The sequence below is a fragment of the Engraulis encrasicolus genome, chromosome 12, assembly GCF_034702125.1.
Source record: "Engraulis encrasicolus isolate BLACKSEA-1 chromosome 12, IST_EnEncr_1.0, whole genome shotgun sequence".
In the NCBI taxonomy this organism is placed as follows: domain Eukaryota; kingdom Metazoa; phylum Chordata; class Actinopteri; order Clupeiformes; family Engraulidae; genus Engraulis; species Engraulis encrasicolus.
The window spans coordinates 49,838,056-49,982,234 of record NC_085868.1 but is presented as its reverse complement, the minus strand read 5'-3'; the positions used below and the strand labels follow the sequence as shown (position 1 = coordinate 49,982,234).

Sequence of the window (144,179 nt, the reverse complement as noted above, 5' to 3'; positions counted from 1 at the left end):
TTTGGGCTTGCATGCCCACCCACGGGGACCCCGGTTTGAGTCCGGCCGGGGTCATTTCCCGATCCTCCCCTGTCTCTCTGTCCCATTCGCTTCCTGTCACCATCTTCGACTGTCCTGTCAAATAAAGGCATAAAAGCCCCTAAAAAATATATATTTAAAAAAACATAGGATTAACATTAATTTAATGAATCAATTTTAGGACTTTTTTACAAACACTTGCGCATATTGTACTGTACTGCCATCTGGTGGCTTCATGCCACACCACAATGAAACTGTTAAGCTTTACTGTATTATAAATCTATGCAAACACATTTCTGTTACTCCTATATTGAACAAATACCATGAGACTATATAATAAGCATAGAAATTTAATCACAGGTGTTACACGTCTCTTTTAACAAGATATTTTTTTTTGCCCAAATGCGGACCAGTTAATACAGTTACAACAGTTGTTAACAACAAAATTTGTAACTTTATTATGTAACAAAAAAGAGTACTCTGTATCTTCTAAATTAAAACATATTCCAGGATGTTCTTCTGACAAAACACTCCTTTTCCTTCCCTGGCAGGCCTAAACCGTTCTACAGCGCCGCGCGGTGCACATTATTATTACATTTGTAAACATTAAGCACATTCAAGTCAGCAAGAGTGATATTTCAATCCCCGTTCCTCTTCCTCAGTTTGACGGATTTAACAGCCTTTGGAAGGACGTAGCGGGCGTGAGGGTGGAAGGTGTCAGCAGCATGGCCGTGGTATTTTGGCGTGGGGGCAGACCAATAGTGCTAAAATTAAATCAAGTTCAGTAAATCAGTCCGTAATACAGGATGTGATTTCCCCATTACAATATAAATACAGTCCCAAGTGGTTAAAGTGAAAGTACCAGGTGGTGTCCGTAATGGTGTAATGTTCCTACATATCTGTATTTTTTGGGGGGAGGGGGTGGCGTGCTTTTATGCTTTTAATGCAGACAAGACAGCGAATAGATCAGGGCTATTCAATTAGAATTTCATCTGGGCCACATTTCGAAACCAAGAACTGCAGTCGGGCCGCACATTTTCAGACATCACGACCACTGAAAATCAGTAGTCCACAAACAAATTTTAAACATGTTCCTCTAACCTAAAACTTAACCACATTGAATGTGAATGTATAAGACAAGCAGAAGATTCACAAGCAAATAATGTGTTGTACTGCAGTAACAAAACTGAAATGTATACCGCTTCAGTTGGGGGCCATGTCTGGGCCGCATGTGGACTGCATCTGGGCCGCATGTGGCCCTCGGGCCTCCAATTGAATAGCCCTGGAATAGATGATGGGAAAGGAACCAGGCCGGACTCGATCCCGGGTCGGCTGCATATGGTACGGTGTCTTACTGCGCTGCGCTACAGCACCCCTTATACATTTTGCAGCCTAAAACATGCAGATATGCACACTCTTCTCTGACCAACAACACAATTACAGTACTAACATTATCTACCTCTTGGAAAAGTAGTCAGTTAATCGTTCAGTCATCCATGGGGAGTTGGGGGAGGGTTGGCATTAATGTAGGCAGGACAGCGAAGAGATGACAGGAAGTATAGTTAGTGGGAGAGAGAGACGGGGTAGGGTGGGGAAAATGACCCAGTATAGTTAGTGGGAGAGAGAGACGGGGTAGGGTGGGGAAAATGACCCAGTATAGTTAGTGGGAGAGAGAGACGGGGTAGGGTGGGGAAAATGACCCAGTATAGTTAGTGGGAGAGAGAGACGGGGTAGGGTGGGGAAAATGACCCAGTATAGTTAGTGGGAGAGAGAGACGGGGTAGGGTGGGGAAAATGACCCAGGCCGGACTTCTACCACCTGTATGGTGGGCTACAACGTCGTAGCGCTCTGTGCCACAGCACACTCTCTCAACACATCCAACAGCCAAAAACATGCAGATACAGTATACTATGCACACATTTCTCTGACCAACACACAATTACAGTAGTAACATGATCTGCCTCTTAACAGTTAGTCATTCAGTCATCCATGAACACACAATGGAATCAATTAATTCAAAATGAATTCAATTAATTATATGAATTTTATGAAAGACAAAATATGGAAAATGACCACGTCTACAGTGTTTAATCATTTTGTAATCTCAGGAATTTGCAAGATAAGCTATAAAATCATTAAAAGCTCACACTGACATCATTAAAAGTTGCTTATAAGGATATGTGCACCCCAATGGCTTCTGTATGCCATCAGTTATGAAAGCAGATATGCCTATATGTGTTTTTTATCAGTTGTGAATGTGATATGTTTTTTTTTGGTTTGGATAAATACAGTCCTGTGTTTCCCACTTCTGACACCATGCAAATCCCGGTGTAGTGCAGTGAGTGATGGACGCGACGACAGCTGGACAATTCTTAGATTTTATATCATAAAACTCACATCAACATCTGTGTGTGCAGTACCCTGTTACAAACCTATAATAACTACCCACAAGCCCCTGAGGTCAAACCCCAAGTCCCATTGGATGTCCAAACACTGGGTGATCATGGGACACGTAGTCCCATACTACAGTTTACAGCTGTTGCCACTGCTGATTTTGATGATGTCTCCACAGGATGAGTCCCACTAAAACAACAACTCCAGCTAGAGCCAGGACCATAACTACAATGACGCCAGAGCAGGACGGCTGGACAGCTGAAACAGAGAATCACACACAAAATCAGCACGGGAGACATTTAAGATAACACAGACACAACAGTCTGGTTAAAAATGGAAATTATATGAATTGTTTAAATAGCAAGTGCATTGCCAGCCTTAAAGAGAATCTGCAATGCTCAGGGTTTACACCATTTCCAACATCTTTGGCCCATCCGAATAAAACTTACATGATTTCAGAAATATGCCGCCTGGTCCACTGATATGATACTCACATAGTTCAGAGACAGGGTTTTAGGGTGTTTTAAATAGATCTCTGGCCCAACTGTATGAAATGACCACAAACTTTTTTTAAAGAAAAGAATGTTCAGCGTGTCAAAGTGTCAAAAATATCTCTGGCTCAGCACATGAGGAACTTACATGGTTTCAGAAACAGATCTTTGCGAGCTTCTCCAAATGGTTTTGTAAATTGCCAGAACGGCACTTCAGAGGAAGAACAACTTACATGGTTTGAGAAACAGATCTTTGTGGGTCAGCACATGAGGAACTCACACGGTTCCAGAAACAGATCTTTGCGAGCTTCTCCAAATGGTTTTGCAAATTGCCACGACGGCACTTCAGAGGAAGAACTTACATCAGTGGTTCTCAACCTTTTTTGAAGCAACGCCCCCTTGTCCTCTTCACAAGCCTCCCATCGCCCTTTGAGATCATCATGAGCCTGACAACGTCCCCTTTAGTTTTAAAAAAATAAATGGGCTAAAGGCCCCCATTGGCAACTAAGCAGCTCCCCGTCTCTACTGTGTCCTTCTCAACGCCCCCCTAGAGCTCTCCAACGCCCCCTGGCGGGCTGTACCGCCCCAGATGAGAAACATTAACTTACATGGTTTCAGAAACAGATCTTTGTGAGCCTCTCCAAGCGAGTTGGTGAATTGACAACTGAACTTGAGAGGAAGGAGCTCGTCCACGACTGTTGGAATCAGAAGGCTGTTGACCGAGTAGTACATCCCATCCTCTGTTCTCTCACTGTAGAGTAGAGTACAGTAGAGTAGAATAGAGTAGAGTAGAGTAGAGTAGAGTAGAGTAGAGTAGAGTAGAGTACAGTAGAGTAGAGTAGACTACAGTAGAGTAGAGCAGTGTTTCCCAACCTTTTTTGTCTCATGTACCCCCAAGCCTTTTTGTTGTGCCACGAGTACCCCCTAAGTCAAGTTCTATATCCCTTTCTCCATCCCAATGTAACTAAGCTCCATATATTTGTTAAATTTTCATTTTTTCACGTACCCCCTGCAGTGTGCTCACGTACCCCTAGTGGTACACGTACCCCTGGTTGGGAAACACTGGTGTAGAGTACAGTAGAGTAGAGTACAGTACAGTACAGTAGAGTACAGTAGAGTAGAGTACAGTAGAGTAGAGTACAGTAGAGTAGAGTACAGTACAGTACAGTACAGTAGAGTACAGTAGAGTAGAGTAGTGTAGAGTACAGTACAGTAGAGTACAGTACAGTACAGTAGAGTACAGTAGAGTAGAATAGAGTACAGTAGAGTAGAGTACAGTAGAGTACAGTACAGTAGAGTAGAGTACAGTAGAGTAGTGTAGAGTACAGTACAGTAGAGTACAGTAGAGTAGTGTAGAGTACAGTACAGTAGAGTACAGTAAAGTACAGTACAGTACAGTAGATTAGTAGAGTACAGTAGAGTAGAGTAAAGTAGAGTAATCATTTATTAAGGTGTTCAGTAGCATACATACATAAATAAATACAGAAGAAGACACAAAGACATTACACACACCACTGTACATACTGTATTTTAATAATAAAGCACAAGCTCTCTCTCTCTCTCTCTCTCTCTCTCTCTCTCTCTCTCTCTCTCTCTCTCTCACACACACACACACACACACACACACACACACACACACACACACACACACACACACAGCCGTGACAAAGTAAGAGTGGCTCATCACCTGTGCCATAGCTAATTGGTACAAAGCAAAAGAGCAGTCAAAAAAGGTTTAAAAAGTGGGGGTGAAAACGTGCAATAGAATTAATTGTGTTCAAAAAGATTGTAAGAGGACAGCATACCCTACATAATATACAGTACAGTATAGTGTATCACAGTGAAAGTTCAGAAACATTGCAACAGAATACAAGTCCTTCAGTCGATCAGATCTCGGAGGGACACTTACATTTCTACGACTGTACGCAGATCTTGAAGTGAAGAAATACTGTCGATGGAGGAACTGTTGACTGTCCAAGATGACACAGTCTCATTTGCGATACTCTCAAGTGGGCCAAGTGAAGCCACACAGGTCAGCACGTCTGGACGGCCTGTGAAACATTACATTACATTACATTACATTGCACTTAGCTGACGCTTTCATTTTATTCAAAGCGACTTACAACTATTTTTCAGGGTATTGGTTACAGTCCCTGGAGCAATGTGGGGTTAGGTGCCTTGCTCAAGGGCACTTCAGCCATGGATGGAAATGTAGGGAGAGGTCAGGGGGGAATCGAACCGGCAACCCCTAGATCAGTGGTTCTCAAAGTGTGGTCCGGGGACCACTGGTGGTCCGCAACAGAGTTCAGGTGGTCCGCGAGGGGGTTTATACTTTTCTAAGGCAAGCCTGCTGTAGGCTGTATTTGTAACATTATTACAAAGCTACACATAGCTGAAGTCGTATTTTCACCACAATAAGACAGGCTTGTGATGTGAATAAAAGTGAGCATTGAAATTAGCAGTTTCAAATTAGCACCCGTCAGCTGTCAATTCAGTTGACAGGTGGTCCCTGGACATTTTTGGGGGGACAAAGTGGTCCTCGGCCTGATAAAGTTTGAGAAACACTGCCCTAGATTGAAAGACCAACTCTCTAACCACTAAGCCACTGCTGCCCCCCTGTGGCAGCCTGTAGGTAACACTTTGAACTTCCTCTTCATAATGGGATATGAATACAATACAATACAATACAATCTGTATTTATACGTATATAGCGCAATATCACAACTTAAGTTGTCTCAACACTTTCAAAATACACACACACACATATACACTAGCTCCAGGCCTTTTTATTAGAATACCATGAAAAAGTTGATTTATTTCCATAATTCCATCAATAATGTTAAACTGTCATGGATTGTAGATTCATGGCCCAGTTTTTTAACTATTCCAATCATTATTTTTTTTCTTTTTATATACGTTGGCCTTCCAGCTCAAAAAACCCATGAATTGGGGAATTCGCATTATTAGAATATTGTTATAAAATCACATTTTTCTTCATCAAAATTCGGGTCACATTAAATCAGTTGAAATTTAGTACTTTCTACATAACATGCAATGGTCAATACTTGGTTAGGACATTCTCTGTCTTCATAATGGCCATGATGCGTTTAACATTGAAGTCAATGGCAAAAACAGTGCATGGGAGTTATGGAAGCCCAGATATCCTTGATGCTTTGCTGTCAGCTGTTCTTGTTTGTTGACCTGGTGCCCCACACTTCCCTCTTCAATATACCCGAAGATTTCCATGCCACGTTTTGGTGTTAACTCACCAGTTTAATTCTAACTCAACAGAAATTAAACCCCATTCATTTTCAATGGGGATTCATTTCTGGTTATTTAGAATTAAACTGGTGAGTTAGCGCCAAAACGTGGCATGGAAATCTACAGGGTATATTGAAGAGTGAAGTGTGGGGTACCAGGTCAACAAACAAGAACAGCTGACAGCAAAGCATCAAGGATATCTGGGCTTCCATAACTGCCATGCACTGTTTTTCCATTGACTTCAATGTTAAACGCATCATGGCCATTATGAAGACAGAGAATGTCCTAACCAAGTATTGACCATTGCATGTTATGTAGAAAGTACCAAATTCCAACTGATATAATGTGACCCGAATTTTGATGAAGAAAAATGTGATTTTATAACAATATTCTAATAATGCGAATTCCCCAATTCATGGGTTTTTTGAGCTGGAAGGCCAATGTATATAAAAAGAAAAAAAATAATGATTGGAATAGTTAAAAAACTGGGCCATGAATCTACAATCCATGACAGTTTAACATTATTGATGGAATTATGGAAATAAATCAACTTTTTCATGGTATTCTAATAAAAAGGCCTGGAGCTGCATCCCACATTCACACACCAGCTCTGGAGGCTGCCGTATGGCGCTAATTGTCTGGAGTTCATGTGAGAAGGTGTATCACATACACAAGCAGACACACACACACACACACACACACACACACACACACACACACACACACACACACACACACACACACACACACACACACACACACACACACACACACACACACACACACAAACACACACACACACACACACACACACACACTTTCCCACATTCACACACGAGCTCTGGAGGCTGCCACACGGCGCCAATTCTCCGGGATTCGTGTGAGAAAGTGCAACATACACACATGCGCACACGCACGCATTCACACACACACAACACAATACATTAATAAAGGGCTATAATGCGTACATAAAGCCTTAAACTGTTATTTACAAGTAGTTGTGCCTACGTTTGACAACATTTCTAAAGCATTATTATGTTATTTGGTTATAAACCAAAGCGTATCTGAAGGACCTACTAACGCCCTATGTTACTGGAAGAGAACTGCGCTCATCCAGCACAAGCCGTCTGGCTCTGCCATCCAGTCGCTCTAGGTACTCCCAGTCAAGATTGTTCTCCGTTGTGGTACCCAAGTGGTGGAACGGTCTCCCAGAGGCAGCAAGACTAAGCACATCTCTTGCAGCCTTCAAGAAACAACTGAAGACCTTCCTCTTTCGAGAGAATCTACTAGACTAATGCTTGAACTGGCCTTGCCCCAGGGCAGACTCCTGACATGATGTTTAGTTTAGTTAGTTTGTGTGTGTGTACTCGTTATTTACTCTAATTAAAAAAAATAAATAAATAAAAAATAAAAAAAACTAACCCCTCTGCAACTGCACTTATTGTTCTGTATATCTCCTGTGCACATTGTATTTGCTTGTGATGTTGGCTTGAATATGTCCTCTTTTGAAAGTCGCTTTGGTTATAAAGCGTCTGCCAAATGCAATATAATGTAATGTAATGTAATAAACATTTATGATGTTAAGTGACACACTGAATTATGAAGCTTCAGTGGCCTCTTGATAATTGCCATGATGAAGTGTTTGTAGCTTTATAAAATAAATGTTATGCTACTATAATAATATAGTATAATGAGGCAGTGTTGGCTCACGTGATAGAGCATGGGTGGTTAAAATAAATTAGGGTGCATTCAGCTAAATTGGGCCATCAGCTAAATTGGGCCGGATAAGCATTGGGTGTCTCATTACTTTTAATTCTACAGACAAGTCACTACTAGAAATATTACACAGGGAACCTTTAAAATAGTCCAACTATAAGAATGTATGGTAACACTTTACTTGACCCCGTAAAGTCATAAGCATGTCATTACAGTGTCATAAGAGTGTCATGGCACAATTATGCATGTGTCATAAACATTATGTCCATGTCATAAACATTTTATGACTGTTGGCCGTAGGTGACAAAAGACAACCTTTGCCATAACCGAATGTCACTTAAGGCCAGCAGTCATAAAATGTGTATGACATGGACATAATGTTTATGACTTACCTATCTATGACGGTGTCATGACACTATTATTTTTTGGGGCGCCGCACATGGTGGCAGCCGTTACCCTAAGTTTCCCCTTGTGGGATCAATAAACATAAGTCTAAGTCTTATGACACTGTAATGCAGTGTTTCCCAACCTTTTTCGTCTCATGTACCCCCGGAGCCTTTTTGTTGTGCCATGAGTACCCCCAAACTCATGTTTTACTTCGCTTTTTCAATTCCAGTGTGACTATGCTCCATGCATTTCTTAGAATGACATTTTTCCAAGTACCCCCTGCAGTGTGCTCGCGTACCCCTAGTGGTACACGTACCCCTGGTTGGGAAACACTGCTGTAATGACATGCTTATGACACCGGCGTCAAGTAAAGTGTTGACGGTGTAAACTCACCCATGTAGAAGGTCACGGTGTCCTGCTGAGGATAGATGCAGTCCGGTGCCATCGCATAAGAATGCATATAAGAGGACTTCTGACTGCTGTCCGCTGCAAAATAACATACAAATGAACAAAAGCATACACAACTTTAATGCACCCTGAGAGTGCAGACCTCCGCCAAGGAAGCTGTTTGTTAGAACATTTGACTATGTTACACCAAGTTTCATCCAAATCAGTTCTTACATTTTTGAGTTATCCTGCTGACAAATAGACAGACAGACAAACAGACAAACCAATTACCAGTCTTGCCTGTCTGCCCTTGTAGCAGGCTGTGTAAGCAGTAGCCTACAGATTTCCCCCTCCTTCTTTTTCTTTCTCTCTGCGCAATGTGTGAAGCCCTTGCTACAGCCTACTTATGGTCAGAGTTATCAAAAGTAAAAGTAAAAAAAGAAAGACAGTTTCCTTCCAACACAAGTAACTTATCTGAGTAGCCAGTAGACCTGTGTAGGCCTACCTGTCATACGATCTGCTAACTCTGTACTGGTTGGATCAAGTTGTTAGGTTTTCAGTGTTTTTCAGTAATAAATAACACAGTCTATATATCTTGTGGAGTAAATGGTGTAACAGCTAATGCCATGTGCTAGTGCTGTAATAACACCACAAAAGTACTTTTACTTTTACTTTTACTTTTGACACCTCTGCTAATGGTGCCCTTTGAGTGGGGGCTGACAGAAAATAATATTTCCTCACATATGAGGGATAAAAGCTTGTCTTGTTATAGGCTATACATGAATCAACACCGTAAGAGCCGTAACACACTGCTGCTTTTATGGTATTAAGTCAAGCCAAGTCAGCTTTTATTGTCACTTTCATCATATGCACAAGACATTCAAGGAAAAATGAAATTACATTTTCTCTTTATACCATGCCAGGAAAGGACATATAGCCTACATATACAAACTGACATTTTACAGACTGACATAAAGTGCAAGACAGGACAGGTAACAGTGATGGACTGGTAACAATCAGTGGTCAGTAATAAATATAGTACAAATTAACATTCAACATTTAACATTTAACATTGAATATGCAAACATAGATACGATAAATATAGAATGTAGACATTACAATAATAGAAATAATAACAGTGAAAGTAACAGTATAATTTATCTAATCTCATTCACTCAGAGTAGGCATACATAGTTGTCCACATACACACTGAAGGAAACATGAACATTTCAAAGACACTGATGAATATTCCATGAACATTTCAATCACCATGCCTCTTGCACTTTACCTTTTGCACCTTACATATTGCTAACCTGGTTCTCATGCAGAGCGAGGTCACGAAGTTTAACGAAGATGCACGAAGCGCAAAGGGTCTGCGTGAGAGCCAGGCTAACATATTGCATCCACAAATACTGAACATAAACTATATGACCACTGATTGTACTTCCTGCTGCTATGTGTAGGAGTGTGTGTGTTTGTGTGTATGTGTGTGTGTGTGTGTGTGTGTGTGTGTGTGTGTGTGTGTGTGTGTGTTTGTGTGTATGTGTGTGTATATAGGCCTACTGTATATTGCCTAGTATGTTCGTCTTCTTACTGCACTGTGTGTGTGTGTGTGTGTGTGTGTGTGTGTGTGTGTGTGTGTGTGTGTGTGTGTGTGTGTGTGTGTGTGTGTGTGTGTGTGTGTGTGTGTGTGTGTGTGTGTGTGTGTGTGATTATTATCAATGTCCTATCTACTATATGCTTAGTTTAACTGCACATTGGAGACTGGTCAAATGCAATTTCAAGCTTCTGTACTAAACTAATGACATAGATTTTTGACAGTAAAGTACACTTAAATTGACTTGACATGCAGTACCCAAACATGGGGTGCATTTCTTCGAAACCAAAGTTGCTTACTACATTAGCTACTTACTTGTTTTCAATGCATTTTCCCATTGGCAACTACCGAAGTTGCTAACAGGCTAACAACTTGTCTTTTGAGAAATGCACCTATGAAGTGAAAGAAAACTTACTTGATGACACATTGATGAGAATCAGAGCGGCCAGGCCGATCATGCTGCTGCGTGGCAGTCCCATAGTCTGAGGAAACAAACCTCTCCAGTCCAAGCGATACAGCACAGGGAAATGCTCACTAGGCCAATCCATTGGTGAACATACAGTACACACGTCTGTCAGCAATTGGTGAGGAAATCAAGGGCTACAAAAGTACGAGTATGGTGTTGGTGGTATATGTGCTGACTGAAAACTTGTGACAACTTGGATGGATCCGTCTCAGAGTTTGTTTCGATGTGTCATATAATCTTTACAGCAGAGGCGGACTTTCCATTAGGCAATCCTAGGCAATTGCCTAGGGCCCCCCGACCAAATCCGTCCTCCAAAGGGTGTCCAAACTGTCACACCAGTTGCGGTAAACACACACAAAAAGTAGGCTTGATCTTATTTTTGTGACTTATGTAAAGTAATTGAAGATATATATGAGACAAAACACTTAAATTGCACCAAAAGACAGAATTCTATGTCTACATAATGACTTTTGAGGGCCCCATTTTTATATGTTGCCTAGGGCCCCAAAATGGCTAGATCTGCCCCTGCTTGACTGTTCCCCTTTGTGGTAAATGGAAATTGTATCTGTGAAGTGGGACTGGTTTCCTTAAAGGGACACTGTGTGAGATGTTTAGTTGTTTATTTCCAGAATTCATGCTGCCCATTCACTAATGTTACCTTATTCACTAATACTTACCACCAGCATCAAATTCTAAGTATTCATCATGACTGGAAAAATTGCACTTTTCATACACGAAAAGGGGGATCTTCTCCATGGTCCGCCATTTTGAATTTCCAAAAATAGCCATTTTTAGCTGCAAAAATGACTGTACTTGGACCATACTAGGAAATATTTGTTTATTACTTAGTAAACTTTCATGTAAAGATCAAATTTGGCAATAGGCAGCCCAGTTTCAATGAGCAGCATAGTTGCAGTACCTTTTTTGACCATTTCCTGCACAGTGTCCCTTTACACTGTAAAAAGAAAGAAAGAAAGAAAGAAAGAAAGAAAGAAAGAAAGACAGAAAGAAAAAGGCAGTTTGATTCCATTCCCTGTAACCGAAAGTTATGAAGTTGAGACTCAAACTTTTGTTAAAGAAAGCCATCACTCCTTTATAGGCCAGCCTACATAGTAAATCCACTGGATATTCATCCATTCTGTGTTGTAAAATACGTTGCACATCAATAAAAATGCAAGTGTTCTTTGACCCCAAAAAGGGAAGTCCACGATCAGATGATTTTGTCCCGGGCCCAGTCAAAGCTATCAGCGGCCCAGCCTGCACACATGCACGTATTCACACACACAACACAATGCATTAATAAAGGCCAATAAAAATGCAAGTTTTCTTTGACCCCAAAAAGGGAAGTCAACCCGGGTGGGGAAGTCCACGATCAGCAAAGCAGCAGGTCACAGGCAGTCAGCAGTAAATATCCAGGAAGAAGGTAGCCTGGTAAACTAGCGCCACCCACTGGACGCTGAATTTTAATACAAAAAAAAAAAAAATTACTCCGGTCTCACATTTAGGCTGGTTTATCAGGCTAGGAAGAAGGGATTCAATGTGCTTGACCTTGGCTTTACGGTAGGGCACTCATCTACTACACAGTCGACCTGGGTTTGATTCCGACCCGGATCCTTTGTCGACCCTTCCCTGTCTCTGTCTCAAACTGTCCTGTCACTAAAGTCTAAAAGACTTAAAACGTATCTTTTTTTAAAAGTAGGGATTCAATTAAAAAGCCTTTATTAACTGTGGCTATTCGCACTGTGGCGAACCCTGATGAAAACCATATTGAAAGAAAGAAAACGTGAAAGCCAACTTAGGAAAACTCCAACTCCCATTGTCAGTGTGACACAGCACTCCACAGCACACAAGTGAACACTGCACACTGTACACAACGAAATTGCATTTTTATGCCTCAGCCGTGCAAGGTGGTTGGTTGTTGGTGGTTGAAATATGTTTGAAAAATGCTGGCATGCCTCTGTGCCTGAAGCAAATCTGCATGGCTCTGTGACTCTGCAGTCAGACATAACCAGGAGACAATGAATGGTCTAACTGCAGAACCATAGTTTGGGGCAAATCTGCGCCTGGGACAAATCTGAGTGGCTCTGCAGTCACACATAACCAGGTGACATAGAATGGTCTGACAGAGCCTCAGTCTGGGGTAAATTTGCATCAGAGACCTTTCTTTGTACTACTCACTTGGTTACAAATGCTTGGCACCATCTAAAACTTTTTTTTATCATGGTCTCATCTGATCACAGTGCATGGTTCCTGCAATCCATAGACTGTTTGTCTCTGATTAGATCATGATAAACAAATTTGCTTGTGATGGTGTCAAGCATGTGTGTTGGTAACCAAGTGAGGAGTACAAAGAAAGAAAAGTGTCACATGTTTACCAGTCAAGCATGGTAGTGGGACTGACATGGATTGGAGCTGCATGAATGGTTAAATGAAGCGAAGGACAGCACTCTTCAGATTGGCCCACGAGGGCGAATAAACAAAGAAGAAACCTGAAGAGTGCTGTCCTTCGCTTCATTTATTCATTTAAGTTTTTGTGAGATTCAGCACCCATGTTAAGAATTGTTAAGCCTATTTAGGCGATAGTGTGATATTGGAGCTGCATGAATCGCGTCAACTTTGGGAAGCTGAATTTCACCAAAAACATGCATATCAAGATTCCATATCCCCATGTGATTATATTTGTTTATTATATTGTTGTTCTCAACTAATTCCACTATGTAATGTTCATCTGCAATATTTTATTTTGCTATTGTGCAAAATGCTATTTAAAGAACAAATATCTCAATACTCCGATTTTTGCTATATGTTTACTGCAATGTGCAATAATGTGTATTAGGTGTCTGTGTACGTATCTACCGTATGTCTTGTATCTATGTAAGCTGACAGACACCTTCATTTCCCTCGGAATTAATAAAAGTACTCTACTCTACTCTACTCTACTCTACTCTACTCTACTCTACTCTACTCTACTCTACTCTACTACTAATAGTAAAGGAGAGGGAGGTCAAGTGTGAACGGGGCACTGTGACATTACTGCTCAAGGACAGTCAGGTTCGAGTCCGGCCTGGGTCGATTCCTAAGCCCTACCCTATTTCTTTCTCTCACACACAAGCGTTTCCTGTCTTCTCCTAAAAGTCCCCAGTAAGGAGTGCTATACATGAAAGGACCACTAGATGGCAGCTCAAGTTCAGAGGACCCCTGTCGTGACAAGCAAAGTCAGGAATTCAGAAATGGAATTTACAGGTAGAAGGTGCACTGTGTAGGATGGTGGCTAGAGTACAGAAGATATTGCAGTGCTGTTTATTGAAACTGTGCCTATTGCCAAATCTGATCATGAATATTTTCTTAACAAGAAACTAATATTTACACATATGGCCAAAGTACAGTAAGTTTTGCAACTAAAAAAAATCCCAGTCATAATTAACACTTACAATTTAATGGTGGTGGTAAGTATTCATGAAAAATATAACATTGGTGGAGTCTGGAAATAAACTACTAACAATGTTACTCAGTGCACCTTTAAGGACTAAGCAGCAACTGGCAACTAGGAGTTCGTGATCACTCCAGCTGTGGGATGTAGGAGCTTACAAAACATGGTACAGACAATTCCAATTAGGTTGGCTAAATCATGATAGGGCCTACATGATAAGCTTCAGTACATCATCATTACACACTGTTTAAGTAGTAGCCTTTTGGTGCGGATGGGCCTGCCGGAAGGCCTATTCTCACTCATATGTATTATACTGTATGTGTTAGCTAGAACTCATGTTAAAAAGGAGTCAGAGAGCATGGTGTCCAATCCTTGAATTTCACAGCTTTATTTGTGTAATACATAAGATAAAAATACCATCAAATCAATTTAGATTATTAGACCATCAGCTGGAATTCGGACCTGACCCTAACCACAACAAACCAGGCACTGCCTGGCTTCACCTAAACAATCTTTTTTTTATAGGTTATGATGACCAGATGCATTCAGTGTCCAGTAATTTTCCATAGTCCTCGTAAGTCCTCTTAAGTCCTTGTGAGTCCTCATAAGTGTTTGCAGGCGTATGATGAGGTCAAGGAGCATTGGCAGGCTTATGATGAGGTCCATGGGACATAAATACAATTTAAAAAAGGGTTGATAACCACTGCCTCAGACGTTGAAGGCTGGCATCCCTCGATATGCATCCTTGAGTGAAGAGGAAAAGGCCTGTTTTCTTTTTTTTGTTGGGTTTCCCTGCGGTTAAGCAGTTTCGTGCAGCTTGTTTGGGGCTTTCCCTCTTAATATCTAAAGCAATCAATCACTGTATACTTGTCTTTCTCAACTGCAAATATTAAATAAAACCTAACATCTCATCTATTGTCATGCCATTGTTACATCAGCATACAGTACAGTTCAAATGAACCACATGAACCTGCCTGTTACCAAGGCAACCGATCATGATGACTCATGATATCAAGGAGGACAGGGCAGTACTCTCCTCTGCCACCAGGCTGCAGTGCAGGTGCCTTCTTTAGATCACCTGTGCTGTCTTGAAATGTATGTATATACAGTAGGCCTAGTGGTGTAGTCTACTTTTTTGTAGTGGGTAAACTGTATATTTTAGCTTTTTTTGAAGTGCGTATACTGAATATATTTGTGCTATTCTAAATAATGGATCAATCAATTTTAGGTGAGTATACTGAAATCCTGGAAATTTTGAAGTGGGTATACTCTGTATAACCTGCGTTCTATGCAGACTACACCACTGAGTAGGCCTATATTGTATACAGGTTTGGGGGGTTACCTTGCGACTCAAAACAGCTAAAACCAACAAAAAATGGAAGGGAAAAAAAAGAGGAAATTATGTCACCGAAACATTTCTAATACAGGAATCACCAGATATCATTCTTTTGAATAGAAAAGAGAGAGAGAGAGAGAGAGAGAGAGAGAGAGAGAGAGAGAGAGAGAGAGAGAGAGAGAGATTGGGTTTGGCGTTATATCATGACTTGAAACTGCTAAGAAAAAAAGAGAGATGAAACAGAGAAATTAAGTCACAGAAAGAACAACTACATTTGTAATTCAGCAACCATCAGGTATTATTCTTTTAAATTGAGAAGAGGAAGGGGGGTGTAGAGAGGTGGTGGGGTACGCTAGTTAATGATAAATCTGATGTGAATAAGTTAGGGGGGGGAGGGTGGTGAAAGTGGCAGTGGGGGTGATGTGAGGATGCGAGGAGGGAAGAGCTGCTGGAAGATGTGAGGAGGAGAGGAGGAGGAAGGGGGAGATGTGAGGAGGAGAGGAGGAAGAGCTGTGGGGGGAAGATGCGAGAAGGTAGTGGTGGAGATGGCGTTGGGGAAATGTGAGGAGGAGAGGTGGTAGAGGGGGAGGGGGAGGGGGAGGAGAAGGAGAAGGAGGAGGAGTTGGTAAATGGGGGAGGAGTGAGACGGAGGTAGTGGAGAGGTGTGCGCAGGAGGAGGAGGAGGAGAGGTAGTTGGGGGAGGAGGTAGTGAGCGAGGTGTGAGGAGGAGAGGTGGTAGTGGGGGAGAAGGAGGAGGAGGAGAGTTGATAGTGGAGGAGGAGGAGGAGGAGAGATGATAGTGGAGGAGGAGAGGTGGTGGGGAGATGTGAGGAGGAGATGTGGTGGGGAGAGAAGGAGTAGGAGCTAGCTAGGAGGCGGTGGAGAGATGAGATGAGAGGAGAAGAGGAGAGGAGGAGAGGTGATAGTGGAGGAGGAGTAGGGGAGGTGGTAGTCGGGGGAGGTGTGAGGAGGAGAGGAGAAGGAGTAGGAGCTAGCTAGGAGGCGGTGGAGAGATGAGATGAGATGGAGAAGAGGAGACAGTGGAGGAGGAGAAGGAGTAGGAGCTAGCTAGGAGGCGGTGGAGAGATGAGATGAGAGGAGAAGAGGAGAGGAGGAGAGGTGATAGTGGAGGAGGAGTAGGGGAGGTGGTAGTCGGGGGAGGTGTGAGGAGAAGCTAGGAGGTGTTGGGGAGATGAGATGAGAGGAGAGGAGGCAGTAGGGGAGGAGAAGGAGTAGGAGCTATAGGAGGCGGTGGGGAGATGACATGAGACGTGAGGAGGAGAAGGAGGTGGTGGGGAGATGTGGGGAGGAGAGGAGGCAGTGGGGGAGGAGAAGGAGGAGGAGCTAGGAGGCGTTGGGGAGATGAGATGAGAGGAGGAGAGGAGAAGGAGGTGGTGGGGAGATGTGGGGAGGAGAGGGCAGTGGGGGAGGAGAGGAGACAGTGGAGGAGGAGAAGGAGTAGGAGCTGTAGGAGGCGGTGTTGAGATGACGAGAGGTGAGGAGGAGAAGGAGGTGGTGGGGAGATGTGGGGAGGAGAGGAGGCAGTGGGGGAGGAGAAGGAGGAGGAGCTAGGAGGCGTTGGGGAGATGAGATGAGACGTGAGGATGTGAGGTGGTGGGGAGATGTGAGGAGGAGATGTGGAGAAGCTAGGAGGCGGAGGGGAGATGACATGAGAGGAGGAGAGGAGGCAGAGGGGAGTAGGAGGCATTTGGGATATGAGATGAGATGTGAGGAGGAGAGGAGACAGTGGAGGAGGTGGAGGGGAGATGTGCGGAGGAGGAGGCGCTGGGGAGATGAGATGAGGCGTGAGGAGGAGAGGAGGAGGAGGAGTGAGGAGGAGAGGTGGTAGAGGCGAGGAGTGGAGGAGGTGGAGGGGAGATGTGCGGAGGAGAAGGCGTTTGGGAGATTAGATGAGACGTGAGGATGTGTGTATGGTTTGATTAATGGAGCAGGCCTCGAGCTTCCAGAAATAGCTGCCTGCCTGGTCCCAAGGTGATGTCACCGCCACTCAGCAAATCTCTCTCAGCCAGCAGCACTCCTATATACACACACACACACACACACATACAAACACACACACGCGCGCACACGCACACGCACGCACGCACGCACGCACGCACGCATGCGCACACACACACACTCAGACACACACACAGGCATGCACGCACGCACGCGTGCATGCATGTCACACACACACACCTCTTTTTTCCAGTTGCTACTCCAGAGGCGCGGACACCACTTCTACCTTCACCGGACGTTTGTGGTTTCTGAAGTAAATGATAAATGTCTGCAACACTGTTAATGCTCCCAGTTGTTAAATAAAATGGCACAATGGTGTGTCGGACAGTGTTGCGGACATTTACCATTTACCTCAGTTATTTTGATTTGTACAGCACCTGTGCCACTGATGTGCATGCATTCTCTGCTTTCTTGTTTGTGGTTAAACTGGTCATCAGGAGTAATTCACGTCCCATTTCTGACACTGACTATTGCAACACTGTTAATGCTCCCAGTTGTTAAATAAAATGGCACAATGGTGTGTCGGACAGTGTTGCGGACATTTACCATTTACCTCAGTTATTTTGATTTGTACAGCACCTGTGCCACTGATGTGCATGCATTCTCTGCTTTCTTGTTTGTGGTTAAACTGGTCATTTATCAGAAGGAATTCACATCCCATTTTTGACACTTGCAATTGTCTTCCCTGAACAGTTTGCTCCACGGCTGCACGCAAGTAGCAAGAATCAAGTTTACAGCAGACAGACAGACAGACAGACAGACAGACAGACAGACAGACAGACAGACAGACAGACAGACAGACACACACACACACACACACACACACACACACACACACACACACACACACACACACACACACACACACACACACACACACACACACAAACAAACACAACTCTTAATTCCAGTTGCTACTCCATGCAAGCATGCAAGCAGCAAGAATCAAGATGACAGCAGAGTTGGACGATTCGAGTTTGTGCAAAGAATCAATATAACATCCATCCAGCAGGCAGGCCTGAGTGAGCCACTGAATTGAATTTCTGGACAAATCTGAGCTTTCGTAGAATCATGATGGCAGATTAACATCCGCCATTGGGAAGAAGAAGCTCATTATCCTCTTATTACTATTCTGGGGCCCCAGCCAACGGTCAATATATATCAGAGTCATATATCCAATTACTGCTGAGATGCCAGAGTTAATGCAGCATAATGCACATTGTATTGCTGTTAATTATACAGGATTCAGAGTGGATTTCAGTAGTATGCAGGGCCACTGACAGGAAGGGACAAAGGGGCAAGTTGTCTCGAATCCAGGGAGAAAGAGGGCCCCAAATTGGGTTTCCATTACATTGTACAGTATGTATTGGATCGGGGGGCCCTTTCAGATGACTTTGTCCTGGGCTCAGCAAAAGCTGTCAGCGGCCCTGGTAGTATCTATTGTATAATAATGATAATAATAATAATAATAATAATAATAATAATAATAATAATAAATGATAAAGTCATTGTTCTTATTATTTTTATTATCTTATTATTGGATGTGCAATGGAGAAAGCTTTATTAAATGTCATATTTTTGGTCAAGAGCACGGGTTCAGGTCGTGGCAGATAGAATTCATCATTGTAGGGGATGAATTCAGATGGATTAGATTAGACCACTTTTCTTTTTGCACACATTTGAAAAAGTGTTCCTATTTACCTGAAATGACCCCTATTATATAAAAACAGCAAGCAAAAGGGAACAAGCGACACTCTAAAGGAGTCTAAGGAAGACTATCTTGGACCCTTTTCTTCTCTAACTGCATAGAAGTGGATCATAGCCCAACAGCAGGGCTGGACTGGTAATCTGGCATACAGGGCATTTTCCCGGTGGGCTGACAGTCCTCAGTAGGGTCTGATGCTGTTGTTTGGCTGTTTGTTTGTTTTGATTTTACTTAGAGATCGGCCCTCAAATTTGATGCAGTGGACTCATTGGCCCATAAATAATGCAGATAGAACGAGAATATGATGAAGACTGTGAAGTTGAAACGTAATCCAGCCATGAAATAATAAAAGAAAACAAAAAGGATTTTATAAGTGAGTGGACCTCTCTCACTTCGTCACTATAGTGGATGGATCTAATCATAACATCATGGAGAAAAAGGGACTCTGTGGTTTATGTATATATAAATACAAAATAAGACACAGAGACGTCACACACAACATTGCACCTCTGAATACGTATATGTATATGTGCAATGTTGTGTGTGATGTCTTTGTGTCTTCTTCTGTATGTATGTATGTACTGTATGCTACTTGACAACTTAATTTCCTACGGGATCAATAAATTAACTCTACTCTACTCTACTCTACTCTACTCTACTATGTCAACAATACCTGGGCTGTATTACCATCCCAGTCCAGTCCTGCTCATTGCCCAACACCCACCGTAGGCTTCTTCAAGAGAAGCTAAAACAAAAGCACCAGTAGGTACAACGGAGAACAAGACGAGTCGAGGACACAATGTACTGCACTTGAGAGGAGTAAAAATAAAACGTGTCATCTCAGCAGAATTGGCTCTTGTGGTCAGGCTGCTCAAGCTACCGCGAGCAGGCAGGAAGGAAGGAAGGAGCCGGCGATAGATAGATAGTGTGTCCTAATGAAATGATATCAGTATCAGGTGATACACTATTGTCCTCCTATACTGCTCTTTATTACTTTCTCTCTTCATTTCATCCCCTCATTTTCTGTTGTCTCACTTACTCCCTTCTCCTCTCTCTCTCTCTCTCTCTCTCTCTCTCTCTCTCTCTCTCTCTCTCTCTCTCTCTCTCTCTCTCTCTCTCTCTCTCTATCTATCTATCTATCTATCTCTCTGTCTATCTCTCTGTCTCTCTCTCTCTCTCCCTCCACTCTGTGCATATGTGTGGACTGTGTGCAAATTGTCATGTTATGTTGTATGGGTATGTGTAATGTGAGTGAGTACTGTATGCTGTGCAGTGATTGTTGAGGCCCAAGACAAATTTCACCCTGGGGACAATAAAGTACACTCTAACTAACTCTACCTCTAATATTAATGTCCACAGACACTGTATGGTGGTAGTGTAGGGTTACTGTGGTATTTTTTATGTCCAGGTGTTATCTCCTCATATCGCTTTGCAATATGAGGAGGCGGATCGGGGAGAACTTAAAAAAAAAAAAAAATCCTGAAAATGCAGGAAAGAAGGTTCTGTGCTGTTGCTGTACAGCACCATGATTCACAATGCAGCATGACCCACTGTGGCCTGGCCCCATTTAACGCCTACACACTCTGCTTCTGTTGCAGCAGCGCTGTGGTCTGTGTGGGCATAAGAGCCTTCATATATACCAGGGTTTCCCAAACTGTGGTGCGTGCACCCCTGGGGGTGCGCGGCCTGTCACCAGGGGGTGCGCGAGCTGAATAGAGCAATGGTGGATATGTGTGTTTTTTTTTAATCCAGCATTAATGAACGTCAGGTAGTTTTAATTGTTTGATGAATTGAAAGTGTAATTTATAACTCATAGACTTGTCATGCAATAAGTTCCATTGTAATGATGGCAGAAAAAAACATCTGATTGGAAGTCGGGATTACCCAAAATGTGCGGTGGTGCAACATTCGCTTAGGGGGTGCGCGGACCACATTGAAATGTGAAAAGGGGTGCGCGGGGAAAAAAGTTTGGGAACGGCTGATATATACTGTCCTACACACAGGGCCGGATTAATGCACAGGCTACTTATGGCTGCAGCCTAGGGGTCCATACCAGCCAGGGGGCCCCTGATTGGCCAAAAGTGAAAAATGGCAGTATTATGACAAGATGCAATATTGAAAAATTCATCCGTTGTGTTGAGTATAGTTGACTATCCTTAAATATACAGTGTCATTATTACAAGCTAGGAATTGTCATGAAATTTGGCTTGCGGGGGGGCCCCCACAGTAACCTGTGGCCTAGGGGCCCCAGACCATCTTAATCCTGCCCTGCCCTTCAAAGGCTAAGTGCAGTAACTACACCAACATTGAAACTAAGGAAAAAAGACCGTCCAAGCCTTGATATTACTGTAGTAGTAGTAATAATAATACTTTCGCTTTATATAGCGCCTTTCAAAACACCCAAGGACGCTTCACAGAGTGTTGTGTTGGAAAGTGTGAGTGTGTGTGAGTGTCAGTGTGTGAGCATGTGTGTGTGAATGCATGTAAGTGAAAGTGCTTGTGGAACTAGCAGCCATAAGCTTCCAGGAAGAGATGTGTCTTAAGGTGTTGCTTAAACATGGCCAGTGAAGGGGCACAGTAGTAAAAGTAAATTCATTCGTGTAAGTACAACACTAGCACATGATATTACGCACATTGCTGTTACACCATTTACTCCACTGTACCTGATAGATAAACTGTGTTGTTACTGAAAAACACAAAAACACCTAACAAGGACCCCCCCAAAACTTGATCCAACCACAGCAGAGTTAGCTGAATGTAAGACAAGTACACAGGTCTACTGGTTACTCAGATAAATTGCCTATGTCGGAAGGAAACTGTGTGTATTTTTTTCCCCACTTTTACTTTTGACATTTACTACTTGACTTCTGGCAACATGATGATTGTAGTGCCTGAGGTATGTTGGCACCAGATGTTGTCTCGTTGTGTCTCGTTGTGTCCTTTATTGCATGTTTGTGGTGGACGCATGCAGACATTCAGTAGACCTACAGGGGCCTCGGATGTTGACTGTCAATAGATAGACTGAGGCTGCTGTCCTTAGCTTGCTTCCTCTTTTCAAAAACAGCCATTTTGTTTCTTGATGTGTGGAAAGTTGGAAACACTTGCATTGGGGAAACGTTCTAGAAAGTCATACTAATTAACGTCTGTCTAAAAAGAAAGTACTTCAGAAGTGTCAAATTCACAGGTACACGGCTGCACGCTGTGTGAAAGTATATTTAGTCTGAGGGGCTGAACCCCGTCATCTGGTTGGTGTTACTGAGCTATGCTAATGTGGGGTTCATGTTATGTGATAATAGGCTCTTTTCCACTGCTGGTTTTCTGGTAGGCCTACAGCTCGACACAGCACGACTCGGCTGCCACTTTTTGCTTTTCCATTGGGCACGACACAGCACAATCGTAAAGCAAAATGTGGCGGCAGATTCACGCTGTGTCGAGCTGTAGGCCTACCAGAAAACAGTGGAAAAGAGGCTAATATGTAACGACGCAGAACATATAACTTACGTAAAAGCCCCTTTTATATACATTTGCTGTTACCTGTCCAGGTGAAACATGGGTGAGATATAGGGATGTCAACTACAAGAAAACTTTGTCTAACAATTTGTTTTTCACTTGTTTACAGCTCGTGTAAGTGTCGTGGTCATCAAGAGGGTTGTCCTGCCTGAATTACAAGTCCTCTTGCTGTTGTAGCACCTGAAAAATTGATGAGTTAGCAGCCCATTATTTTAGCCATGCTCCATGTTTAGCTCTAGCACTGCTCCATAGAGGTAGCATGCAGGTCGAGAGTTTTCCTTCGTTATTGTTGCAGTGTAGACATGTTTTACACAATGGAATTTCCACAATGGAATGTCTCTGAGGAAGATTCCATACTATGCTATGCGGTTAATAAAATGGGTGCATGGGAAACTTGTGGGGATGAGTCAGCATAAATTGACCAAGACTAACTGCTTCCATTCCTCAACACCTACAGTAAGCAACCATTCTATACTTTATTCAGTAGGCTACTGGCGTTAACATGGTCTTCAGTATTCAAATAAATAAACAAATTGCACAAGCACGATGATGAGAGAACATACACGCATATACAATAAATAATATCAAATAAGCATTAGGGTCGTTTCTTATAGTAGGACTATAAAATACATCACTGACAAATATGCAATCAAGCCCATTTGTCACCCAGTCATGGCCTTTATCAGTGGTCCTATCCTCAGGACTATTCTTTCTGTAGGCTACCTACAGTAGGTTACATGGGATTTTGGCTTTTGTGCTTGCCTGAGGTGACCTTGCAGTGCAGGTGCTTTACCGTTAGTCTACCAATAGAGGGCGACCGTGCCCTGCACTCTTCCTTGCCGTGAGCCTGCATCGACCGCTGCCGATAGTTTCATGGAATGGAAGCACCAGACGGCATTTGCAGGGAGGGGATATACTGTGGGCTATAAATATATGTTGTGTTTTAAATAGGAAAAAAGAAAATAAAACATGTTTAACTATTTTATCCACAAAGTAGGCCTACATCATATAGGCAACCCGAATTTAATGTAGCCTTTTCAAGGCCTAATGAGCGGATGGTCTTTGGAAAGATAAGCGACCTTTAAAAAAAACTAATGAAGAGAATCCAGACTACAGAAAACATGAGTGAAAAGAAAACGTGCATGCTGATGCTGTTGTTTTTCTACTCCGTCAACTAGGACCGCAAACAACACCTTCCCATTGTTACATATCATATCAATGCTCGCTGCGCCCTGGACGCGCGCGTGACCCTGACCACTGGCATCTGTGTCCATCTCTCCCGGGAAGATCTCGGCACAGCACTCTCCAGGGCATCATCGCACGCGCAGCGGCAGCGGTCACTGCAGCAGTCCTGCTGAGGAGAGCAGAGGTACCGAACAAAATCCACCGACTGCGTGGGAACCATGTAATCTTCCAAAGTGACTGACAGTTACGCGCGCGCATGCACGCACACACAGCCTTCACCCTCGCGTCTGATGGGCGCGGGCGAGAGACAAGGGCGCTGGAGTGTGGCGGCTGTCGTCGTGTGCAGGTACTTTTCCGTCACCGATGACGTCGGTGTGGAACGTCCGCAGGCATCCTCAATTTAGAAGCAGAGCGGCAGCAAGCACACGGTGCAATCTTAGCGCCCTGCCTGCTCTCGTATGCATTGTAACTATTTTTAGAGAGTGTATATACGTACCCCCGCTCCCAGCTTGCTAATTCTGTCGTCATCCAACGCGGTGTATGTGTGGACTTTATTGTCCAGTCTTTCACAAGTGTATTTCTCTCCACCACCCACCACCTCTCTCACACACACATACAGTATCTACCGTGTGTAATGTTATGTCATGCACACATGGCTACTGCGTCACAGATGGTGAGTCCTGGGGGTGACCTTCCTGCATGGCACATTGGTGATGGTAACCCCTCTCCTCCTTAATCAGTCCGCATCAGCTGTTCCATGCGTGGCATCAATATGTCCGCTGTACAGCAGGCTACAGAGGGCAAAGAAAAGACTTTCAGAATGTCAGATCCCATACGTCTTGGCTGGCTGTCTGGTGGGTGCCATGGGTGTACAGCACTTTTAGATGTGGATGTAAGGGACATGTAACCTGGTCCTGACCATCCCATAATACTACCATGTCATTCTTGGTGGAAGTAGGCTACGTAGGATGGCACGCGACTCTAGGGGACATGTCCATATCACCTTTGAAATAAACCTAGCTGGTCCCCACCACTGTTTCACAAACATAATGCAAAGATATCATACCCGGACAGTTTGAGATTTGAATGTCCACACCACTTTCCAAGCCGAACGTACACCTTTGGGTGGAGCTGTCAGTGATGGGAGAGAGGGGAGGGAGTTCAGCATCCTGACGGGAAGTATCCAAAGAGCCTGGTTCAAATAGTTGGCACAAGACCAGGCTAGATTAACCTTGACCACTGTAGCTGATTGTACGGTCAGAGGCGCAGCTTGTCACCAGGCTAGGCAGGCAGCCGCTTGGGGCCCCCAAGCCCCTATAGAGTGAATAACGGCTCAAACTTTACTACAGCAGTGGCCATTTTGCTTCAAATGTTCATTCCTTTGTATTTTCGCTTGGGGCCCCTACTTAGCCCTGGAATCGCCTCTGTGTACGGTAGCCTACATAGGGCCCATAATTTGCTGCTACGCCCCTGTTGTCACGTCACCACCCGAAGGTGACAGAGTCATTCTATTCTCCTGTCATCCTGCCAGGATGTAGTCTTCACAATGACAAAGACAAAAAGCATAAATATAAAGGAAATGGAACACAATTTGTTTAATTTACCCTGAGTCATATTCTCCTTTCATCTGGCCGTAACATGAGGTCATTCGTCCATCTATCAAACACAAATGCTAAATCGGCGGAATATATGGGAAATCATGATGTCATTGTGCAATGAGAGACAATCCCTACATCTTCATCCATGCCTTGGGCAAGGCACTTAACCCAACATTGCTCCAGGGACTGTAACCAACACCAGGATGTACACGTAGTATTCATAATGACAAAAGACAAAAGCATAAACATTAAGGAAATTCATTTCATACCCTGAGGACCATAGCACCCTGTGCATCCATACTGTGGTCCCACTTTCCTGCCACACGAGGAAGAACACAAGCAGCCTGCACTCACACACACACACACACACACACACACACACACACACACACACACACACACACACACACACACACACACACACACACACACACACACACACACACACACACACACACACACACACATGCTGAGGAGTAAAACTCAGAGGCTGAAAAAACTCAGGGCATGGGCTTATACTATAGTAAGCAATGAGAAGAGAACAATAGAGTTTCTAGGAGACATAGGCTGCTAGGCTACTGCCCTACAAAGGCAGAGTGCAGTAACTACACCAAATGCCTTCAAAGCCTTGGTCAGAGAGAGTAGAGAGAGAGAGATGGCCCATTGGTTCCATTGGCCCATTGTTTCCTGGTTCTATTATGGCCCCCCTTAGGCAGACCTAGGCAGACCTAAGGACTGTTCTATTCATTGTGACACGCCCCTTTAGGCAGACCGGAACCTGGTCGCGTTAGGTGCCCATAGAAACCTATTATGTTGGCATATCTCTATATACTTAAAGATTCTCTGCCTTGGTATTAGGTTGGATATTGTAGTTACTACATAGTAATCTCTAAAATGGGACACATGTGAACCATAAGGCTTTGTCACAAGATAAATGAAGACCATCTCCTCTCTGAACTCAATTTGAACAAAAAAATATGACTAGTTACTGCACTTTGCCTTTGTAGGGCAGTATACCTCAGTGGGAAACCAGAAACACCCAGTACATGCAGGTAGTCAAAGAGGGTGGAGTGATAAAGACGCTTCGAAACCCAGCCACCCAATGCAAAAGTGTGTGCTCAAGTTGGGTCTCCTAAGGGGGCGTTGTCCCCTCCTTCTTCTTCTATTTTTGAGGCGCTTGCAAGAGAAGTGTGCTACCGCCATCTACAGCGCTAAGGGGACTCCATTTATTCTCAACCTCAGGACTCCAAAGGTCTCCTAACCGAAGTTCTCCTAAAGGGGCGTTCACCCGACAGAAAGTGGAGACCAGAAAAGAACTGAAATGACTTATCTTTGTCTATAAGATCTCTGCCGTAGTAGCACAGATCCGTGTGCATTCCAATATGCGACCTTGCGTCCTCCACTGCTTGTGGCCTCACGTTTGCTGATGCCCCGCCTCTATGGAGAAAACGTGGAGAAAAAAGTTTCCCCGCTGTCAGCCTAGCCATAGCAATGTTTGGGGGACTATTCTTCATTCACCATCCAGTTCGCAAATTAGAAAATTACTTAGAAATTGACCTTTTGTGAGATATTGAAATATAATGCTTTTGTCAGTGATGTCATCACGGTATAGTACTTCCTGGTACAAGGCCACAAGCACAAGTGGAGGACGCACGGTCGCATATCGGAAGGCACTCACTGATCGGCTCTCACAGAGGCTTCATCCTTCTCTCCTTCCTGCTTCCTGCTCCTCCTCCTTCTCTCCTTCCTCTTCCTCCTCCTCCTTGGCCACAAGCACAAGTGGAGGACGGCAGGCCGCATATTGGAATGCACACCTTCTCTCCTTCCTACTTCCTGTTCCTCCTCTGCAGTGCAATGCAGCTATACTGTAGGGACAAGGTGACTCCTGCACTGCCCAGCCCACCTCCTCCACGTCTCCCCTGCATGCCTTCCTCCACTAGCGTGATTAGCCAGCTAGCTAACAACACCAGGTTGCCCTCACCTCTGTGTGTCTGTATCAAGTATCAACAGACAATTAAAATCTCTTTTTTGGAAATGCGACAGAATGTATAGGGTCATCACAGTAGAGTCGTTCCACAAAACTTGAAGCAGCCCTGTCCAGTTTAATCTCACAGAGTCACTGAACTGCGAAATTCTCAGCTGAGACACACTATACTTGTACAAGCCCAGCCACTCAGACAAACAGACAGACAGACAGACAGATAGATAGTGTGCGTGTGCGTGTGTGTGTGTGTGTGTGTGTGTGTGTGTGTGTGTGTGTGTGTGTGTGAGTGTGAGTGTGTGTGAGTGTGAGTGTGTGTGTGTGTGTGTGTGTGTGTGTGTGTGTGTGTGTGTGTGTTGTGATGACATTCAGATTGCTCCAGGAGGGCATATCCCCCCCCCCCCGTCAGTTTACTGTACACACTATAGTCTTTGTCAAACTATAATCTTGCCATCAGACTCCTCCCATGTCCTGCCGAGGGTGTGTGTGTGTGTGTGTGTGTGTGTGTATGTGCGTGTGTGCGTGTGCGTGTGTGTGTGTGTGTGTGTGTGTGTGTGTGTGTGTGTGTGTGTGTGTGTGTGTGTGTGTGTGTGTGTGTGTGTGAAAAAAAACGTTCATGCTCTCTTCCCAAGGTCAAGCAAGGACTGTATAGCCCCTGACTTATTCTGAATTTATGAGTCTTGATTTAGCAGGAGCTTTGAGGGATAGATCATAGACAAAACAAAAGGAAAAACCTTAACTGTTATTAAGCATTTACACCTTTCACCTCATGCACCAACCCAGAGAGGGATTTGGATATGTAGGCTAGCGGTTCCCCTCTGCGGATGATGCACACACAGTGCATTTAATTTGCAGTGTCCACTAAACACTCCAATACTGTGAATGTTCAAATTAAACCCTCTGAGTGTTAAATTATCACCGCAAACTTCACTGTGTAGTAGCACAGAAACTGACTAAGATATTCTGCCCTACAAAGACAAAGTGAAGTAACTCCGCCATCATTGAAAAGGAGCAAAATTCCTTCAAAACCTTGGTGATAGTTATTGTAGTTACTGTAAATTTGACATAAATTGTCAATAAATTGTGGGGGTAGGGGGGCGCTGGCAGGTGGGGGGCCCTTGGCTGCAGCGATATCTAGCCTGTGGTGGGGGCCCCCTGGCAGGTGGGGGCCCCTAGGCTGCAGCCATATCTAGCCTGTGGTGGGGGGCCCTAGGCTGCAGCCATATCTAGCCTGTGGTGGTGGGGGCTAGGCTGCAGCCATATCTAGCCTGTGGGGGGGCACTAGAATGCAGCCATATCTAGCCTGTGAGGCCCCTAGGCTGCAGCCATATCTAGCCTGTGGAGGCCCTAGGTGGGGGGCCCCTAGGCTGCAGCCATATCTAGCCTGCGGGGGCCCTAGGCTGCAGTCATATCTACCCTGTGGGGGCCCTAGGCTGCAGCCATATCTAGCCTGTGGGGGCCCTAGGCTGCAGTCATATCTACCCTGTGGGGGCCCCTAGGCTGCAGCCCTATCTAGCATATGGTGGGGCCCCTGGCAGGTGAGGGCCCTATCTATCAGCCATATCCAGCCTGTGGGGGCCCATATCTAGCGTACATTAATGCGGCCCTGATAGGATGAACTCCTCCCTGCATGAGCCTGCGTCTCAGTAAAGGTGACCCAGATTGAGGTACGGTGGACGGTACGGTACTGCGTGTTCCCTGCTACTGCGTGTTCCCTGCTACTGCTACTACAGTGGGAATGAATGGGCCATGGTGGCCTGGTTCTCCCTCTCCTCTCCTCTCCTCTCTACTCCAGTTGGACACTTACTCTTAAAGTCCTAGGATGCTAGACACGTCAGACTCAGCATTATCTAAACATCGGTAACACTTTGCTTTATTCCGGGGTGATATGTATGACATTACGGTGTCATAACAGTGTCATAATACAGTCATGGGCGTGTCATAACCATTATGTCAATGTCATGAACATCTTATGACTTTTATTGTTAAGTGACATTTGGTTTTGGTGAAGACAGCGCAAACAATGTCAACTTTTCATGACCATACAGGTAAAACGTTTATGACATTGACATAATGTTTATGACTCATCTATGACTGTGTCATCATGACACTGTTATGACACTTGTCATGGCATGCGTATGACACGGGCATAAAGTAAAGTGTAACCTAAACATCTAATAACACATGAAGGAATGATATAAATAGTTGAGTTATTGTAGCAGTATAGAGTTATTGTGTCTGTTGGTGTGTATGATGTTTAAATGTGTTTATAATTCCATTGTTTATACAGTACACGCCACTGTCCTGTCAAAAGTAAAGACACAAAAAGCCTTGAAAATATTTTTTTTGAAATAATACATTGCAGTGGTCTTTAGCATTAGCTAATGGCATGTATTTTTTTTGTCCAAAATTCCTCCGTTTTGTGCTGTTTTTGATGTTCCAACCGGTCTTACAGAGAGAAGGGAAAGGGTTACTTTCTACTGTAATACCAAAGGTTTTGGTGAATAAAAATGCTTTACTGCTCCTGGTTTGGGCTACTCTATTCTAGAGGAGGGGGGCTGATAAGAGGCATGTCCACCATGCTCGAATAGACTACCAGCATTCATAGCATGTTTTCGGTCATAGCACAGCACACCAAATAGAATAGCACACCAAATAGAATAATGGGTCTCTGAATACAGGTATTCAATCACATTGTTTACGCTTTTCTTATTCACAACTTGTTCCATCTGTTTTCTTTCATTAACAGGTAGAGACGGTAAACAAAATTGGTCACAGAGAGCATTCTGTCTGACAGACAGAGCAAGTAGCCTATGTGTCTCCCAATGTGACAATTACGCCTAGAGTAAAATGGTTAGATTAAGGAAAGTTTCATTGCAATCATATCGTGGTGATAGCCATGCAACACACATTAGAACAAAAGCACAAGTCTAAGTCTACCTAAAATCTCTTTTAAAAAAAGAAAAAAAACAGCTTGATGTGACATCACAGCTACCCTTTAACAAGTAAGCTTCACTTCTCTCGTGTTGTAATTAGCATCAATTAGCATCGTGGCCTTTCCATACACTCCAGAGAATAGCCAGTCTGTCACATACACACACACACCACAGACACCCCAGTTCCTGGCTGTTACCATGACAACAGAGGCAATGACTCAGCTAAGCTTACTCTTCTTAGAATGCCCGCCCGGCTTCAGTTCCGAGCACCACCACATTCTCAAAGGAAAGGCGTGGAATCTAAGGGGAGGAAGGAGCCCACTCAGTCCCCCAAAAAGATGACGTGTGCTCGCTAGCTACAGAGGGAAGTCATGTCATGGTCACACAAAAAGCTTTTCAGGTTGTGTAAGAGATCATTGAAAAGCCCTTAGGATGAACGGTATGGGTTAATAAGCTAGGCTACATGCTGTCTCTTTTTTGCAACAAATATACTCAGGCTAGGCCTACATGTTTAAGAAAAATGTTGCTAAAATGCTAATATGTGTACAAGACAATTTGACGATGTGAGAATAGATTGTGCATATGTGAGGTGTTTTCTACTGTAAGAAAAAATGGGATCAAATAGAATGGCTTTTATTGTCATTATACATGTACAAATGCTTGGATGGACATTGGAGGTTGGGTTGTCACACTTTACACATACGAGGAGAATTATACATGGGACGTAACTGTACGTTATGCAAAGGACGGCTCAGTGTGCCATGTTGAGGGAAAGGATGCCATGTGACCAGGGTTGCCAGATGTGTCCGATCATTTCCAAAAAAATGCTCAAAAGTCGCCTGGAGGCACGAAATCCCGCCCAAAATGAATCAAATTGTATTGAATTCAAGGGACATAAATGTACAGGAAAAACTCGCCCAATAACTGTTTTTAACCATTTTCACATGCAGATGGCCATTCTACTGTAAGCAGCCCACTTGGGTGGGAAATCTGCCACCCAATCTGGCAACACTACATGTGTCTGTAGATTCCAGTCTCTGATGTGCATAGTGTCCCCTGATTGTGTTTGAGATATAGGCTTACCTCTACAGTAGCTTATAGCAGCGGCTCTCAGACTTTTTTCTGTGGGGACCATCTTTTGGACCTAAGAATGTTTTTGTGACCCCCCTCCCACCCCGCACATTCTAGGGCATTTGATTTTGTCCATAATTCATATTGCTCAATTTTCCATTGTAATTTGTCTACTAATAGGCCTGAATACTGTTACAAACCAATTTATGGAAAGTGGTAGCTGCTAACCTGTGGATTTGTGTGTGTGTGTGTGTGTGTGTGTGTGTGTGTGTGTGTGTGTGTGTGTGTGTGTGTGTGTGTGTGTGTGTGTGTGTGTGTGTGTGTGTGTGTGTGTGTGTGTGTGTGTTGGGGTGTGTGTGTGTGTGTGTGTGTGTGTGTGTGGGGGGGGGGGTTGTTGGGCATGTCTCTAGTCTTAATGTAATGTATTACAGTACTGCTTATACTTATGGACCTTGAGTCTGTGAAATAAAGTGTATATACAGTATTATGCTGAATGTTTTAGCTGTTCACCTTCAGACCCACAGTTTGGGAACCGCTGGCCTGTAGTTAGCACTTGAATAGCTGTATCCTGTGTGGAGCCCTGAGGGAAACATTACCTGGTGTTGAGAGATGTTCTAATCACGTATCCGGACGGGACAGGACACACCATGCGTACCCAAGAGATCCAGAGAAGCCAAGATCATACAAGGTGACCTTGACAGGGTGCTGCTGCGTAAAAAAAGTTGTGCAGTCTCTTTTAATCATGCTTTAGGCACAAGATAATAAAGGCTTTTTCAATTCACTTGGATTGCCTGGATTATCACTTTTTTGTTGAATTTACTGACCCCGTCATCCAAGAGCACCCAACATACTTGAGAAGTATAGATATGGCTGCAGCATAGGGCCCCCACCTGCCAGGAGGCCCCACAGGGTAGATATGGCTGCAGCCTAGGGCCACCACCTGCCAAGTGGCCCCCACAAGCTAGATATGGCTGCAGCCTAGGGGGCCCCACCTGGCAGGAGGCCCCACAAGCTATGTAGATATGGTTGCAGCCTAGGGGCCCCCACCTGCCAAGTGGGCCCTGATTGGCCAAAACAGAAAAATGGCAGAATTCTAACAAGATGCAATATGGTTGTGTTGTGTACAGTTGGTGAACATGTTGTCCTTCATTCTTTGCTCACAATTATGATACTGTCTATGTACATTTGTTGCTAAATTTGCCTTCCCGGGGGCCCACAGCAACCTGTAGGCAAGGGGCCCCTGGCCATCTTAATCCGGCCCTGATGACAAGATCATGTCAGCCTTAAGTAGGGGGTATAAAATAAAGTGTTACCTATTATTCATTTATCAAGATTCGGTTTATAGAGAAATTGGATACAATTTGTGGTGAGGTGCTTAAAAAATGGCTTGCCGCAATGCTTGTTGTCAGGAACAGTGTGTGCTTGTTTTTTTCTATAACAGAACATGTGACATTTCATGGTCAGCATTGCATAAAATGCCACCTTCTGTGTTCATTGAAGACATAACAAGCATGCCACCAGTACACACAAAGCAGCCGGCATCACAATAAATAAATACATACTCTAATACCACAGTTTCTTTCCTTTCTCAAAATACCCACAGAAATCTTAAACTATTTGAAGAATGGATGATAACACAAAGATAGTATCATAGTAATTTTGGTGCGATTGGTAAGGGAGTTTTCAGGACATTTTGTATGTGGACCCAGCACAGGGAGAGAGAGAGAGAGAGAGAGAGAGAGAGAGAGAGAGAGAGAGAGAGAGAGAGAGAGAGAGAGAGAGAGAGGGCAATAGAGCTGCACTGCCTAAGATCCTTGTTGTCATATAAAATACAGACTGTTTACTACTCTTATTTAGCGTAGTAAGCCCCTATGAGACGCACGGACCAAGTGAGCAGTCAGACCAGTTTTAGTGCAAGATAAGTTGCAGACAGGAAAAAAGAGAAGAGACATGCACACCTCTTCACAACTCACGTGTACGCGGGGAAGCCAACAGGGGGGGACAAAGGGGTCACTTGTCCCTGGCCCTGGGAGAAAGGGGGCCCATAATTGGATCCATATTACATTGCATGTATTGGGTTTTGGGGCCCTTTCATATGTCTTTGTCCCAGGCCCAGCCAAAGATGTCAGCGGGCCTGCGTGTACGCGTGTACGCACACGCACACACGCACACGCACGCACGCACGCATGCACGCACACACACACACACACACACACACACACACACACACCTGCATCTGTGCATGTAGTATACAGAATCTTTGTTGTGTCAACTGTGTGCATAGGCCTACTATTAAAAGACTGCTTCTGTAACTTGCTTGGTTCATTGGAGTTTCAAGGGCACATTCAGAAAAGGTATATCAGGCTCAGGGATCTAGCAAACCTTTCACCTACTCTCCAGGTTTCAGACATCTGCACAACGTAGCAATTAGACAACGGATGTGCTTTCTCAGCATGTGACCTTAGGGGTGTCATACAAGGGGCCACTTCTAATGTTATGAAGTCCCCCAAGGGCCGTGTACCATGAACACAAACCAGGGATGCATTTCTCAAAAAAGAAGTTGTTAGCCTGTTCGCAACTTCGGTAGTTGCCAATGGGAAAATGCATTGAAAACAACAAAGTAGCTAATGTAGGCTAGTAAGCAACTTTGGTTTCGAGAAATGCACCCAAGGATTCCCCCTGCACTTTAGGCCTATATTGAAGGCGGCCACCTTCACAACAGACCCTATCTTCACTAGGTCCCCTAACTAAATATAACTTTATTGTATTGCAAATGTAATTTCTATAAATTCTTTTCAAAACATGTCATATTTCATGTGAAAGTGCATAACGTTAAAATTATGTTGAGGGCTGGATAAGATGGCCTTAAGGACCGTAATTGGCCCTGGAGACATAGGTTCCCTACACATGCCTTAAATAGTCTTTCCAATTTTTTTTTTTTTTTTATCAAAGCGAAACGTCTACTCAATGACAAATTAAGTGAAATCGATACAATTGGCAGATATACGTGGCTTATAAGTGGCATATAAGTGTTATCGAGGGGAATTAGTGATCATTTTAAATGGTATACAGTGCAGGAAAGAGGCCCCATCCTTCCTGTAGTATACAGCACAGGAAGTATGGGGGCCCTGGCTCCTTCCTGTAGTATACACCAGAGAGAGTAGAGAGAGAGAGAGGTTCCATTGGCCCATTGTTTCCGGGTTCTATTATTCCTTCCTGTAGTATACAGTGTAGGAAAGAGGCCCCATCCTTCCTGTAGTATACAGTGCAGGAAGGATGTGGGGCCCTCCTTCCTGCACAATTTAAAATGTTCACCAATTCCCCTCCACAACCAGAAGGCCCTATATACAAGGGGTGTCAGCTGATCTAATGGTATACAGAGGCACAGTAGGGCACAGAGAAATCAGTTATTTATTTTAAAAGGCTTGCTTTATCTGAATTTATTATATTATTGCAAGTAGTGCATGTGCACTAAATTGTGCACATTTTGTAGATTACTCTGTATGCTAAACTTGAGCTAAACTCTAAGGTAGCATGGTTGTTTTTTTTGGTGACACTCATACCGGGGCACAGCAAATCAATACCCTGGCACATGCCCCTGTAAAATAGGTCTGAGGCATTTTCCCGGTGGGCCGACAATTGTCAGTTGTTGTTGTTTTTTGTTCGTTTGTTTCCTTAGAGACCAGCCCTCAATTCAAATGGGGCGGTCCCATTGGTCTATATTTAATATACTGCAGACAGCAGACTGAACTATTCATTAATACCATAGACAGAGGCGCAGCTTGTCACCAGGCTAGCTAGACAGGCAGCTGCTTGGGGCCCCTAGATGGTGAATAACAGCTCACATTTTGCTACAGTCGTGGCAAATGTCTTTCAAACGTTCACTCCTTTGACATTTTGCTTGGGGCCCCGGCTGAACCAAGAGTCATCTATGCCGGTCCAGCCCTGCATATACCTTGTATGCAAAACTCAACTTCAATGGAGGGTGAAGAAATAATCTGAACATCATGGGATCTCTGTATTGCAGATCTTCTTCAGAATTAGCATTAGCTAAGCGATGTTGGATTCCAACTGTTCTGCTCAAAAACTTGAATACCATTACAAAAAACATTTATATAATAAAGACCTACTATGGAGGCGGGGGTATGGGGTATGATCCATGTAAGATAATGAAAGTAAGAGAAAGGTGGATGAGTCTAAGACAGGGCTGGACTGGCCATCTGGCAAGTGGGCATTTCCCTGTGGGCCCTGCACCCTCATGGGGCCCTATTTTTCAGAGATGTAAACAAAAAATATATACGTATATATACATGTGTATATATATATATATATATATATTATATAAATATGTTTTAACATTTCTGAAAATAGGGCCCCACGAGGGTGCAGGGCCCACCAGTAAGTCAGTTCTGTACCGCTAATTATGAGTGGCCCTGTTAAGCCAAAAGTGCCCGGGCCCTATTTCTCCCCTAGTCCAGCCCTGGTCTAAGATGGATGTTTCCAATTAATACGCAGTATTCAGAGTTTACGCATCAGTGTACAAGATCAACAAAATTAAAAGCCCTTGTCTTGAACAGAGGATGGATGGATGATGCACTGCCAATGCTTCTCTCTGTGGCTGAGTGTAACCAGAGACTCTTCTCAAAGGGGGGGGGGGGTGTCCTGTCTTAAACGAGTCTTGCTCAGGGATGCAAAATAAATTTCAGTGTAAATAGATTTCAGTGACAATAAATTATAATCGTATCGAGAACTTCTATGAATTTGATTGTGAGCAGGACATAGATTGTAGCAAGAACTATCCTACCTCACTACTTCATGCGATAGTCTAGTGTAAAATGAAAATTGGCATGTCATGCTGAATTTGTATGAGTACAAATGAAGAGTTCAGATGCAAAACCCCCTAACTCCATTTCTGAAGACCTGCACTTCTATATTTTTAAAGAACCCTGTTGTTGGTTTGGTTTACAATCATGTACTTGATAATACATATAAATAGTTATATTACATGAATAAAATAAAAAATATGCAATTTTGATAGCTTTGTATTAAATACAAATGAATTAAGATTATTTTCTGAAAAGGCACTTAGGGGGTTTTGCATCTGAACTCTTCAAATATACTCGTATATTTGTATGAGTATAAATTGAGATTTAGGTTAAAAAACTGCCAATTCTAATGCTAGGGGGCTGTAAAACTAAACCGGAGAAAACTTTCCGGCAAACTCTCAAGGTTGCGACCTTAAGACGAAGGATTTTACTCTCTTTGGTCATCTCTTTGGCTTTCATGCACCAGTTTCAGACACCCATGCACCAGTTTCAGACGCCCATGCACTGATAATACCCACATCAGTTCACCACTAAAGTCTTGTTCCCACACGTCACTGCTAACTCGCTCAGCGAGTGAAGTCAATCAGGGAGGCGAGTGGGCAAGGAGAGTACAAGTGGGCATATGCCGAATTTAAACTATTTTAACTTCGAGCAAGCGAGTAACCAATTGGAATGCAGAGTTCGGTTAACTGACAGAACTTCTCGCTTGTGCATTGGCAGTTAAAGCCGCGGGAATGCTAAGCGAACATTCCATGAGTGAGTGGCGAGTTGGCGAGGGAGTGAGACGTGAGTTTTGTATGTGAATGAGGCTTAAAGCTACATCCACACCTGACCCATCACTACTAGCTACTCGCTCAGCGAATGAAGTCAAAAGAATAGCCCCATACGACTTTGTTGCTGTCGATCAACATTGACGACGGGCGTGAGCGAGAACTTGTTGTCACAATGTGGGTGTTATTAAATACAGCGCATTTACAGTCGGGCACAAATATGAACCAGACGATGAGCTTGCACCGGTTTGCTCTACTAACACACCACGTGTGAGGGGTGGGGGGACAGGCAGTGAGGAGGAGCTGAAGTGGGGACCTGCGCAAACTTGTGTAGAGGTGTGAGACAAGACCCATATACACACGTGAGTGAGTTGTTGACCATGGGGGCGTGACCTCGGAGGCAGTCCGCAGACGAGCGTTGAAGGGGATAAGCAACTGCAGAGGTTGCAAGATCTGACTGCAGTCGCATTCATCCCGTGATAGTTTGACACCATGTGACATGTCACCTCGTCAACGCAACATCGACGAAATTTCGAAGTTTGACAGGAAATCTAACCGTCATGCAGCATTTTCATCCAGGGTGCATTGCTGTCTAAATGCGCATGCATGCGTTGACGACAACTCGATCGCACCTATTGTCTAACTAATTGCAATGCAGAGTTCAGATGATTGACAGTTAACTTAATGGTAATTAAACCCGCCAGAATGTTTAGCGAATGTGGCTAGTGAACGTCCATGAGCAAGTGTCGAGTAGCCGAATGAGTGAGAGGCGAGTAACACTTTAAGCTACATTCACACACTTTGCTACTACTTACTCGCTTCTAGCTCGTTTGTTTGTCCGCCCCTCGCTCGTGGAATGTTTGCTTACATTCCCGCGGGTTTAACTGTCAATGCAGACGCGAGAAGTTAACAGTCAATTATCTGAACACTGCGTTACAATTGGATACTTGCTTAGTCGCATCGCTCAAAGTTGAAATCCTTGTACCTCGGAATCTGCCCATATAACGTCGCTTGTACTCTCCTCGTCTTTCCTGACCTCGCTTCTCTGGAACACATGAACATTCTATTGACTTCTCTCGCTGAGCGAGTAACTATTAGCGGTGTGTGAGAATGCAGCTTTAACATGATGTGACCTGGTGTGCCATGGGCAGTGTTGCTAGATGTGTCTGACAAAAAAAACGGCGGTAACACTTTCTATGAAACCCATATCTATAGCGCATTATGAGTGCATTTATAATAACTTATAATGCGCATCATAATCATAGTGCGTTATGACTACACTCATAACTCTTCATGACGGAGCATATCAACAGTCACGAATAACAAAAAATCTAGCTTATAATGCATTATAAATCTTAGGGTGTTTTGAATGCTTGTGACTGGTTAAAAACTACAGGCAGTGAACAGGCTTATAATACATTATAACTGTCATGATGCACTATGACTAATTATGATGCGCATTATAAATTGTTATAAATGCGCTCATAATGCGCTATAGATATGGGCTTCATAGAAAGTGTTACCAAAACGCCAAAATGCGCTCAATTCCACCCAAATTCAACAATTTACATTGTCTTCAATGGGCCCAAAACGGCTGAAAAAAAACGCCAAATGGCCAATTTTCCCCGTTTTTACCCGCAGACGCTCATTCCAAGTAGCAAGGAGCACCCGCCCAATCAGGCAACACTGGCCATGGGTAGTAGGCTGGTGCTACTGCTTTCATGAGAACCGCCACCATGTGCTCCAATGTCACTGTTGGTGCACTCAGGCCGACTGAGACCCATGCCAGTGCCGGTTCCCCCACCCAATCGTGAACCGGCTGTCAAGTTCACGCCGCAGAAATTAGCCTTCGCAAACCGAAAAGTTGGTTCGTGATGCAAACTGAAAAATTATGTTTTTCTTTTCAGATTAATCTGGGTAACAGAGTCACATGCGGAAAAGTTCAGGTATGGTCTGATATGTAAGTCTGGTATGAATGCGGGTGGTTCGCAGGTAAGCACTTCAGTCCCAACACCGTTCTGGACGGCATGAAAACAGTATGTGTGGTGCAACCACTCACGTTAACTACTAACCATTCACAAATTATGTTGCAGGCGGCAAAGTATTCTCCATGACATCTCTCCAGTCTTTGTCATGTCTGTCACACAGTGTGAACTTGCTCTCACCTGTGGTCTTGATGTAGACCTACTAGGTTCAAACTTGCATCGGACAGACTTAACATGGTACGACGTTTGTTTGAGATCTTCGAGAAACGGTCAATCTGAGCATGTTATCTGGTTTGACGTAGTACCACTACTATTGCTGCTAAGTAATATACTTACATAGTACCACGCTGGTTCAATGCTTAGCTACATTGTTATTTGAGAAGCGCACCTCAGATCCATTTGTGTTGTTGTTAATGGTGATACATATTCATTTGATGCGCATTGTGTGCATTGTTATCCCGTCTATTGTGAGCCAGAATGGAAAACCACATGTCTCTCTTTAGCTACACTTCATGTAGGCCATTTTGTCTTCATTTTCAGCTTCCAAACTATCGCGGGCTGCGTCCGATCCCGAAACCACGCCTTGTAACCAGTGGCTACCATTGGGCTACACAATGGGCTTGTTTGTGACGGCCCATCCTGCAGCCGTCTGCAGCAAGCACATGCCGACTGCGAAATTACAATGCACTCTGATTAGAAATCGTTTCGACGACGCTGTTGATGGGAGTGACAACTGCTGCGCTGCCATGCAGTAGCTTGTGCCTCGCAGCAGTAGGTGCGATCGACATGTGTCAACGCATGCATGCGCATTTAGACAGCAATGCACCCTGGATGGAAAATGCTGCATGACGGTTAGATTTCCTGTCAAACTTCGAAATTTCGTCGATGTTGCGTTGACGAGGTGACATGTCACATGGTGTCAAACTATCGCGGGATGCATGCGGCTGCAGTCAGATCTTGCAACCTCTGCAGTTGCTTATCCCCTTCAACGCTCGTCGGCGGACTGCCTCCGAGGTCACGCGCCCATGAACTGGTTGGTCAACAACTCACTCACGTGTGGGTCTTGTCTCACACCTCTACACAAGTTTGCGCAGGTCCCCACTTCAGCTCCTCCTCACTGCCTGTCCCCCCACTCCTCACACGTGGTGTGTTAGTAGAGCAAACTGGTGCGAGCTCATCGTCTCGTTCATATTTGTGGCCGACTTTAAATGCGCTGTATTTAATAACACCCACATCGTGACAACAAGTTCTCGCGCACGTGCTTCCGTCAACGTTGGTCGACAGCAACAAAGTCGTATGGGCTTACTGGCATGGGACCTCCTCCATGTTGTCAGTAACCTGTGCTTATTGGCACTCATCTAGCTGACGAGAATTGCGTCTGCAGTCCACATGTTTGAGAGGAAGGCTGTTTCTCAAAGTTAAGTGTGATGCCCGTTGCTAGTACGGGTAACGGCGAGCAGAGGCGATTCTAGGGTCAGGTGGGGCCCCAAGCGAAAATGCAAAAGACTGAATATTTGAACCAAAATCATCACTATTGGAATACAGTATGGGCTGTTATTCACTATCTAGGTGCTTGGGGGCCCCAAGCGGCTGCCTGCCTTGCCTGGTGGCAAGATGCACCTCTGACGGCGAGTACTGTTCCAAAGAGAAGTGTGCTTCAGAATTCTACATAAGAGTAAGAGTATGCACATCCTACCTCTCTGAGAAATCCATGTATGGCCTTCCGATGGTGGTAATGGAAAGATGTTGTCCCTCCTTATCATGAAGGATGCCCATCTCTGATATGGAAAAACGATCAACAAGATTTCATAATTTAAATCTTGAATATGCTTACTGCCATAGGGCACGTTCGTGATGGAGCTGCTTTTGCTTTGAATTTTCTAACCACAATGCATCAAACTGGCAAAGTGTGCATGCATGCTGCCAAGCAAAAGCTGCACTACTTCATCATGATTGTGCCCATAATCTGCATTGTGCACAAATTTCTAACCAGAATGCATTGCGATTTGCCAGGGCAGGGCGCATGTCCACTGTGCAGATTTCTGCAGATCTGTGCAGTTTCCCTGATCATGAACGCACCTATTAACTCAGTGTGAGCAGCCACACCACCACAAAAGGAGAAAACAATAAAAAAAATGGAAATAAACTTTTGAATGTTGAAGAATAACTGATGATGATGACCATGACACTATTAATCATAACATTTATGAACAGTATAGCGGCAAATATAAAGTTAAGCTAAGCTGCGGTAGACAGAGACGACCATGTCTGTGGTTGAGTAGAGCAGGGCTGCTGGCAGCTTTAGCTGGGCCTGGGACAAAGTCATCTGAAAGGCCCCCCCTACCCAATTCATTCAATGTAATGATAACCCAATTATGGGGCCCCCTTCTCCCTGGGCCCGGGACAATTGACCCCTTTGTCTCGTCAGCCCGCCCCTACTCTGTCGGCTTCCCTGGAGTAGAGTAAAAGAAAGGTAAGAAAAAAAGCATGTTTACAAATGAAAGGGGGGCATGTCATGCACCTAAAGGTATATAACAAGCTGTCTGGGTACTTTGGTCAACTTGTCCATTTCACGCTTCCTTTGAGTGGCGACAGAGAGAGGACCCCCATCATCCGCCGTCTCTTACGAGGAATTACGCAGAGGAGAGCGTGTTTGTGATTTGCCAGGTCTGAACCTTCGTTGCTCGGCCAACTTATTGAGAGAGTTGGTGGGCGGATCCACCTAGAGAGTAGGATATATTTTGTGGAGTAGGCGACCAGAAGCCGGGTACTACTCCGCGCAAAAAGGGGGTGCAGGTGCTCCAGTGGCGTTTTGGACACAGACAGACAGGCAGGCAGGCAGGCAGGTGTAGGCAGGCAGGCAGGCAGCCAAGCAAGTGCAGTTGTCAACGCCGGGACGGAAATATAACAAATCAAATACCGATTCACAATGCCGTCAAACAAAGAGGAAGGTGGCTCGTTTCTGTGGAATTCGGAGACGAAGCAATTTCTCGGGCGCACCGGGAGTAGTTGGTGTAAGTATTCATTTTAAATCAGAATGTATACTGTGTGCACGCACTGCTGGTGCTTTTAAGGTAGCCTGCTGGAGGACGCATCGGTATGTGATTTGCGTCGTTAATGTTGGAGTAGTGATGCATTGACAAAACCAACGCCAATCTGCCTCATCACGACTCGATGCAACACCTGTTTGATTTGACTTTGCAGCGGTGCAGGACACGGCGGAGCTTGGCTTCTTACGGCCACTCGAGATTAAAAACTTAACGATGTTAAATGTGTTAGAAATTCTTCAGGGAGATATGATTCAACTTGAAACATGGTGACATTGTGACACTGTTTTAAACGACTGCTTGTCGATTGCTTGAATTATTGAAATGCCCTTCACTGGCTATAATGTAATTCCCTGCGTTCAAGCTTACTCATTACCAATGGAAATATTTGGTCGCTGGTACGGCATGATTTATCCATCTTTCCCCCACAATCTTCCTTGCTTTCACGTGCGCGCTGAATTGCGCCGTTAGTGGATGCGCTGTAGCAGAGGCTCCGATTGCGCAACGACGACTGCCTGACGGATTAATTAAGGAGCGCTTATTTCATTAACTCAATCACACAACGCTGTTAGTTACCAGTAAGGCAATCAGCATTGAAGGGTTAAAAATGCATCATCTTCCAAGGTGAGTCAAGGTGACTTGACCTTCTTGTTCGGATGAGGAGGCTGCATCTCCCCGTCTAATGTTACTGTGAGGCTCTGATGTCGGCGCAGCCAGCAATAGAAATCGAACTGATCAGCTGGCGTTGTCCTCTCCTCCGTCATTTCCAGTAGCTCTAGTCTCGTGGCCCAGTGTCCTAGCAGCCCAATGTCAAACCTCTCTCGTCTCCCCTGACAATGGCATGCAGTGTTTTCTTGGAATGTGGAGAGAGAGAGAGTCCGTTGTAAAGGCAGAACGCCGGATGAAAAGTTAACTGAAACTCTTTGACGTGAACGTGACCTTGAACCTGACCACAGGGACAATAAGGGATTCTAAGAGAAAGCTCGGGTGTTTTGTGGCTATAATCGACATGAAAGCCTTTCAAACTGACACCGAAACACATTAAATTAGATTTAAGCGTAAAGGACATCACCGATTCTGGCAACGTGACTGCTGGTGAAGTAGCCTAGCCTGCGTAGAGTGGATGTCACGACTGGGTATTTTGAGGTTGAAAGGGAGGGAATGGATTATCATGAAAACGCCAATGCCTTCTTACACTGCGTGCTGTCTTCTTATTGTTCCATGTGCCTAGTGTAATGCCACTAGTGTTGCAACGGTGACCTTGGTTGTGGTCTCCGTTTCGTGCGCCAGCAGCACACCTTTGCTGATTCAACGCTCGTCGTGACGCTGGGAATCTAGCGGTGTTGTAATGAGCTGCTCTGTTCAACTGCACAGGGGAGGGCAGCCAGTCACAGGCAGCAACTCACGCTCACATGTCACTGTACCTGCACCTGCATGGTCACATTTCAGACATTAGAGGACAGAATCGTTCACACGGATACATGCATTTTGACAATTAATAATGCAGTTGAAATAATTGAAAGCTGAGCTGAGTCCTCTTGTTTAAATACAGTTCTGCACACTGTCTGTCACAATACATACATGAACTATCACATGTGTATATATGCACAATCATGTATAACTTGAAAGGTACCATTGGTCATTCCATGTTACAGGCTGCCAACAATGTCATTGTCTATCGATGTGCAATGCTCCTAGGCTGCTTTTGAGGGCATTCCTACTGCAGCAGTGGCCATTGCAGTGCTGTGGTGTAGGAGACATATGCAATGTCACCTCTGCAACACTCTGAAAAATTACTTGGTTCACAGAAAACGTCCATAGCTTTGGGTTCAGGTATCAGCCTACCACTGCAGATACAGAACGCCTGAGCACACAGTGAAACCAAAGCTTTTTTGGGTACATTTTGTCATTTTGTCTGTTGAAGGACATTTTTGCAAGGAGGTAGAAATAAAATATGTCTCATCAGTTTTCATTGCAGTAGATATTTTTTTTTTTAGCAACTGTCCCCCAGCTTTGTTTGGAATATAATTACCATATAACCTTCAGAATTCTTTCGAAAGAGAATGGTGTTTGAAGACCTTGTGTTTGGTCAACAACCTAAATGCACAACTCACCACTGAGACCTCACACCCATCTCCTAGATATGATCTGCACACAACAGAAACAGTGCACATTTTGTCCCATGCAGTTAAAATCCTTGTCTCCCATACAGGGCTGGATTAACACACGCGCTAGATAAGGCTGCAGCCTAGGGGCCCCTACATGCCAGGGGCCCCCGATTGGCCAAAAGTCAAAATGTAGCCTACAGAATTGTGACAAAATGTATTATTGATAAATGAATCTGTAATGTCGAGTACAGTTTAAAATTTTGTTAATACTCTCTCCATAGCTGGTAGACATGTTTTCCTTCATTTCTAGTAATTATAACACTGTCTATGCAATTTCGGCAAAAAATTATCTTCCAGGGGGCCCCAGAGCAACCTGTAGCCTAGGTGACCCGGGCCATCTTAATCCGGCCCTTCCATATCACACCCACCCTCCAGCAGATATGATCTAGCCTGATTATCATCAACTTTCAAATCTCTTTGAGAAATGGTCTGACCAAGTGCATAACAATTAACGTTTCCCAAACTGCACGGCTGACCTGCCTCCCTGGGTTTGCTATTGGTTGACTGGTGTCCGACAAAGTGGGTGGAGTTCCCGATTTTTCCGGAGATCAGAAACAATATTTTCATTGCTCTTGGCCTGACTAGATATGATCTGCACATGACGGTTGATCGCCATTACACGCTGAAAACGGGCTCTGTCCGAAACGTTCGTGAGCAAATAAACACAGAAAAACCTGAAGAGTGCCGTCCTTTGCTTCCTTCATTAATTTCTGCACACGACAGTAACATTGCCCCTCTCTGTCCCTCCCATGCAGTAAAAATCTTTGTCTTCTACGTCATCTTCTACGGGTTCCTGGCCGGTATCTTCATCGGTACCATTCAGTGCCTGCTGCTCACCCTCCCCACCTACAAGCCCAAATGGCAGGACCGGGTCGCACCCCCAGGTAAGGACATTACTTTGCTCCTTTTTCACCTTTGCACGACTCACAACTCTCTCCTAATCCACCGTAAACTGCACCGAATAGTTGTCACAGCTCTTCCATCGACTCTTCCTTTCTTGGGCAGGGTCGGATTAATGCACAGGCTAGATATGTCTGCAGCCTAGGGCCCCCCACCTGCCAGGGGGCCCCTGATTTCCCAAAAGGGAAAGATATAAGAATTGTGACAATTTAATACTAGAATATGCATCTGTCATGTAGAGTACAGTTGGTATATTATCCTTAATTCCTAATCATGTCCCCATCTATGTTAATTTGTCATAAAATTTGACTTTCGGGGGGCCTCACAGCAATCTGTAGCCTAGGGGCCCCAGGCCATCTTAATCCAGCCCTGGTCGTGGATTGTTGAATTGTGACACCATGTATTGTTCCTTACATTTACTACTTAGTAATGACTCAGGACCAACTGTCAAGATGTATCACTCATCACGTTTAATGCACAACTGATTCATGTGCCATCGATCCGCCCCAGCCCCCTGCTGGTCATAACATGCCATTACAATTACAAGGATTACCTGCATCTTCATTTGTCAGATGCATTAAAAAACAGACAGCAGTGACATTTGAGTCATCCACCTGTACTGTGGTTACTGTTCTCTGTCTCTCTGTCTCTCTCTCTCTCTGTCTCTCTCTCTCTCTCTCTCTCTCTCTCTCTCTCTCTCTCTCTCTCTCTCTCTCTCTCTCTCTCTCTCTCTCTCTCTCTCTCTCTCTCTCTCTCTCTCTGCGTGTGTCACATCCTCAGGTAAGGACAGTTCTGCCCTACGAAGGCAAAGTGCAGTAACAATGCCAACATTGAACCTGAGACAAATGCCTTCAAAGTATTGTTATTAGGTTGGCTATTGTCATTACTGCAAATTTGACATGGTGGTATAATCGTATCTCTAGAGCAGGACCCGTTCGGACCATAAGCCCTTGTCACAAAATAACGGCCACTTTCAGTCTAAATTCAAATTTGACAAAATATGTAGTTACTGCACATTGCCTTTGTAGGACTGAGTTGATGTACAAGGATTGTCTGCAATTTCATTTGTCACATGCATAAAAATATAACGGGCAGCAGTGATATTTGAGTTATACACTTGTACTGTCTGTGGTTACTGTTTTCTGTCTCTGTCTCTGTCTCTGTCTCTGTCTCTCTCTCTCTCTCTCTCTCTCTCTCTCTCTCTCTCTCTCTCTCTCTCTCTCTCTCTCTCTCTCTCTCTCTCTCTCCACAATGACCAAGCTATTCCCTGCACTCACTGCTGTTGGGCTTCTTGTTTTGTCTCTTCTTTTCTCTTTTTTTTCAGTTGGGCTGAGCGGCATGAATGTGTGCTTTGTCAGCTTACCCTAAAAATGCGGACAAAACGGAGTGATACTAAGAAGTTCTTTGACATGGTTCACACATAGAGGGATTTGTGGGGGATGGGGAGGAGGAATCCCAGTGTGATCTCATGCACATCCAATTTCTTCTAGCCGGGTGCAAGGTCAAAATGTGAAGTTCATGTAAGCCAAGACAGAACCGCACAATGATGACCTCCCTTTTAATCCATTTTTATTTCTCAGACTGACAGACAAAATGATTACGCAGCTGACCCTTAAGTGACATTTCCATACTGGCCCGCCGACAAGGGGTATGTTGTCCCGGGCCCGGGTAGATGGGGGGCCCAATATTAGGTTCCCATTACAGTGTAATGATGGGCATGGGCCCTTTCAGATGACTTTGTCCTGGGCCCAGCGAAAGCTGTCAGCTGCCCTGTTTCCATGCCACGTGTGCATGACGTTATACACCTCAGTCTCAGTCTCAGCTCAGTATTTACATTTCCAAAAATTAATCAAGATAAACAAAAATAAAAATAAGTACAATACCTCAGTGCAATTGCTCTCTATACGGTGCAACTGCCAGTGATTAAAAATGTGTACACACATGAAGATCGAGGGGATGGGGAGGGAGGGAGAGAGTGGTAGTATTATGGGATGGGCAGGACCAGGCTGGACTGAACTAGCAGCTAAGCCTTTATCAGAGCAGCCATGGACCAAGGAGACAGGCTTTAGATCAGAGGGTTGTAGGTTCAAATCCTACCTTCACCACTCCCCACCGCGCACCATGGCTGAGATGCCCTTGAGCAAAGCACCTAACCCCGCACTTCTCAAGAGACTGTAACCAATACCCTGTAAAATGCTCCAGAGACTGTAACCAATACCCTGTAAAATGCTCAAGAGACTGTAACCAATACCCTGTAAAATGCTCCAGAGACTGGAACCAATACACTGTAAAATGCTAACTGTAAGTTGCTTTAGATCAGTGATTCTCAAAGTGTGGTCCGGGGACCACTAGTGGTCCGCGACAGAGCTCAGGTGGTCCGCGAGGGGATTTTTATTCTAAGACAAGCTAGCAGTATGCTATATTTGTAGCACTATTACAAAGCTAAACATGGCTGAAGTCTCATTTTCACCACAATAAGACAGGCTTGTAAATGTAAATAAAAGAATGTTATCTGCACCAAAATTAGACGTGTCAAATTAGCAACCATCAACTGCCAATTCAATGGACAGGTGGTCCCTGAACGTTTTTGGGGGGACAAAGTGGTCCTCCGTCTGAAAAAGTTTGAGAAACACTGCTTTAGATTGGTGTTTCTCAACAGGGGCTCTACAGTGCAGAATCCCACGGGGCGATGGGGATTCCCACAGGGACATTTCAGAAGGGTACAGCTGAGAGGGGGGATGGAGCTTAGTTGCCATTGGGGGGCATTAATCTCTTTTATTTTTTAATACCAAGGGGGCGTGGGTAGGCTTATGTGGAGGTCAAGGGGGCTTTGGGAGGCTTAGAGTGAGGTCGAGGGGGGGAGTTTATTAGCCTAATTATCATGACTTTCAAATCTAGTCGAGACTTTGGTCTGACCAAGACCATAAAGACTATCGTTCTCAAACGGCATGGTTGACCCGCCTCCCTTGGTTTGCTACTGGTCGAGGGCAGAAAAGACAGAGCCAAAATTAAACCAAACATTTTCTTAGTCCCAATAGAGCGTCTCTGCTTAAACCACGTCACTGCCTTGAACACGCCTCTACCCAGGACCGTTGGAGATGCTCAGTTGATTGGTTCCCGAGAAAGCGGGTGGAGTTACCCTGCTGGCGGAACTCGAATCTGCCTGAACCAGGGTTGCCAGATGAGGCTGATGATTTCCAGCCCAAATAATTCTCAAAAGCACTAAATCCCGCCCAATTCTATTGATTTCTATGGCTAAAAATTGGGTGGGTTTTTTTTTCTCCAAAATCCTTTTTTTTCCCAGCACACGGCCATCCTAAGCAGCCCAATTGGGCCCAATCTGGCAACACTGGCCTGAACAAGCAGTTTTCCTGAGCGAGTGTAGCAGAGCCGAAGGTGTTGCGTCACTGCGAGGGCGGCGCCTGGGTGGGCGTTTATTAAAAAAAGGTTGAGAACCACTGCTTTAGATGAAGGCGTAAGCTAAGTGTTATCTTACTTCTTAGCCTGCCTGCTTCCCATGCTAGAGTTGGCCTGTGAGATCACGGGTTCGAGCCCAAACAAACTAGCCCAGAGAGGTTCAATACTCATTCATTGGATTTCACCACCAGTTCATATTAACATCCAATATTTCAAACATTTCCCCTCGGCACGAGAAGGGAGGAGCCCTCTCCTTCACGCTCTCGAGAGTCTTGACAAAAAACAAACAGAAATAGAAGACCTTGGTTTGAAACACTTTCCAGATCATCAAGACTGCACCAAATTCAATAGAACAAAGGGTAAACTGATTAGTAAAATGCCATGCTCAGTCAGATCCATCATGGCTAAATGGACTTTTTCGTCTAACAAAGACAATAATAACATTTCGACACAAACAAAACCCCACCTGTCACCATTTTGTCAGTTTGCAGCATCTCATTCCGCTCCGCATTATTCTTCCTTTTCTGATCTTGCCTCTGCTATGAAAGAAAAATGTCTGCATGCTTAAATCCTTTTTTTCCCATTTTAATAGCCAAGCTTTTCGTTTATGGCCTTCCTCAGGGCTAAAGGGGAAAAAAAAGTATTTAAGTGGGCGAACATTTTTTTTCTTTCATAGTTTTTACTTTTTTGTTCGGCACCTTTTAAATCGTGAGTGCGGTGTAATTTATTTAAATACAAATTCTGATCTTGCCTCTCTCAGGATTGACCCACGCTCCTCGCTCAGAGAAGAATGAGCTGAACTTTAACCTGAATGACGTGGAGACCTACTTCAAGTACACGCGGGCCATGCGGGAGTTCCTGGAGCCCTACAAAGAGGAGAACCAGCGGGACATGATGAAGTATGAGGATTGTGGAAGTAAGTTTTTGAGTTCTCATTATGATGTCATAATGTCTTTGCGAGATTTTTTAACACAGACGTCTATAGGAGCTGTAGAGTGTTCCAGTAAAATTCTAGAAGAACCTCTAGAAATTCCTTACTCCTCAAAGGGTTTTAAGTGCACTCAACTCCAAACTGTTTTTTTTTTATTTTTTTTATTTTTTTTATACAAGGTCCTCGGGTGCGATTGAACAGATTCGTTCATTATTTTTTGTTGTTATTGTAGAAAAGCAATCATAACCAAAATTGACTTCGATAAGGAGATCATATTGATGGCTATGATGACATTTGTCAAGTACTGATGATGATGATGATGATGATGGCTACTACGATGACATCAGTTTAAAAGACTATCATATGGAACCATTCAAGTTATCATTCTTAAATTGATAAAAATTAAAGGAGCACTGTGCAATGTTTTTATTCATTTATTTCCAGAATTCATGCTGCTTATTCACAAATGTTACCTTTTTCCGAATAGTTACCACCACCATCAAATTCATGCATGAAAAGTTGGATCTCCTCCATGTCCGCCATTTTGAATTTCCAGAAATAGGCATTTTATAGCTACATAACATACAGTACTTTGGTCATACTAGTAAATATTAGCTTATTACTGAGTAAATATTCATGAAAAGATCAAATTTGTCCAGAGGCAGCAGTTTCAATGAGCAGCATAACTGCAGTACCTACTCTGGCCACGAATCCTTCACAGTGCACCTTTAAATACGCAAGAATCCTGTACACACCATCAAAGGTTGTGATGGAATCTGAGAGAGAATAGATAGGTGGCATAAGTTCAGTTGACTACTGTACATGTAGAAAGCACTATGGTACTATAGATTACAAACCATTCACTGAAATGTAGTAGTTTGGGAGTTTCACGTCAGCAAATGTTGTCAAAGTCTAGTCCACACAGTATATTGTAGTTACAACCTCCATCGGTAAGTATGTGGACCAGGGCTTGACATTAACTTTTTCGCTTGCCGGCCACTATGGCTAGTGGTTTCCCCGAGTCACTATCCATCCAGCTATTCTACTAGCCAATTTTTTTAATTTTTTTTTTTTATCATCACGCTGTACACCTAACCTCAAATGATGAGGTGCTAAAAGCAAGAAGATGAGTGCATGGGTTTCTACATTGAAATAAAACAAACAAATAGAAACTGAATAACTGAGCTTTTTCTTGAACTTAAATACGGACAATTGATGCACAAAGGGCAACGTTCAGAATATACAGTATTCTAATATGTCATAATAATAATAATAAGCTACCTGTCAAATTGGCTAGTGACACTGAAATTGTTACCAGCCACAGCCAAGTTTTACCAGCATTTGGCCGGTTGGCAGGTGCAAGTGTCAAGCCCTGATGTGGACAAAATAAACTAATTAGACACTTGTCAACATTTCCAGTTGCCCCTGATGAGTACAAGAATCGCGGCGACCTTGAAAGTGACATTGGCACCAGGAAAGCCTGCCGCTTCGAGCGGGCGCTGCTTGGGCCGTGCTCTGGAATTGAGGATCGCGAGTTTGGCTTTAAGGAGGGGAAACCTTGCTTGATCATCAAGCTGAACAGAATTGTGAATTTCCGGCCAAGGGTAAGCCTTCCATCACCTTTGGCTGATATGGATTTTTTTTGTGTGTAGCGAGTAGTTAACATTGACAAAGAGAATACAGGTATATAGTGAATTCAGGTAAATTGGGCCACTTTTTTTCCCTTTTTCCTTCAGATAAGCGAATGGCCCAAAAAGGCTCAATATACCTGAATTCACCATACCTGATTTACTGAGTGAATGTGAAACCTGTATTATGGAAAATCCAGGTCATGTTACCCAGAGTTCTCTAGAACAGCAACTGGAGTTCTTTGCAGCGCTTGATGTAACGATTGTTGTTTTAAGTGGTGCATCAATCAGACAATTGATAAAAGATATTCTGTTGCTCATCCGAAAAACTTCAAGTTCAAATACAACTAAAGTCTTTGGATTTTATTTTGGAAATAAGATGGTTTATAATTGTTAAAGCCTATGGTATTGAGTTTCAGGTTATTGAGCTCTTCTCGAAAAGAGCAACTGCCTGATTTGTATGTTGGAAGTCACCTAATCTCTGATTGGTCCATAGCCACCACTCACCAATGACAGCATCCCGGACGACGCTCAACACAAAGTCCAACCCAACGTGATTCCTGTCTTTTGCACCAATAAGGTATTGTATTTTCGTAGAAAAAAAAACCCTCTCACTAAATGTATCTTTATCTTTTCCACTGTCTGCATTCTCCCATAACCCTCTCTTTTCCTGTCATATGTCTTTGTCTCCTCCATCTTGACGACCACAATACCACAATTCAGGGTTTTTTGTGTGTCATCTCAGGCTATAACTTTCTTTGAACTTGAGGCTCAGTTCACTGTTCCTTGTTTTATATAATAATGGTCAAATAGCGGGTTACTGCCAGGGCTCAGTTACTGTCTCACCATCTTTTCCCAGGAAGGGTGTTCATCACCTCAAATCACCTCAAGGATGGTCTAAAATTCCAGCAGAGTGGTTGTTCGCAGATATTTTGTCTAAAGGTTGTGCTACCAAGTATTAGGCTGAGGGTAGCAATACTTCTGTCCGGCCCATTTTTGGAGTTTTGTGTAAAATGGTCATTCATTTGACTTTTTTTTCATTCTCTTTTGTGTTTTTTCATTGCAAGACAAACACATGAGGATATTAATAACAACGCATTTGTGATTGCAATTATTTTCTGGAAGTAATTGATTATTATCTGACAGAATTGAAGGGGTGCCAATACTTTTGGCCAGCACTGTATAGTAAATGAGTGGGGAAAGAGAGACAGGGAAGGGTCGGCAAATGACCTGGGCCATAATCGAACCTGGGTCGCCAGCGTTAGAGGCACGATAGGGCCAGATACCTTTTTCCTTTTTTTAAAAAAAAGGTAAATAAATTTTAAGAAATGTTGGTCATTTAGACTGTATTAGTGACAGGACAGTTTGAGAGAGAGACAAGAAATGTTTGGGAAAGAGAGATGGGGAAGGGTCGGCAAAGGGCCCAAGCCGGAATCGAACCCGGGTCAGCCACGTAATAGACGGGTGCCCTACAGTTCAGCCATAGCAGGGCCAAAAAAAAAAGCTAAATTAAAATCAATGAATCAATTGTGTGTGTTTTCGTTTTGTCTTTATTCCAGAAAGAGGAGGATGCTGGTAAGGTGGGCGAGGTGAAGTACTATGGCATCGGCGCCGGCTTCCCCCTGCAGTACTACCCCTACTACGGCAAGGCCCTGCACCCCCAGTACCTGCAGCCCCTGGTGGCCGTGCAGTTCGTCAACATCACCATGAACCAGGAGATCCGTGTGGAGTGCAAAGTCTACGGCGAGAACATCAAATACAGCGAGAAGGACCGCTACCAGGGACGCTTTGACATTAAAGTCCAAATCAACAATTTATGACCTCCACAATGAGACACACCAACCCCTCTCTCTGCACAACACAAAACAAAAAACATACGCAATATTTCTTCTGATCTCTGATCTCCCCTCCCTCACTCCCCCCACCCCCTCCATCTCTTAACAACCTTAAGTCATTTAGGAGAAAGCAAAAAAAAAAGATATGACGTCAAAAGCAAAACTTGCTCTCAAACGAACAAAAAAAAAAATGATGAAAACACATTGCCACATATGGGACGTACACTTTAACCTGTACGCTTTTCACTAGCTTCTCTGCTTCTGTCTAGAGTTAGATTGTAAAAGCTTCAGAGGGGTATACAAAGAAGCTGCTTCAAGAGTAAACCAACCAGGTGAAGTTAAGAGGTAAATCACCTAATAGAAGAGCCCGGAGTCCTCATTCTCTTGAAAAACGAGGACTCCGGGCTCTTCTATTAGATGATTTTACCCGTGAACTTAACCTGGGTTTACTCGTGAACCATCTCCTTTGTATAGGCCCCGGGAGGATTAGCAGCAATAGCATAAAATATGTACTCTTCTATAAAGGCGAGTAGTCGTTGAGCCACACCACATATTCATTTACTCCTGCACATGAAACTTCCACTTCTGATGTAGATGGACGCGCAGTATTTTTGTCCCTTTAAGTACGGTATACTGTAGCTGCCTTTCTGTGGTTTTAATCAATTGTCGTTTATCTTTTTTGGATTCTACAATAGTCGGTATACTTACATGTCGGTACGTTGGTTCTTTCAAAGCCATGTTGTAATCTATCTTTTTTAACTTTACTGTATGTGAGCAAGCTTTAGCAGTCTGAGATGTATATATCCATGTACACTTGCTTACTTGAAGACTCGGGTATGGTATACTTAAGGTTTCTTAAAAGTATGTGTGTATGCGCGTGCGCAAGTTGGAATGACTACACTCCCTATAAATATTTCTTGATTTTTTTTTTTTTCTTTTCTTTTTTTGGTCATTTCTTTGTGTCTATCCTCCAGTATGATTGTGGGAGATTTTTTTTTAACCTTTTATTTTTTTTAACCATTGAATCGCTTTTACACGGGAAAGGGGGCATTATCATACTTTTATTGTTTATATTTCTCTATGGTTTGATTGCAGATGATGATGATGATTATTATTATGTTCTTGTAGTCTGATACACTTTTGCCTTTTCTGGGGGTAATGGTGCTGGTGGCTCTTGCGCTTTAAAAGAATGTGTCCTTTTATCAGCTGGAGCCATCTGAGGATGGTGTTGCCTTGAATGCAATGAATGTTGTTTTTTAACCATTGACATGGTGGGACACTTTTACATTCAGGTTGTTTTTATTACATTTTTTGATTGGTTTTGTTGTTTTTGGTTTTATTCTGCAGAATATAGAGTCATGTCTAATTCCAAAACCAAAGTCACTGTGGAAGGACCACTTAAAAGAGATTTATTGGAAAGATTGCAGTGCCCCCATTGTCAACGACACTTTTGTGATGTTGGGCACTCCATTGAATGTACAACATCAGCCCAACATCAGGTCAAATGCGGAACTATCAAGCCCATCAAATAATTTATTTAATCTAGATTAACACCTAAAAATGATGAATAAAGTGGAGAAACAATGTCGTTGGTGGTCTGTTATTCACAGCTTGAAGATGAGTGACTGGATAATATATTGAGGGGTTTCATTGCAAAACGGTGTATCCACCATTTTTGACTTTTGCATTTTATTATTGAAAATGACTGTTCAGAGGTCCTATATCACCTATGTGTGAATTCTTGCCATTCCATGCAATGGAATGCCCAATACAAAAATGTCAATTTCCCAACATTCTACAGAATGGAGATGCACCATTTTGCAAATAAACTCTTCATATATACTCTTTGAATCCCTGGTGTTGACAGTATTTGATTGGCATCTGCTTGTTCTGTATATAATGGCGTCAGCCACCAGTGGTGTAGTCTACTTTTTTATGGTGGGTATACTGTATATTTGAGCATTTTTTTTGAAGTGGGTATACTGTATATATTTGTGCTATTCAAAACAATGGATCAATCAATTTTAAGTGGGTATATTGAAATGCCTGAAATTTAGAAGTGGGTATACTCCGTATACCCGCGTTCTACGTAGACTACACCACTGCAGTGATGTGAGTGCAGATGCTGTTAAGTGGGTTGTTGAATTGGGCTAAGGAGGAGGTGCATCGCTGCAGAGAGGCCTGCATGCTATATAGGTGTAGCACAAAGGGGAAGGCCTGCATGCTATATAGGTGTAGCACAAAGGGGAAGGCCTGCATGCTATATAGGTGTAGCACAAAGGGAAGGCCTGCAGACTTAGTAATGAAAAAAGGTCGCTCCTGCATAGGTTTCTTACGCGTCTGTGTAATAAAGAAACCTATGCATGGTGTGACCTTTTTTCATTTTTCAGTCTCACAATATTTTGGTCAGCACCCTTAAAAGAAAGAAAAAACTGTTGGGTGACGCCTGCTCCAACCCTTATGAACTGCAGTAGTACTTAGTAGAAATGGGAATTTATGGCTTTTTGCCGGGATCCGGATCATAGTGGCTCGTTCCTTTTAAAGAGCCGTTCAAAAAAACTGGCTCTTTTGGCTCTTCTTAAAAAATATTTATTCAAGTGTTTAGAATGTAATTTTTGGACTCCACCTCTAGGTCATTTTGTCCAAACAACTGATTATCCTCCTCCTGCTTCGAAAGACCCTTTCTGCCATTCTTTAAGGGAAACAATTGTGTTTTTTCCCTCTAATTAAAGTACTCATGTCAAGGTCACATGCTTAAAATGAATGAAAAATGAACAAAAGAGCGGTAGAGTGGCTCCCCCAGCTGTGATCCGGTTCCCACAGTTCACTTCTGGGAGCCTTTCAAATAAATCGGCTCGTTCGTGAACATCACAACACTACTAAGGAGCTAAGGAGGATCACTGCAGAGAGGACTGGATGCTGTATAGGTGCAGCTCACCAGGAAGGCCAGTGGTGTAGTCTACGTAGAACGCGGGTATACAGAGTATACCCACCCACTTCTAAATTTCAGGGATTTCAGTATACCCACTTAAAATTGATGGATCCATTATTTTGAATAGCACAAATATATACAGTAGGCTATACCCACTTCAAAAAATGCTCAAATATACATTATACCCACCATAAAAAAAGTAGACTACACCACTGAGGAAGGCCTACACACTGAGGCATCGTGACACTCACAATAGGCTACTGTACACTGTTGTGTAATGTTAACGTATAAAAATAACCCAAAGGTTGTGGTTCAGCAGCAACCTACTGTACTGTAGTTGATTTTGTTCAGGATGACACCAAGTGAGTGACTCAGCTGATTTTTCAGTCCAGGCAAGGAAAGGCAAGTTTATTTGTATAACGCGTTTCATACTCAGGTGCAACTCAATGTTCTTCACAAAAAAATAATGCAAAAAGAAAGGAAACAAGGAAGAAAGAAAGAAAGAAATGAGAGTAAAAGAAAATTAAAACATTAGAATAAAACATATGGTAAAATAATAATAAGAATTCAAACTTATAATTTTAAGCTGCCAGGGGAGAGCATCTGAGAACAGCTTCGTCTTGAGTTTAGATTTAAAGCTATCAATAGTGGCGGTATACCAAGACCATGGCTAAGCAAACCTAGAGGAAGTGGTAATCTAGCTATTACAGTGCCTCTCGACCTTTTTGGATAAACACTCCTCAGACATCACCATAAGCTTCCCAACGCCCCCCTCGGACCTCATCATAAACCGACCAACTCCCCCCTTAGTATTTCAACTTCAATTTATTTGTTTAGGGGTATAGCCCCTTGAGATAGGATATTTCGTTTTGAGGGGGTCCCCAGGACAAACAGTACAGTACAGAAACAAGAACAGATACTAAAACAAAATACAGAAACAAAAACAGAACACTGATCAGGACAACACTTTCACACATACAGTACTTTCACACAAAGTCTCCCCCACTCCCACCCCAACGTATTAAATAAAATAAAATAGACTAATGCCACCTAATGGCAACTAAGCACTGCCCCCTCTCAGCTGCATCCTTCTCAATGCCCCCCTAGGGCTCCCCAACCCCCCCGGGGAACTGTAGGCCTAGAGTCCTCAGACCTGTGTCCTCAGTGTTTGTTATGATAAAAACGATTTACTATTTTCAATCCCCCTTCCCCCACCCCCAGGTTACAATGTCGTCTTTTATCTGCCATAAAAAAGAGGCATTCACACATCCTGGCAACACCATAAATACCGAAATTCATTTTTTGGGGTTTTTTTTTTGGTCAGCTTCAAGTTCAATTCAGAGAAAGGCCTGGGACTTCAAGGTGACTTTCTATCATGCCAAGGAAAGTGCCGGAACCACTTTGTTTTGACTCAATCCCTAGAGAGGAGGGAGAATGCAAGAGATAAGTCGGTGTCAGAGGAGGATTACGTTGCCATGCCCATGTGTATTATGTCATAACCACAAGAAAAAAGTACCGTAGGCTGGCTACCTCTTATCAAATAATCCACTTAAAACGTGACATTCAAGACACTGTTTACTTAATCATGCAGCCATGTCTGTGAAACACAGACAAGCCTTGACTGGAACCACCTCCCATATAAGGGCAGGCAGGGCTGGACTGGCCATCTGGCATAGTGGGCTTTGCCCAGTGGGCCCCGCACCCTCGTGGGCCCCTGACCATCTGGCATAGTGGGCTTTGCCCAGTGGGCCCCGCACCCTCGTGGGCCCCTGACCATCTGGCATAGCGGGCTTTGCCCAGTGGGCCCCGCACCCTCGTGGGCCCCTGGCCATCTGGCATAGCGGCCATTTCCCGGTGGGCCCCGCACCCTCGTGGGCCCCTGGCCATCTGGCATAGCGGCCATTTCCCGGTGGGCCCCGCACCCTCGTGGGCCCCTGGCCATCTGGCATAGCGGCCATTTCCCGGTGGGCCCCGCACCCTCGTGGGCCCCTGGCTATCTGGCATACGGCCATTTCCCAGTGGGCCCCATACCCTCGTGGGCAAACTATTTTCAGAAAAAAATTAAGTCACACCGGTGAGTCAGTTCTGCGTCGCTGATTATGAGGGGCCCCTTTAATCCAAAAGTGCCCGGCTCCCATTTTTCCCCCAGTCCACTCATATAAGGGCAGGTGCTTGTGAGAATGGGAAGAGGATTGTGAGCGGAAGGCCTGTGGGCAGGGGGGAAAGTAGTTTTCATTTCTTAACGGTGCTACACACCCCCCCCACACTCAAAACACACAATGCACAACAAAATAAGCATGTGCACTACAGATCGCTGCATGACTATTTCAGGTGTCTCCTCATAGGAGGACACTTGTCTCAAATGGCATAATGTGGTTGTATGTGTTTTCTACTTAAAGGGGCTCTAGGTAGGATTAAAAGTCTAATTAATCACTGTCCTGACTCAGCAGGTGCTTATTTGAGTCATTAGTAGGTGAACCATGAGTCTCGCGACCAATTTCACGGTCCGCTGTCAGAAAACCCCAAATGAGACTTTTGTCAGCGCGGTCCGAACAAGTGTGGTGGGAAACACTTCTCATACGAAAAATTGCTTTACGTATTCATATTTGTATCAACAGCTGGCATTCCGTGATGGAAAAACATTCTCACAGCGAGTTTATTTAAAAAGCATTTTTTCAAGTTGTGTAGATTTTGAGATAGGCATGCCACGGGTACCACAACAAACGATGTCATCCTACATTGTGCCCCTTTAAATAGCAGACTATACTAGTTTTTCAAATAGTACTCCCCTAACTCCCTGTGGGTTCATTGCACTGTCAACATTAGCGTCTTACAACATCTATGCATGCTCTCATTAACGCAACATAGCATAAGGCTTCTCTGCAGGCAGGGAAATAATTGCTTTCCTCTTTTGGACAGCACAGCCTCGGGGTGTAGCATGCTGTAGCGTAGGGCCTTAACACACACACACACACACGCACACACCGAGACACGCACGTACGCACACACAAACGCACACACTTACACACACACACAGGTAGATGTGTACGGTGCGATACCAGTGCAAGAGGTGCCAGGCGGAGGTGCCCGACATGGCAGACTGTTCAGCTCAGCACGTGCCGCCAACAGGAATGTGCCAATGTTGACACCTGAGCTTACATAACACCACAGTTCTATAAAGTAGAAGTAGGAGTACTTTGTAGGAGTTCAAATTTAATTACTGACCAGGCCGTGCCCTCCTAGTGACACAACACCTTCAGCATTGCTACTAGTCAGGTCAAGAGCAATACAAGTACTTTCTGAGCTCCCAAAAATTTGGGAACTCCTCCCACTTTTTCGGGAAGCAAACAACCATTAGCAAACCAAGGGAGGCTTGTCAACCATGGCGTTTGGGAAATGTTAATTGTTATGCTCTTGTCAGACCAAGTCTCGAAGAGATTTGAAAGTCGATGATAATCAGGCTAGTAATTACAGCACTAGTGGTATGATATTACATGGTTTCAACCACGTAATCATACTAATAGTGTTATAATTACATCTGTAAGAGTACTTCTTCTTCTACTTCATACAACTCTGCATCACACACATCTCAATAGGCTCAAGATACTAATTTTATCAGCTCAAGCTATGTCACAGTTGAAGAGAAACAGGCTGGTGTGATCCCGTGAAGGCAAATCTTTTCACACAATTACTGAAGGCTCTGAGCATTTCTCTCTCTCTCTCTCTCTCTCTCTCTCTCTCTCTCTCTCTCTCTCTCTCTCTCTGCCTGTCCTATATACAAACACGCTTTCATTAACTGTAGCTGGGCTCAGCACTAAAATAGAGGTCACAGGAATCCAGCAGAGAGGTGCTGTGATAAGTTTGGAGATTTAAACTGTGCGATCATAAATCCCCAAAACACCCCCACAGTCCAGCCTGAAATTGCTTATCTGATATCGGCTAAATCTATTGCATGGCTCATCCCCTCAATATATATATATTTTTTATTTATTTATTTATTTATTTATTTATTTATTGGGGGGGGGGCAACTTTTATTTTAGACTAGACAGTGAAGTCTAGTCAGTAAAGGTTTTAGTCATTTATCTTATGTTTGGTGTTTTATGTTTACTTTATCATACATCTTGTTTTTTTGTTTCTTTGGTGTATTCTTTTAACTAGATATGCCTTCTTGGCCATGCAATATTGTGGGCCTATATTTGCACATTGGGCACCTCTTAATTGTATTATCAAATTCTTGTATTATTATTCATTTTGATCCTTTTTTAAAATCTTAACACCAATTACTGCCCAGGGACTACAGATGAAAATTAGCCGTGTGCCTATAATCTGGCTCAATTGTATATTGTGCACTGTCCCTGCTAACTAAACAATAAATGAAATTAAATAAAGAGAGGGACAGGAAACGAGTGGGACAGAGTGACTGGGGAGGATCTGGAAATGACCCAGGTCGGGAATTGAACCCGGGACGCCCGCGTAGCAGTCCAGTGCCCAGCCGACTAAGCTACGGCTGAGCCCAGGTACTGCATTTTGTAGAGAGACCCATTTCAATGAGCATCTCAAAATCAGCACACATCACTTGTATTGTGTTTTGGTTCACGCCACAAAATTTAAAGGGGTATGCCACTATTTTGGGGCTTAATACAGTTAAAATCGTTGGCTGGGGTTTATAAAGGTGGTAAAGTGTCTTGCGCTACACGGATACATTGACTTTCACTAGCTTAGCGACATGCTCCCTCTTTTAACTTGTCTTAAAGCAAGGCAACGGCTTACATGAAAAATAAGACACTTTACCACCTTTATAAACCCCCAGCCAACTATTTTAACTGTATTAAGCCCCAAAATAGTGGCATACTCCTTTAAGGTGATAGGCACCTTCTATGCCCAGTTGCCCACACACTATGTGATGACGTACATGACCAACACTTCACTATCTTTCATTATACCGGTATAATCTTCAACTCATCCACAAAGAATTGAATGCATGCAGATTTGTGAATAGAGATATTCTATACAGATTAGCTGCATAGTGAATGCAAATGTCAAGTTGAGAGTAAATGGAAAAAAGACGCATGTCATGCCATGAACCCTAATTATGATTGAAAGTACTCGAGGGTTACATTGCATACAAACACTTCAAAGACATGCATTTTTGTGGGCTGACAATGGAATATCTTGTCTTGTGCATTGCTTTAAATAGAACTTGTGCTGAATTCTTCGATTGTTGTTTGATGGTGTCCCCCACTTGCCCACTTGATCTAAGGTCAAAGGTGAACTTGACCAATGAGGCACAGAGCCATATGACCATGGCCAAGAAAGAAGCTCATTGTGTTCAGTGGTCGAGTTGAAAAATCAGAACAGGGTTGATGGTCAGAGATGGACTCTGATTATTGGGTGTTAGGGGGTTTCTCCCACGGGCCACAAGAACATTTTGAAAATGTAGTTGTTAAAAGTGCAATTTTAACACAATAGGCCTATGTCAAGAAGGGCTGCCTGTTTTAGAGGGGGATGAGTTTTGACTATTTTCATTGTAGGGGGATGCCAAGAAAGGAAACGAGACAGAACGAAACACATTAGAGTCACGGAAAATTAAAACATTAAGATAAAACATGGTAAAATAAAAATAATGAAAGCATATAATATAAAACATAATAACAAAAGAAGGAAAACATATAGTATAAAGCTGCTAGAGGAAAGTAAATCTTCAAAGTCTTTTCTGGCATTGAAAACAGAGGAGCAACTGCCTCCTATTCTAGCCCGCCTGTGCCCTCCTAGTGACGCAACAGCTTCAGCGTTGCTAACAATCAAGTCAAGAGTCAATGCAAGTATACTTGCTGAGTTCCCGCAAATACGGGAACTCCTCCCACTTTGTTGGGAAGTAAATGGTCATTAGCAAACCAAGGGAGGCCATTTATATTAGGAAATGCCGTTTGGGAAATGTTAATTGTTATGGTCTTGGTCAGACCAAGTCTCGAAGAGATTTGAAAGTCGATGATAATCAGGCTACTCTTATGTAAAATAAAAAAAATAAAAAAAAAAACCTGTACAGGGCTCACTTGTAAAAGAGAATTTTATTCTCAATGTGATTTTATTTCCCTGGTTAAATAAAGGTAAAATAAAATACTCCGATTCAGCCCAGTTCTAATCCCAGCTACTGTACATCCCTGCCCTGGCACAAGAGCCACTCAAGTCTAGTACATGGCTATCCTGCCAACAGCTCATTCAAGTGGGATCAAGTGGGTCATGGTGTGGGTGTTAGCAAGAGGTGGCAAACATGCAATGCAAGCAGGGATGGACTGGCCATCTAGCATAGCGGGTATTTCCTGGTGGGCCCATGGCACCCTCGTGGGCCCCTATTTTCAGAAATGTTTAAAAAAAATGATATATATATATACATTTCTGAACATAGGTGCCCAGAAGAGTGCAGGGCCCACCAGTGAGTCAGTTCTGTGCCGCTAATTATGAGGGATCCCTTTAAGCCAAGAGTGCCTGGGCCCTACAGTATTTCTCCCTCAGTACAGCCCTGCATGCAAGCTACCCAGTCTAGACGTTTCCACAACTCGCTCCCTTCTGCCAAGCCAAGGGGTGCATTTCTCGAAAGTGTAGTTGTTAGCAGTTAGCAACTTTAGTAGTTACCAATGGGAAAATTGCGCTGCAACTAACAAAGTAGCTAACATAGTTTGAAACTTTGGTTTCGAGAAATGCACCCCAGGCCATCCTGAGTGGCAGACAGACACTTGGCATTGCACCTACCCCCATGACCTGAGGATAGCTGTTATGTTTTCAGTGATAATTTGAATGACACATTATTGGTGCCGCTTCTGCAATCCAAGTTTTGAATTAACTATCTTGAATTCGAAATGTAATCCAGCCATGAAATAATTAAAAAAAAACAACAACAAAAAGGATTTGAAGTGTGCGGAATGTTTGCTCCGCAAATCATATTCTATGAATTAAATAAAAAATAATAAATAAATATATATATCAGTGCTCATTACAACAACCATCATCACTAGGTTGAATAGACACAGTGGCTACAAAAAGTGTTTACTCTGCTTGAACATTATCTGAGTCACGCGATTTGCTGCCATCTCCCAAAGCTGAGAGCTGTGATTAACATCAGAATTGAGGCAGTACCTGCAGAGCCAGTCTTACCAATGAGCTGACTAGGCAAGTGCCTAGGGCCCCACCAAATGTACCCATTGTAGGGGGCCCCCCAACAGTCATCCCTGCCACGGTAAATATCAGTGAAAACAAGCAGAATAAACACTTCGTGTTACAGTCAGATTATTGTAGCTACTGTGCCTATTACACCTAGTGATGACGGTTGTTATAATGCACACTGATTTTCATTTTAATTCATAGAATATGATTTTCAGATTAAGCAGTCTGCACACTTTACTTTATGGCTGGATTACATTTCGAATTCAAGCCATCAAATAATAATAAAAAACAAAAACAAAAAGAATTTGTGCGGACTCCTCACTCAGAAAACTAGTCAGCCTTTGTGTCCTGCACCTTTTCCCAAAAGGGGGCCCCTAGTCTATTTGCCTAGGGCCCCCAAGTGGATAGAACCGCTGCTGAGTGAGTATCTGTCTCCCCATTTCTTCGAAGCTGCCATTTTCCCAAGGCTGTGCCGCGTGAGAAACTGGGGCAATTGTTTTGAGACAACGGCTGCTAACCTCACTAGCCGCACAGCCGCAGTCATTTTCTGCTGATAAGGGAAGGCGATGGGGGATTGCTGCGGAGGAGCAGGTGTTCAGGAGATGCTGTGCTATGCTGGCTTGCTGGCTAGATTGCTTTGGGTCACTTTAAAGAGATAATATACTAGTAAGATCTTGGTATTGTTTTATAAGAGGAGTAAAGTCAAGGAATTGATTTCATCTTCTTACGAACCCTACAACAATACAGTATATACGTACTTCAGGGAATCACCAGCTTCAGCATTATGAATGTAGTTTAAAAACATAATTTTAAGTACATGGTGAATAAAAAATCAAGTTAAATGGCAAAAAAGGCAAAAGACAGCCCCTGGAGAACGATATGGTTAGGAGCCTTGCTCAAGGGTTCTTAAAGCCTTAACTGCTGAGTAAGTTTAGAACTGTGTTCAACAATCTGATCCCTAGCCCACCTGCCTAATCATCAGGCTATGGCATCCACAATGATTCCGTCATGATCAGTGTTGCCAGATCATTTTGTCCATTTTGTCCTCTGTACGATCAAAAAAACATGATGTACAATAATTTCTGAGTTTTCATTCAGTTCATTTAGTGGCCTTGAAACAACCATTTGGTTCTTCTTGTACGATTATTTCCTCCCAAAAACGATAATTTTGAGGATTTGGTACGATAATTCAGCATTTTCCATCTGGCAAGACTCATGATGTTCAAAATGGCATTAGGTATGGGTTAAACAGCTAGGCTTACTGTGCATGTCTGGGTTGTCATCTCACTGATGTGTAATTTCTCATCTTAATTTTCTTCCCTTTTTCACACGCACACACACACGAACCCATGCACCCATGCTCGCACACACACACACACACACACACACACACACACACACACACACACACACACACACACACACACACACACACACACACACACACACACACACACACACACACACACACACACACACACACGAACGAACCCATGCACCCATGCTTGCACTGCGCTACGTGTCATCTAACTCAGCAGCAGGAATCATCACAGTTCATGTTTGAATTAATTTGTTCTTTCTTATGTTCCTCACTCCAGGGCCAGTTCTAGTCAATTTTGTGCCCTATAGGCGATCACTCCCTTTCCCCCTTTCCTTTTTATGTGCAATTAGAAATTGGCATCTGTAAACATAGCATTGTAGCCTACATCTGATCGAGCACATCTGATCTAGTACCTTCAAATATACTGAGACACCATGAACATTCATTGTTAATTTTAAGTTTAATGTCTTATTCCCCCAGAGGTTCTAATTTTGTGGGAGTTTTTGATATTCCTGGCGCCCCCAAGACATTTGTTGCCCTAGGAGACCGCCTTGTCAGCCTATGCCTAGCCTATGCCTAGCCTATGCCTAGCCTATGCCTAGCCTATGCCTAGCCTATGCCTAGCCTATGCCTAGCCTATGCCTAGCCTATGCCTAGCCTATGCCTAGCCTCGCGAGCCATCCTACGTACTTCCGCCAAAGGATTGGCTACACTACTGTAGTCTGGCCGTGCTTCTCTGTGGAGTGCCTGGAGCAGTAGAATTTTGATCGCAACGCCCCCCCCAGAAAACAGCCAATAATCGAATACGCCCCCCACGTGGGCGCGAAAGGCGCGAGGACGCTCGTGACAATGACGTACACATCTGCGCCAGAGCCATTGGTCTGCGCTATGTTGTTGTTGAGTAACTGCCAGCGATTGGGTGAGAGGTGTCCAATAATTTCAAACCATAACTGAGTGCAAACTTCCTGCTTCTTACAATTGCTTCAGAGCAAACAAATGCCATAAATACTAAATGAAATGGTAGTATTATGGGATGGTAAGGACCAGGCTAGCCTATGCCCTCCCTGCCTCAGTCTTTCAAACACACACACAGACATTGTCTCTGTACCCCGCCCTTACCACAAACACAGTGAGCACAGGGTGTGTGAAGTGTCACCTCACTTCTCTGCAGGAATAATCATCATCACACAGTTCTCGAGTTCCCACCACGGCCTCATCCACCCTTTCACTGACACATCACTCCGTTGTTGCTAGGATACGGCTGCTAGCTCTGCTGCCTGGGTAACAGATGTGTCCTATTCGGGGTGCTGCTGCTGCTGCTGCTGCTGATCAGCGATGCTGCTGGAGTTTCTTCAGAGGAAGGCGCAGGGCTGGACTGGGATTTAAAGGGGCTCTATGTAGGATTGAAAGTTTAATTAATCACTGTCCCGAGTCAGTCGATGCTTATTTGAGTCACTACTAGTAAGTGAACGATGACTCTCGCGAGCGACCACTTTCACGGTCCGTTGACAGAAAACCCCAAAAGTAACTTTTGTGAGAGCGGTCCGCTACGAGTGTTGTGGGAAACACTTTCCATACGGAAAACCACTTTACAAACCGTATTCAGATTTGTATCAGCTGCTGGCATTCCGTAATGAAAAATATTCTCACAGCGAGTTCATTTAAACAGCATTTTTTCACGACTGTAGATTTTCAGACAGGCATGCCACAGGCACCACACAAACTACCAGTATTACCAGAACCTATCCCCCTCTCCTTCTGCAGGGAGGGCACAGCTTATGCTACTAGGGCTGTAACCATATTGTATCGAACCGAGAAATCATGATACACAGTCATGATACTGTATCGCGATACAATGAGGCAGTATCGTGATACGCCCTTTTAACATTTTGATACCCATCAGTCCAGAAAACTACCACATGATATGAAGTGATAGTGCTTCCAAGCATCATCATTATTATATAGAAACTTAAACAAATTATTAGTAGCCTATAAACTATGATAGTTTGTATTAATAAAGTTTATAATGTTGGCAAATGTGAAATCGTGGGGTGTATCGAACCGTAGGTCATGAATCGTGAAGTGATACAAACTGCATTGTGAGTTAGTGTAGTAGAGTAGAGTAGAGTAACTTTATTAATCCCCAGGGGGAAATTCAGGTATCCAGTAGCTTACATAAAAACACAAATAAACAAATGCCCACATGGACATTTCAAGACACAAATAACACAGGAATAATCAGGGAGGGGAAAATAAAAATAAAAATAGTGAAGATAAAGAATGTGAAAAAGTAATATGTAAAAAATGTAAAAAGGTAATTGTGCAAAAAGACATTCTGTGAGTTGGGATAGACCATGTGCAGAAAACATACTCTGTTAGTTAAGGTAGACAGTCTTAACATGACCAGTTGAGTGTATCTTTACAGCCCAACATTGTTCATTTGATCCAGTAGGCCTCTGCTTGGATCAGCAATCATTTTGATGACATTTCACACCAGGCAAAACACGACATGCTGAGAGCGGCATTTCTCTTATCACATAGTTGTTTAGGTGGAGATAGAAATGCTTGTCTTCCGGCCTGACAAGGAAAATGCCATTTTGAAACAAGGGGTAGACACGTGGTAACAAGGATAATTCCTTTGTCAAGTGCAGGTAAATTGGTTGGATAAATCTGGTATGTTCAAAGATGCCCCTACACAAGCATTAAGTGATGTGTTTCAATGATTCTTTTCAAGCAACTTTTGGAAGTTTTCATGATCCTGCGGGCTATACAGTTCATCACAAAACAATATTAAAAACATATACATTTGGCCAATATCTAATATCCAACCCTTAGCTGGTCTCATAGGATTCAATGTTAATTGCTAGCTTGAAGGTAAAGTTTGCACTGCCATACTCAGTGAATGGATGAAAATACAGGAGAAAGGTACAACTCAAGGAGACTCGAGGAGAATGAACTTATTTCCAAAGATGGCACAATATCACTTTAATTGCCAGCCCATGCCCAGTGGTGTAGTCTACGTAGAACGCAGGTATACGGAGTATACCCACTTCTAAATTTTAGGGGCTTCAGTATACCCACTTAAAATTGATTGATCCATTGTTTAGAATAGCATAAATATATACAGTATACCCACTTCAAAAAATGTTTGAATATACAGTATACCCACTTCAAAAAAGTAGACTACACTGCTGCCCATGCCTAACCCACAGGGTTCAATACGATATTGGCCCACCTTTTCCAGCTATTGCAACTTCTACTAACCTGGTGAGGCTGTCCACAAGGTCAGGGGCGCTGCTAAAAATGTTGGGCCCCATGAAAGATTCAAATTTTGGGCCCCCAAAATGACAAATTACGTTATCAGCATCCTTCCAGGGGCCCTGTCAGTGCTGTTGGGCCCTTAGAATCTGTACCACCTTTCCCCCCCTCGCGGCACCCATGCACAAGGTTGAGGAATGTGTTTATAGATTTATTTGACCATTCTTCCAAAAGTGCTTAGGTGAGGTGAGTCACACACTAATGTTAGTGGAGCTTGAATTCATTCCAAGGGTGTTCTATTGGGTTCAGGTTAGGACTCTGTGCAGACCAGTGAAGTTCATCCACACCAGACTGTCATCTCATCCACGCCTTTATAGACCTTGCTTTGTGCACTTGTGCAGTCATATTGGAAGAGGAAGGGGCCCACACACACACACACACACACACACACACACACACACACACACACACACACACACACACACACACACACACACACACACACACACACACACACACACACACACACACACACACACACACACACACACACACACACACACACACACGGCTGCTTGGTATGTGTGTGTGTGTGTGTGTGTGTGTGTGTGTGTGTGTGTTGGCTCTTGGCAGGGCCTCTGTACCAGCTGGCATGCAGTGTGTGTGTGTGTGTGTGAAGGGTAATGACACTGGCAGCAGCTGTGTGTGTGTGTGTGTGTGTGTGTGTGTGTGTGTGTGTGTGTGTGTGTGTGTGTGTGTGTGTGTGTGTGTGTGTGTGTGTGTGTGTGTGTGTGTGTGTGTCCCACCATAATTCCTCCTCCACCAATCTTCACGCTGAGCACAATGCAGTCCGAAATATTTGCACGACTTCATACCACTTCTTAAAGGATTTCTAGTAGTAGCTGTATACTAGCACTAGACAGTTTGGTTTGGTTATTAAACCATCGAAAGATAACATTCATTTCAAGACTTGGGGCCTTTCCCATTTGTATTTTTCTACCCCTACCCCTAAATCAAGTAGGTAGCAGGCTTCACTCAGGTTTCTTGATAACTTTTAAGGGTGCTGTCCCAAATGAATACTTAGAATCAAAGAAAAGGGGGGCGCACCTTGCATTTTTTTTCTTTATTTTTGTGACAAAGAAAATAAAGAAAAAGAAAAAAAAATGCAAGGTGCGCCCCCCTTTTCTTTGATTCTACCCCTACCCCTACCCTTACCTCTACCCCTAACCCCTCCAAACGGAGTCTGCCTGTCCGAACCCCTCCTTTGTGAGGGCTACAAAGCCCTCCCCCTTACCCCTACCCCTCTGCCTTAACGACTATTGGGATACCCCTACCCCTACACAAAACGGAGGGGGAGGGGTAAGGGGTAGGGCCAAGGGGTGAATTGAGATTGGGCCTTGTTCTGGGAAACATTGAAGCTGGAAGCATCTTATACTAGCTGACAGCAAGATACACTGTAAGGTGTGTGTGTGTCTCCAGGGAGACAAGAAAAATAGGCTAGCAAGAAGGCAAGAAAGTGGATCTGTTTTTTTTCTCCTCGCCTCTCCTCTCCTCTCCACACCTCTCTTCTCCTGTCTTCCATCCTCTTCTCTCCTCTCCTCTCCTCACCTCTCCTCTTCCCTGCTCTCCTATCCTCTCCTCTCTTCTATCCTCTCCTCTCTCCCCTCCTCCTCAGTCCACCGCACTGCTCCACTCCTCTCCTCTCCTCCCCTCCCCTCTCCTCTCTTCTCCTCCTCTTTCCTCTCCTCTCCTCTCCTCTCCCCTCTCCTCCTCCTCTTTCCTCTCCTCTCCTCTCTCTCCTCCGCTCTCCTCTCCTCCCCTCCGCTCTCCTCTCCCCTCTCCTCCTCCTCTTTCCTCTCCTCTCCTCTCTCTCCTCCTGTCCTCTCCTCTCCTCTCATCTCCTCCACTCCGCTCTCCTCTGCTCTGCTCTGCCCTCCTCTCTCCTCTCCTCTCCTCTCTCTGCTCTCCTCTCCTCTCTCCGCTCTCCTCTCCCTCTCCTCTCCTCTCCTCCTCCGCTCTCATCTCTCCTCTCTCCTCTCCCTGCTCTCCTCCCCCCGCTCTCCTCTCTCCTCTCCTCTCCCCTCCTCTCCTCTCCTCCTCTACTCTCCCCTCTCCTTCTCTTTCCTCTCCTCTCCTCTCTCTCCTCTCTTCTCCTCCTCTCTCTTTTCCTCTCCTCTCCTCTCCCCTCTCCTCTCCTCTCCTCTCCTCTCTTCTCCTCCTCTTTCCTCTCCTCTCCTCTCTCTCCTCCTCTCCTCTCCTCCACTCTGCTCTCCTCTCCTCCACTCCGCTCTCCTCTCCGCTCTCTTCACCTCCTCTTTCCTCTCCTCTCCACTCCTCTCCTCTCCTCTCCTCTCCTCCCCTCCCTCCCCCTCTCTCCTCTCCTCTCTCCTCCTATCCTCTCCTCCCTCCCCCCTCTCTCCTCTCCCCTCTCCTCCTCTCCTCTCTTCTCCTCTCTTCTCCTCTCCTCTCCTCTCCTCCTCTCCTCTCCTCTCCTCTCCTCCACTCCGCTCTCCTCTCCTGCAAATGGGCCGGTTTATTATGACCGTGCATGCTGCTGCAAAGTCACTGCAATGTCGGAGGAACGCTGATGCCGGGGTGCTGCAAGCTCAGAGCATTGAGAAAGACAAGAGGAGAGAGAGAGAGAGAGAGAGAGAGAGAGAGAGAGAGAGAGACAGAGAGAGAGAGAGAGAGAGAGAGAGATAATGACAAGGAGAGAGATATACAGAGACAGAGAAAGACAAGGAGAAAGAGAGAGAGGGAGAGAGACAGAGAGAGAGAGAGAGAGAGAGAGAGAGAGAGAGAGAGAATGACAAGGAGATATATACTGTAGCGTATATATATATATAGAGAAAGACAAGGAGAAAGAAAGAGAGAAAGACAAGGAGAAAGAGAGAGAGAGAGATTGACAGAGAGAGAGAGAGAGAGAGAGAATGACAAGGAGAGAGATATACAGAGAGAGAGAGAAAGACAAGGAGAAAAGAGAGAGAAAGACAAGGAGAAAGAAAGAGAGAAAGACAAGGAGAAAGAGAGAGAGAGAGATTGACAGAGAGAGAGAGAGAGAGAGAGAGAGAGAGAGAGAGAGAGAGAGAGAGAGAGATAACACAGGCTTATCAACAGCCAGCTACCTGTCTGGGATACATGCTCACCACGTAGCTTGATCACTCAACCAGAGAACAGAGTTAATGCAATCTGAATCACATGAATGCCTGTGGTGTGAGAGATGGGGGGGGGAGAGAGAGAGAGAGGGAGAGAGAGAGAGAAATGGGGAGTGAGAGAGAGAGGGAGAGAGAAATGGGGGGAGAGAGAGAGGGAGAGGGGGGGAGCGACAGAGAGAGAGAGAGAGAGAGAGAGAGAGAAAGAGAGAGAGAGAGAGAGAAAGAGAGGGGGGAGAGACAGAGACAGAGGCAGAGAGAGAGAGAAATGGGGGGAGGGAGCAAGTGAGATTGAGCGGGACAGAGAGAGACAGGAAGAAAGAGAGAGAGAGAGAAAGAGAGAGAGAGAGAGAGAGAGAGAGAGAGAGAGAGAGAGGCAGAAAGACAGACAGACAGACATAGAGGTAGGGAACATCCTAACCCCTAGAGATCACATGTGATGTTAAGCTTGGGTAGGCATGGAAGTCCACTATCAGTTTTACGGCAAATGATGTAACACTATCTCTAGGTCAGACGGAGAGGAGAGAGGAGAGGAGAGGAACAGCCTCCTTCACTGTATTAGCATGACCTCAGCAGATTTCAAGGAATGATACCAGCCTGTTCCCTACCCCCCCCTAAAGCCACACCAATGTGTGTGTGCGTGTGTGTGTGTGTGTGTGTGTGTGTGTGTGTGTGTGTGTGTGTGTGTGTGTGTGTGTGTGTGTGTGTGCTGTTGAAAAAAATCCCATGCTGCCTTTTGTTTTAATGCAGATCTAAAGATAGGCCACTCAGGCGTGTAATATGCGGCACTATACCGTACCCGTAGCGTATGCCCTTGGCTTGGACATCCTGCATCCTGAAAGCTTGGACGCTCTCTGTGTGCATTCCAATATGCGACCTTGTGTCCTACACTTGGGCTTGTGGCCTCACGTTTTGCTGATGCCCCGCCTCCGTGGACAAAACAATTAAGTTTCTCCACTGTCAGCTCAGCCACAACAATTTTTGTGGGACTATTCTTCATTCACCATCCAGTTTGCAAATGAGAAAATGATTTAACAATTGAGCTTTTGCGAGATATCGAAATACAATGCTGTTATCAGTGATTACTTCCTGGTACCAGACCACAAGCACAAGTGGAGGACGCAAGGTCACACATTGGAACGCACACTCTGTGTGTCTGTCAGTCACGTGTTCTTCATTCTTACACTCAGTCACCGTGAGAGCTCAAACAGTACGTCGTGTTAACATAAAACAACGGACAAATAAATACTCCAATGTACTCAAACGACCTGCCACTGACAACAGTTCTGATGAGGGCAGGTGAAAGTAGCCTGTGCGTCCAACTCTGAGGCGTTTGTAAGGTCAGGGGGGCATGTTGCCACCTACAACATGAGGGAGTGGCCGACACGAAGGATTGTTAAAATCATGGAGACCTCGGTTACTTTCCCTGAAAAGTCTGTGATGATTCACAGTCTGTTCACGTGTCTCCTCTCTTCGCTAGTGTTCCTTCCTCGTATTATTAGAACAGCTGACATGTCCACAATTGAGCACAGTAGATAACATTTCATCCCATTCACTGCAGCACTGGAGCTACGGACGACATGAAGGGCAAATAGCCAATAGAAGAAAGAGCTGCCTGCTGCCTGGACAAGTCATCTCTCTTACCGACCTTTAACTCTGTCTCTGCACCTCATTCATATTTTCAGTAGTTAATTTCCAGAATCCATGCTCCCTATTCACAAATGTTACCTTTTTCACCAATACTCACCACCACCACCATCAAATTCCAAATATTCATTATGATTTGGGGAAAGTTGCACTTTTCATACATGAAAAGGTGGATCTTTTTGAATTTTGAGAAATGGGCATTCTCAGCTGTAAAACTTTCTGTACTTATTCTAAGATCAAATTTGGCAATAGGCACAGCACCATTTCAATCAGCAGTATAGTTGCAATACCCACTCTGGCCACCACCCAACACAGTGCACCTTCAACTGTGGATCAGGACTCCTGTTCACATCATGTCCTTCTACTCTGCGGATCCATAATGACAAAATCATATCAGTGGTATTGCACAGGTTGTGTGTGTGTGTGTGTGTGTGTGTGTGTGTGTGTGTGTGTGTGTGTGTGTGTGTGTGTGTGTGTGTGTGTGTGTGTGTGTGTGTGTGAGTCGAGTGAGTCGAGTGAGTGAGTGAGTGAGTGAGTGAGTGAGTGAGCGAGCGAGCGAGCGAGCGAGCGAGCGTGCGTGCGTGCGTGCGTGCGTGCGTGCGTGCGTGCGTGAGCAAGAGAGAGCATGGGTGCGTGTATGTTAACTGATGTAAGACTTTTTGCTATACTCAGATTTTGCCCTATGTTTACTGCAATGTGCAATAATGTGTATTAGGTCTTTGTCTTGTATCTATGTATCTATGTAAGCTGTCAGACACCTTAATTTCCCTCGGGATTAATAAAAGTACTCTACTCTACTCCTCGACAGATATATTGAAATACACGGCCAAGCATACAGAAGGTTGGTGAAAAACAATCTCAGAGCAAGAGGCAGATGGAGAGGATTTAAGGAGGAAGGTTAGGGTGAAATAGAGGGCGAAATAGAGGGCTTTGAATCAAACAAAATTATCAGACACAAACCATCATCATCCTGTCCCGTCCCAGTTTTCGTTAACAGCAGATATTAAATTGGTACCATCAGGGCCGCTGACAGCTTTTGCTGTGCCCAGGACAAAATTATCTGAACGGGCCCCCCACCCAATACATTCAATATAATGAGGACCCAATTATGGGCCCACCACCATCTCCCTGGGCCCGGGACAACTGACCCATGTTGCCCTCCCTTGTCGACTTGCCTGGGTACCATGTACGCCGACACGAGTTCGATAAGAAGCAAGTTGGCAGGAATTCAGTTCACTTCCTCCCCCTGTCTCTCTCTTCCCCTACCACGCACACACACTCACGCAACACACCGACGTTTCCAAATATCTGTAGGCGTACGGAGAAGGGTTGCAGCCCTTTCTGCATGAGAGGCAGGCCTGCTTTGTATTCTGCTCAGCATCAGGACAGGCAGCTGTCTGAGTCACTGTTGGCCTTGATAACACTCACAGCTCCCACCTAACCGTTCGCTCCACAAAATAATAGACCTTCCTTCAGTTTCGTCCTCGCTGCCGACAGTATTATCCATTCCACACCGTAATATCACAATTCCGTTGTCTTATACCAGAGGCAGGCGTATAGCAAAACATTGAAGTGCCCACTGTTCTTTTACACCAGTGGTTCTCAACCTTTTTTGAACATGTTGTTGCATCATATGCCTCCCAAAGCCCACTTCAACTCATCAGAAGCCAGACAACGCCCCCCTTAGTATCAAAAAAATAAATGGACTAATGCCCCCCAATGGCAAATAAGCACCACCCCCTCTCAGCTGTATCCTTCTCAACGCCCCCCAAGAGCTCCCCAACACACCCTGGGGGGCTGTACCGCCCCCGTTGAGAAACACTGTTTTACACTAATCATCTGGATGAGCTCTATTGGTGGTGTGCCAGGTACTGTTGAAACAGGGAACAAAAGGCTTTAAAAACAAAACAAAAATAAAAACACATCAACACATTTACACTGACCACTTTAGTTGCTATGACATCTTGGCAGACTTCTTATGTGATTGTGTAGAAAAGACAAGGTCTTTTAAATTTAGAGATGCACTGGATCCTGATTTTTAGGATCCTGCCGGATACCGGATCCGCTGCTTAAGATCCTGCCGGATCCGGAAACGGATCCTACGAAAGGGTTGAAACACATAGCCTACTTGCACACGTGGGCCCTTTTTATTACGTTGGCTCAAACTATTTTTTTTAGACTCATTGGCTTACTGCCACACTACCTGCACTGGTCGCTTCCAAAGGGCTTTCACTCCATGCAGCAATTGGGGTTGTGAAAGACTGACTGAAAAACCTAGGCTAGAGATGCACCAGATCCTGATTTTTAGGTAACTGCCGGATACCGGATCCACTGCTCAAGATCCTGCCGGATCCGGATCCAGTGAAAAACCCTATTATCCTGCCGGATCCGGAACCGGATCTTGGATCCTGTGCATCCCTAAAAGGGAAGATACGAAGATGGCACTGGAACCTGTTAAGATTGAGTTCTGTATGCATACTTACAACCACATTGAAAATGCCTCCTCACTGGTCTTCTTGAAACAACACCTTAAAACCCATCTCTTTTTGGAGGCCTTTGGCTTCTAATGTCCACAAGCACACACCTACATACGTACACACACTTACACGGATATTATGTAAAGCGACCTTGGGTGTTTTGAAAAGCGCTATATAAAATTAAGGTATTAGTATTATTATTATCATTATCAAAAGATTCATGCAAGGACTTAAGCCTACCTATTCTGCATTGGCAAGCCAGAATTTCAGGGACGATTCATCATTTTGCTGGATTACCATGTCACGCAAAAGAGAGGACACACAGTGATAAAAGAGAAACCAAAATCTGTTCTTCAAAAGATATAATTTAAAGATTTAGCGGTTTTACCAAACGCACCTCATCAGACGTCTGTAAAAAAAAAAGGGTAATGTTTTAAAAATGGTGATGGCCTATAAAAAGTATCTATAAAAAGTAAACAAATAACTGTGTGCAACAACAGTGCTTGTTTCACTTCCTGCCTAGATGAAGGCCCTGTAGCTCCTTTGAAGTTCAATCATGAACTAGCCTTTATATTATTCATGTGGTTTTATCTTAGAAGAGTGCCTTGGCAACCTGCCTTCATCTGATATCTATAAGAAGTAGCCTACTTGTGTCTAAAATTAAACAGTGCTAAAATTGTGTCAATTACACAGGCTGTGCTCAGCGAGGGTTCACAATAAAAACCGAGGACATGTGTTTCACTGAAGTGCAGCCAGGAGCTATGGGGACAAAAACTGCTGTTATCCTATACTTTTCCCCTCCCATCATAAATAGAAAGTGATTCGCTTGCATGAGTTTAGCTTAGCACAGCAAGTGCTTTTCTGACTCGCTACAGTATGCGAAACCCATTGCAGAGACCTACTACTACAGTACTGTGCAGTAGGCCTATGCGGTATAATCTCGTATCAACGTCCAGACAGATGATGTTACTAATCTGGGTTCAATCCCTCACCTGCCAGATTACCAGCTGCTGTTTTTTAACAGGAATCAGTCAGAGAAGTGAAAGCCCAATTGGGAAACTCCAACTCCCACTGTAATTGTGACACAGCACAGAAGTGAACACAGCACACAACGAAATTGCATTTATGCCTCACCCCTTGCAAGGGGGCAGCCCTCAATGGCGCCCCTAGGGAGCAGTGCGACAGGGCGGTACCATGCTCAGGGTACCTCCGTCATGGAGGAGGATGGGGGAGAACACTGGTTAATTACTCCCCCCACCATCCCGGCGGGTCGGGGGTCGAACCGGCAACCTTTGGGCTACAAGTCTGACGCCCTAACGCTTAGCCATGACTGACTGCCCATGCATAAATACAATAAGGAGAGCAACTTACCTCATTACGACAACAAACTAACAACGGAGAGATTAAGAACTCCAGTTAAGAACAACACGGAACACATTCTTGAAAATCATTTTTAAATGATTAAATTTAACATTTGGTGTTATTTGCTTGATGCAGTGTTTCCCATACATTGAGGAAACTATGGCGGCCCGCCATAGTTTACATTTGGCCGCCATAGTTTACGAAAATGTAAAAAAAAAAAAAAAAAATTTTTACTTTTTTTTTTTTTTTTTAACGATATCCGTTTTTGTTAAAAACGATTTGAATTACGATTTCCACGGTAACACAGAATGAGGGGAAAGCATTAGGAAGTGACCGTAAGGGTATTACAGTTGATTCATGTGTGCACACGTGTAACATCGGGTGAGTAACAGAACATGTGCGCAACGATGCGTTATGACACGCCGATATGCGAGGATCTTCGTCCAAATCGCTAGTCGCATGCATCATCGCTAACTGCGTTTACATCGCGTGCCGCGTGTAAGGGAAATGTTAGTTGTTGACATGTATGGAATTCACTTCAATTTGTGCTGTTTCTTGCTTCAGTTGTGGACAAAACGATTGGCCAAACTCACAATAGAAAGCCTTTGCTGTGCTACTGTCCCAGAGAGCTGAAAAAAAAACCTTCATAGAAGAAGTCACACTTAACAGGGGTGTTAACCAATCCAATGAGTTCTCTCATTGCTCTCTCTCTCTCTCTCTCTCTCTCTCTCTCTCTCTCTCTCTCTCTCTCTCTCTCTCTCTCATAGTAGCCTACTATTTACCCATAACAAATGGTGAATTTCTGAGCCCTTTTTAATGTGTAGCCTATACCACTGAAGGCATGATAATGCTTCATCATATTTTAGAAATAGGGCCTATGTGCCTTTTATATAGGCCTACCAAATGTTTATCATTTTGAAATTGTTTCAGTTGTTTATGACTTGTGTATGACTGAAATTATCTCTGCATACTATCAGTGCTGCATTGCTTTGTAAAGATAGGCTATTCAACACACTTTAAAAACACACTGAAAAGATACGGCCATAGTAGCCTACTGAAAACATTTTGTTCATAATAATGGTGATTAATAAATGGTGGTCTTAAATTTTCATACTGACATCCTTGAATTTGACTTGGTAGATCACGGCAGACCATCAACTTCAAAAGTAGATCTTGGTTAAAAAAAGGTTGGGCACCCCTGCTATAGAGAGAACCACAAGTGCTTGAAAGACAGGGATCAAAAGCCTAGTCAAGTTGTAGTTTACTTGGGTTTGGGAGCAATATAAAAAACCTTCAGAGAAGGGACAGTTTGGATGAGTTTACTAACACTCCCTAGGCTTTGTTTTACAGTTGTAATGAGTTTGGTGACAGACCTTCATTGACACAGCAGAGGAGACATCGGGCTGCATATAGAAATTAACGTGTAATGAATGTGAATATAGACATAAATGTGTAATATGTTGTTCAGCCCTTTTAATGGGAGGAATTTGAAAAAAACTGGCCCTGTGACCAGCACCCCTCATGTAGAATGTGTACGCCTACAGATATGTGTGGGGGAAAAGGCATAGCCTACCCTCTAAGACCCTTTTTGTCTATGCGTTAACAATTTCACAGTGCTCTTAAATTCTTATCTCTGCTCCTATTTTGTTTTATTATTGTTTCCCAGACCCCTGCATGAGGGACGAATGAAACTGTGTTGTAAACAGAAATTACTGTAAAGAAATTACTTTTTTGACAATGACAATGTACTACTATTATACAAGTCATGGGTAAAATCTTATGTAGCCTTATTTCTCAAACTATAAATGGCTGAAATATAGGCCCAGGCCTACAGTTTCTCCATGCGCCAATGTCATACTGTAGTCATTGTTTTTGCCGTTTTGCATTTACGCTGCAAGAATACACCCTCCCACCCCCCCCCAAAAAAAAAGGCCTGTGTGAGAAGACCCCCCCCCCCGACAAAATAAACCCCGGCTGCCCCCATAGTTTCCAAAATTTCTGTGGGAAACACTGCTTGATGTTTTTGGGCGGTTGCAAAGATTGTGATGTTTTCTCAGAGCCGTATATAAGAGGGTGTGCTGCCCCACTGTGGCTGATTGTAGACACTACAACTGCACAGTGATTGCCAGGTCACGTCATCACCATCGGCCTCGTCGTTAACATGATGTTTTTAATTCCAAATTAATAATTCAGAAATAAACTGTTCCATGGAGTTTACATTGCACTTTCATTTTGTTCCGAATTGTGAAGTTGTGTTTAGGTGTTTTCAAAGCAGAATTAAGTTTTATTCTGTTAATTCTTTAAGTTAATTCTGAAGGAATTTCTAATGCAAACGAGGCAATTGTGACCATCTCCTTTCTCCTGTACTGTACTGCTGAGGGTTACAGCTCAGCCTCAGATATAGTCCGATCGATCTGATGAATCCAAAAAAAATTGTGCAAAGTAGTGAAACATAAATAGGTGCCTTTTCATTTTAGTAAATCTTGTAGTTCTACTTGTATAGTACTAGACTGTGACGTTGTGAGGAATATTTACCCCCATCATAGGCAACTATGCAGCAGTGTAGAACTGCAGCTGGCTATTATTCATGCCAATGGTGTCTACACTTTGATTGGTCTGATTAGTTTAAAAAAGCATCTTGGTCTATTCTGTGCATAGTTTTGAATCACGCGAATTGTACATTTATTGTAATGTATTGTGTATCAATTCATTTCACAGTTTCTTTTTCCAAAATCAATTTGCTTACTAGTTGCAAATTGCATGCAGAACGACGACATGTGCCAATTTTAAACAAAAATTGAAATTGTAAGCCAACCTTTCAGAGTGAGGTTATTGACATTTTGACCGGTAATGTATAATACATTAGATTACATCATTAGTGAATAGTCGTGCCGTCACATTGACTCACATCATGTCACGAAGAAAAATCCCGCTTGGGAACGGAAGCAGCTAGAAATATGATAGAAATTATTTCATGTATGGAAAGCTGAGATTCCTTGTAATCATGTGTATATAGGTCTAACACAAAATATTCCAATCATTCCAAACACAGGCTGCCACTCAATGTGTAAATAGCCACAGGGTCATTTTGTTTGGTAAATAAAACAAACCAGAGATTTCTGCGATGTGGTTTTTATTCTTGACATGGGGGATGGGTCACGCTTTGATTCAGACAGAAAAAAGGGGTACCTTTATTTCCAGCCTCAGTGATATCTTTAAAATAAAATAAAATAAAATAAAAAACAATAAAAAATTAAGCCAAACACTTTGCGGATGATGCTTCAACAAAACCCAGTGGGTAAAATTCTCACATAAAACATGTTCCTCACTGATCCGAAACATAATAAAAACCAAGAAATTCAAAGCCCATTGTGGAAGAAGCCACAATTTAACTTAAAATTTAAATTAAAATCAGTAACTGCGATAAACAGCAGAACGTCTCTTTTTTCCAATGTCGTCCTCGTCCATAGATTGCAGACTTTCCCATATCACACATTCGTATTGCACATTAACCACATAAAATTGCCTCTGAAAACAGAAAAAGAAAAAGAAGAATTTCTCTTTTTGAACAGTATGCAGGGCTTGAAAAAGTGCTAATTTCAAAAACAGAAGTAGGGAACAGCTAGGCCCCAAAACCTGCCACCGTGTTATCACGCCATGGCAACTCGCCCCAACTAGCGTCTTCCATTTTGTAACCTTTTTATACCGATGTCCTCAACATCGTTGTCTGCTCAAAACTTAAAAATGGAAAAATAAAATAAAATAAAAGCAGCAGCATTTTTAATCTGGTTTTCAAAAAATGACTGGGATTCCAATAAAACATTCATTTGAGAGAGAGCGAAAAAAAAAAAAAACTTAAGCTTTAAGGCCTATTCTGCATGAAGGGGGACAAAGAAATGTTTCCTCTCGCACCTGTTAGGATCTTTATGAACTACCATGGTAGACCTGTGGCCAGTGATCTCTAGACGGTGGACACTTGGGGTCTATACTAAGAAGCTGGTTCAGGAGTAAACCAGGTTAAGTTAGGAGGTAAATCATCTAATAGAAGAGCCTTTTCTAATAGACTATTTACCTCTCAACTTAACCTGGTTTACTCCTGAACCACCTTCTTAATACACCCCCTTGAAGTAGCTGAGTTGACTGTGGGTATTTCTCAAAACCTAATGCGCACACTTCCAAGTGTGCTCAGCCTAATTAGTCACGCCCAGTGATTTGGTGAACTCTATGGAGTATCCAATCACTGGGCGTGACTAATTAGGCTGAGCACACTTGGAAGTGTGCGCACTAGGTTTTGAGAAATACCCTGTATGTCTTGAGTCTAAAAATGGCCAGAGGGTGGTGTGGTGTGGTGTGGTGTGGTGTGGTGTGGTGTGGTGTGGTGTGGTGTGGTGTGGTGTGGTGTGGTGTGGTGTGGTGTGGTGTGGTGTGGTGTGGTGTTTCCCGTCCTGTGCGCTGGCTGCTCTTAGTTGCCCGTGTCGGGGGGGTTGGGCCAGGGCTCTGAGCTGCGGCGCGTCAGGGTGGGTCTCCACATGCTCCAGGGGTTGTAGGCGCGACTCAGCTCCACCATGGGGGGTGCAACGCCAACTCCAACTCCGGGGGCAATTCCGACTCCAACGCCAGAGACGGGGCCCGGGACGGGGCCGCTCCCCACAGCCAGGTTGGCCGGGGGGATGCCACCACCAACACCACCGCTGCTGTGGCTGTGGCTGTGGCTGTGGCTGTGGCTGCCACTGCCGTCGGGGGCACCCCCACCCATGAGGTCGGAGATGGGGGAGGAGGGCGATGAGGACGGGGGTGGGAAGGTGTCCCCGCTGGTGGACCAGATGGAGGGGCTGAACGGGACGCCGGTCGACCACAGACTGCTGCTGCCAAGGATGGACTGTGAAGAAGAGACGGGTGGGGGGAGAGACCGTTAGCCCTCTTTGCAACTGCACTTGTTGTTCTGTATATTTTCCTGTGCACTTTGTATTTGCTTGTGATGTTGGCTTGATTATGTCCTCTTTTGAAAGTCGCTTTGGTTATAAAGCGTTCGCCAAATGCAATGTAATGTAATGTAATGTAATGAATCAAGAAAATCGTCAACTTGCACAGCATGGTGGGGGGAGAGACTGTGGAGAAGAGCGGGCGGTGGGGGGGAGAGACTCCGTTAGATCAGGAATTAAGAAAATCGTCTACTTTTGTTTTATGATGTATAATTTATTTATGTAATGTATATATTTTTGCACATATGGAGTTACGGTCATTTCACTGCAATCTAGCCTAAGGCTAGGGTTGTATGCGACAAATAAATTACTATTACTCGTGAGAGCTAATACGATTTCAACTTGCACAGCATGGTGGGGGGAGAGACTCAGTTAATTAGCTCAGGAAGAGCTAATACGATTTTAAATTGTGTGAAATAAGGGTTTTATGATGTTAGTATGCACAGACTCTACAACTTAGGTCAGTTAGCTCAGGCAGAGTTAATACGATTTCAACTGGCAGAGAAGGGTGGGGGCTGAGACTCAGGAGAGGAATAGCTAAAAAGATTTCTTTTGTGTGAAATAATGGTTTTATGATGTTAGTATGCACAGACTGTAACTTAGGTCAGTACTTCTAAAAAGAATCTTCAGACAGAGGGCCACTTTGTCTCAAAATTGTTTTGCAATGCATAATGTAATTTGTACAAGTGAACAGTGACAAAAAAAAGCATTTTATTCTATTTTTCAAGGACCACCTCTCAACTGGATTGACATGTTCGCCCTACATTACAGGCATGTCTTATTGTAGTGAAAGAACACGTGTTGAACGGGTTTATAATTAATGTTACAAATACAACCCGTTACTTGTCTTGGACTCGCTGAACCACACTTTGAGGACCACTGGCTGAGACAGACCTAATATGCCTTTGCATCTGTCAGAGTGTTTTATACTGTTAGTATCCCCTATGCCAGCGGTGTCAAAGTCAAATTCAAAGTGGGCCAAAATCAAAATCTGGGATGACGCCACGGGGTGAATTCAATATTTACACTGAATACACTGAAATTATGCATACAGTAGACTTAAAGCTAGGCAAATAATATGTTCCCATCATATACTGTATACTCATTATATAGTATACTTATTGTGCTAGTATGTGCCTAGTCTGGAGCCACTCATAATTCCTGTGATGCACAAAATGTTGGCTTCAAGTCACATTTTCTCTATATTAAATGGTGTATGTTGGCCAACTGTAATACACATTTCGAAATGATCTCGCGGGTCAAATAAAATGGATCAGCGAGCCGAATTTGGCCCCCCAGACCTGAGTTTGACACCCCTGCCCTATGCTGTTGTAGGCTTCATGGTTAGGTTGTAGTTTCATGTTAGGTTGTGTCTTTTTTAAATATATTTTAAACCAATGAGAGCATTGAGCCAAAACATCAGGTTTAGATGATGATAGGGCTGTACGATTATGGAAACAAATGATAATCACAACATTTTCCTCCTACGTTTTTCTTTTGGGAACCTTTTTGAGCAACTTTTCATTGTATTTAAGTATGTAACAATAAAACATCTTGTAAGTAATCTGGTGATATTGCATGTTAAAGAACATGTTGAATTGAATGGGGTTTGAGGCTTGTGTGTACTGGTAGCGTACCATACCACCATGGATAAATGTGATAATGCATGTTGAAGAACAATACATTGAACTGAATGTGCTTATAGGGCACATGTGTGCTGGTAGTGTGTCATGAGACCATAGACAATTGTAATATTACACTGAATTGTGATAGTTGAACTGAATATTTGAATATTGACCTCGATGGGGTATGTTGCGTGTGTGTGTGCTGGTAGTGTACCTACCATTAGTTCATGGTTAATTGTGATATTGCGCGTAACATCTTGTAATCTGGTGATATTGCACGTTGAAGATCAACACATTTAATTGAAAGGGTTATTGGGCGTGTGTATGCTGTACATGTGTAAGGGGCTCGTGTGTGCTGGTAGTGTACCATAGATAGAGACCATAGATAATTGTAATATTATATGACATTGAATTGTGGTGATAAACTGAACTGAATGGGCTGTTGAGCGTGTGCGTGCTGCTGTGCGTGTGTATGGGGCTCGTGTGTGTGCTGGTAGCGTACCACACCACCATGATGGCTAAATTGTGACAATGAATGGGCTATTGGGCACGTGTGTGCTATAGGTGTGTATGTGGCACATGTATTGTGTGTGTATGTATGGTGCTGTACGTGTGTGTGTGTGTATTGGTACCGTGGTGGGCGTGGTGGGGCCGGAGTTGGAGCTAGTGGGCCAGGAGTGGAGGGGGTCGGTGGGTGTGTGTGTGTGTGCTGTACGTGTGAGTGTGTGTGTGTGGATAACACCTGTGTGTGTGTGTGTGTGCTGGTGTGGTACCGTAATGGGCGTGGTGGGCCCGCAGCCGGAGCTGCTGGGCCAGGAGTGGAGCGGGTCGGTGTGTGTGTGTGTGTGTGTGTGTGTGTGTGTGTGTGTGTGTGTGTGTGTGTGCTGGTCTGGTAGCATACCGTGGTGGGTGTGGTGGGTCTGGATCCGGAGCTGCCGGGCCAGGAGTGGAGCGGGTCGCTGGGTTTGTGTGTGTGTGTGTGTGTGTATGGTGCTGCGTGTGTGTTTGTGCTGGTTCTGGTACCGTAGTTGGTGTGGTGGGGCCGGATCCGGAGCTGCTGGGCCAGGAGTGGAGCGGGTCAGTGTGTGTGTGTGTGTGTGTGTGTGTTTGTCCGTGTGTGTGTGCCGTGTGTGTGTGTGCTGGTACCGTGGTGGGTGTGGTGGGGCTGGATCCGGAGCTTGAGGGCCAGGAGTGGAGCGGGTCGGTGTATGTGTGCTGTACGTGTGTGTGTGTGTGTGTGTGTGTGTGTGTGTATGGTGCTGCGCGTGTGTGTGCTGTACTGGTACCGTGGTGGGTGTGGTGGGTCCGGATCCGGAGCTTGAGGGCCAGGAGTGGAGCGGGTCGCTGGGTGTGTGTGTGTGTATGGTGCTGCGTGTGTGTATGTGCTGGTCTGGTACCGTACCGTGGTTGGCGTGGTGGGTCCGGATCCGGAGCTTGAGGGCCAGGAGTGGAGCGGGTCGGTGGGGGTGCCGGGGGCGGCGGCCCAGTAGGAGGGCGAGGAGGACGGGCAGCAGCCTCCGTACTCAGACCAACTCTGCTGCACCGGCTGGCACTCGCTGCTCTTGGGGGACGTCATCCCACTGAACACTGCAATCACACACACACACAGTTTTAATATTCATGTCCGGTATAAATATCTTCAGACATCATTTAAACATACTGAAAGACACATTTTTACCTCCTCATTTGGATTGACAGATGCACATTTATCATGGCACAACAAAGTTGGCTTAACCCATTGATGTCTAAAGCACCTGCAAAAAAAGGGTGCTAAATGCCTGAGCCCTTTTTAAGAAAAGTTGCCCTCAGCCTATAAAAACCTAAATACCTCCGCTTCTGATGGACATAAAAACATGAAATAAGTTGCATTTAAACCCTAAGACCCTCATCTTGCATTGCATCTTGCAATGAAACATGTTTTCAGACTTTTGTGGATCAGTAGTAAAAATTCGCTTCAAAGACACCTACTCGATACATAATATGGGTCTAACAGCTGAGCCTGGCACAACAGGCATCTGTTTCCAGATTGTGCTTACCTCCTGACAGGTTGAAGGTGTTGCTGGGCCCAAACGCGGAGAAGGAGTTGGCAGAGTTGAAGCCCGGACTGCTGACGTTACTGATGGGGCTCCATAAGCCAGTGCTGAAAAGTCAAACGTCAAACGTCAGTGATTTGATTGTTTACATTTATTGCCATTTCAGCAGCTATGGCTAAATCATGGCCAATACAGGTAGAAGAAAAAAAATTGTCAAAATTCAAACGTCAAAATCGAAGTTGTGCATTTGCCATTTGACACATTGGAACTGTTGCGCATGCTCACAGAGTCCATATGAAACACAAAACAATGACAGACATTGTGAAGACATATTACATTACAATACAGAAATGAGAGAGATTCAGAAAAAATCCTTGAGACTGTTCAGATGTTTTGTTTTGTCATCAGTGTTACCAGAGGGGTATACTAAGAAGCTGTTTCAGTAGTAAACCAGGTTAAGTTACCCTTGTGGAAGATATAAATCATCTAATAGAAGAGCCTGGAGTCCTCATTTCCTTAACTAAACGATGCCTTCAGTTATATCCATTATTAGGTTTACCACTTCCTGTAGGTTTAAGTCTGTTTTTTCCCCCACTTCACCATATTTAATATACCCCCCAAGGTGCGATGTCGAGAAAAAATAAATAAAATAAAATTGAAACGATGAAAAAGTAAGCGACCCACAGTGGTTCACTTTGTTGCCTTGCTTTGCTTTTTAGTGGTGATACGAGAGATTCTATGACTATATACCTCTCCTCCAGTCTCTCTGGTGATACTGTCCAATCTACAGAGCCTCGGCTTGTACAGAATGTGCAGTGCTTATGTCTGAGCAGAGAGTTAACTGGATGGAGTGAGTCTTTAATTATTCTCTCTCTCTGCTCTCTTCTGGCGACGCTGTACTGTACAGTACATAGATGAAGTCCATAGAGGCACAAGTTTTAGTTTTGCATAGAGATGTACCGGATCCAGATTTTTAGGATCCTGCTGGATACCGGATCCACTGCTTAAGATCCTGCTGGATCTGGAACCGGATACCGGATCCTACAAAAGGGTTGAAACACATAGCCTACTGGCACACGAGGCCCTTTTTATTACGTTGGCTCAAACTATTTTGACTGAAAAGCCTCGGCTACCGGATCCGGGTCCTGTGAAAAACCCTATTATCCTGCCGGATCTGGAACCGGATCTTGGATCCTGTGCATCTCTAGTTTTGCACCTACAGTATTATCAGAGAGAGAGTAGAGAGAGAGAGGTTCCATTGGCCCATTGTTTCCTGGTTCTATTATGGCCCCCCCTAGGCAGACCTAAGGACTGTTCTATTCATTGTAGGAGCATTATGACACGGCCCTTTAGGCAGACCGGAACCTGGTCGCGTTAGGTGTCCATAGAAACCTATTATGTTGGCATATCTCTATACTTAAAGAAACTCTGGTATTATCCTCTCTGTTGCCTTCATCACAGTTATTTATAAAGGACCGTATCATCAATATCCACATTACTGATGACACTACAAGACCAACAGCAACATTATGAGGTCTGTTTATACATACCCGGGTATTTTGATAAACGTAGACCTTTCCCTTCGATTGTGCCTTTCGTTTATAAACAAACGGAGGTTTTCCCTCTATAAACGAAGTTTTTTTTTTTTAATCAGGTAAAAGTGGACATTTTTTAAAAATTCCGTTTAGCGTTTGAATATAAACAGAGATAAACCGGAGATAAGCCAGAGATAAACTGGAATGGCACTCTCCTTACTGCGCACAGGCTTAAAGTATTTATGACAGCTCTCGATATTTGTCTTTGATGTGAACGAAAATACATGCATTTTGCTAAGCGTGGAGAAGAAACATGTTCGTTTATCAAAGTACCTGGGTATGTATAAACACGCCCTGATTGCATGATAACTTTTACCAAACACAAGCATGGAACAGGAAGGTGGGTCTTACCTGTCAGATCCATCACTGTCCACCGATGTCGTGTGAGACACCTTGCCCAGAGTTTCTGTTCTACTAACGGCAGCTTTGGTTGTACCACTGCCTCCTGAGAAGATACACACACACACACAAATGCAATAATATTAATGTTAACAAGGGTTAACGATGCACAATGAGTGATGAATAGAAGATATATAGAAGAAAACATAATGTGTACAGAACTAACAGACAAAAGGACATTGAAGGCACAACTCTTTTCATTGGTAATAATTTTGGTGATATTTCACACACACACACACACATCTCCCAGGCTACATGAGACGGACCACTAAAAAGGGATGGTAACACTTTACTTGACGCCGATGTCATACGTATGATATAACAGTGTCATAACATTGTCATAAGCAGTCATCATCATCATACCCAGTCATGCATGTGTCATTAACATCATGTCAATATCAAAAACATTTTATGACTGTCATTAAGTAAAATTCGGTTATGGTAAAGACAGGCCTAACAATGTGAACTTTTCATGACCGGAAGACTTAATGACTCGTTCGTGACTGTTGTGACACTGTTTTGACACTATTATGACACTGTCATGTCATACGTACGATGCCGGCGTCAAGTTAAGTGTTACCAAGGGGATTGTGTTCATCTGGGAAGATGAGTAGCTCAGCTCACCTGGGCTTTTGTCGTAGCCAGCAGCCACGGCGGCGAAGGTGGGGTTGCCATTTTGACCAGGCAGGGACACGGACTTGGTGAGCTTATTCTTCGTTCCAGTGGCGACTTTAGGGGGACACTCGCTGCAAGCGCAAAAAAAGTGGATGACAATGTTGCGATGCATCAATCGAAAATTGAACTCCATAAATGGATCAGCAGTCGCACATAAAAGTCAAAGGGGGTCTATACAGTATTTCACTTTCTGTGAAATATTATAAAATAGAATTATTTTCCCCAATTTTCTTTCTTTGAAATAGACTGTACAGTGAATGTACAGCGCCCTGCCCTACCCTGTCTGAGCCATGGCTGGGCCACAAAATGTAAAATAGTAAGTGTGTCTGTGTCCAGTGTTGCATCCGTACCCGCCAGTGTTGACCACGCTGCTGTATGTGCCACGGGGGTTGAGGCTGGGGGAGGAGGGGAGCGGCGGGGAGCAGCAGGAGGTGCGAGACAGGGAGGAGGAGGAGGAGGCCCCTGCGGCCCCAGCCGAGGAGGAGGAGGAGGAGGAGGAGGAGCTGCCGTGGCTGGAGCGCTTGAGGAAGGGGTCCGCATTCAAGGTCTGCAGCGAGATCTGCTGAAGGCTGTCGATGGCTGCAGGGGAGAGAGGAGAACAGGGGACCAAACAATTCAGACAGACTCATGTCCAAAACCACAAAGAGAGAGCGAGCGAGAGAGAGAGAGAGAGAGAGAGAGAGAGAGAGAGAGAGAGAGAGAGAGAGAGAGAGAGAGAGAGAGAGAGAGAGAGAGAGAGAGAGAGAGAGAGAGAGAGACAACGAAATTGCATTTATGCCTAAACTGCGGAAGGGGTCAGCCCCCAATGGCGCCCCAAGGGAGCAATGCGACAGGACGGTACAATGCTCAGGGTACCTCAGTCATGGCGGAAGATGTGGGAGAGCACCAACTGGCGGGTCGGGAGTCGAACCTGCAACCTTTGGGCTACAAGTCTCACGCCCTAACTGCTTACCCATGACTCTCCTATTGAATTGCATCCAGGGCTCTAAATTAACTTACTTTTTTTTATCACCAGCCTAAATGGTTAGTAGATGTTTCTCTTACTAGCCAAACACACACTCACCCACTAAAGGATCAAATTGGCTAGTAACTTGGTCTTTTCTACCAGCCAAACTGAAATTTTGCCAGCATTTGGTAGGTTGGCTGGTGTAAATTTAAAGATCCCTGATGTCCCCTTGGGCAACAAGTCTGAAGCCCTAACCGCTTAACCACGACTAGGGGTGGGTATCGCCAACCTCCTCCCGATGTACCATGTGTATCGCAATATGTTAGAGCTTGTTTTTTTTTATTCATTTATTTTAGAAAATAGACATGAAGGACCAAATGCTACTTTTTCTGTAGAGCAACAGTTACACTGTATGTGAATGTAAAAGACTGCCTTCACAAAACGAAAGGTCTGGCAGTTGCCGTGTAGCATTCAAAATTCTATTTATGCTATTAAATGAAGTGTCGATACTGACTCCTCCGATACGATACGCGTATCGTGAAGAGGCCCATGACGATATATCCCAATACCGATATTTTTAACACACCCCTAACCATGACTCCCCTATAGTACTGTATCTATTGTAAGGTGTTGCTGTTGTTTTTGTCAGTGGTAAGGTGTTGCTCACTTTGGGGGCATTTGTGTAGGGGTACGCAGTCCCACTCTGGCGGGGGCGAGGAGTCCTTGTCGCCCTCGGAGCCGCTGCTGGTGGCCAGGTCCGTCATGGGGCTGCACGACAACATCTTACCCAGCGGAGACGAGCGGAACTCCGACAACTTCTCCTCTGTGGCTGCGGAGGGAATAAGTTGAAGGTAAAGATTGTGCACATCCCAGGAAAAAGGTGCAGGACAAAGACTGACTGTAGTTTCGGAGTGAGAGGTCCGCACACTCAAAATTCTATTTTGTTTTCTTTTATTATGTCATGGCTGGATTACGTTTCGACCTCAACAGTCTTCATCAGATTCTGATGAAGAACAAAAAGGATTTTAAGTGTGCGGACCTCTCACTCCGAAACATGGGGAGGGAATAAGACAACAGAATAACACTTTTTCCCCCCCTTTTCAGACAGTGTGCTCAACTCCAAGGTCTTGTTTTTACAAGGTCTTTGGTGATGGGCGAGCGAACAGATTCATAATTTTTTTTAGATAAGCGACACTGAAGGAGCTGCTTTTGCACCAAGACAGCGGTTCACAGTGAGACTTCCTTCAAGTTATACCAGCGGCTGTATGCAAGGATATTCAGAATACTTTAAAAGATAAGCTACTCTGATGTCTCAAAACAATGAGCAATGATGAGCAATGCTTTGATTGGGAAGGCAAATTACAATGTCTGCAAACGGAAACAAGCAGACAATTTGTGTGTTCGTGTGTGTGTGTGTGTGCGCGTGTGTGTGCGTGTGTGTATACTGACCTGCTGCTGGTTTTGGTGCTGGTCTGGGTTTGGGGGTATTGTTGTTGTTGTGTGTGTGTGTGTGTGTGTGTGTGTGTGTGTGTGTGTGTGTGTTCGTGTGTGTGCGTGTGTGTGCGTGTGTGTGCGTGTGCGTGTGTGCGTGTGTGTTACTGACCTGTTGCTGGTTTTGGTGCTGGTCTGGGTTTGGGGGTATTATTGGTGTGTGTGTGTGTGTGTGTGTGTGTGTGTGTGTGTGTGTGTGTGTGTGTGTGTGTGTGTGTGTGTGTTTTGTGTTTTATAACATGTATATACTGACCTGCTGCTGATTTGGGTGCTGGTCTGGGTTTGGGGGTATTGTTGGTGAGGGCCTGCTGCATCAGATTCTTGGTTGGGAATTTCTTCCTCTGTTTGGTTTCCAGAGGGGTCACGTATGGAAGCTCTAATGATGAACTGTAAAGGAGATCAAAAGGATGACAACATTTTACATCAGAAAGGTAGCCCGTTATGCTACATAAATCCGCCTAGCACCCAAAAATATTTTTGTCTGATGAGTTTGTCTAATCCTGGGCGCTGTTTCTCGAGAGCATCATTGCTAACCAGTTAGAAACTAGGTTTCCAATGGGAAAACGCATTGCAACCAAGTAAGTTGCTAACTTAGTTAGCAACGATGTTGTCGAGAAGCGCACCCCTGGTCCTTGTAAGATTGTCGCCACAGGCACCTACTTGGTCCCACCAATCAGGACCTGAATTCCCCCCCAACATGAACCTTCATGGTGGGCTTTGGTAGTACAGTGGAGACAGCTGAATAGGCCCAGTTAAAGGTGAAACTCTAATATTTTTAGTTGTTTATTTCTAGAATTCATGCTGCCCATTTACACATGTTACCTTTTCAAGAATACCTACGTACCACCATCATCAAATTCTAAGTATTCTAAGTATAAGTAAATTGCACTTTTAATACATGAAAAGGGGAATGTTCCCAATTGTCAGCCATTTTGAATTTCCAGAAATAGACATTTTTACCTAGTCTTTGAGTCTGTTGTGGCTTCTGTGTGTTTGGCCTTCTTGTTGTGTGGTTTGGACTGGGGCTCTGCTGCGTCGTCCTTCTCCTTCTCTGCTGCCATGGCCCGACCCTTTTTATTATTCACTGGCTCCTGTGAGGGAGGAAAAAAGGTCCGTTCAAAATTACGCTTTTGCACACCTCTGTAATTGGGCAGGTGGGTGGGATATTATCCCAGTGGGGTTCCCACACACTGTCCATTCCACCAACAAACTTTAATAAAATGTTTCAGTCATCCGATCTTCAAGGAAGTTTGTTAGTGGAATGGACAGTGTGACTTATGACTGTGACTGATCATGATGCACATTACAATTTGTTATTAATACGCTCATAATGCAGTATAGAATGGGCTTCAAGTAAAGTGTTACTTTTCTTATTATTAAAAAGACACCTCTACCCCAACTCTCTCTCCCACTGGTGTCCAGTCATCTCTTTACCATCGCTTTCAAATAAAGACATAAATACGATAAAACGATACCTCTTTGCTGCTTGCCTCTGTGTCAGGGTTGGAGGCCTCGGTGGTGGTTGAGGAGCTGTCGTCGTTATCCAGCAGCTTCATCTCCTCCTCCACCGCATGAGGCCTGCTGCTGCTCCCCTTACTCCTCTTCTCCTTCTCCTCACGCTTCTTCTGGGCCTTCGTTTTCTTATTCAACTGCTGCTGCTGCGGCTGTTGTTGCTGTTGATTTTGTTGTTGTTGCTGCTGGGTTTTCCCTTTAGAATGTGAGGCTGAGGGAAACAAATGCATAGAGAACGTCAATGGCCTCGGTTACATTTAATTCCTAATTAACTAAATTTAATTCAGAATAAAACGTAATTCCACTTTGAAAACTTTGTGTTACCACTTCACAATTGGGAATTAAATGGACCAAGTGAATTGTATTTTAATTACGAACGAGCCAACCGATGGAAAAGAGAGGAGAGGCCGACTGACCATTTCTTCTAACTATTTTGTCGATTATGCAAGCATGCACAAACGCGGACAAGGACATGCACACACAAAAGTGGCCCATACCTTTGCTCTGTGTGGCCTGTACCAATGGGGCTTGCTCTAGAAACACATCTGATGTTGTGGCCGGAGATTCGGGTCGGTCCAGATCTCTGTCCATTGCCTCCACCAGACTACTGTAGTCCGAATCGTCTGAGCAGCGCCGCTGGCTGGTGCTGGTACTGCTGCTGTCCTGACCCGTCTGGCCCTGGTGCTGGTTCTGATTCTGAAAAAGTGGTTTTAATTTAGTATAATAGAAACATGACTGAAGTGTACTTGTTGTGCATGTTAAAAGTGCACTCATACTTTTTGTGCCAAGAAAAAGTATGTTTACAATATAATTATTTAAAGTGTACTTAAAATAGATTAGATGTAATTAAGTCGCTCTCAAAGAGAGTACACTTAGCCAACCATACTTTTCAGGCTTGTAGTGCACTTAAGGCCGTCTGAAAGCGATGCCAATTTAGCATACTCAAGTGTTCTGCAAGTGTGCTGAAGTACTGCTTTAGTAGTAGTAGTACACTTTAAATTGACGAAAATGGTACACTTTGTAATAAGTATAGTCAACAAAAGTAGTTTAATTTAGTTTAGTTCAACAGGGGCCATGCACAAAAGTCATTGCTTACAAATGTAAAAAAAATTATAGTGTGTATTGTGACAACATGAAATGTAATTAAATTATATTCAATTGTATAAAATGGATAGAAATTACTATAACGATATAAACGATATAGGAGAAAGGTCACGATATACACTTTTATATCATGATAACGATATATATCGTCATATTGCCCAGCCCTAGTACATATACACTTTAAGTATATGGGTTTTCCACCTGGGTCTGCTGCTGCTGCTGTTGAGACTGGCTGTGACCCCCTTTGGAGCCCCCGCGGCCCCCCTTGCGGCTGGTGCTGGGCCCCGGAGCCGTGGGGCTGTCCTGGCCCCTGTGTGTGTTGGCTGGGGCGGTTTGCATAGATGCTTTGCCGTGACCGCCCTTTGAGGAGCGGTCGAGGTGGCCATTGCTGTTGCTGTGGTGGTGGTGAGATGAGCCTGCGCTTTGTCTACCGCCCCCCTTGGATGATGTGTTGCTGTTGTAGACACCACCGCCGCCGCGAGACACATGGTTGCTGTCGGCATGATCATTGGAGCTGTCAAAGCAATTCAGTCAAAAATCAGTTTCAAAATCAAGGTTTTGTACTATGGGAGACTAGCTAATGTTCTGTGAGACTAGCTAATGTTGTGTTGCTGTTGTAGACACCATTGTGAGACAAATGGTTGCGGTCAGTATGATCATTAGAGCTTTCAAAAAGGCAAAAATTCAGTTTCAAAATCAAGCTTTTGCTCTATGTGAGACTAGCTAATATGATACAAGCTAGAAGCCATGAAGCATCATGTCAAGAGGGATGGATGACACATTTTTATAACAGCTTGTGGCTTGTTCAAATTTGCTGCAGGTGTTAGAAGTGCCTCATGCTGTTTGAGTAACAAATGATGCAACACAACATATTCTGATCATTTTATATGGGCAATATATAAGACTCCATTTGAGTAAAATCAAAGGACAGCATGAATTATGGGGGAAAAAATCAAGAAGAAAAGACAAACTAGAGTGAACGTCCCAACCAAAGTAGGCCCAACTTACTTCGAGTCATTATGAATTCGGACTATTTCCCTGAGGTCAAACGGTCGGCCCGTTTCCATGCTGGAGTTGGCTCCCTCGAAGGACAGCCGCCTCTTGAACTGCTCCCAGATCCCCAGCGCCTCCAGGTATGCAGTCACCAGCACCAACAGAAACATGGAGCTGCGGAAAACAGAAAATTAATAAAAACACATTAGAAATCAGAGATGGCAGCCTGATTAATGCTAGATGTTGTTCTGTAGGTTTGTGTGTGTGTGTGTGTGTGTGTGTGCGCGCGTGTGTGCGCGCGTGTGTGTAAGTGTGTGTGCGCGTGCGCGGACCTACGCGCATGGGTTTGGCTTTGTCTCGGTCAAAGACACAACAGTTACATGCGCACCAAGACTTTCTCCTTTTTGAACTCCGATACGTCACCCATAATGTTGTGTAGGACTGCACGATTATGGAAAAAAATCATAATCACGATTATTTGGGTCAAAATCATAACCACGATTATTAATCCCGATTATTGATTTCTGCAGATTTTTTTTTAAATTACAACAAGATGAAATATAATCAAGAATGAATTACATATGGGATGAGCAAAATAAAATATTTTGTAATAATTATGTAAAGGCAATAGCATGAAACTTAGGTGAACAGATTTTTGGCCAGAAACACAGCCTGTCAGTATGTTCTGGCTTCAAGGACGCTCTCAAAGGTAGGTCACTATTGCCACGATTAAATCACGATTAAAATCACGACTTCGATTACACTATTTTATCATGATTTTGATTATTTTTCGATTAATTGTGCAGCCCTAATGTTGTGTGCATTGTACAATTTTGAACAAAACTATGCTCTAACCCTGCTAATTGAACCTTCACACTTCACCTTACTGGTGCAATGTGTAATTGCGAATTACCAGGGGTCCATAGATAACATTTATTCCGTGCGAATCAGGTTTAAGATGCGTTGGCGTGGTTACCTCATGATGATGGAGATGATGTGGTACTGATGTATAAGTTGTATTGACTGTAAGATGTGTTGGCGCAGTTACCTCATGATGATGGTCTTGATGAAGTAGTTGTATTGACTATAAGATGTGTTGGCGTGGTTACCTCATGATGATGGAGATGATGACGTAGAGCTCCAGCTCCCAGGAGGGGCGTGGCAGGGCCTCGGAGCAGGTGCCCAGGAGGTGGTACGGCAACGAGGCGTTCAGCACGAATGCAAACGACGAGCCGCCGCCAGAAAACAGCCGCAGCTCGCGGATCACACGCGACGCTGTGAAGTCTGGAGTGAACCTGATGGGTTGAAAGGAGGGGAAAAAAATGAGCATTTATGTACAATACTGCCCTATAAAGGCAACGTGTAGTAACTACACCAACACTGAAACTGAGAACAACAATCCCTCCAAAGTATCGGTCTAAGGATGGATATTGCATTCCCTGCAAATTTGACAGCAATATCACTACAACAATGGGACACATTTCATGATAAGTCTTTGTCACAAGATGAACGAGGTATTATAATCGAATCGCTGTCCCCTGCCCAATGCCCTAGATATTAATTGTGCAACATAATATAAGTGGAAAAGTAATTGAAAAAATGAATTGAATCATGGAGGCGGTGATTAACATCCCTAGTTCCTACAATACTTGTATAATACAAGTTTAGAAGAACATGCCTAACCTTGGATGAAAAGGCAATAAAACATCAGAAACACTCAAATCATTTTGAAATGAATAGGCAAGCCAGGCATTTAAAACGAGCCAACAATTGATGACCGACTAAAGTTTAGTTTCTGTTGTCTGAACACCAGAACCAAGTAACAGCCACAATTCTACTTCCTTAGAAAAAAAGGCTATTGCATACAAATCATTAATTTGACGATATTGCATGGTAAGTAGTCACTACTGCACACTCACATTATAACAATATCTTTGGACATGTTTGGATTCAGCACGAACTCCTGACAGTTGACTACTTTGAAGCCGTATCCCTCGCAGGCGTATCCGTTGATCTCCATGGTCTGGACGTGCAGCGGGAGGCGGCCCGTGTTCTCCACCTTAAAGGATCGTCTCAGGCTGAAGTTGGGCTCCTTCAGCTTCACTTCTGGGGGGGAAAAAAGAGTCAATTTAAAAAGACGTTAACCCCCCTTGAACGTAATAAAGAGTTGATCACAAAAAAAATAATCCGTTAATCATATGCACAATAACGTTAATTAAGTAGAAATACATTTCTATATTAACATACAATCTTACAAGAAAATGTATTTACTGCATTTGGACAAAAACTCTCCATTGTAGCAATACACATGCTAAAAAGACAAGACTATACTCAATGTCTACTGGTCTATGTACTATGTCTATGTCTATGGCGGTTAAGTGAAGGCCCTGGTGTGGTCTTCGGCATGCGTTACTTACTTGGTCCAGATAAAGAAATTGTGAGGCACTCAAGGTTACAATTTTTTACTTTTTTTTAATTTGGCTACAATGCCTACGCGTTTTGGTCCTTATGGCCTTCTTCTCAGAATTTCTCTTTCTGGACCAAGTTTGAGAGCCCCTACACTGATGAGCACCACGGAAAAAAAGGTGAAGACCCAGAAGCACTCCGATTTCCTGCTTGTGTTTGATGAACTTCTTACTCTCCGAACAGTCTCGTAGCAGCGCCTCAGTGAGACAAGACTATACTCAATATCTACTGGTCTATGTCAGTTAAGTGAAGTCTATGGCGGTTAAGTGAAGGCCCTGGCGTGGTCCTCAGCATGCTGCACTACTTACTCTCTGAGCAGTCTCGCAGCAGCGCCTCAGTGAGTTTGAAGCGGAGTGAGCTGCCTGGCCCGGGAGGTTTGCCCGCCATCTTCAGGCTCTCGTAGGTGCCCTGCCCCTGCACCAGCAGCAGGTCCAACACCGTCAGATTGTTCCTGAATGACAAAACACACACAAACCATTTTTTAAAAATGTGCTTTTTAGGGCTTTATTTCCTTTATTATTGACAGGACAGTGGAGGAGAGACAGGAAAATGAATGAGGAGAGAGAGAGATCCAAGAGTTGGATTCATTTGGATTCAAGAGCCCATAGGCTTTTCAATACATTTAATAGAGACAAGATACTTATACTCACTCCGCGCTTCTAAATTAACAATACGGTGCAACCAGAGCAGGACTAAACAATAAGTACAAAGGAAAAAGAATCTGGTGCCACACGGATGTCTATTTTCTGTTATTTATTTTTTGAGTGCAGAAAGACTAACGTTTCGACATGCGTCTTCATCAGAGTCCTCAGATACTTATTGTCATACACTAAATAAACTGCATTTATGAGCATTGAAAGAAAAAAAGTGAAGTGAAAGCCCATTGGGAAACTCCAACTCCCATTGTCATTGTGACACAGCACTCCACAGCACACAAGTGAACACTGCACACGGCACACAACAAAATTGCATTTATGCCTCACCCGTGCAAGGGGGCAGCCCACAGTGGCGCCCCATGGGGAGCAGTGCGGTGGGACGGTACCATGCTCAGGGTACCTCAGTCATGGAGGAGGATGGGGGAGAGCACTGGTTGATTACTCCCCCCACCAACCTGGCGGGTCGGGAGTCGAACCGGCAACCTCTGGGATGCAAGTCTGACGCCCTAACCGCTCACCCATGACTGCCCTGATTGAGAGGTTTGTGCAAGCATCTTGTTCTGTACCTGATGATGAGCAGAGAGGAGAGCGTGTTGTTGCTGATGGGGCTGAACCTCACGGTGAAGGCCTTCGACTCCCCCGGGAGGAGGTGCAGGTTGTGGACGAACGGACGGCTCTGCCCCTCTGTGAAGCCACTGCTGGTTCTCGTCAGAGACGTCTGCCAATCAGACCAGGGGACACGCACACGCACACAGACACACAGACACACACACTTATGATGTGCCAGCATAAAGAACTGAAAGTTAATTTTTCTAGGTAGTGGTACCATGAAGTTGTTGAGGGTCTAGACATAAAAGTTATATCTACACCGCATTCCACATTATTACGAAAACGACATTTTTCGCTGTTTTCCCAAATAATCAATACAAATGACAGTTGTCATAATTTTCAAGTCATCAGCCATTAAAAGACACGGCCATTAAAAAGATTAAAAATGGGAAATTTAGAAGGTACCAAATGCCAACTGTTTTGATGTAAATGGGAAAAAAAGAAAGAAATTTGGATTACAACACTACAAAACTGTTTTGCGTAATAATTTGGAACAGAGCATTTTGGGCATTTTAAGTGTTGTATTATTTTTTTAAAAATACCGTTATCATTGGAAGGTTCATTCAAAAACGTTTTAATTGTACTCTAATGGCTGATGACTTGAAAATTATGACGGCTGTCATTTCTATTGATTATTTGGGAAAATGGCAAAAAATGTAATTTGCGTAATAATGTGGAATGCGGTGTATGATCAAGCAAAGCCTTATGTCCCATTCAAATGAATGGCAAAGTAGCGAGCAGAAAGACATCAGTCATCTCGCTGTCGTTCTGCCACGCTCTAGTCTGAATCTGGCCTTATGCAGACCAGAACCAGAACACAGTGGGGACTCACCTGATTCCTGTGTATCTGGAACTCCAAAGTGTTGGTATCAATACTGGGCAGGTTTTTGACAGGGAACCTGTACGTTCAGGGGACAAGAATAGAATGCACACGTTTACTCATAGGATCCAGCTGACCGAACTATCATTTAAAAAATGCATTTCAAAGCAGAGCAAAAACATTGCTGTGGTGACATGTTTACCTTTTTTTTGAAAAAAGGTTTGCACACTCCTTTGGATTTTTTCTTCTTTACGTAATTTTTTCTTCTTTTTATTCATTCATTCAATGGCAATGATGTTTCGACCTCTCGGTCTTCCTCAGATAAAATCCAAAAGAGTGTGCAAACCTTTTTTCAAAAAATACGTAATCTTTTTGTTCAGCACCAGGGTATTGTGCACAAGTAACTCTCTACAAGACGTGTTTACCTTTCCAAGAGCTTCTCGGCGAATGCCAAGGGGTTTGGATAGAGAGCCAGGGGCAGGATCTGGACGTAGACAGGCCCGTCCGCCTGGTTTTCAAGTAATACTTCTACCTCCTACAATAACCAGAGGAGTCACAGGTTACTGAGGAGACGAACAGTGATGAACAATGTGGTACAGTGTAGTAGTGATTTGTGAATGCTGTCTGAAAAGATGTGGGGAGTTGATTTCGTTTGGTAAAGGAATCTGTTAAAAAGCAATGCCTGTTTTTGAAGCTTTTTATCTGCATATGGCTATCCTAACATCCTAAGCAGCCCAATTGGGCTGGAAACGAGACATACAGTATGTATAACGATCATTGTGTCTAACTGTTTAAATCACACTTGAGTTTTTCTTTTATTTCAGACATGTAAAAGTTGTATCTTTTACCTGACATGTTTCGACAGTATAACTCTAATGAAGATTAAAAGTTATACCGTCGAGACATGTCAGGTAAAAGATAAAACTTTTACATGTCTGGACTGAGTAAAAGAAAAACTCAAGTATGATTTCAACGGTGGGCTGCTTACCGATACAGTACATTTAACACAATAGAGAAACAAGATGCAATCTCGGCACATTGTGCGTGGCGGTGGTGCTGCTTACCGAGGAGCTGTTGGTGCTGGTGAGGGGGAAGAGTATGTGGCGTGAGGACTGCACCAGCGACTATTAACAACTTCTAACCATTTTTAACTAAATGGAACTGTTATTAGACCGTGGTTGACCTTTTGACCTTCGCATCTGACGTCAAGTTCTATGTTGGCAACCGGGTGATTCTGAAATTTTAGTCCATGCAGATAACTTCTGGCGTGGTTGCCAACTTTTAAGAAAAAATGCCATCAAAACTTTATTGTAAGGTCTTGGCTGGTTGACTACCATATCTGGCAACGCTGCACGTGGCGGTGGGCAGTGGTGCTGCTTACCGAGGAGCTGTTGGTGCTGGTGAGGGGGAAGAGGATGTGGCGTGAGGACTGCACCAGCGACGGCCACACCATGCGCGCGCTCACCCGGGCCTGCACGTTCTTCTGGAGGTCAGTGTCCACCTCGAACACACCCTCCACCCTGCATGGCAACAAGAGACAAGATATTCAGTATTCGATTTCAATGAATAACTGATTAACCCATTGATGCCTGATGTTGCGTTGCGCAACATTGGCCCTGGCGCCTGGAGCTGCATTACGCAACATTCAGGCTCATGAGATTTGAGACAACTTTATTCAAAATCTCTGTTTGTTTGAGATGAACGAACACATTCTAATGAAAGATGAGGGTCTTAGCTTTTAAATGCAACTTAGTGCATATTTTTATGTGCTTCAGAAGCTGAGATATTTAGGTTTTTATAGGTTGAGGGCAGCTTTTCCTTAAAAGGGCTCAGGCATTCAGCACCCTTTTTTGCAGGTGCCTTAGGCGTCAATGGGTTAAACAAACAAAGTAACCATTGCAGATATGCAACACATTCTTCTGCAATTCAGTGTCCAATTCGAACACACTCTCCACCCTGCGGGGCCCAAGAGTCATCGATTTCAATAACTGCTTAAACAAAAGGGTGTCAAACTCGAATCGACTGAGGGCCAAAATCAAAATCTGGAACAAAGTCGCAGGATGAACTCAATATTAATTTAAAAAAAAAAAAAAAAAAGAACTACAATTGTGTGTGCTTGCTCTTAATACTCATAGTTAGATTTCACACACGCTCTATTCCATCATACTATATGGTTGTTCAAATGTGCCTGCTGCTTATATTGTGATGCCTATGAGTGTGAGCTGCTTCATTAGGCTGTGCCCACTCATATTCCTGTGATACACCAACTGTAATACACAATTTAAAATGTTCTTGCTGGCCGAATAAAATGACTCCGCGGGGTAGATTTGGCCTCTGGGCCTGAGTTGGACATCCCTGGCTTAAACAAACAAAATAAACAATGTAACCATTGCAGATATGGAACACGTTCTTCCGCAAGCCAGTGTTGACTTCAAACACTGCCACTCCACTGCCAAGAAGTCATTATTCAGTCATCATTATGCGTGTGACTTTATCCTAACAACAAACTCCCCAACCACCTGACTGCCGCCTGCATGCACTCTCAACTTGTCCTCCACCTGCACTGGTATTACATAACCTCTCAAGGTGCCTGAAGAGAATTTGTCTACCAAAGTTATTTGAAAAGAAAAACACCTTTCTTCACCAAGGCACTCAAAAAGGTAAAACTGTCTTTACTATGACATGTCCACTAAGGACTTACAAATTTCAAAGTGGAGTGCCTTGGTGAAGAAAAGTTTTTTTCATTTCAAATAACTTTGGACTTTGAATCTTGAACCAAAGAGCACCCACAATAACACTTTTTCATCTTTCGAAGGGGACTGAGCACACCTATGACTCTGAAGGCAAGCCTGTGCACTGTATGTATGCATGTAAACGGGCTGTGCCGCTACTCACTCGTCGCGGGAGCCGTCCCTGATCTGCTCCCAGGTCCTGAGTAGCATCTGGTGCAGGTCTGCGTCTCCGTCCCACTGGTCCTCCTGCATCCAGGGCCCATGGGGCTTCGGGTCATCTGAGGTCACCACAAGAGCACAGGACATCAGCACAACAGGTTAGCCACAACAAGACACGAAGGCCCTTGCTAGCCCTACCATGGCCCAACGGTAGGGAACTGGGTTACTACGCCGGCAACCCAAAAAAGCCCTGATTTTTTTTTTTTTTAAACAAAAATAAGGGGGTGGGAGTAAATAAGCAATGGCTTCATCCCACTCCTTTTTAGTTACACACAAAACATGGTACTTGTAGTTATTTAACTGGTTGCTTATTTTCTTGTGTACTTCTGAAATCAATCAATCAATCAATCAATCAATCAATCAATCAAGCCCTTGCTTAAAGATGCACTGTGTCGGATTGTGCCCAGGGTAGATATTGAAACCATGCTGCTCATTGAAACTGCTCATTGTGCTGCATATTGCCTGATTTGATATTGTCATGAATATTTACTAAGCAATACTGAAATAATATATACTAGTATGAACAACATGTATAGATAAGTTTTGCAGCTAAAAATGCAGACATGGAGAAGACTGAATGCTATTATGGAATTCTCCTAATAAGGCCTAAGGAAAAAAAAAAAAAAATCGTCTGAATAGGACAAAGCACATCATACTTCTTGTACTTACATTTCCTCAGGAAAGGCAGGCCCACATAACAGTGGTTACTGCACTGCAAGCTGGCATCAAAATATATGTTTGCCACCTGAAAGAGAAGATGGGAAGATTTCAATGAGTGATTAAGAACCCCTTGTTTGCATGGGAAAACTCATAATTAATACTTAAGCTGTGGAATTTAATTTAAGAAAAGTATTGAGAGATTGAATTCACAAAAAATAAATGGCGTTTATTCAAAATGGCTGAAAACCAATGGCTACTGCGTACCTTGGACCTGCGTTTGGGTTCCAGCTCGTCTCTGCTGTTCTTGAGGCGCTTGTGGTAGAAGCGCGGGTCGTCTGTCAGGGAGCCGATGTGCTGCACTCTCACTCTCTGAGAGAAGGAACTGCTGATGCTCAAGCACTGGTGCACCACCTTGCCCTGCACAAACCACAATAAAGGTAATTTTTTTATTATTATTATTATTTAAAAATATTTTTTAGGGGCGTTCCATGCCTTTATTGACAGGACAGTATGAGANGCTGACAGGAAATGAGTGGGAGAGAGAGATGGGGGAGGACTAGGGAAATGACCCCGTCCGGACTCAAACCGGGGTCCCCATGGGGTGGGCATGAAAGCCCAAATGTAGGGGGCTTAGAACGCTGCGCCACAGCACCAACACATTTACATGTGATGAGCATATTCCAAAGGACCTGGTTTTACCCGTCTAATCCAACCAGGTGATCATTCAAACAGGAAATCAGCTGGTTTAAATTCAACAGGTTCGCACGCATGCATGCAAACTCACTGATAAACGACCACAACACAAAGCTGTTGCAGGACAATAACATTCACAAACATCATATTACTTTTCCAAACTTATGTTTACATATAAGGTACAACAGTAACCAAATATATTGATAACAAAGTCCTCATTTTTCCCACTGTTAACAAAACATAATCACAAGTTCACCAGTAAACAGACACCAGTGATATGCAGCCATGTTATTGAGAGATTGGTTAGATGGAAGCGTGTAGTTCGTACCGGGAAGGAAGGGGGAAGGACGATGTGTTTTGGGGAACTGGCCAAACTGCCCACCGCTATGACGGCTCTGACTGGAATGGTGAGGATCTGAGAAACAGAGGAGGGGAGAGAAGGCATTGTAATGCAAAAGGCATTTCATATACTGTAGGTTTTAAAAGTATGTTCTCAAAATATTTGAATGGCAAGAATTCACACATAGATGAAGAAAGGAACTCTGAACATTCATTTCCAAAAATGAAAAGCAGTTAGGGAATGGGTCGCACTCAGTTGCTTCTTCTTTCTTTTTCTTTTCTTTTTATTCAAACATTGAATCGGCTGCAAGAGCCTTCATCGGTGTCACAGTCTCTGTCTATGTCATTTGAAATAAGCAAAAAAAAAAGCAAAAAAATGGCGCTTGAGTGATTTTGAAACGAAACTCTGAATTTACGATATGTCAAATACAGGACCATGTGCTCATACTTTACCTCATAGTCTGTTGTGATGTGCACGGCCCCGTCGTACACACCCTCTAGGTCCTTAGCAACCAGCGTTACCCTGAAGGCTGCGTAGTAACCAGAGGCCAGGATGACCTAAATGACAGACAGACAGACAGACAGACAGACAGACAGACAGACAGACAGACACACACACACACACACACACACACACACACACACACACACACACACACACACACACACACACACACACACACACACACACACACACACACACACACACACACACAATTAGTTTATTTGAGAAAAAAATACAGTGCCCCAAACAATGTTTTAAAAGCAATAATGTGTCCTTTACATAAATACCAAAATTATACTGGTCTACAGCCTCTTCAAGGATACAAGTGGCATCTCCTTCATACATGCAGACTGCATATAACTGCAAATAGTGAACAATACTGAGCTAGCTGCTTGGCCTTCTTTTTATTTAATACAGCTATTTGCAGTCCTCTCACACACAGCCTATGGACATGACCTCGGAGGCTACCTTAGATGAGTGCCACCATGGACACACAGACACGCATGCACACACACACACACACACACACACACACACGCACGCACGCACGCACACGCACACGCACACGCACACACACGTCATTTCCCTAGTATGAGTCAAATTAACTGTGTTTGTGTGAATCAACACTGCTGCTGCCAGGAGGCTGCAGCCACACCCGCGCAGCCATCTATGAACCTGTTAACATGGCCGCAATAAACAGGTTATTGGAGTAAACTGTTTATTGCTGTTTACATGCAGTCCGTCGGTTACCTGTGGTCCACTCAAGTGTGTGACACGAAGCTAGAATTTAAGACTTGTGATTGGCTATTTATCATTCTAGAATGTCAATAAACTGATAATAACACGATTATGCTGGATACATTTCTTGAGAAATCAGTTTATTAGCTAAAAATCTACCTGTGCTGATAAGATCGCTCATAAACCGATAACTGCAATAGCTATAAACAGTTTATTCAGCTTACATGAGCACTTGAATAAACCGGTTACTCCAAAAACCTGATCATAAAAGTTTTTTTGATGTGCATATAAACGGGCTCAATGAGACTCAATGGGCTCATTGCAGGGCTCGACACTGGCACCTGCCAACCGGCCAACTTGACTGGGGCTAGTAACAGTTTCAGTCTCACTAGCCAATTTGGCAGGTAACTTATTCTATGATAAGACATATCAGAATAGCGTATATTCTGCACTTTGCGCCTTGTGTATCAATTGTTTGAGTTCAAGAAAAAATGTAGTTACTCAGTTTCTATTTGTTTTATTTCCATGTAGGAAGCTTTGCACCATGCACTTTGAGCACCTCATCTTCTGAGGTTAGATGTGCAGCGTCATGTTAAAAAAGATCAAATTTGTGGCTAGTAGAATAGCTGGGTGGCTAGTGACCCGGGAAATCCACTAGCCACAGTGGCCGGCAAGCGAAAAAAGTTAATGGCAAGCCCTGGCTCACTGACAACACCGAGTAAACAGCAGTAGACAAGAGGGCAACAGATAGCCGATAACCTGAGAATATTTACACAGCCAGCCCTCTAAAAGGTAAAGCAAAGAGGCCGCCAGTGCCATAAACATGATCTCATACTTGCACAAAGACCAAAAGAGACAGGGGCATATAAAAAGGGAAAGGGCCATTAGATGGCATGAGTATTTGCATGCTGTGCTAAGAGCTTTCCCTAATATAGGCTCACCTGGGGCATCTTCACGGTAAGGATAGACCGATATTTATATCGGTATCGGTATCAGGCCGATATTTGCATATTTTAAGTGTATCGTATTAGCCGATACGCGTGTGGTTTTGGCCGATACGCAATATTTATTATTTTATGTCATTCAGGTTTTTTTAAAAGCACCAAGACACTTATTACTTGATTGTTAGACATTACTTGATTGTTAGAGTGGGTGTTTAAATGTTACAAGTTCTACCTCAATTTGATAATGTTAAAGGAATGTTTATTTTTAACCTGAGACCTGGAAAATATGTCATTTTTTAACCTTTTTTTTTTTTTACCCATATCGGCCTCAAATATCGGATATCGGAAAGCGGGTATCGGCCAAGGGTGATGGAAAAAAAAAATTGGTATCGCATCGGCCATTAAAAAACCTTGGTCGACCCCTACTTCACGATATGAAATTTTAACCTCACGGTTATTGTGACACCCCTGATGCTCAGCACTGTCATAATAAAAGCTCAACCGTGTGGAGGGAAATGTACTACAGCACACCCTGTTCACCTCAGTGCTACTCAAAAATGCGACGGCTTTCAATGCTAATGGGTGTATTCCAATATGCACACTTCCGTCCTTCACTTGTGCTTGTGGCCTCACCCCGCCTCCTGGCCCCGCCTCCGTGGAAAAAACAATAAAGCGGTCAGCCTAGCCACAACAATTTTTGGGGGACTGTTTTTCATTCACCACCCCAATTGCAAATGAGAAAATGACATTAGAATTGTGCTTTTGCAAGGTATTAAATTAATTTTCTGTCATCAGTGACAGTGAGGTCACAAGCAGGCAAGTGAGCGAGGAGATGATGGAAGCCCGCAGATTGGAATCCACCCAATATCTGGCCAACGATCATACCCTTTTCTTTTTTGTAATTAGTAGCTCAAAACAAAACAGGAAGTGGCATCAGCTGAGGCACAAAGCATGTTCCTGTTTTTTTTTTTTTAAACACATACGTGTAGGTGTTTAATATTCAGACAACGGGGTTTTTTTCAAATTAGAAGAAAGAATGGATAATGACCAGAGTGGGGATTCAATTTGCATATGTTTTCCATGTGAGCCATAATGCCTTAAGGCTAATCCAAGAACTAAATGGGGAGTGTCAAGTGACAAAAAAACAAAAAACAAAGAATCAAAAACACACCTTTTCACCAGAACAACACGTTCCGCACCCAACACAAGACAGAAAGTGGGACACTAATGCAATATTATAGCAAAGAATATGGAAGCCTTCAAGAAAATTCACAAGCTTGTTTTATGGGAAACAGTCAGTAGGTGTCGCAGTTGAGCCCTCTACCATTGACCTCTATACCAGTGATTCTCAAAGTGTGGTCCGGGGACCACTAGTGGTCCGCGACAGAGCTCAGGTGGTCCTCAAAGGGATTTCTACTTTTCCAAGATAAGCAAGCTGAAGGCTATATTTGTAACATTATTGCAAAGCCAAACATGTCTGAAATCATATTTTCACCACAATAAGGCTTGTAAATGTGAATAAAAAGTAAGTGATCTGCATCAAAAATTAACAGTGTCGAATAGTACCCGTCAACTGTCAATTCAGTTAATAGGTGGTCCCTGAATATTTTTTGGTGGACAAAATGGTCCCCGGTCTGAAAACGTTTGAGAATCACTGCTCTATACAGACGTCAATTGGCCACTGGGGTGAAAACGCCACCACTCCCGGCGTTTCCCACACTCAAGTCATGGTCCTGCTCTAAAATGTATTTTAATTTATTCAGCCAATTTCACTACAGAGTAAAAATACTTGATTTGGTATAAACCACAGTCACAGAAGAGTTTCCTGTTATTTCAGAAATATATTTCTCAGTATTTTACGTGGAAATCGTGGAAAAAGTAAATCTCACCCATACATCTCTATGTATTTCGAGCGATTTCGAGCAACTATCACCCCAGCCGCCATCTTTAAACTGATTCCCAGGAAGTTACTATGGGTATGACACCTCTAGTTACTGGAACCTCTATGATTATAGGCACCACTGTAGCAGCTTTTTGAGATGGACCCCGATCGGGAAAAGAAAGAGGGGAAGACCAAAGAAGACCTGGCGAAGGACAGTGATGACAGAGCTAAAGGGGATGGAGCTGTAGTGGGATGAAGCAAAGGCCAAAGCACGAGACATGGTTCAGTGACAGTGTATGATTGCGGCCTTATGTCCCAGCCAGGACGAAGAGGATAAGTAAAGTCAGTGTTTCCCATACATTGAGGAAACTATGACGCACCGCCCTAGTTTAAATTTGGCCGCCATAGTTTCCGAAATGTAAACAATTTTTTTTTAAAAACGATTTCCGTTTTTTTTTTCAAGCGATTTGAATTACGATTTCCTTCGCATTTTCCTCCTGGAGTAAATACATCCTATAGAGAAATCGACAAGTGCTTGAAAGACAGAGGGATCAAAAGCCTAGTCAAGTTGTTGTAGTTAACTTGGGTTTGGGAGCAATAAAAAAAACCTTCAGAGAAGGGACAGTTGGGATGAGTTTACTAACACTCCCCAGGCTGTGATGGAGTGACCATCACTAGGGTTGTGGGTGTGTTCTGACTAACATGCCAACGAGCCTGGCTCTTTGGTGTAGCGGTCAGAGCCCCGGTTTACAACCCCAGAAGGTCTGGGTTCGAGTCCCAGGTGGGCAACTCTACTCCCCTTCGCTACAAATGGTGTCAGAAGTGGGATGGTACCGTGAGGCCATCGGAAGCGTACCCATTGTGTGTGAGCCGTAATTCCATGTGAGGGACCCCCAGGATTGGTGACCCTGGTGTGAGGGACCCCAGTGATGGGTGAAGCATTGATGACAGGGCACACTGGATGGGAGAAGCATGATGGGCAGTTGCGTGAGGGACACCATGAGTGTGTGAAGCGCACGGTTGCGCTTCCCGAAGGGGAAGGCAGTGTGATGGAGTGACCATCACTAGGGTTGTGGGTGTGTTCTGACTAACATGCCAACGAGCCTGGCTCTTTGGTGTAGCGGTCAGAGCCCCGGTTTACTACCCCAGAAGGTCTGGGTTCGAGTCCCAGCTGGGCAACTCTACTCCCCTTCGCTACACAGGCTTTGTTTTACAGTTGTAATGAGTTAGGTGACAGGCCTTCATTGACACAGCAGAGGAGACATTGAGCTGTCTATGGAAATGAATGTGAATATACCCCCCCCCCCCCCCCCCCCACCCCCACAAAAAAAAAGGCCCGCGTGAAAAGACCCCCCCCCACCGGAAAAAAAATCCCGGCTGCCCCCATAGTTTCTGTGGGAAACACTGAAAGTAAAGTAAGTAGCAGCTTTATTATCTCAAGTCTTACATTAAGATTTATCGGCATGTCATGTAGAGAGGTTACCGTTTTGTGTGTGGAGGCAGTGCAGCTGTGGAGGTCTTTGGCTCTGCCCAGCGCTGTCGTCCTGTTGCCCCTCTCTGTCTTCAGCAGCTCCATGGACAGGCTGTCCCCCGTCACCAGCCACGGACGAATCACCAGCTGGGACAGTTTCACAGAGAGGAAGACATAAGGCTACATTCACTATCCACTTTGTGGGTTAGCTTGGGCACTATTGACAGGCTGTCCCTCGTCACCAGCCACGGACGAATCACCAGCTGGGACACAAGACACAAGACAAAAGGGCTTAGAGCGCTCTCAGGAGGCTGTGCAAACAATGTTACTCAGGTGCTCACCTTTACTAGTCGGGTGAAGAGTAAGTCCAAAAAATAAAAGAGGAAAGCACAGAGGCACTGAGATTTGGGGAAAAGTATAAAATACCTTTCATACTGTATAACATGGCAATTCTGTTTAAAAACCTACGCCTACGCCTACGCGTTACAGCCATATTAGCCATCATCGCCAGCTGGGACAGTTTCACAGAAGAAGAAGAAGAAGACACAAGGCTACGTTCACGATCCACTTGTGGGTTAGCTTGAGCAAAATTGAAGGTGAAGATGGTGCACAATATATACGTACAACTGGCCATCCGGGTAATTTGTTCGTAAATGTGAGTTACGCCCCCTTTTTTGGGGAAAACCAAACGAATGTCTAATTAACTTACATGCAACATCGGCTTGCCTAAATGAATACATTCCATGCTTCAGCCACGGCTGTTTGGCTATATTATTTGAACAGCCGACAACACAACACGTCTTTGGCATGTTGAGCGTGAACAACGCTAGTCTACAGGTCCTTATCTTTTGTTTATTCTTTCCCAACGCCACCAATTACCTTACATTGGCTTTTCCCCCAAAGTTTTCCCCCAAAAAGGAGCGTAACGCACATAGCACACGTCACGCCGTTTATAAGTATAAAAGTTATGCATTATCATCATCATCATCATCATCAGAAGTGATTACCTCTATAGGGTTACTGTTGACCACCACGAACACGATGCTGCTGGAGTCGGTGGCGCTGAGCACACTGAAGTCCAGCACATGCTCCTCCAGACTAGGGGGCAGCACCAGCGGCTGTGAAGCGGAAAAAGCACACACACATTAGATTATATTAGATTAGATTAGATAATTTAAAATCAGTACACAAAAGTAGATTTGATTTGCAGTCAAGTACAATCTTCAACTCTTACAAAATATTTAAAACATTTACATACAATGATTCCACAATCCACACACACATGCACTTTGAGGAGCGATTGAGTAAATTATCAAGTACAACCAAAAATCGTCATGTCCACTGTATCCGGTACAGTTGAGTAGAATATAGTAGAGTACAGTACAATGAGTAGAGTAGAGTTGAATAGAATACAGTACAGTGCAGTAGAGTAGAGTAGATTGGACGACAGCAGAGCAGAGAAGAGTAGAGTAGAGTAGAATAGAGTAGACTTCGAAGAGGGGATGTCTAAAAACACTAAAAAGATGCTGAGCACCAAAATAAAAAAAACACAAAAAAAGTTGCTGAGTGCTCAAGTCATCCCTGGGTCTAGTCACTGTGAAGTAGCCCAGTTTGTCTAGAATAGAGTAGAGCAGTGGTGCTCAAACTGTGGTACGTGTACCACTGGTGGTACTTGAGACATCTCTGGTGGTACTTGGAAAAAAATATTTTTTTGTGCATTGATTTGAAGGCTGATCAAGTTGTTGCAGTCGAAAATGTTTCTTTGGTCTCACATTTTGTAATATTGAACTGTATGAATTTGAAAACATAATGCAGAATAATACTAGGCAAGCAAGAAATTTAAAAGCAAACTTGCACTGAATGTGAGCGTAGCTGTTGATTGCGTTATGAACCTCTCCTGTATTGACTGGCAAAAGAGAATATGGAAGGCCTTTGCTGTGATATTCTAATGTTGGTTGTCAAGGTGGTACTCGGAGAGCTCAATAATTTCTTGGGTGGTAATTCACACAAAAAGTTTAAGAACCACTGGAGTAGAGTACAGTACAGTAGAGTAGAGTAGACTACAGTAGACTAGAGTGCCTTACCTCCAGGAAGCCGGTGTAGGCGCGTACGGGCAGGTGGAAGCGGGAGGCGTTGGTGATGAGCAGGATGTTGCTGTCGATGTGGATGGAGGGCCGCGCGGGACGGAAGCGCAGAGAGAAGATGGTACGGGCCTCGCGCGGCGGCACCAGCACCGGCTCGCTAAAGTTCAGCACCTACGGGGCGGGGAAAAACAAGGCAAGGCAGGTTTGTTCAAAGTTCATTGAAAAAAAAACAATGTTCTTCACCAAGGCACTTCTCCAAATAACTGGTAGCACGTTATTTTAGTAATACATCTGTTAGCACAAATACATACACTGTTAATGCCTGTATACTGTATAAGTAACTTGTGAGGCATGTACTAATCAAAATCAAACATTTGTTGGGCATTAAACACTCTGGTAAAGCTTATGTGTCGTTGGTAACTTGGTAAGTTGCCAATGGGAAATCGCTTGCAACCAAGTAAGTTGCTAACTTAGTTAGCAATGACACTGTTGAGAAACAGGGCCTGCCCACTGTTGGCCGGCCTGCCCGCCCTACTCAGAGGCGATTCTAGGGTCAGGTGGGGCCCCAAGCGAAAATCCAAAATAATGAATATTTGAAATCAAAATCACCTCTACAGTTGTACAGTATGGGCTGTTATTCACTATCTAGGGGCTTAGGGGCCCCAAGCTGCTGCCTGCCTTGCCTGGTGGCAAGATGCGCCTCTGGCCCTACTCACTCTGAACATGGTCCTGGTCTCCTCTGGCAGCGAGACGTCGTGGATGAGGATGGGGAAGCTGAAGGTGTTGGTGAGCACGATGGGCCTCTCCTGAGGATCAGGAGGACTATCCCTGATGTGGAACAATGTCACCGTGTGGTCAAATCCCAAATACCTGCACGAGAGAGAGAGAGAGAGAGAGAGAGAGAGAGAGAGAGAGAGAGAGAGAGAGAGAGAGAGAGAGAGAGAGAGAGAGAGACAGAGAGAGAGAGAGAGAGAGAGAGAGAGAGAGAGAGAAAGAGAGGGAGAAAGAAAGAACGAGAGAGAACGAGAAAGAAAAAGAGAGGGAGAAAAGGGAACGGTGGTTGTCCAAATTTAGTGAAGTTTTAAAGTCAATTTAGTTTTAAAAACAGGGATGGGGAACCTGGATTCAGAAGCTATACAATCCAGTGCCACCTATTCAAAACGACATGATTTTAGGTAGTTGGATCGGTAAAACAAGGAACACGTGGCAATAGATTGTAGGTTCTGAATTCAAGTTCCCCATCACAGATTAAAGATAACAAATCACGCTTGTCAATGCCTACAATACAGTAATACATTAATAATTTCGCCATTACATATGAAGTTGGAATGCATAATGCTGAAATGTTCTTACCCTTCTAAAACTTCCGCTTGATATGGAATTTCAAGTTTGGAGTAGCTTTTTTCTTTCGCCTTCACTGTAATTTTACCAGATATCTGCGATGGCCTTTTCACCTTTGATGCTAACAGAGGAAAAATGAAGTTAAATTAAACAAGTTAGGAACACAATCTCTTGAGAACAGGTGCAACACGAGGTGCAAATCAGATCATCACTGTTGACTTGACTAAACAGCATGAACTATTAGCAAATATTTTCCTTCAAATGATAATTCTTCCATAGGTTCAGCCATTTTTGTGCTAGCTTCGCAATCAATAATGTGCTCCAAAATCAAGAAGGGAAAAAAAGAGGCAGACAAGGCCAGCAGATGAGATGTTAGACAACAACAAGTGCCTCGGGCTCCCTGTTAAAATAGCATTTATTAGCCTCGCAGCGCCAGTTGTACTAGACAGATATTGTAAACAGAAGTAAATAAACGGACATGTGACTCAATGAATACGGCCTCTGTTATTATTACATTATAACACTTGGTGCTTTTGGGTCAAATCAGTGCCTCCAGTTTTATTTATATAAAATGTTATACCACCATTTTTGACAGGACAGTGGATGAGAGACAGGACACGAGTGGGAAGAGAGAGTCAGGGAAGGATTGGCAAATGACCCGGGCCAAGAATCGAACCCGGGTCGCCAGCGTGGTAACCCAGTGCCCTACCGCTAGGCCACAGCAGGGCCACTGCATTCAGTTGTGATATAAAAGCAGTATATGAGGGATTATGTCTATTATAATATGTAGGGATTATATCTAGGCACATAGCGGGATTATAAGATTTAAGAGGAAATGGTTATGGACACCACAACCAAAAGCCTTCCCATACTGTATGTACAGTTATCAGAGTTTACGAGAACACACACAAAGCAACACAAACAATCGTCATTAAACAAAAAAGACTGCTTTGTTGTGACTGCACTCAGACAAATATGCTCAAGACTGAGGGACTTACCATCAAAACTAATGCTCGCAACTTTGGTATATTTATTTTCTCCAGCTTTAAGTGTGATTTGCTTGAACTCTATTGACACTGCGTCATTTGATGGTGTTGGCCGTATACTCTGTGGAATGAAAACGAATGTTAATGCCATAAAAGAGATGGAGAAAAAAAACAGAAAAGACTAGAAGCACTCAGGGAGTGCAAACCTCAGTCAAGGCCATGGGGTCACTGATGTTATAATATCTACATGCTGTGGAATCCTATGCCTATGCAACAACTCCACAACATTTAATCAAAATCAGTTTATAATATTGAATTATCCTGCTGACTTAACAAACAAACAAACAAATAAACCAACGCAACCGAAAACATAACCTCCTTAGTAGGTAAATATTTAATACATATGGACTGAAACAGCGGAACTCACTGTGATTGGGACGTCTTTCGTTCCGGAATTCAGCAGGTGCAGATTTAGCTGTTTTGGTCGATCTGCAAGGAAACAGCACAGAGAGAGAGAAGGGGTTAAGTCGCAGTGTGCTGTGTATGGTTCAAGTCCCTCCACGGATATGACAGGATGCGGACATGTAGCTTTATTTTCTGTTTTATTTATTTACACATGGGGAATGCCTCTTGAGATGTGACATCTCGTTTTCAATAGGGTCCCCTTGAATTTGGTCAGTCTGTAAATGTCAGTCCGGTGAATGTTTATGTCCTTCATGGTATATATAGAGAGAAACGTAATTTCAATTTTCTTCTATGACCTGTGCAGATGAAGAAACTGACAATAAAAGCTGACTTGACTTGACAAGACAATGCAGACAATATGTTAGTACAACACATTCACACACGCATTCAATCCACCACAGTCCTCTACCCTCCACCTCAGCAACCCCGATAGCAATCTGTTGTGGTGTTACTTTTTGTATAAATGAGGCTTACCTTGAGATCGTAGTGTACCAAAGTCCAACATCTCTATGGAGGAGTATATCCCAGGTGCTAGGATAAAAAGAGCAGACAGACCATTACTAATGCAGGTAATTTTACATTACATTAGCATTTAGCAGACGCCTTTGTTCAAAGTGACTTACAAGGAGCAATTTAAACAAGAACAGGGTAAGGCACAGTGTACAGTTGCAACACTGATAGCATTGTCCTACACAGAGTAATTATATCCCCGAAACGCGGAGCGTCGGGGATGTAATGGTTTTGCGTGCACCGCCGCCGCCGCGTCCGCCGCCGCGTCCGCCGCGTAAGGTCTTTCGTGTTAACGCGATAACTTTTGAACGGATGTTTGGATTTGTCCCAGATTTGGTGTGTGAATGCTCTAGGGCAGGTTCATGAACTGATTCGAATTTGGAGGTCAACAATTTCAAGATGGCCGAATTCAAGATGGCCGAATTTTTGTTTGGCCCATTACTTCTGACCGGGTGGATGGATTTGTCCCAGATTTGGTGTGTGAATGCTCTATGGTGGGTTCATGAACTGATTAGAGTTTGGAGGTTAACACTTTCAAGATGGCCGAATTCAAGATGGCCGAATTTTTGTTTGGTCCATAACTTCTGACCGGGTGGATGGATTTGTCCCAGATTTGGTGTGTGAATGTTCTAGGGTAGGTTCATGAACTGATTCGGGTTTGGAGGTCAACAATTTCAAGATGGCCGAATTCAAGATGGCCGAATTTTTGTTTGGCCCATTACTTCTGACCGGGTGGATGGATTTGTCCCAGATTTGGTGTGTGAATGCTCTAGGGTGGGTTCATGAACTGATTACAGTTTGGAGGTTAACACTTTCAAGATGGCCGAATTCAAGATGGCCGAATTTTTGTTTGGTCCATAACTTCTGACCGGGTGGATGGATTTGTCCCAGATTTGGTGTGTGAATGTTCTAGGGTAGGTTCATGAACTGATTCGAGTTTGGAGGTCAACAATTTCAAGATGTCCGAATTCAAGATGGCCGAATTTTTGTTTGGCCCATTACTTCTGACCGGGTGGATGGATTTGTCCCAGATTTGGTGTGTGAATGCTCTAGGGTGGGTTCATGAACTGATTACAGTTTGGAGGTTAACACTTTCAAGATGGCCGAATTCAAGATGGCCGAATTTTTGTTTGGTCCATAACTTTTGACCGGGTGGATGGATTTGTCCCAGATTTGGTGTGTGAATGCTGCAGGGTAGGTTCATGAACTGATTCAAGTTTGGAGGTCAACACTTTCAAAATGGTGGAATTTTTATTTGGCCCATAACTTCTGACTGGGTGGATTGATTTGCCCGGTAACTCCTTAATTTAATGGTTCACCATTTCAGTGAATCTACCATATCAGGTAGGCCTACGGTGTAATAACCAGTGTAAAAATATTTAATACCATGTAATACTAGTGTAATACCAGTGTAAAAATAGGCAATACCAGGTACAGTGTAATAACCAGTGTAACAATATGTAATACCATGTAATACTAGTGTAATACCAGTGTACAAATATGCAATACCATGTAATACCACTTACGCACAAATAGCCTACATGATATAAGTACAAAATTGGTACATGGTGTCACACTGGTATGACGTGGTATTAAATATTGTTACACTGGTTATTACACTGTACCTAATGTGGTATATCCACTGTAATAGTGAAACATTAAAACAGTGTTACCATTTGCCCCATTTTTTCCTTAATTTTCACAATAGTCATTTGGTTTTAAGCCTATGCACGTCATTGATCTATGTATAGATATTAAATATATTTATTTTATATTTTGTATTTATCACAAACGTTCATGAAAAGGTGGACGGGAGTGGTAGGAATGATTGGGGACTGGAAGCGTCGCGTTTCGGGGATATACCTTAAGCAGTCGAAGGCGACTGCACAGGCAGTCTAGTTATACGAATGTATTGCATTTACAACCATTGTCTTTCCCTACTACATTTCCTGGTCTTTAAAACAAAACTAAGTGTAGTTTTAAAAAAAGACAGTGGAATAAAAACGCAAATGGGATTTCACAGTGCTTTCAAAATGTTTTCATAGTGACAGGATTTCATAATCGGTTTAACCAGGCCCAATTACTGTTGGTTAACAAAATGCCAAAATGTACAGTATGACCTTTTGAGAATTCTACAACTGATTTGGATTCTTTCTCTCTCAGTGTGCTCAACTAGCCTGCTTTGACCTTCAACGCACCTTTTGACATTCTAAACATTCTACGGTGTTCACACAGAATTCCCCTAGCATAACGTGAAAATTTTAAACTACAGAGATTTTCCCGCCCAAATAGGCTGTTCAGGTTGGCTGTCTGCCGGTAAAGACGATCAAAAATGGGTATTGGACAGGTTTTTCTGTTGATGTATGGAGCAGGCGCCAGTGTGTGTGGCTTGCCGTTCGCTGCTGTCAGTGTTTTATCTGCCTGTCCAGCACTTTGGTCAGCTATTTTAAAGTGCCCAATAAATAAACTTTGACTTGACTTGACATAGAAATCAATACAATTTGGTTCAAATTGGGCGGGATGTAGTGCAACCACGGGTACGCTCCAGTTGCGTGTGTTGAGCTGACCTGCGGTGACCTCCACCTCCATGGGGAGGATGATAAACTCTGCTCTACTGTACTGTACTGTACTGTACTCTACGTGTGCTGAGCTGACCTGCGGTGACCTCCACCTCCATGGGGAGGATGATGAACTCGTCCTCATCTGAGGCGTTGGTCTTGATGCGGATGAAGGCCGTGTGGTTGTCAGCGTCTCGCGAGGAGAAGCTGGCCCTCATCACCCCTTTCGTCTCAAAGGGAGGGATCTCCTGCAGGAGGAACAACACACTTCAGTCAGTTCGGAATCATCTTTTGGGGATGCTTACTGAAATCTCCATCTCACACACACACACACACACACACACACACACGCGCACACGCACACACACACAAACGTGCACGCATACACTCGCTCGCATACACGTGCACATATACACACACACGTGCGTGAACACAGAGGCGCGCACACACACACACATGAACGTACACACATACACGTGCACACACTCATGCGCATGCATGCAAGCACACTAATAAGGAGATTCATACCCATAGTTTTCTGGTCCCTCCTTGCTGCCCGGTGGGCAGTTCCAGGTGCAGGTCGCCTCCACTCGAGTACATCTCCACTACCTGCAGGGGGAGAGAGGGAAAAAAACATTTCAAGTTGCTTTTATTTGTCATTTTGCAGCAGTAGTAGCAAACTGACACGCACGCTCGCACGCACGCACACACACGTTCTTCCACAATACATTATAAAACTCATAAAACTTAAAAGGTAAGGGATTAAAATAATAAAAAGTGCATGAATAAATACATATACATGATGTCTCATCAACAAATTGAAGGTCTGCAGTCTGCACAATAAATCGATAATTTTCACTAAGATTTTAAATGTGATTTTGAATTATGACACGTGAAATGAAAATCTTGTGGTCTTTTTGGTTTAAATACTGTACTGTACTGTACTGTAGCCCCTTAACAGACACCGGTGCCACCACTGGGACGTTGTAATTATCACTGCAAAGAACTCAACTACCATAGTACTACACCACTATTTAGTAATGCATTACGACTTGGGTCATTGCCATTCTGGTAACAGCTCATTTATGACAGGGCTAGTGTCTTAAAGTGATACTGTACCATTTTTTTAAATAAGCTTATTTCACCCTTCTCTTATTTTACCCCTTCAGTTAAATGATTGAGTTTTACCTTTCTCCTGTACTTCCTGCCATTCTCTTAAGTATGGCAATGCAAATGTTACCTCCAAGCTCATAGGACTCAATGTTAACTGCTAGCTTAGAGGTAAAATGTACATGTTCATACTCAGAGAGCGGTTGAAAGTACAGGAGAAAAGTAAAACTCAATCATTTAACTCAAGGAGAGGTGTAAAATAAGCTTACAGTGTCACTTTGAGGGTTTCAGTTGTCATCATTGGTGAGGCGTTTTGTCATTACCTGCAAGGGTTCGCTGTGAGGGTTGTGGATGTTTATGAGCGGTGAGAAGCTGCTGTTGACAGGGACGCGAGCCCCTATAAAGGGCCTCAGTCTGTATGGGTTAGGGACACCCACACCAAACACCTGTGCAGACAGGAAGAGGCCAACACAAAGATTCACAACTCAAGAGTTTATCATCACACACACACGAACGCACGCACACACACCAAACACCTTTGGAGACAGGAAGAAGCCAACACACAGATTCAAGACTCAAGAGTTTGTTATCACACACACACAAACGCACACACAGCCAGCGAGTGTTAGTGTCTGGTGTGGGTGAACTGAATGTTCGTTCACCAAACAACTTTGGGCAACACAAAGATCCAAGCTTTAAGAGTTTGTCATCATTGTCCAAACACAATTTCGTTGCCTTTTTTGACACTCAGTAGTAGTAGCAGCAGCAGCAGATTTCTAATTTAAGTGCAGAAGAGGAAAAAGTTTTTGGAGAGAGCCCGCACACCTCAAATGTTTCTTTTTTAGCAGGTGCAGCTTTTCAAGGTACTCCAGTCTTCGTTTAACTCAAGGAAGAGCGCTAGGCCTTCATCAGAGTGATGAAGGCTTAGTGTCGAAACGTCAGCACCAAAGAAAAAAAGAAAAAAGTGGTGAACTGTGAAGAAGCAGTGTCGCGCTCTTCCTTGAGTTAAAAGAAGAGGTAAACTCACATAAGGTGCAGCAAGTGCCAAAATGCTTACTACCCCCCGCTCAAACACACACGGTCACGCACACACACGGTCACGCAAACACACGGTCACGCACACACACGGTCACGCACGCACGCAGACCACCAGTGTTAGTGTCTGGAGAACGAACATCATGTAACAAGGAAGTAGACTTGGAAAGCAAACCGTGCGTGCAGGACATACTGTCCAAGTACAATGCATCAGTGTGGCTTTGTAACTTATTTGCCTCTACTCATTTGCAACTTGATGTTAGAGAATTGAGAGTGTGAAAGGTTCGTCTTTACATGGGGGGGTGTTAGGGCTTCTGCACACCGGCTCCGACAAAGTGCGGCACACTTTTGCTTCCGACAGAATTCGGACCCCCAAACCCAATTTCACACGAACATTGCATTGATAGTCAATGGGCGGCGCAGACAAAATAGAACTCGTCTCTAATTGCTACCCGACATCGGTGAATGTCCGCGGACATCGGCGCCAGTGTGCGTGGTTCTATTGAAAACAATGGAATCGAATTTTAGCTGAGCAGTGCTCAGCACTTTGTCGGAGCCGGTGTGCGGAAGCCCTTATGTGGTGTTCTTTAGGACCCACCTGGTAGGTAAACACTCCATGGTGCGATGTGTTAATAAATAAAGTATTTTCTACGTTGCCTACTACTCTTGCTAGAAAGACAACATCAAAAGATGTGTTTCCCCCCGGAGGGATGATCTGTAGAGAAGGAAACAGAGACAAGAGAGAAATAGAAACGGCACACGTTACTTACAACATTTGACATGATTGGTTAAGAACCATAAAAACAATATTATGCACCCTCAATTGTTAGCCCTCAAATAGTTCATAAAGGTTGGAGCAGGCTTCACCCAACAAGTTGTTCTTCTTTTAAGAAGTGCTGACCAAAATATTGTAAAACACGTGTGTAATAATAAAGAAACCTATGCATGGTGCGACCTTTTCTCATTTTTCAGTTTTAGCCCTCAAATAGGCCATACAGTTTTAAAAAGAGGGTTTGATTGTGGTCTCCATATGGTACATAATGACAGATGTAAAGAACAAGGATCTCAGGAAAGAACCGAATGACAACGAATGAATGTCCATTTATGTTTATGCAACGAGAACATAAAAAATGCATTGCTGCTTGCCACCATGAAGACACTGACTTTTTCCAGACAGAAGTGGGTTTTACACTACACCAAGGGTAGGAAAATAACGCCATGATCCATTTTGCATTGATATTCAACAAGACAGACACTTACCCTGTTTTGAAAAAAAGAAGCATGAAAATGTGCTGTTGTCGCTGATATCGATATCAAACTAATTTCTTCTGAACTAGGATTGTGCAGGTAAACTTTTTCCATTTTTGGCATTCCAACTGGCCTGTGGAGAGAAAATAAAGTCAAGTTACGTCACTTCATTGGTATAGAACATTTAAACATAACGGTTGACTCCAAAGACAAAACTTTAAGAGAAAGCAGCAAAGGAGATCAGGGGCCTACACTAAGAAACTGGTTCAGGAGTAAACCAGGTTAAGTTAAGAGGTTAATCTAATCCAGTGATTTTCAACCTATGGGCCGGGGCCCACTGGTGGGCTGTGAAGGTATTCAAAGTGGGCCTTGAAATCATTTTCTAAAAACTATAATCATATTTTGGTGAGTGTTGCTGGAGATTTATTTGAGTTTTATTCTTAATTGGGTCAGATGTGGGCCCCGAACATTTGTGATAATTTCAAGTGGGCCCCAAGTTGAAAAAGATTGGGAACCCCTGATCTAATAGAAGATCATGGAGTCCTCATTTTCTTAAGACTAAAGACTAAGAAAGATTGTAGGAAAGGGACAGAGAGCCAGTCATCCTGGTTGGCTTTGAACCTGAACATCCAAGTACCAAATGTGTGCTCTGACTGTGACACCGTACAGCAAGGAATAATAATTTAAAAAAAGACCTGTAAATTCTGCATACATGCATTTCGTACGCAAGAATCCAGAGTTACGGTAACTGCCTTGATATTTATTGACTCTTATTGAGTTATGAACTGCTCTTTCATAGCTCAGCATCAGTCCCCATGGAACAGCGATTAATTTAATTGCGGTTGGCAGAAAAAAAGGGTAGGAATTGGCCTTGGAAGACAAAATGTTCTGCTTATAGCCCTAAATCAATATTGCAATTAAATACTATAGCCCAGACACAACATCAGCATGTCCCACAAAGAGGAAGACATCAAAGGCAGAGTAAACCACAGAGCTCAGTCTAGATACGGTGTATATATTTGGTTCACCTGAGAGAGAGAGAGAGAGAGAGAGAGAGAGAGAGAGAGAGAGAGAGAGAGAGAGAGAGAGAGAGAGAGAGAGAGAGAGAGAGATATATCGATCGATCCAAAAGCTTTGGGACAAAGTGGGGAAATGTCTGTTGTATAATGTATATACTGTCTATGTCTATACTGTCTATGTCTATACTTAAAGTATGTCTATGTCTGCATGGGAAAGTAAGAAACGTAATTTCAATTCTTTGTATGACCAGTGCATGTAAAGAAATTGAGTTGACAATAAAGTCGACTTGACTTGAAATGAACACACATTTGAAAGCTCCAGCAAACACACGCACGCACGCACGCACACGTGCACACACACACACACACACCTCCAGGCGGAAATGGTAACCACAACGTTCAACTGAAAACAGCGAGAGCATAGTGTCTGGCTCACACAAAGACTCAGAAATAGAATAGAAAAAGTGATCTAGATATAAAGTAGACTTCCTGTCTCAGCATAAGCATGAGAACTCCCCTCAGCTCAGCTTGCGACACAGACACACCTTAAAGCTGCAGCCAGCCCAGCAGGGTGGTGGTGTTGTCATAGCAACATGCTACAAACTGTCTGGATTCTGGAGGCTATACGTGAAATACCAAAACAATATCTGAAGCTGAAAACAGTTAGATCTGTAGACCGTCATGTGCATGGAATTTCATGTTCTAGAGGGAATATTTCAGTTCACACAAGGAAGAGCGCGACCCTAGAGGGAATATTTAAAATGATTCAACTCCACGTTCCTACCCAGGAAGTTTAGTAAATTACAGGCTTTGGAGCGAGTTAGAGTATTTCTTTTTTGCTCGTAAAAAGCTTTTTCACACACTACTTTTGGAATTCCATGTAAATATGATTGAAAATAACTAATCGACTAGATTACAATAATCTCTCTCTGTAATTTCTCCCTCTCTCTTTCACCTCGGGGACCCTATTGAAAACGAGATGTCAAATCTCAAGAGGCACTCCCCATGTGTAAATAAATAAATAAATTAATTAATTAACATGTACCTGCACACACAGAGCAGTTCGCTCAGTGCCTTGAGGTATTTCTGTCTCAAAAGGCAGATTACAATCAAAGGTTTCAAAACATCACCAGTGTTTGAGAATGACATATAAACAGAACCTACGATGGCTAGTCTAACACAAAAACTGGAAGAAAAAAAAACAAACAAAACAAAAAAAAACACATGACATAATAGTGTGCTCTCTTAATGCCAGGAAAGTTGACAAATTATGACAAATTTCACTAGTAGACACAATTTGACAGATGCGGTCCGACCGGCTTGTGCCAAATCACAGCTCGAGGCAACTCACGGTAAGCCAACGTGCTACTCATAAACCATCATGAACTTCAAGGGAAGCAGCGCGCAGTAACATCAGGAAACAACACTATGGTGCAATAGTTTCAGTATTGGCCATACATTTCCACAAATGACTTTTTGCAGTGCAGTTTGCAGTGTCCAAAAAACCTTAAATGCAGTAAATAGCCTTTACCTTAAAGGTATATAAATATCCACAAGACTGTAAGTATCAACATTAATAAAACTAATTGCAGATACTTTTAAAAAGTGAACTAAGCTTATTTTTCCCAATATTTCAAACAACGGTAAAACAGCAAGAAGAGACGAGGCATGACACACATTATTACTTTTGATTCTGCAGGATTTCAGACACCGCCTACAGACAGGCAAACAAGACAAACGGTCGCCAAGGCTACTCATAGAATAGAATATAGAAGTATTTGCTTAGTACATGCCTTACAAGTTACTTACGCAGGCATTGACATTGTATGTATTTGTGCTAATAGATAAAATAAAGTGTTACCCTTTTTATTTGTCACTGTAACAAGTACAATCAAATTGAGCATTCATTCTTAATTGAAGCAAAAAATAATTAGAAATAAAAAACGTTAGAAGAAAAGTATTTAAACAAACAAAAAAAAATCTCACACACATAACCAGGTAGTCCAATCAATCAATCACATCCACACACCCACAGTAAATACACTTCAGACAGACACAACCCTCACACAAACCTGCACACACACACACACACACACACACACACACACAAACCTGCACACACACACACACAAACCTGCACACACACACACACAAACCTGCACACACACACACACACACACACACACACACACACACACACACACACACACACACACACACACACACACACACACACACACAGACACCAAAGCATACAGGACCGCTGCTATGGTTTTGGAGGCCCTAAGTATAACTGGTCAGGAGGGCCCCCTCATGATTAAATAATAATAATAATATGAATGCATTTTTTGTCAACTCACTTTAGGAGGCCCTAAATTTGAAGGCAACGTGGTTGAGGCCCTAAGCGCTCTGTCTGCTTACTCTGCTAATGCCTAGCGGCGGCCCTGCAGCCATACACACACATCCACATGAACGCTACTTACTGTTCGTGCAAGTTCACACATCCACACAACCAAGTACATACACTTCAGACACAGCCCTCACACACCCACCTGCACGCACGCACGCACACGCACACGCACACGCACACACGTCAAGTCAAGTCAGCTTTTATTGTTAGTTTCTTCATATGCACAGATCATACAAGGAAATTGACATTACGTTTCTCTCTCTATACCATGACAGGACAGAGATACACAGGACTGACATTAATGCTACTGTACATACTGTTCGTGAAAGTTCACACACATCCACACAACTAAGTACATACACTTCAGACACAGCCCTCACACACCCACCTGCACACACACACACCCACCTGCACACACACACACACACACACACACACACACACACACACACACACACACACACACACACACACACACACACACACGACTGTACTTACTGTTCGTGAAAGTCCAGCATGGGTGGCTCAAAGCGTATGGGCCTGCAGTTGCCCCGATGCAGTGGGGGGCTGGAAGACAAGACAGCAGGGGACAGCAGGCATGAGGCGGAGATTTGGAGCAGTAGCAGCAGTAGCTGCAGCAGTAGCAACATGGCTAGAGGAGCCATTGTGGTGACTAGTCCTCGTCAACACCATAACCACCAGCAGAGGAAAGGCATGTCATGGTTGACAAACAGATGCAAGCGTTCGTGTCTGCATATGTCAGGGGGGGTGTGTGAGTAGGGGTGTGTTTGTGTACTAACTTGCGTGCCTGTGTGTGCTTGTGTGAGAGTGCGTGTGTGTGCTATTCTGTGTGTGTGTGTGTGTGGTGCACGAGTAAGTGTGTGAGAATGTAGGTGTGTGTCTGAGACAGTAGGTGTGGTGTGTGTGTATGCATGTAGGGGTGTGTGAGCAGGATTGTGGGTGTGTGAGTGTGTGTCTGTGTGTGTGTGTGTGTGTGTGTGTGTGTGTGTGTGTGCGTGCATGTAGGGGTGTGTGGGCAGGGTTGCGTGCTTGCGTGTGTGTGTGTGTGTGTGTGTGTGTGTGTGTGACAGAAAAAGATGACGAGGAGGAATCCAGCTGAACCTGTCAGCAGGGCGAGGGTGTTTTCTGCATTCATGACAAGCTGAACCGTCTCTGAGTATGCAAGCACAGAGATGGCTAGCAGTGCATTTTTGAGCACTTAAATGTTTTGCTTTTTTTTGTGCGTGCGTGCACATGTGCAAGTGTGAGAGACTGAGTGCAAAAATCTTTGCAAAACTATAACCAAATTTCAGCTTCCAGAACGTTATACTGGCCCAAGTTAGGAGAACAGCAACATTGTAGGGTAGCTGAAAAAAAATACACTGCAGACGTGAGTGACTGGTGTGCAAGTGCATGTGTACATGTGCATGTGTACGTGCGAGTGTGTCTTAAATGTTCTTAATAGAATTAGGGATGCACGATGTATCGATATCGGCCGATATTTGACATTGGAAATCGGTCCGATGGGTAAAACTGGGCCGATGTTAACGCCAATGTTTTTTTTAATATGTTACGGTTCTAAAAGTTTGGACTTGACAGTGACTTTCATTGTGCTTCTAGTTTGTCTCTATTTTTTATCTAATTTTATCACAGGGAGTTAAAAAGTGTTTTTGGAAATAAGAGGATATTCAAAAATTCAAAAAAGTTTTTCAAAAGTTTTTTTGCATCATTATCATCTCTTTTAAAAAGAAAAAAAAAAGAAAAATCGTTATCGGTTATTATTATATGGTTGTGACGTCATCGGTCGAATGCTCCATTCATTTCAACGGGGCTCCCCAACGTTCGCACGTCTGTTATTTTTCGATAACGGACGGGTTGGTCTATAACAGACCGCTGTCAATGGCAACAAGACTTTTCACTGCTAAAGCGACTTTTCAACAAGACTCTAATCAGCTGCTGTGATAGACTACACCTGTTGTCCTGGCTACCTAGCTGTTGCCTAGCGGTGTTCCACAACGGCACTGTTTTGTTTTGCGCAGCAACAATCTTAACATTAAATAGGCCTAAAGAAATGTCCCCGCCATGTGTGAATCATTTAAGTATATCCATATAATAAGCGGGTTAACTTTCGGCGAGTCGGTCGCTTTGTGGAATAGCAGCACTTCAGAGAGAACAAGACCCCTCCGCTCCGCGTCGGGGTCTAAAGATTCTCTCTGTCGTGCTGCTATTCCACGGTAGCGACCTTCTCGCCGAACGTTAACCCTTACATATTGGTCATCGGCCAAAACCGCAATATCAATATCGGCCGAAATTTTTGACATTGTGCATCCCTAAATAGAATTGTTCATATATGTTCAATGTACATTGTGAGCTTTGATAATTCTGTGTGCAAACCAACTGCCTGTAAGTAAAAGTTCACTTTGACTTTGACTTTTGGCCCCTAATTTGAAGTGCCCCTAATGTAAACGCCACCTCAGTGTGCCGATTCCCATGATGCTCAAGGTCACAGGCGAGCACCTGCACATGCCTGCGAGTTCACAACATAACAACTCTAGGCTTAAGGAGTGTGACTCCTCTGGCATGCCAAGCCCTGAGGTGTCGTCAGGACCTATGGCCTCACTTAGACGAGAGCTACATGTTTATGTTTGCCTGTTTGTGTGCGTGAGTGTGTGTATGTCTGTGTGTGTGTGTCTGTATGTGCGTGTCTGTGTGTGTGTGTGTGTGTGTGTGTGTGTGTGTGTGTGTGTGTGTGTGTGTATGTCTGTGTGTGTGTGTCTGTATGTGCGTGTCTGTGTGTGTGTGTGTGTGTGTGTGAGAGTGAGTGCCTGTGTGCTTGCGTGCATGCGTATATGTGTCTTATCAATTTATTATTAATCTATTATTAATTTATTATGCTATTCAAAACATGCCGGGTCCTAAGAGGGTGAGGTGCGATGAGAGATTGAGGTTGGACCAGCTTCACTTCCCCTCGTTAGCATGAGGCTCGCATTAACCATAGCCGACTCTGCGCTCAAATTTTTGGTGGATTCTTCGAAGTGTTTTTCAGTAACAACACAGTCCATCTACCTCATTAGACACAAGGGCCTAACTGGTGTAACTGTTATGTAATATCATGTGCCAGTGTGGAACTTACACCATGAACTTACTTTTTACTTTTAAAGGAACAGTCCACCATTTTTTCCCCCGCACATTTGCAGTATTTCCAAGCATTATTCATGAATGTGCATATCATTTTCTTCTCAGTTTTTTCACTACTTACATTCATTGGATCAGAATTATTAGCATAATCACTGGAAGTGAATGGGGGTATTAGCATCAAGCCACAAGTGATCACAGGACAGGATTAAATAGCTGTTTTGCAATCTGGTGAATTTTACATTCATTTTTAAGTACTTTATAAGTACATTTGATGATGTTTTGTTTGCATCCATAGACTTGCATTGCTACCCTTAATTTGGCTATAATGTTAAACTAGGCAATGGAAACACATAGATGAAAATGATATGCACATTCATGAATAATGCTGGGAAATACTGCAAATATGTCAAAAAAGGGTGGACTGTTCCTTTAACACCTCTGGCATTCAGCGTGCATATTGGAATGCACAGTGTATGTTCTGTGTTCATCTTCAGGCAGACATTGCCTCGCTTTGTGCTGCTTTATTTTTTTTCTTGCATGTGTGTACAGCATGCATGTCAATTTAATTAGTCGCTGTTAAGCTTTTTTTGGCAGGCATGCCATTCGAAATGTTGCTGAGGCTTTTAACTGGTAGGCAGGAGGGGTCCAGAAAAATGCATACATGACAAACGAATACACCACCCAGGTCTCACAGGCATTTGTATGTGACAGATTAGGACAGGGTGAAAAACGCTTACCTTTTCTGATGATATGAACTAATATCGATGTCAGACTCTGTCTGCAAAAAGGAAGAAAACAAAAACAAAAACATGAGCAAAGAACGTCATAGGACAGCCATAAAACAAAAGTGCAAGAATATGAGAACACAGCTTTCGCAGCGCTGACGCTAGTACATCCATGTTTAAACAAAATCCTAGGGATGTATTGAAAACTCAATCAGCACATCATAACATGGCGGAAGGTTTCACCCAACACTTAACATACATGTAAATTAGTTAAGGTGACCACCTAGGGGAAAAAAACCAAACTCCCATCTTATTGAAAAACCAACTCATATCTGCATCACTATTTGATGCAACCGTCTCCAAGGCCCATGACATGGTCTGTTGCAAGTGGCTATGAAAATAAAGTTGCTACACCCTCTGATGACGAGCGTATAGCTCGACTACATTTACTCGGTGAACAAATAAAAAAGCAAAACGCGGGCAAATGTGAGGACATTTGATTCAACTTTATTTTCATAGTTGTCTGACCCTTTTGTCTTGTACCTGCGTCTTGACAGTGGAAGCCCACCAGTAGAAACTCCAACTCCCATTGTCATTGTGACGCAGCACACAAGTGCACACTGCACACAACAAAACTGCACTTGTGCCTCATCCGTGCAATGGGGCAGCTCCCAATGGTGCCCCAAGGGAGCAGTGCTGCGGTAGGGTACCATGCTCAAGGAGAAGAATGGGGGAGAGCACTGGTTAATTACTACCCCCACCAACCTGGCAGGTCGGGAATCGAACCGGCAACCTTTGGGATTACAAGTCTGACACCCTAACCACTTACCCATGACATTGAATGTCCACACCACTACCTTACCTGTTGCTAGTGGCACCACTGTACTAATGATTAGTCACAGTGGAGGAGACCAAGACAGACAAAAAGAGAAACACAGATTGACAACTCATATCACCAGTCTACTTCCACTTGTCAAGAGAGAGAGAAGAGAGAGAGAGAGAAGAGAGAGAGGAGAGAGAAGAGAGAGAGAAGAGAGAGAAAAGAGAGAGAAAAGAGAGAGAAAGAAAGAAAGAAAGAAAGAAAGAAAGAAAGAAAGAGAGAGAGAGAGAGAGACGGACAGACAGAGAGAGAGAGAGCGAGAGCGACGGACAGACAGACAGACAGACCAGATCTAATTCCCACTTTCCCAGCATACAGCGACTACATCGACAAGCAAAGGCTACTACATTCAGTGACCCGGGCAATACCCCGATAATGCATAACATAATCTTCAAAGAGACACGACTTGACATAAATTGTCACGCAACAAAGAGCTCTATTTAACCAGCGACCAGCTTTAACGGGATTCTCTCTGCGCCTACAGGTATATTTAACTTTAAACCTTACGCAGCACAGGCTACTTAAGAGACAAAAACTGGTGCATCAGGTTTATTCCTGTAAGAGGTCACACGGCAGGGGTTAGAACAGTGATTCTCTAAGTGTGGTCCGAGGACCTCTTGTGGTCCGCGACAGTGCTCAGGTGGTCCTCAAGGGGATTTCTAGACGAGCTAGCAGTAGGCTATATTTGATCATTTATGAATTTATAATTTATAATTACAAAGCTAAACATAGCTGAAGTCTTTTTTTCACCACAATAAGACAGGCTTGTAAATTTGAACAAAATTTGTGTGATGATGATTATGTGAAAAAGTTTGAGAAACACTGGGTTAGAAGAATCTGACTGTTAAAAGTTCACGGCAGACAAGTTAAGGCCAAGACCTACACGAGAGCACATGCCATCAGTTATGGGAAACCTGGTGGAAGTTAACAACTCAGTCCGGGAAAGGAGGTCACTTGCGCTCTAGCCCAGGGCTATTCAAATGGCGGCCCTGGGGCCAGATGCGGCCCTTGGACGGCAAGGTTCTGGCCCCCCACAAGCCCCTTGACATTTAGAGATACTGGGTTCCGTATCGAGCTGAAACGGGACACAGGACATTAAAATGCAGGAAATGACATCTAAGAAATGCTAAATTTTCTGGGGGAGGACCCCCAACCCCCTAATGAAGCATCCCATATTTTTTTAGTTGTCAGTCAGCAGCCATAATACATATGCATAGTTTTGCCCCTTTACTGGGAGGAATTAGAAAAACTGGCCCTCATTGAAATTTAATTGAATACCCCTGCTCTAGCCTTTTTGGTGCTCAGAGTCTGGGACTGTGTGTGGGACAGAGTGTGATGAAGACGCACTGCGTTGAAACGTTAGTCATGCTCGCACCCTGCTCGTAGCGCAAACTCTGGGCAGTCATGGGTGAGCGGTTAGGGCGTCAGACTTGCATCCCAGAGGTTGCCGGTTCGACTCCCGACCCGCCAGGTTGGTGGGGGGAGTAATCAACCAGTGCTCTCCCTCATCCTCCTCCATGACTGAGGTACCCTGAGCATGGTACCGTCCCACCGCACTGCTCCCCATGCGGCGCCACTGAGGGCTGCCCCCTTGCACGGGTGAGGCATAAATGCAATTTCGTTGTGTGCAGTGTGCAGTGTTCACTTGTGTGCTGTGGATTGCTGTGTCACAATGACAATGGGAGTTGGAGTTTCCCAATGGGCTTTCACCACAATAAAATAACAGCAAAACGTATCCTGTGTGCTCCTGCTACAGTCATCCTTGGCCCAGTCTCTTTGAAGTGGACCAGCTTGTTTTGAACTAACAACTCAGTCCCTCACACTTGTTTTAACTATTCACTAAATGAGAAATGTTGTAATCCTCTGCTGCCTCTTGGCCAAGACACGTTTGTAAAAGGAGATTTTAATCTTAATGGGTCTTTTCCTGGTTAAACAATAATTAAAAAAAAAAGTTGAATCTTACCTGCAAGAGGCCTCCTTCCCCAAAGTGTAACACCTCCAGGATGGAGTCTGACTGAATAAAAGCTGTGGAGACATTAAAAAAAGACAGTCTTGGGTTAGGTAAGGTTACTCTTCATGCACACATACTGTATACATGGGTTCTCAATTTTTGTTTCCCCCTGGCTGCGCGACCCTGGATGCGCACAACTCAACCTCTGATTTTTGGAAAACGATGTCGGTCAAAAAATTAGCTCACGTGGGTGGCTGTCAGTGTCTTGCTCATGTATATGCTGAAGTATTTCTCACAGAGCAACTAGGATTGAGTGATGCTGAGGGTACTCGTGAATTACACTAATTCGGTCTTCCTAAACTAAAAGCTGATTGGACTATTTTGTATTTGGTTGAGTAAAAATAAGTAAATAAAAGTAACAATTCTACATGCACGTATTGTCTTGTCTCTCTCAATGATACAAGTATTGTAAATTGCTCAGGCAGATAAGTTATTGTGCCGGCACCATGGTCGATGAAAAAGTGACTCTGATGCGCATGGATAATGGGTGCGGCGCTATGGTGAATGAAAATATTACTCCGGAATATGTGGGTTGCACGTTTGTAAACAAACACATTTGGCTGCGCACACCTGGCTACGCACTCTTCAACCTCTGATTGTTGGAAACTGGTGTCACTCAAAAAATGAGCTTACGTGGTTGGCTGCTTGGCATCTTGTGTCTCACAGTCACAGTTGCTTGTAGATGTGAAACCTATGTATTGGAAGTGGAACTGCATTGTGGGTGCAAGTGGCTGCGAGTTGCGGCTGCAGTTCAAAGGGGATGCCCGGTTGTTAATAGGGATGCAAATTATCGATTAATTCATTAATCATTAGTTGATAGCCTTATCGATCGACTTACGATTAATTGATAAGCGACGTTTTCCGCCCGGAATCTCAATGTTTCTCGAAAAAAAAAAACTAAATCTAAAAATTTTAATTAAAATTGAGATGAAATACCACATTTAAATTAATTCTATTTCAATTCTTTAATCCAAAGGTGATTTAAATATTCCCACTATTCACAACCCCCTTCTCACACACTCTTCACATGCCCATTTCACCTGGGTCTCTTGTCAGTTGAATTGTCGATTAATTGTGATTAATGTTTTTTAATCGATTAATGCATTGATCAATTAAAGTCGATTAATCGATTAAATGTTTGCATCCCTAGTTGTTAATGCTGAGTTTGTGGCCAAATGAACTACAGTTGTCGTTCAAAGTTAATTGGGGACAATAATCAATTAAATTTTAATTCACCGTGTCCTGTGACCTGTTCCTCACTTCAGCCCTGGCGGTGGTGGCATTGCACTTTACCATGCCTCCAGAACAGACAGAGGAAGACGAAAAAAACTGCCATGACGTACTACACTCTTATAACGTCAGTGAGCTCTCTTCTCTCTAGAACAGGGATGTCAAACTCAGGCCCGGGGGTCAAATTTGGCCCGCGGAGTCATTTTATTCGGACCGCGAGATCATTTCAAACGTCCATTACAGTTGGCCCACATACACCATTAATGTATATCGTAATGTGACTTGAACATGAAATTTGCTGTGTAACAAATATGATGGGAAAGAGTGTATGGGAAATTTATCTATGAGTATTGAGTGCATGCCTGCACAATTTTAGTCCATTTTTTAAAATAATTGTGGAGATCGGCCCGCGACTTCATTCCAGATTTTGATTTTGGCCCTCAGTCAATTTGAGTTCGACACCCCTGCTCTAGAGCTACCGCCTTTGATATGAATATACGGAGGATCAGAATGTGTTGTCCCCATTGGAAAGCCAGGGCTCTTGCGTGTGTCATTGCCATATGCAAAGCGAAGTGTGGAGTAGAGCATCATTTATTAATCCCCAGGGAAATTAAGGTGACGTCCAGTAGCATACATAGACAAGTGTGTAGCTTCGAGAACTGGCTTGAGTGTTAACCCTCTAGCTACCAGAATTTTTTTTGAATAGGCCGGAATCCTACCAGGAATTCTAAGGAAAAATTGACATTTTTGTCATATTCTAAACAATGTCAAATAACTTGAAAAGAAATGAAAAGTGTCAATTACAAGTTACTTTCATATTAAAGTAGAGAAAACACACTTTCAAATGGTATATCATTTATGGATAATGAATTGTTCAGTATTCCCATAGAGTGCCTTTAATGTGGATTAAATGATAAAAATGTGATAAAATCCGATATTATCTAGGCCTATCTATCTATATATCTATATATTTAGGCCTATCTATCGATCTCTCTATCCATCTATCTATCTATCCTTGGTCTATCCATCCATCCATCCAGGGTCAAAGTTGAACAATGATCATGTGACGACAACAAATGTCGTTCACCCAAAAGTCCTGTTTTCAAGCGGTTTCAAGCGGTAGGCCTATAACTGTAATGGACTACACTAGCTAATAATGTTTGAACTAAACCATGCCAAAGACGTGTAGGCTACGGATAACCGGAGAAGTGTCCGCGATAGCAGACAGGACATGAATGGAGCTCTAGGAAGTTTCCCCTCCCAATTTGGCACAGGTAAGACGCGCCAGGCATCACCGACTTTGACCGGAATTGAAGTGCTACAAACACCACGTTGGTAGGCTATTATTGGAAGTTAGCATTCAACTCAACGTCTTCGCGCACATTTTTATGAAGGACAACGTGGAGTAGTAACAGTCCTTGACTGCTTTGCCAAAGCTGACACGCAAAATGAGTAGCCAATTGTTCCATGCTGCGCTTCCTTCACGATGCGCTTGTTACGCAGAGCTGTCGCTGTAAGTTGTTCCAGGAACTAAGATAGTTGGATACCAACATATGGTTTGACTCTGAAAACACACCGAAGACAGTTTACATTTTTAATATGTAGCGTGTAGACATCGGCTGGACAGTTGTGTTTGCTATTTAGGACCATGGCAGAACTCATCACAGTTGAACACCATCTCATAAGCTTAATAAAACAACATGATCTAAAAATAGCCTAAATAGTCATACACATGTGCTGTTGACCATGAAAATAGATCGAAGAGGGTTGGAAGTTTTCATATTTAGTGTATATTGGTTGTAGAAACAGAATGGTTGTGTTTGTAGCCATCCAATCTCGGACGGCCGTCATTTGAATTGACGCCAGATTGCCAAATCGCATAAAGCGGCGCATCTCGTAATAAAATCTAAAATACTGAAAAATAATATAATATAAACATATCGTTTTTATAGTGAAAGTATATCGAGGAGGGTCTGTAATATTGAGCTAAAGTGTTTGAAAGCTGGAAGAACTGCATGATGACGGCCGTTCAGCTATATTTTCATATGAAAATATTCCGGCCGGCCGCGGCCGTTCTGGTACAGATCCAGCCGGACGTTCACGGCCGTTATGGTAGCTAGAGGGTTAAATATTGGGTTTGGTAGCTTCAACAAGCGTGTGTTAATTATGGAATGTTGGGTTTTGCAGCAGGCATCTGTCTGTGGCAATCAGCGGACTTAATTATGGAATGTTGGGTTTTGTAACAGGTGTGTCTTCTCTTGCACTGTTGATTCCAAGGATATGCTGAGAATTTCAAGGCTATGCCCAAAGCGACAAAAAGTCAAAGAAAGTTATGTGCCTTTCATATGCCATGGGGTTAAATCACCCATGGACTTGAACCTGGACCATGGTCTTTTACATTACACTTAGCTGACACTTTCATCCAAACAAAGCGACTTACATTTTAAAGTACAGGGCATTGGTTACAGTCCCTGAAGTAGTGTGGGGTTAGGTGCCTTGCTGAAGGGCACTTCAATCATGCAGTGAGATAGGGTGGGAGTCGAACCTACAACGCTCTGATCTAAAGCCCACCTCCTTAACCACTAGGCCACGGATGCCCACTGCTGTTCTTTTTTTTGGGCTTTTTTTTAAAAACTTAATTTATGATAGGACAGTGAAGGTAGTGACAGGAAGCGAGTGGTGAGAGAGAGACGGGGAAGGGCCGGCAAAGGGGTTCAGGGAATCAAACCTGGATCAGCCGCATGGTAGACGAGTGCCCTACCGTTTGGCCATGGCAGGGCCTCCCCACTGCTGGTCTATGCTCAAAGGGAGTTGGTTGGCTGGCCAGGCTGAGGAGGTGAGGTGATGTGCTTACAGCAACATGCAAATGTAAACCCAGGCTGTTGGTGACTTGTCAAAGCCAGATCAGAGACTGGTGGTTTCCATAACAAAATGCTGCTACTGCCCATACCTGTCAATTTCACGGTAAACTACCTAATTCTGACTTATTTCCCGCCGTCTTCCCAATTTGGTATTTTCCCAGAAAATGTCCCGATTTTTCACATTATCCCCACGGCCCCGTCAGTTAGCCCGACGAGCCACACCTCCTACTTGTAGGGAGGCTGAGAGGGTCGTGCTTATACCTGCCAGTAGATTTTATGCCAGATGACACCAAGAATTCAAGCTTCTTGAAAATGCGAGCTCTTGACCCTCAAGCTCAGGTGTGTGTGTGTGCGCCCACTCTTTGCCTCGCAGAAACCGACAACGCTGTTCAGGTAAACACAAACATCGGAGCATCTAAACCCAGGCTGTTGTCAAAGCCAGATCAGGGACTGGAGGTTTCCATAACAAATGCTGCTGCTGCTGCCGCCTCTGCTACCTGAGCCAGGACCATCACATGACAGAAGATCACTCAGCCATGGAAGCCTGTGGGCTGGCCACATGGCAACAAGAAAAACAACCAACCAACCGGGCCACAGCAGCATCACAACTTCACATGGCCTAGTTCCACATCTAACCTAACAAGGGCTGCACCTAGTTCTTTACACTGTCCACACAGTCAGTAAACTCTTCTACATCGACATGTAAACTAAACTTTCACATAATAACTGTCTGTCATTGCAAAAAAAATAAACAACTGGTGATTGCCTTGAACTAGATCCGACTTAACAAGTTCACCTAGTTCTTTACTGTCCTGTGTCCACAGTCATTAAACTCTTCTACAACACACATTTGCAAACACACAGCTCAGATAGGTATGCAGTTGTGAGTCATCGACCTGTAAACCATACTTACTGTCAGTCATACTGTTAACATAATAATTGTCAGTCATTGCAAAAAAATAAATAACTGTTTGATTGATCATGTACTGTACAACTGGGTCAAAGACGAGACGTGCATTTTTTTTGTTCCGCACTCATTTAACTATCAAAAAAGTAAATTAATGAATTTTGAATGTTATGCTGATAAACAGCATAGTCTGGTGTCTCATTTCAGTAACATTTAAAGAAAAATAAATGTTAATGTATGTGTTAAATAATCTCATAAAGTGCAAAAACGTCATTCAGTGTAATGGTCCGAACTTAAAAATCATCAATACATCCTTGAATAATTATGCAAAATGACGAACAAAATTCTTTTTTCACTCTCTGGGCATAATTCTAGAAGTGTTCTTGTTATTGTATCAAAAGCACGTTTCATTACCATTTTGTTTTGATATTCAAATCATCTGGGGACTTTTGTCCGGATTTTCAATTCCTTGGATATCATTCAGTGTAATAAGATCAACATGGTGCTTTTAAATCATAATAAAAAGTGATAGTCACACACAATATGTGACATCATCAAAAGGAACCCTAGGGACCCCTTAAGTGATGATGCAAAGGGAGAATCTTGTTCTTCAATAGTCAAAAAATCTGTATTTTTATCTTGTGGTAACAGCGTCCACAAAAACAGATGTCATTCAGTGAAATGTCAAAAAACACTTTTATACTCAGATATTCATCCAAACAAGCATATTTTCTAAATAGACATAGTAAACATTGTGGGTCAAAGTCATTGTCTCATGTAGGTGACTAACTGTGTGCTTGTAAAAAGGTGAAAATAAGGTGAAAAGTATTTGGTCGTCCTTCAGTGTAAGAGATGTCATTCAGTGACATGCAGTGTAAGGGCCATTTCATTCAGTGTAATCAGTTCATGGTATATATATTAAGAATCAAAACGGCAATATAAGTTGCAATATTACTCTAAGATACAATAATATGATGATACTACTTGAAATTATGACTTTTATTGTTATTTCCATTATAACCTTGTTATTGCCATGTAGCATCCATATTACTGGGTAGATTCTGGGATTTTGGAAGTTGTACATGAATTATCAGAACACCCTAAGTCACAATCCCCGAAATATGTAGGTTAACAGACAAAATTTTCTTTTTTATTGTTTTAGGCCTAAGTAGTAGCCTACCTCTAAGCTTGTGATCTTGGAAGTTCTTCAAAACACATTTTAATGCCCCAATATTAAGTAAAATAGCAATTATTTGACAACATCTATTTCTGTTGTCACTCATTCAGGACGTTGAGTACTGTAGTATGATGGTAACAATATGATAGCAATGAAAAGTAGCTGTTTATATACGCTTTTTTGCCAAGGCATCATTCAGTGTAATAGTTGTGGTCATTCAGTGAAATGCACATTTTTATGTGAAAATAAAGTCAAATTCTTACGAAACTTATTTGTTTAGCACAACAAATGCGGGGGCATACAACAAATGAATAATTGTGCATTTTAAACTGATTTTCTCTTCAGTGGAAAAACTTCTTAAAGCCAAATGGGTGAAATGCACTCGGTGAAAGACTAAAAACACTGCAAAAACTATTTGCAAATGCCTTTTACTAGAAATTTTAGGTTTGATGAAGACCTTAAATATAGGCCTTTACTATGGTATGTAGCTTATTTCAGTTTTTTAACGTCATCTATATGTTTTTTGCATTATCAACTGTTTAACACCGTATTACACTGAATGACATTTTATGGGTGAAAATGGGGTAAAATGCATGTTCCTTACTATTTTCTGAACAGAAAATAATAAACTTAATCACTCTACACTCCAATGTACCCAAAAAAGTTGAAGAACGGTGTCAGGGAACAGTTTTATTTTTTGGAGTCCTGAAAACCTTGTTTCGTCTTTGACCCAACTGTCTTTGTGTATTAGTCGAATAGTGAGTAGCGTCGCTTTGCCTGTGTTTCAGTATCCAAAAAAGGACAGGCGCAGGCAAAAAATATATTGTTGAGGTTGCTTCAATTAGTTCCTCTTTCGGTTCAGACCGCCCCCAGTAGTCTACGCAGCCTGATGTTACAGTTTAAACAACGATAAGCATGGCCAGCCCAGGCGTGTCAAATACACCACCCATCACAGAAAGCAAGGGGTCTACTGTTGAACAGAAACCCAATCTACCTAACCCAACACATTTGATTGCCCAACAATGCAGCTCAATGATGCATTGGTTTATGCATGACATTATGCACACACTATTAATCATTCTGCAGACAAGTTCAGAGGCAGCTCAATATCAGAAGCATGGCTGTGCTTGTCTGATGTTATTGAATGAAGGTTGGTCATCACACACCACGGGGATATGATTTCAGCGCGTTGTTTTAGATGAGGGATCTGATATGCAGGATGCCAAAAACGTTTCTACATGTCGAGGCCTAAGTTTAAAGGTGGTTGATGCTTCCTCTAAAACCACTTCCTCTCTTGTCATTGAAATGAATGTCTTCATGCTGATTATTTCCAACAATTTCGCCTTTACTACCACAGGGCCAAATCACCTGCATTAAATTATTCATTGTAATTGTATGATTTTACAGGGTAGGCTACGTCTGATAATTGGTTAAACAAAGACAGATATAACCAATCTGACTTAATGTATCAAGAGACACATGCTATCAACATGGTTAGGTCGCACTTGGGTGATCCTCGTTAACATGTTTGGCGCTGTTGTCGGACAGAGACCCTTGAAATACACACTGACAAAAACAAAACTGAACATTGTTGGTGTTACAGCTACTGAAGAATGGTAAACAAGGGCAAAATTGTGCTCAGCTGAAACCCTGTAGCAAACCCACCCATAGCCTAGTGACCAGGAATTGGGCTACTTTACCAAGGGTAAGGGGATGGAGACTCCCAACTGAGATCGCTCCCGGACGTGCGGTCCCAGGTGTTTCTATCACTCCCGGACGTGCGGTCCCACCCGATTATATTTCACGTATTATCATATACTGCCACATACAAGCAATTTAGGGTTAGGTTTAGGGTTAGGGTTAGGGTTAGGGTTAAGGTTAGGGTTAGGTTTAGGGTTAGGGTTAAGGTTAGGGTTAGAAACAAAAAACTAACATCAACAAGATAACTGGCTCCGTCATATGGCGGTGGTACCGATAGTCTGGCTAGTGGGAGCGAGATGAAATGGGAGCGTCCTGGGTTGGGAGCGTCAATCAGGGAATCTTTACCAAGCACAGTGATGTTGGCTACCAACTTCCAAATGGTAGCTTGCATTTGATATTCTACATGAACAACACGTTTGGAAATGTACACTACGAGAGGCACCATTTACTCAACCTTCTGAACGTGCTTCCGTTACGGCTGTGTAATAAGCAATAAAATAGCCACCTTAACGTGAACTGTTCGTTAGCTCACATGCAACAACATTATGCTAGGTAAGATGCTAGCTTGCTACATTATAACAACTACTGCAGCCCAAGATACGTTTGTATATAATTTCGACCATTCAAACGCGGCCCAAGTGAACGAGAACCTTACACATGGAAACGTGCATAATTATTGATTAGTATGACAGACACATAGCTGGCCAGTTAATGTGAATCATGGCAGCTAGCAAACACTGCTAGTCAGGTAGCATACATAGCTGATCCGAGTTTCACATACAGGGGCTTTTGTGGCATTAGCCAGAAACAGACGTAAATAAAATACCTACCTTGCTTGTTTGCCTGTGCCACCTGAAAGAAAGCAAAAAACAAAAGCCGAAAAAGAGGGTGACATGTTGACTTCGATGTCTGTGACAGCTTGAGAGAACTCTGAGTTCTTTGCGCGTTCGCCATGCTGTCGCGTCTGTGTATGTGTGTCCCTGTGAACGCGTAACCTTCGCAGCTCACGGATAAAAACATTAGCTGTGGAGAGCGAACGAGCTCATTCAGCTCAACCAGCACACTGACACCACCTATGGATCAAATAGTGCCACTTGACTAAATTAACATCATCCTTTTCATCATGGGAATGAGTTAATCTTCATCATAAACAAAGAACTCAACTACTGTATAAAAAAACCTGGGTAACACACACACACACACACACACACACACACACACACACACACACACACACACACACACACACACACACACACACACACACACAGGGGTGTCATACAGGGGTATAAAGTGGGATCGAGTCACAGGGCCCCATATATAATAAAGGCCCCGCACACAGTCCAGGCATAGCAGGCCTGCAATTTTCTGGCCCCCAACAGTCCCCCATAATTCCAGAGGGCTCCATGTCCACATTTTGCCTTGGGGCCCAAAATGGGTAGCATCACCACTGCTACAAATACAGCCTAATACTGTAGGCCTATATTCATGTAACGTTTGCATGTGCATTGTGCACATGAAATAACCTTTGGTCCTCATCAAATATAAACATTTGTTGTTGTTGTTGTTGTTGTTGTTGTTGTTGTTGTTGTTGTTTTGCCATATAATAGGCCTATTATAATCTAGGCATAAGTTGCAAGCTGCCAAGCTCGTCCGCTCAAATTTTAATTTCAGAATGATCAATAACGTGCTACATGCCCAGGACTGGATTAACGCACAGGCTAGATATGGCTGCAGCCTAGCCCCCCCTTTGCCAGGAGGGCCTTGATCTGCCAAAAATGAAAAATTGCAGAATTGTGACATGATGCAATTTTGAAATGTTCATCTGTTGCATTGAATACAGTCGGTACGGTAGACATGTCATGCTTAGTTCCTAGCTTGTAATTATGACATTGTCTTTGTACATTTGTCACAAAATTTGCTTTCCGGAGGGGGGCCACAGAAACCTGTAGCCTAGGGGCCACAGGCCATCTTTAATCTGGCCCTATATGCCCCATGTTGCAATGACTAGACAAAGGATGTGAGGAAGAGATCCTGCAGTCAGACTGTATGATGTAGGCTAATGTAGGCCTATAGGTTCTACCGAAGACATTCAAAAAGGAAAATCTTTAGTTCCACCTTGAATAAAAGAGCATGTTTGACCAGCAGCCACCCATGTTTGACAGACTGCCAGCCACCACTGCTACACACTGTCCTACAGTCAGATTTGAATATACCTCAGATAAGAAGCAGAAAATTGAAAAAATATTATTATATACTGTATATATAAAAAACAAAAAAACAAACAAATGTGTTCTAGGTTGTTAGTACACTGAACAGCAGGGGGCAGCATTGAGCTTCAATTCACATGTACCTTGAAATTGGAAGGGAGAGCAACTCAAAGAAATAGGCAGTGGCCCTATCACTAGAGTCAAACTATAAGCACAGAATTCCAGCTATAAGTGAAGAAGTCTGCAGAGATATACCATATGCAGACATGTTTGTAAACAATAATAGACTTCATCATTGGCCTACAGCAGTGGTCTCTGTGGCGCCCCTGGGGCCAGATGGGGCCCGGGCATGGCAAACATTTGGAACAAATGAAAACACATATGTGTGCTATCTGTGGCCACATGACGCACAATTTGTTTGGCCCTCAATCTCAGTTGGGCAACATAATTTGGCCCTTGGGGGAAAATAGGAGACAGTTCAATAGAGACGCTTTTGCACACCTCTGTAGTTGGGCAGGTGCGTAGGATGTTATCCCAGCGGGGTTGTCAGTCAAGTGCAAAGAAATCCTGCACACTGTCCATTCCACCAACAAACTTTAATACAACGTTTCGGTCATCCGACCTTCTTCAGGTAAATGTAAAGGAAAATAGGAGAACACTGGTCTACAGCTTAGCCTACGGCAGCACAGCAAAGCCTACTTCCCACAGCAGAAAAACACCCAACACATTACATAGGTTATGCCATAATCACTTGTGTAGGTTCAAACCTTATCATTGGTCTTGTTCAGCAAGTAGTTAACTACTAGTAGTTGAAGTGCTATAGCAGTGCAATTGAAATTGGCAGGCTGCGCCAGTTTAGATGGATGTTGAACAGATCCAATCTGATTTCTTTGTCCTTTTTTAGCTTTCTGTTATAACAATAGCACGGTAGGGGAGATTGTGTGAACGATGGCATAAGAGAGGTTTGTTGAGGTATACATCCAATCTCACTTCACCCCTTGGCCCTACCCCTTACCCCTCCCCCTCCGCTTTGTGTAGGGGTAAGGGTATCCCAATACTCGTTAAGGCAGAGGGGTAGGGGTAAGGGGAAGGGCTTTGTAGCCCTAAAAAAGGAGGGGTTCGGACAGGCAGACTCCGTTTGGAGGGGTAAGGGGTAGGGGTAGGGGTAGAAAAATACAAATGGGATTGACCCTTAGGCTGGTTTATCAGGCTGCGATTAGATCATATAGTGGAGAAAGAAGGGACTCGAAGAAGGGATTAGCTATGGGCTAGCATGATACCTTCAGTCCTGTGCAAAGTGCTCTGCAGCAAGCAGCATTGCTCAATTTCTATAAAATCTACGAAGTAAACTCCAGACATTTCATCAGTGCATTTCTTGAAAGCGTAGTTGTTAGCCTGTTAGCAACTTGGGTGGGAAATTGCATTGCAAACAACAAAGCAGCAAATGTTGTTAGCAACTATGGTTTCGAGAGATGCACCCCTGGTATAAGGTCAGGTCAAGGTAAACTTTACTATCCCTCAACTCAAGTGGTCAACATTTCAAATCTCCTCAAGACATACTACAACACACATAGACAGTAGACACTGGACACACCACATTCAAATAAACAGGGGATAAGAACATCTGATGTAAAATAAAATAAAAATAACAATAGGAGATAACAACAAAAAATAAAGACAGAAGTAAAAACAGTGCTCTGTAAAGATAGATAAAATGCTTTAAATAAATTAGCGCAGGTGAGAGAAGTGCTGACGTTGCTTTGGGCTTGCTGTTATATAGCCTGATCGCTATATAAGGGCATTCAAACTTTGATATACTGTTCTGCCCCTCAAGCCTCCCCATCTAAGCAGTACAGCATGCAGTGGTCAGGAAAGCACACCTGGTCAGTCCCAGAAAACCCTTCCCCCCTTCGTCCCACTGCTCACAGCAGGCAGGTGCTTCAATGTACCATGCAGATAAGACCTACGTGTATATGTATAACGTTCAGTATGTCTAACTGTTTAAATCACACTTAAAGGGATCTTTAGTTGTTTATTTGCAGAATTCATGCTGCCAATCACTAATGTTACCTCTTTCATGAATACTTACCACCAGCATCAAATTCTAAGTATTCATTATGCATTTTTCACACATGAAAAGGGGGATCTTCTCCATGGTCCGCCATTTTGAATTTCCCAAAATAGCCATTTTTAGCTGCAAAAATGACTGTACTTGGACCATACTAGAAAATATTTGTTTATTACTTAGTAAACTTTCATGTAAAGATCAAATTTGACAATAGGCAGCCCAGTTTCAATGAGCAGCATAGTTGCAGTACCTTTTTTGACCATACAGTGTCCCTTTAAGTTTTTCTTTTACTTCAGACATGTAAAAGTTTTATCTTTTACTTGACAAGTTTAGACGGTATAACTTCCGTCTTCATCAGAGGGTCACTGGGATGTTGATGCGTGACGTGCTTTAAAATCAGCTGATGCTGTTGTGGAGGTGTGACCTCCCTGACAATAATGACAGGTTGGTCACACCTCCTGCTGTGCTGTTAGAGTTGTCCTCTTACGATGGTGGTCCAGGTGTGGCATTATCATTATTGACAAGGAGGTCACACCTCCACAACAACATCAGCTGATTTTAAAGCACGTAAAAGCATGTGGCGTATATGGAGAGGTAGACCGTTCCAAAGGGTGGCGGCAACAAGAGAAGGCTCTGTCACTAAATGTCTGTAGTCTAGAATGGGGGATGACAAGCGGGTCCTTGCCAGAGCACTCTAACCAACCAACATGCCCTGTCTTGTGCTATCTGTGTGAATGTTATTTTGTGACTGGAGCCACGTCAAAAGACAATTTTCTGTAAAAGCAGTGTTAAGAATTGTGAGCCCTGAGTCCCCTGAGCCCTCAACAGCCAGGCATCTCCTCACTGCTCTTAGCAGGTTGCCCATCCCCCGTTGCTGGTGGGCTACCTGTGTCCCCCCTCCTTCTACTGCTCTCCTCTGCCTGACCTGTGCACTCGGTGATTTTTCCGTTCGTGGCCCTATAGGGGGTTGCTAGGGGCCCTCGGCAACAGGCGCTCCCCCTGCTACTGACATACAGACCCCTTTCACTGACCTACAGACCCGGTACTTTTCCGTCATGCACCGAGTGTGTGGGTAGGCAGTGATTGGCTCAGCAAGCAGACCTTCCGGCTCCAGAGGTGGGTCCTGGCCTGCTGGTAACACCCCTGGCTCGGCACCCTGCTGTGCTGCTGGGAGCATATAGGGCCAGGACAAGAGGTCACCACAGACCACTCATCGGACGGGGACTCCATGCACACTTGGGATCCATCTCTCTCATCATCTTGGACGTTTCAGGATCCCAGCGTCCACTCATGTACTCTTTGCTTGCCGTGCGTCTCTGAGAGTGAGTTTCTGTACTGTGTTACTATGGCATGTCTGTACTGTATTGTGTTTACTGTACAGTTTGCATTGTCTAGTAGCTGCATAGTATATGTACTCATTTCTCCATGCCACGGTTCTACCATAGAGTACATTGGTTCAGTAATGTGCTACTGTGGTGGAGTAGCGCTTGCATCACTCATGTCTGTTTAACGCATGCTCTGTGTGTCTGCTTTAGGCAGGCACATATCCATGCCCCAGTCCACACAGCTATTGTAGGTAGCTGTGTCATGTCCCCTCTTCATTCCCCCTGCTTAGGATGTCTGCTGTAGGCAGTCACCCTCATGTTCCCCCTCCCCCTTGGTAAGATAGCTGCTGTAGGCAGCTATCCTCAGTTTCCTCATTGTATATATTGTATATTGTACTGTATATAGTGTATCATGTGTATTTTCATTCATTCATGTATATGCTTATGTCTTTGTATTTTCTATTTTACTTTTATAGTAAAACCACGGTTTACCACGGTTCACGGTTTTCACGGTTTCACTTCTTCATCTGTGTGTGTCTGACTTCATTGGACATCTTCATACTGTTCTGGCCGGACAGCCTGTGGTGTTTGTTGTATACCTGATCCAGCTCCCTTTCAATACAGTCCTTTTCGGGTGCACCACACAACACCTATTTTTTTTTTCATGGTCCTTCGAGCCGGATACAACAATTGCCACAGTGAAGATGTCCTTCCCTGAGGATCAGACACACACACGCATGGACATCCCCGTCGTGGGACACAGCAGGCCCCGGGAGGTGACACCG

At 43.6% G+C, this 144,179-nt stretch overlaps 2 protein-coding genes across 2 annotated transcripts; one reads left to right on the top strand and one right to left on the bottom strand.

The window, feature by feature from the left end:
- The first annotated feature begins 41,681 nt into the window (after positions 1-41,681).
- On the top strand, positions 41,682-53,360 carry atp1b1b (ATPase Na+/K+ transporting subunit beta 1b). The gene is made up of 6 exons (XM_063212403.1): positions 41,682-42,083; positions 45,040-45,168; positions 49,362-49,517; positions 50,952-51,136; positions 51,657-51,740; positions 52,720-53,360. The coding sequence occupies exons 1-6, from the start codon at positions 41,999-42,001 to the stop codon at positions 52,978-52,980; spliced, it is 900 nt and encodes a 299-aa protein (XP_063068473.1). The 5' UTR covers positions 41,682-41,998; the 3' UTR covers positions 52,981-53,360.
- Positions 53,361-80,711: 27,351 nt separating this feature from the next.
- LOC134459583 (transmembrane protein 131-like) lies at positions 80,712-138,789 on the bottom strand. The gene is made up of 42 exons (XM_063211936.1): positions 138,622-138,789; positions 129,868-129,929; positions 127,037-127,077; positions 123,660-123,728; positions 119,745-119,865; positions 119,083-119,199; positions 117,773-117,895; positions 116,868-116,948; positions 116,437-116,587; positions 113,746-113,802; positions 113,234-113,295; positions 112,819-112,927; positions 111,833-111,941; positions 111,196-111,349; positions 110,480-110,650; positions 109,403-109,513; positions 108,408-108,542; positions 103,309-103,413; positions 102,845-102,931; positions 102,088-102,240; positions 101,833-101,908; positions 101,108-101,222; positions 99,594-99,732; positions 98,638-98,747; positions 98,225-98,291; positions 97,350-97,501; positions 96,436-96,578; positions 95,581-95,767; positions 94,771-94,956; positions 93,677-93,835; positions 92,873-93,182; positions 92,062-92,260; positions 91,528-91,775; positions 91,013-91,143; positions 90,306-90,439; positions 89,229-89,390; positions 87,966-88,194; positions 87,565-87,686; positions 86,893-86,986; positions 84,950-85,053; positions 84,316-84,500; positions 80,712-81,185 (listed from the first exon to the last, which is right to left on the bottom strand). The coding sequence occupies exons 1-42, from the start codon at positions 138,743-138,745 to the stop codon at positions 80,769-80,771; spliced, it is 5,811 nt and encodes a 1,936-aa protein (XP_063068006.1). The 5' UTR covers positions 138,746-138,789; the 3' UTR covers positions 80,712-80,768.
- Positions 138,790-144,179: the final 5,390 nt, after the last annotated feature.

What these genes read in the sequence shown, in the direction of transcription:
- LOC134459583 (XM_063211936.1), bottom strand. Translation starts at nt 138,745, where the DNA reads ATGGCGAACGCGCAAAGAACTCAGAGTTCTCTCAAGCTGTCACAGACA. An exon ending in CAAGCGGAAGTTTTAGAAGG is followed by an intron (nt 111,350 to 111,832) that starts GTAAGAACATTT and finishes TCTCTCGTGCAG; the next exon opens with GTATTTGGGATTTGACCACA. An exon ending in ACATCACAACAGACTATGAG is followed by an intron (nt 102,932 to 103,308) that starts GTAAAGTATGAG and finishes TCTGTTTCTCAG; the next exon opens with ATCCTCACCATTCCAGTCAG.
- atp1b1b (XM_063212403.1), top strand. Translation starts at nt 41,999, where the DNA reads ATGCCGTCAAACAAAGAGGAAGGTGGCTCGTTTCTGTGGAATTCGGAG. An exon ending in GAAGTATGAGGATTGTGGAA is followed by an intron (nt 49,518 to 50,951) that starts GTAAGTTTTTGA and finishes CAACATTTCCAG; the next exon opens with TTGCCCCTGATGAGTACAAG. An exon ending in TTGTGAATTTCCGGCCAAGG is followed by an intron (nt 51,137 to 51,656) that starts GTAAGCCTTCCA and finishes ATTGGTCCATAG; the next exon opens with CCACCACTCACCAATGACAG.